Source organism: Ascaphus truei, chromosome 6, assembly GCF_040206685.1.
Source record: "Ascaphus truei isolate aAscTru1 chromosome 6, aAscTru1.hap1, whole genome shotgun sequence".
Taxonomy (NCBI): Eukaryota; Metazoa; Chordata; class Amphibia; order Anura; family Ascaphidae; genus Ascaphus; species Ascaphus truei.
This window is the reverse complement of record NC_134488.1, coordinates 111,849,082-111,993,260: the sequence shown is the minus strand read 5'-3', so window position 1 is coordinate 111,993,260 and position 144,179 is coordinate 111,849,082. Positions and strand designations below refer to the sequence as shown.

Genomic DNA, 144,179 nt, shown 5'->3' with positions numbered 1-144,179 from the left:
TAATTTGCATCAGTGTATTGGATCAGGGGTGGCCAACTCCAGTCCTCAAGAGCTACCAACAGGTCAGGTTTTCATGTCAGGTGACTGAGCCACGGATTGAGCCACCTGTGCTGAAGCACGGATATCCTGATACCTGACCTGCAGGTGGCCCCTTAGGACTGGAGTTGGCTACTCCTGTATTAGAGTATCAAGGCCTTTGCTCTACATTTTGCTCTGTGTGAACCAGCATGTAATTCTGAGGATTTCATAGGCGTAGTACGTAGGAGTAACCTTATGTACATACATATTGGAGATGTGTAAAATAATTTGTCTCTGTGCATGATTTTTCTCACCCCCTTTTCAGCTGCAATAAAAATCTGTCTGAGGTGGTGAAAACCTCTCTGCTAATATTTTGCAATAGATGTAAGGAACTTAATGAACTCGTTTTCTTCATTAGATACAATGGTGAGCAAAAAATGGTACAGTGATTTAACAATACACATCTCATAGGAATCTACGGGGGGTTTTCTGGTAGCTCAGAATTGTGACAAACCGCAACTGAAGTGCACTTTAGAAGTGGATTGGCATGCTTTGCTATTCTGTAAGCCCTGATCATATGTCCAATCCGGGTCTAAAAGGCTTTTTTTAGAAGTGGTTTCATTCCGACAGTGTAAATCCGTGCAGAATGACCAAACCAGCTGAATTCTAGTAGTTCCAAAAATGCAAACGGTTAAACTGCTTCAAACAAGGAGGTTAGTTCAATGCTAGAGCTGCTCCCCTGCATGGTAGGGTTGTGGGTTCTAATCTTGTGGGGTCTGACACTGGTACCCCCATCATCACAAGGGCCCTTAGACTTATTGGTCTACTCTTCAGGATAAAATTTAGGAGGTGTGGCTCATTTAAATATATTTTGTATGGACATTAGCAAGTTTCCCAGGGCACCTCAGATGTGATCCTTTTTCAGCACAGGCTTCTCTCCCTAATTTATTTGAAGGGAGGTTTGAGGGGACATACTGTATACAGACATACCCCGCATTAACGTACGCAATGGGACCGGAGCATGTATGTAAAGTGAAAATGTACTTAAAGTGAAGCACTCCCCTTTTCCCACTTATCGATGCATGTACTGTACTGCAATCGTCATATACGTGCATAACTGATGTAAATAACGCATTTGTAACAGTCTCTATAGTCTCCCCGCTTGCGCACAGCTTCGTTACAGGTAGGGAGCCAGTATTGCTGTGCAGGACGTGCTGCCAGGCGCATGCGTGAGCTGCTGTTTGCCTATTGGGCGATATGTCCTTACTCGCGAGTGTACTTAAAGTGAGTGTCCTTAAACCGGGGTATGCCTGTATACAAGTGGAGTTCTTACCAAGTTGGAACTCCATCTCGCTCTGCCCTCCCCCTCCTTGTGCGGCTTTATAGATGCGATTTGCAATGCAGAAGAAGATTTTTTTCATTCCGCAACTTCTGAACTACTAGAATAAGCCCCTAAGAGCGCTGACAGCAATGCTCATTGCTATGACTGGTCATTTTAGCATTGAAAATAGTTAAAGAGCATAGCACTGTTACATAGCAACATGCTGCCTGTAGTTTGTAAACCTGTGATCCTTAAATACTGTATGCAATACATGATTCTCCATTAAAAAAAAACCAACAGCCTTTTATTTGTTCATGTAGTTTTTTTACCGGTCATATGCTCTTTAAATACACGTGATATAACTACATATAAATTAGAAATTAAATATATATATTTGCAGAGTATTATCACATTAACACAGTGGCCGAGGGCAGGGGTGTGCCAGGGGGGGTGGGCGGTTACAAAGGTCCCGCACTCTTCCCCAAGGCTTTTAAGTTAAATGCCGGGGGATCGCGTGAGGCCTCTGGAACTTCCCTTACCTTCGGCGTCAAATGATGCTGTGGGGGTCACGTGTAGTCACATTGCCATGGCAACGAGGTGTCACGTGACCCCGTGGTATCATTTGATGCAGAAGACAATGTAAGGAGGAGGGCGCGAGCTGGGCGGGAGAGCAGGCAGGGGGGCGCAGCGGGGAAAGTTTGTGTAGCTGTGTTCCCTTCACCTCAGACTCTCTTAGATACAACACAGAGTCACCTCAAAGCGGCCCCCTATGAGCCTCCCCAATATGCTTTACCTTTACTGCTCCTGTCCACTAACGCAGCTTGGACAGGGTTAACATCATAGGGAAAAGAGAGGCACGACTTCAAAGCGCTGGAGATCCTCAGCACCTCCCTCCTGCATCTCTGCTGTGGGGGTCTCTTTGATGCTTAACTGCTCACTTCACTCAGACGCTCTTAGAAACAACACCCCGAGTTGCAGCAAATGCGGCAGCCTTTGGTGACAGCCACGTGCTGCCGTTCGAACATGTTGCAGCTGCTCTGTTATTGGTCTCGGGTAGAGATGGGTGAATGTTTGCTGGCGGATTTGGATCCGCCTCTGATCGGCCGTTTACTTGTTAAAAATCCGCCAAAAGAACGCGGAATCCGCTGATTCTTAAAAATCCGCGCGAATTGTAACCAATGGCGGGTTTTGATCCCCGCAAATTGAAACTGGAACAATCCGGCGACAGATTTTGCACCATGGAACGGATTTTGAATGCAAAGCCCAGAATATTCTTGGAAACGGATTTTGACAGTTTTGCCCCCCTCTAGTCTCGGGTAAACTATTTCAGTTGTATATTGAAGCACTTCCATCTTCACATTACCTGCTCTCGCTGCTCTACCTCCGCGCAATCCCAACACCAACGCCTTCTAAGCAGCTACCCGAAACACGCCACCCTTCTTATCCCCCTGTACCTCGTGTTTCCACTTACCCTTCCTTACTGATTGTAAGCTCCTTGGGTCGGGACCTGGCATACCTACTGTAACAATCTATATTAACGTTTGATATTTTATTGTTTTCATCCTCCAACCCTGTTGTACTGCGCTATGGAATATGTTGGCGCTTTATAAATAAATGATAATTAATAGTATTACTAATTAGAGATAGTATCGCGTGAAACAATGCGTTATTGTCAAGGTGCAATCCTCAATGTCTTGCCGCAAAGAATAACGCGTTTTTTTCTGAAAGTGATAAGAAAGTGTTAACCTTACTGAACGGACAATGTTAACTAAAGAAACGTGGGAGTCATCAAACAGCGATGTCGGGCGATAAGGAACTTCTTTACTTACTGTAAATACGGCAAATTATAGTCACCTCCTTCAGGGTGGCGTTAGTATGTATGTATGTGTATATATACATACACACACACTCACATATTGGTCTTACTATATCTAATGCTGACTACAATGGAGGGGTTGAGCAGATGGTTGGGGAGTGGCAGCAGGTAGGAGAGAGACAGCATGATGAAGACAGGTAGACTTTATATACCATTAACATATATAAAATAAATACATAAATGTGAAGTATTTGTGTTTAATAAGTAAAGATTTAATGTCTGCCCCTAGTACAATGTGTGGGGCCTTCAGTGTCACGTCCAAGGTTGCATCTTCTACTGCCCTTGTTGTGAGGTCTTCTGGGAGCCGGTTATGGCAGAGGGCTTGATGCTCGTGATGGTCCTAATGTGCTAGTCTTAGTAGTAGTGTTGAGATCATGTGAAGTGTGCTGAGTTTTCTCATAACGGCCCTGCAGTGCAGCAATTGTGTCCTATTGAATCTGAGAATGTCTACAGATAATCTGTTTGGAGCTGCTCTGGATCTTTGTACTTGCTGTGGCCACCTTGCTGCACCAGACTCTGGACTCCGGGATGCCCTTGGCTCTGGCCACTCTTCAACAGCCAGTTCAGGTTCCATGGATGCAGTCAGTTGTGACTCCTGTGAAGGGACAGGCTCCAAAGTGAGGATTACCATCTCATCACCAGCTGGCCTACAGATATCTCAGAAGATACGTGTTTGTACACGTGGTACAGGCTGGCCATGAAGGACCTTGCAATTGATATCAAATTGATTCTATTTCAACAATAGGAATGTGTTGTCAAATAAATTGTAAATATTTGTAGTTAAAATGACTATGATCTCTCAATTTTAATTTTACTATGTATAATAATATTTCTAAACTGGTAACATCCTCTCTTTTAATACCGTATATGTGATTTGTATATACACAAATTATTACTATTTTCCCTAAATTGTTTAATGTAACAATTATCTTATTTAACATTTATAAGCAAGCACAAAACTATTATTTTTGATAGTTATAAGGTGATGGACAACACGTACAGTATTATCAACTCAGATTACAGTGATTGGAAACTGTTCTAAACGTACCAGCTTCTTTTTCCTCCTGTCCACAATGACCTGTGTTTATTGAGTCACAAACTCTACTACTAATTTGTCATGAATTATAGTGTCTTTAGACTCTCCTTATAATTTCTGTAGATCATGTTGAGGGGGCCAGGGGGGTCCACCACCTTCTCTTCTCCGGTGCCTACACACTTAGGATGTTTTTTTCTTTCCCATTGCACTTAATAACTGATCGGTGCTTGAAGGCCCCTTGATAGATCCCTATGCTATTTACTGAGTCTGCAATGTTGTGCTAGTCCCGGTTCTTTATAGCCATTGAGGCTGTGTGCATTAGGTGTCCCATGATCTGGTCAAAAACCTCTACAAGTTTCTCCACCGGGACTAGGTTTTCATTACAGCATTTGGCATTGTGTATTCTCTTTTGATCTGCAGCAAGTGCTTGTGGTCTCTCTCTATGGACTTGGCACTGAGCCCTGACTCCCTCCTCACTCCTCCCAGTCCAATGTGCCATCTCCTCCCCTCTCCCCTCCAGTACCTCTAACCTGCCCTACTTGCCTCTTCACCTGTCTCCCACTCCTTTTAATCTCTTCCCCTCCACACCTCCTCTCACCACTTCTCTACGTCTCCTCTCACGAGTCACCCCTCCTGCAATATATTTGATATTGAGTCATCAGTCACCAACTTATGACCAGCTGAACACTTGGGCTACTTGTGCTACACATACTGTATGAATGTGTAACGCGAAGCTCACCACAAACGAGGCGCGACCGTGGGGCTGAGGTAGGGAATTGTATAGAACGCCAACCACAACCACGAGAACACGTCTAGAGTGTACGATAGTCTTGCAGGCCGGATCAGGGTAATAGAAGACAGCGTAATGAGCTACTTGCCAGGTCTTGGAGTAAAGCGTAGCGGATCATTGAGGTACGTAGCCAGAGTCAGGATTGGAGAGCGTAGAGTAGTCGTAGAGCCAAAGCCAGTGTCAGTGCTGGAGAGAGCAGCGTCGTTGTGGTCCAATGCCAGGGTCAGTGCAGGAGAGAGTAGAGTAGTCGTATCCAAAGCCAAGGTCAGTGAAGGAGAGTATCACAGGGTAGTATCCAGGCAGAGTCAGGCAGCAGGGTTCAGGCAGACAGGCACGGGGTGGAGAGTTCAGCGTCACACAAACAGGAGTTCTGCTCGGCAAGGCAGGAGAGCATAGAGAGGGTATAAATAGGACCTCCCATTTATGGGAGGCAACCAGGAAGTGAAGGAGCCCTCGTCCTATTGTACAGCCGATTAGGAGTGGGGGTGGGACCTCCGGAGAGCGCGCCCATCACGTTGGCCACCTGGTTGCGCGCCAGTCGCACGCGTCACGACACCCGTCTCAGTATGGGGGCGGAGACCGGAGGCGGGGCCAGATACGAGGGGGAAGGAGCGTGTGCAGCTGCTGCGCCGCCTACCACTGTCGTCGGGGCGGAGTTGGGGAACGGAGGCCACGGAAGACCAGGAGGAACGCTCACCGTGCATGTGTAGCTCGTCACTAATGCCAGAGGGACCGCGCACCCTAGACTTGGGAACCATGGGGACTGACAGGAACTGCACACTGACCGCGTGCCACGCACGAGAACCCGCGCTGGAGTCCTTGGCAGGACCGCCTCTGGAGCCTGCAGGAGAGGTGAGGGTTAAGGGGGCAGAACTGCCGGAATGGAGAATCCTCACAGAATGTTGTGCTTCTTGTGCTTTATTTGTAAGGTGTTTTTATTGTATTTTAACCCCTTTGCTGCCTGAATCCATTCCTTTGCAATACATTGGCAGCCTCTGTCATCAAAGGGGTTAAATAATATTCTGCCACAGGGATTTGTAAGAAATGCTATTACACAACCCTATTTTTTGCTTCACTAGAGTGCGTTTACGCTTATTTGTATTGCCAGCTTTATTTAATGCGGAGTTAATGCAATTTTAAAGTATGCAAACGAGAAGGAATATCCTAACCTATTTATGAATAAGTAATTATTTGTAAATACAGTGGCAATTCTAAACATTATTACTTTAAACCCTTACACAGCGATATTGACCTTCAGCGAACTTAACACAAATGTAGAAAGGGGGAAGGGGGGTTAATCAGCGAGAACAATGCCGAATACATAGGTGAAGTACTGTATACTATAGCTGGGTCAAAATGCATAAAAGAGACAGGGTGGATACACTGGTTCTTAAATCCTATTTTCTGAGCCGTGTATTACCATTGTCCAGATCATATATTTTAAGCCACCCCAAAAAAAATTAGTCCTGGGGGTGGACTCAGTAGAGTTCATCATAGAAACCAAAGATGCTATACTACAAGAAAAATATGGACACAGTGAAATGATATGAAGCCAGTGTCATGCTTGAGGAAAAACACTCCGAATATGAAGTTAGCTCTAAATGCATTCTGGACTCTGGAGAGGCTCTCTGCTTCAATAACATTGCTTTTCTTCTGCCTCTGTGTAGGTATCTACGCTGCAGTCAGTTACTGTACATTTTTAGTCAACAGAGTTGTCCTGCTTTAGTGGCAACAGCCCTCTAGTGGAGCTAGTGTGATTTTCACTGAAGAAAAATATACAAATAAAAGAAATAAGAAACAAAAAGAGGAAGTCACCTTTATAAAGAGTGCTGTATGAGCTCCAGTCAGATGTTGATTTACACAGTGAATGTCATTAGCATCATGAATGTTTCCTGCGTTCCTTGTTTGAGAGTTGTCACCCTGTCTATGACCCACTGTGTCCAGGGAGCTTGGGCAAATCCTTGAATGATGCTTAAATGTCCATTCACTTTGACTTGTGGCTTTGGTCACTAAGACTTCCACCAACGAGTCTGTGATTGTAAAGTGGATATAGGTTGTAAAAGTAAACCCACATTGGGAAAGCAGAATGTTTCTAAAATCCTTTCAGTGCAAAGCACTTGAGATGGGGGCGAAACGGTCAAAATCCATTGTACAGAATTTCCCGCACTTTCCATTCAAAATCTGTTCCATGGTGTCAGTGGCGTAGCTAGAAATGCGCTGGTTCCCGGCAAAAAAAAATTCATTAATATTAATACGGACTGCAAATTTTTTCTCCCTCCCCCCAACCTCTCCCTGATCATCCCTCATCATCTCTCCCCATCCCTCCTCATCATGATCATCTCTCCCCCTTCTCATCATCTCTCCCCCTCCTACCAATACATAATAAAAAATACACCCCCCTCCCAATACATAATAAAAAATACACCCCCCTCCCCAATACATAATAAAACATACACCCCCTCTCAAATACATAATAAAAAATACACCCCCTCCCCAATACATAATAAAACATACACCCCCCTCTGAAATACATAATAAAAAATACACCCCCTCCCCAATACATAATAAAAAAATACACCCCCCTCCCCAATACATTATAAAACACAACTCCCTCCCCAATACAAAATAAAAATACTCCCCCCAATACATAATAAATACACCCCCCCTCCTCAATACATAATAAATACCCCCCTCCAGATACATAATAAGTACAACCCCCTCCCCAATAAACAATAAATACACCGACTCCCCAATATATAATAAATACACCTCCCCTCCCCAATACATAATAAATACACCTCCCCTCCCCAAAACACAATAAATACACCTCCCCTCCCAATACATAATAAATACACCTCCCCTCCCAATACATAATAAATACACCCCCCCTCCCCAATACATAATAAATACTTAGTTTGGTCTCAGGCCAGGACCGGGGGTTGCTGATGGGCCGCCTGCTGCACAAAGCAGTTGCTGCTGGGCCCAGCTCTACCCTGCCGCAGGCTTCTCTCCCTCGCACTTTGCCCCACGTGGAGCTTCTGACGTCATTGCGTTCTGGCACGCCGACATCAGCGTGCTCCGGCGCACGCCAGCGTGCACAGACAGTGTGAGGGAGAGAAACCTGCAGCACGGGAGAGCTGGGCCCGGCGGAAACTGCTTTGTGCGGCTGCCGGCCCACCAGCAACCACCGGATCCCAGTCTGTCCCCCACGTCGGCCACAGCATACCAGGGGGAGAGCGGGCCCCTCAAGAGCATGGGCCCCCAGGCGTTTCCCCGGCTGCAGCTATGTCCCTGCGTGGTGTATAATCCGTCGGTGGATTGTTCCAATTTCAATCCGTGTGGATTAATCCAAAACTGCCGCTGGTGGATTTTACCAATCTAATCTGCAGATAAGGCAATCCGCCCGTGGATTTTACCAATCTAATCTGCAGATAAGGCAATCCGCCCGTGGATTTTACCAATCTAATCTGCAGATAAGGCAATCCGCCCGTGGATTTTACCAATCTAATCTGCAGATAAGGCAATCCGCCCGTGGATTTTACGAATCCAATCCGTGGATTGTCAGTGATAAAAAAATAATCTGAAAAAAGCAATTCGTGGAAATCCGCGGACCAAAGGAACGGGCTGATTCGTGGTGATCCAAATCCGCCAACAAAATCCACTCATCGCTACAAAGCACTGAAGCCTCTCTTATAGCGCAGAGGTTAACTCTTTTGCTACAGTATGGGGATATAGTGCCTTCAGCACAGGGGCCAAATAATATTATATTGTACTCAATGTACATGTTCTACTTGATACATAACAGCACATTTGGACCTCTCCATACAGCAACAAATAAATAACAAGATTCTGTCTATTAGGATTTGATGCAATTTGAAACCCTTTTGTGTAGCGAAGCTTTCAGAAAGGATTTATCAATATTTCCAATGACCGCTCACACTCCTGTCATTTTGTAAGTATGCTAGTGACTCATTTATTAATCGCATCTTTATTGTATTTCTTATCTTGCTTTGTAAGATGTGTTCCAATTGTTCACTTTGCTCGTCATTATTACCTGTACAATAGTCTACAGTTCTTATTGTCATTATGTTATGCTCTTCGTCTCTGTAAACTTTAATACAGACAGCTAATGTAGTTTATCCTGGCTTGTTTATGTACTGTATATATTTTATAAAGTGCCAGCTATGTACACATAAAAGACATTGACAAATGATTTATAGCACAATACACTAATTAGTTCACCAGGCATAAAAGTAATTTGGAAAAGAGCGCCCATGCTCTAAATTCAGTCTCACCATGGCCTAGATTTTCAAAGCTCAGTTTAGTCACTTAACATAGCATTAACCAAACTTAACATCACATTAAGACTAACCATGTATCTTCAAAGGAGGTTTAAACATGTTTCGTCCCATACAGAGCATAGTGTTGTACTGTATAATGGACTTTGGTGATAATTAAATGCAAATGAGGCCTTATCAGAACATTGCATATTCACAAGTCTGTAATATTACTTAAGTAATACGTAAACATGGGGTTACTCCTATCCACTGAAATAGGGATTTTGCAGTGTCTCTTCACCTTTCTCTTCCTCTCGCTCCGCTTCAGCAAAAGCCATATTTCCAGTCTGGATATAAGTAATGCCAAGAGCGGCATGAAGAGGCGTTATTGGACGAGAATGTGACGTTTAGCTTATACTAATGAGATGTCGTTCTGACATAGTTTTTGCATATAAATAGCTTTGAGGATCAGGGAGAATAATGTCCATTACTGTGTTAGGTGACATTCCGTTACGAGCCATGATTTAACTGAGATTTGTGGATATACAATAGCCTGTGTTGCAGCAGCTCCCTATATAATGAACAATGTATATAATTTCAGGTCTCAGCATGAAGACAGACATCACCCCCATTGCGTTTCACTGAGACAGAGATACAACATTCATGTTCAAAGCAGCCAGAATCCTGAAGCAGCTGAGTTGGATATGGGATACACACCCAAGATTACATCGGTGAAAAGTTTCCAGATTCCAGTAAAGTCCAAACTGTTCCTTGTCCACTATTGTGGATAAAGGCTCTTAATCATCATCTAATTGTAAGTGCATTACTAATCACCTCACGAGGCTTAGTATAGACATACTATTCTATGTTTGTTTGCCCCTTCTCCCTTTATTCTATTTTTTGCACCTAGGTCAATCTACATCGTGTAAATCCTCTCGACACTTGTGGGGTCGAGGACCTAATTGGCAGCAAATATTAGGGAAAGTCACAGTCATCATGGGTTAGAACCTCCCTTTATTGAGTGTTTAGCTGCAGTCTTTAATATATGTTTGCGTTATTTAACACTGTTGTTAATTGTTTATTGTAGCGCTGTTGGTTCTATTTCATGAAGACAGACATGTCAACTCTTTCTAGTATTCTGTGAGTGTTACTGATATATCTCTCTCAACCCCATTATAGTGCGATCCGATACAACGCAGATCTGCTTATATCGTGGTCTGGTCGTGGCTCCAGATTTAAAAACAACTCCAAGGTTGTTTTATTTTTTTATAACATTCAATGCTTTATTGCTAAAGGACACACCCGGAGACGGACACACACGGAGACAGACACACACAGAGACACATACATACACACACACACCCTACCCTACACCAAGCGGGCATTGAACTCCTGATACTTCATATGCTAGTGCAATTATCTAACTCCTACACCACAGGGTGGTGACTCTATAAACAAACTTAACATCTACTGCATGTGCAGTCCATCACCACATGAGAATATACCTTCCAAACAACCATAGGGTTGTATAAGGACGATAGCCTTCCATCCACACTGTGGTGTAGTGATTACAGCAGTGGGCTGGTATATGAAAGATCATGGGTTCAATTCCTGCATGTGTATTATATAAAATAATAATTTATAAATTATACCATACCATGCAGGAATTGACCCCTGATCCTTCATATGCTAGTGCAATTCTCTAACTACTACACCACAGAGGGTGTTCTGACTTAACAACAAAACAATTAACATATTAAATAACCTTAACACTGCAGTAAATCACCCAATTAGAATACATCATACAAACAACCATAGGGTAGTTAATAGAGGATAATTATCTATCCCCATTGTGGTGTAGTGCTTAGAGCACTGGTATATTACACAATCAATGGTTCAATTCCCCGGCAGTAATGCACACAAGAAAAACTTTATCGTGGCTCTATTCACTGCTGGGCTATCATTGGTCAGAGAGGGGTCATGTGACCCTCCTCTGCGCTCGAAAGTCAAATTGAACTGTCTCCCCAAGCACCAAGCTTGGGAGACCGAACGTAAATCCTCGTGGAACCCCTGATCGCGGCGGACATTTTTTTTGCGATCCTTGTTATAACGCGGTCTCATTATGTAGACCCTGAGCACCATGTTTTAACGGGGTTCAGCTGTATACATATATAGCAAATAAAAAGAACACTTGTGAGCACATTCACATGTCTTAGATAGGTCTGCAACCCTGCCTTTCACCATTATCACCCAGCATACAGTGCTTTCACACTTTCACACTTTTTTTTACAATGCCAAGCATTGTAGGGAACGACTTTGGAAGCTCCTTTTATAATTGACAGCAATACCCCCCTCACTTAGGGGCAGTTTGGGGCCTTACTAAGTGGACAGTCCCAACATTTGCTCAGGATCCCACTATACTGCCTATGATCCACCATACATATTTTGCTGGCCGAACCCTGTGGAGACCACTTTCAAACCCCTAGGGGTTTGCGAACCCCCTGCTGGGAATCACTGTTATAATAGATGATGTACTGGTTTAATTTCACGTTAATAGTTATTCATTGAAGGCCGGTCTAGCAGTGAAAGTTCTCCTTATCTTTATGGCAAAGCACAACTTGCAAAAGGTCAAAATGATAGCCAAACGTGTTCAGTTTTTTGTTTTTGCTTTCAGATTTATGTATCATATAGATTACTTAGGAACATTTTCTTTTTAACCCCTCTTCTGACAACAGAGCTCTTGACACATTGCTTTGCAATGCATCCCAGATTCCTCTTTCAGGTGCTTTAAAGGTGACGTTTTAGCTCTATTGTATATTACACAAGCTCAAACAACTTCTTCAAAGTACAGGTCTCCTCTAGGACAGAGATACATAATAAAGCTCTACTCACAAGTTCATAACGCAATTCTCCATTTAATGTGACAGCCAACAACAGTGGAAAGACAACATTTCAGGTCCCATATGGACCTTTCATCAGGCCACATTAAATGGAGAATTGCATTATGAACTTGAGTAGAGCGCTACTTTGTATCTCTGTCTTAGAGGAGACCTGCACTTTGAAGAAATTGTTTGTCTATGTTGTATTGGCTGCACAAGCAGGATTCTCCTTACCTGAGGCTGTCTCCCCGCACTTTGGAATATTACACAAGCTCAAACATGCCTATGGGAACATATTCTATTGTAATAGACTATGATAATGATAAACTAGAGTATATATTAAGGGGTGTAGATACCAGCATAACAGTGAAGAATATAGTTGATGGTTAAGGTGTCAGTTTTAAATATTAGTGCTTGATACTACTAAATTGCAGTATTTTACAATCATCAATTGCATCTCAATTTCACAAAAGCATGCCTAAACATTTGTATATCGAAAGGCATCTATTGGAGACTATTTTAGTGATTATATCACTAAAACAAACCCTCACAAATCATTTACTCTAGTGCAGGGGCCAACCCTGCAGTCCTGCAGGTCCAGTCCTCAAGGGCCACCAACAGCTCAGGTTTTAAGGCTATCCCTACTTCAGCACATGTGGCTCGTGTGCTGAAGAATTGAGGACTGGGGTAGGCCACTCCTCCTACGGTGCAAACCTTTCGAGCTACAAATAAATAAATATTGTGAGTATTTGACACGGTGTGCTCATTTGCATGTAATGTCTCAGAATCCCTTGCTGCAGTGGAAGCACTGTATGGTAGGTGATAATGAGGAAATACAGAGTTGCAGACCTGTCTAAGATGTGAATGTGCTCACAAGTGATCTGTTTATTTGCTACATGATATTCGGTGGAGGTTTCTTGTTGCCCTTTTCACCCACCATAACTTAAAATGTGATGGTAAATATATACAGTAGAGGCAACTCTTATTCGAACAAAAACCAGTGGCAATTCCCCAAAAAACCCAGGAAACACCCAGGTACATTCTGAATACATGCCTTAAACTTTCCTTAAACTAGCCCCAGCATTTCTGCATTGATTAATAGCCTAATAGCCTATCAGATTAACAGCGGGGGTCCCTGGCAGTCCCATTCAAACTGAATTGGAATGCCAGGGTTCCCTGCTGTGTTAATCCTATGGGTCGTTAGTCAATGCAGAAATGCCTTAAACGTGCCTCAAACTAGCCCAGAACATACCCAGCACATACCCAGAATGTAACCCGGCTAGTTTACGGCAAATGTTAGAATAAACGTTGCCTCTACTGTACTGTATATATGCTCCTTTTTGGGGGGGGGGCAAACTTCCAGGATTTGCCGAGAGGAATGTCCGGCTACACACACACTGTATATAATGCCTGCGTACAAAAGCAATGTACTTATCTAGCTGAAACATTCTTAAATAGCAAAAAGTTGCATAATGCAGCAACCTTTCTGATATGAGAGGGACCTGCATTCAGAGGTCTACAACCATCATCCTTTTTTCAATACATTTTAAATGGTAACGTTATGTAAACACAGTATCAAACAATTTAACCACATTGCTACTATAGATACTCCTCAACTGGATAGGCGATGTGATACAATGAACACTAGAGTAGCTGATTATAAGCACTGAAGGTCTGTAAATGGTATAAACAGTGGATCTAATCTAAAGGAATAAAGTCATAGGCTGTAAATGTATGAGCCCATGAAGTTAATGGACCAGAATCACTATTGAATTAATAGTTTTACCACATGTACCTAGAGCCCATATTCTTGACTGAGCTAGAACTGAACTAGGTATACTACTGCCCGTGAAGAGCAGTGGGCTGTAGCAGCTGACAAGTTGTTTGCATGCTTGCCGATATTCTGTGGATATCAATAATACCCTAAGCCCAAATTCATGAATGGGCTAGTAATAGTGAAGAGCAGAGCTAGGTGTTGTATCACAAATAACTGCTGCCCATTTTCATGAATGGGCTGCAGCTGTTAGACATTTATAGACTCAGATGCCCTTTTAAACACTGTACTGGAGATTGAACTTTGTCCGTTTGGTCACTGATCAAATCTCCCTCGAGCAAGAGAGCCTGCAGCTAGTCGCAGTGCAAGCTGAATGCTGCAGTCTGACAGTCTTTTCTGTGTGTGCGCCCGTGATTGGTCGTGCCGACGCGCACGTTTCTCGTAAGAAAACCCTTTCTCAAGCATCTTTTCTGTTGGTGCTGGGTCTGATCCACAGGAATGAATCGGGCCAGCACCAAAGACCTAGAGAAGACAAGTGTAAAACAAAAATTGTGAGGCGCTTCCAAGAAAGGTGTGATAAATAAATATATAAATATAGTGATAAATATAAATATAAAGCGATTGATATCAACAGTGCTCAAAAATAATGATAGTAAAATTCGCTGCTCAACCCTCTTAGGAGAAGATCCGGTTTCTCCTCTCTTGACTGTTTGGAAGAAGCTTGTGGGGAGCGCAGATTTTCCCCATATGAAAGGAAGAGAATATATAATAGTGTAATATGTCCAAACACCTGTGGCAATATGTATGGGGATCGAGATTAAGAACTCACATTCTCCCAGTTAAAATACAGCATTGGAAGACAATCTGAAGACTCTGTAGTTTTCAGGGGGGTCTTGCTTAGAGTACTCTCCCTGGTGTCAGTGGTGGTGGGTCTGATCCACAGGAATGAATCGGGCCAGCACCAAAGACCTAGAGAAGACAACACAGATGATGATCGATCAGCTGAGGGTGCAGTTGCCCGAAGATAAAAGATTTAAGACCAACTTTGATGTTGGGGACTTTCATCGGGTTCATGGCCATCTCCTTGACTGGTGATCCGGTAGCCAGCGGCAACCCAGGAAAGATACACTGGATGTGTAGCTATATTTGTTTTCTCTTTTCTCTCTGCTTTTCTCCCTGTCTCCCTCTATATTTTTTCCAATTTATTATAGGGTCTGTTTTATATACGGTTTGGAGTCTACTGCCAGCCCCCCTGGGTGCCGGTCTACTACAACTTTTCAGTTGATGAAACCGGTGAACACACGGAACGAACGCCCCGGCGATGGGTGAGGGGGCTTTGGCCCAAAGATTTGGAAAGGCCGGGGGCCTTTTGTTTTTAGACACAGGGGACATCAAATCTCATGGAGAAACCAAGAGCAATCAAAAATTTAAGGTTAATAGACATTGAACTTAGAGATAAAATAGGAAACCGGGTTTTAATATTTATATTCCTACCCGGGAAGCCTATCCCTATAAGCGTATGTTAACATGAATTTTTTTAATACGTTTATCTGTCCCACGGTTGTCAAGGATTAATATTTCTGATAGGCCATTTTATATTCTAAGTGGGCCGCAGTGAAGGTGCGATCAGGGGAGGGTAAGCAGATAGAGGCGGGGTGTGCAGGTTCTGGGAGCCCTTCATGCCCGACATCAGGTCACCCCCAGTAGGGCCATATGCCCACCAGACCACGTAGAGTCTGGCCGCAAATCTGTGATGAGTTGCTTGTTACACTCATCTTACTTTATAGTTTAATTTTTGTTTTTCCCTAAGTCCCAGGAGGGGGGAAATCCCTTCCCTTCGTTTTTCATCCCCATTTGTTTCCTACAACCATTAAAGTCTTTAGTGCATAACTTTCACATGAGAGAGAGAGACACGATATCGGAAATGACTAGTCAAGAACTATTGAAGTTAGTATCCCTGAATGTTAAATGTCTTAACACTAATGGTAAACATAGACTGGACCTAAAAGAATTCAGGAACTTAAAAGCAGATATTTTTTTCTTGCAAGAGACGCATTTTGATACTCAGGAGCCCCCAAACACTTTCAGTGGGAGGTACCCTATAGCATTCTACTCTTCCTTTACTAGCAAAAAAAAGAGTGGTTGTGATACTGATTAAACGGGACATTCCATTCTAGGTATTGAAAGTTAAGAGAGATCAAGGAGTGAGGTCCCCAGTGGTTCACAGGCTTCTCTCAGGCCAACATATCACGTTAGTGAATACATACGCATCCAACGAGGGACAAATTGATTTTTGAAGGGAAACACTTGAATCCATGGATGCTAGCCAAGAGCAACTGCTGATATTGTATGGTGATTTTAATATGGTACCAGACCCAGGTGTGGTTAAGTCCTCCCACTCAGATCAAGCACACTCTGCTATGACATATAGTGTAGCCAAGAAATTTAGACTGCTACTTAACGAATACGGTTTATGGGATGCTTGGCGTAGTTTACATAAAGGACAGAGGGATTACTCCTTTTATTCACCCCCACATGATTCGTACTCCAGAAATGACAATATATTTGTATCCCCGGTTATCCTGAAGGTATTGATCCACTCAGATATAGGGCCTATCACATGATCAGACCACGCCCAGGTGGTGATTCTGTTCGATCCCCCTTTTGCTAGGACTCAATCATTCCATTGGAGGATGAACGACTCATTACTGAATTACCCAGAGATTACCTCACAAATTGGAGACTCCCTCAAAAATTATTTCCATATCGACAATGGCTCCGTTGAATCAACATCAACACTATGGGAGGCACATAAGGCCACGATCAGAGGACAAATCATTTCAATAGCATCACACAGAAACAGAATAGAAAAACAAAAACTTTAACAGAAAAAATTGTAAAATTAGAGCAATCACATTAAAAAAAACTCCATTGAGGAAAATTTATAAAATACTAACCCAGGCTAGGGAGGATCTTAAGAGGGTGCAATTAGAGGATGTAGAGAAAGCTCTTAAGTGGACCAAACAAACATATTATGATAAGGGAGATAAGGTGGACCGTTTAATGGCTAATAAACTTAGAGGGCTCAGGTCGAGAGCATTAGTCCCTGCTATTAGGTTAAAAGGGGGAGAAGTGACTTATAACCACTCAAAGATAGCAGAGGAATTTGCTAAATTTTATACGGATCTCTATGATCTTGGCAATTCAACTCCGAATGCTAAAGTCCCGGACCTGACCCAGATAGCTACCTTAGAGATTGTAACTTCCCAAAACTATCGGAGGAAGACCACAAAGTTTGAAATGCAAAAATACAGTAACCTAATTAGAGTTAGTAAGGGCGGTTAGCTCACTGAAGCCGTCAAATGCTCCGGACCCAGGTGGTTTCTCAAATCTGTAGTATAAAAATGTTATAGGAATCATAGGACCATGCTTATTAGATTTATTCAATGATTTTCTTAGCGGAAAACAAATCCCCCTCAAATGACAAAGCCAATATAGTTGTGATCCCTAAAGAGGGTAAGGACCCTTTATGTTGTGGTAGCTACAGACCAATCTCATTCCTCAATACAGATCTGAAAATGTATAGTAAAATTTGGTCAACTGGTTGAACCCAATACTCCTTAGATTAATCCATTATGACAAGGTTGATTTTGTGAGCGAACGGCAGGCGTCAGATAACGCAAGGAAAAGTCTTAATGTGATAGATCAGATACATAAATCTAAGACGAAAGCAATGTTGTTGAGCCTGGAGGCGGAGATGGCGTTTGATAGGATAACATGGGATTTTTTAGATAGGACTTGGAGGCATTTGGATTTTCAGGTTTTTTTTTTTACAAGGGGTTTGGGCCCTCTGCCAGATGCCGACAGCCACTTTGAAGATCCTGGGGGGGGGGGGGGGTGTGAGCGGGGGGTGAGAGGAATCTGATAACAATTAAGAACGGGACTAGACAGGGTTGCCCCCTCTCTCCTCTTATTTTTGCCCTGACAATTGAACCCCTTGCGGCAACAATCAGAGCTTCCCTAAATATATAAGGGATTCATGTAAAAGATGAGTGTTACAAATTATCCCTTTTTGCAAAGGATATTATCCTAACTATAGCTAACCCATTGACATCTCTCCTGAATTTACAATCCACTCTCCGGAGGTTTGGGGAATTGTCTGGGTATAAAGTTAATGTGGGAAAATCGGAAGCGCTCCATTTAACGCTAATGGAAAGGGAGGTCGGTGTTCTTAAACGACATTTTGACTATACAGTAGGTGGAAAAAGACCCATCTGAAGTATTTGGGGATATACCTTACTAGGGACTACAACTCATTATATACCTGTAAATATAACTATGCCGGCCTTTTTTCTACGATTAGAAAAAATCTACAAGTTTGGAATTCTCACTATATTTCCTGGTTCGGATTTATAACCGTGGTTAAGATGAATTTTCTCCCCAGACCTATATTATTTCCAAACATTACCAATATTTGTCCCACATACAAATATAAAAGAAATCCAAAACCGTATTATGCAATTTATTTGGAAACATAAACAGCCGAGAATAACTAGGTCAATGCTGGAGTCTGAAGAGGGAGGGGTCTAGCGGTAAAATATTATATACAGTAGCTTCTCATTTGAAACAAATGGTTTATTGGCATTCCCCAAGAGAGAATTATGAAGATCTGGAAAGCTCACTTAAATACCCGGTTGGCCTACCTACTCTGCTCTGGTCAAGCTCTAGGACTGGGCCTAGGAGAAAGCCTGAACCGGCGGTAATCGGGTTTACTTTGAAAATCTGTCAGTTAGCAAAAAAAATAAATACAAAGTTATGTCAACTCCATCTAGATTTACGCCCCTGTTCGGTAATCTAGGCTTTTTGCCGGGCATTCAGGGTCGGGACTTTGAAACCTGGTGAGAGAGTGGAATTCTAGAGATGGGAGATTTATTAGAAAAAGATAAGTTGATGTCGTTTGAGGAACTGATGAGAAAATACGGTTTACATTGAACGGAGGTGTTGAATATATTTAAAGTCTGACATTTTGAGCGCCAAGGTTTTTATGAAGAGGAATTCCCTAAATATACACGATTTGAAGATTTATGCAAAACAAAAAAAATATCATTCCTGAACCAAGGTTTAATCCCCCAAAAGGATACCCAGGCTCATAAATATATGGACCATTGGGCTCTGGATTTCCAGACGGAAATAACAAGGGAGGACTGGGAGGATATATGGGATAATGCGGGCAAAACTTCTATGTGTACAGTTACAAAGGAGAATATCTACAACATTTTGTTACGCTGGTATTACACCCCAAAAGGTTAAACAAATGTTTCCGGAGGCGACTGATAGATGTTGGAGGGGATGCGGACAGATAGGGGACTTAGCTCATATATGGTGGTTTTGCCCAGTCATACACACTGGATGACAGTTTTGAAATTAATAGAAGATGTGACGGGAATCAAGGTTTCGCTAGACCCAATTTTAATTATTTTGGCTAAACCCATGGAAGATGTAAATCATTACTCAGCTAAACAAATTATGCATATATTAACGGCGGCTAGGTGCGCGGAAGTTGCAGCATGGAAAAACACACTGCCGCCCTCCAGAAGGTCATTAGAAGGGTTAACGATGTACAATTGATGGAAAGTCTCACCTCATTTTTGAATCACACCACAAGGAAGGTTGACAGAGTCTGGGATCCCTGGGATGTTGGATAGGGGTAAGGCCCCAATAGGTTAGAGGATAGGGGAGTGATGAGTGTAGGATATGTCGCTGATAAAATGTGATAAAATTATAACATTCAAAACTTTGTATGATATGTAATGTGATTGTTGTCATTGTAAGAAGTCTGTCACAAAATGGTTGTTCCCCCCTTTTTTTTCTGTACCCCTTCCCTTCCCATTTATGTTTGAAAATCTTAATAAAAATTAAGTTTTTTTTTTTTTTTTTTTAAACAGACGGTTAGCTGCTTGGTTCATTGATAATTGTTCCTCTTTTGTTTAACCGTGTGCAAAGCTGAATAACATTTCAATGACGGAAGAATCATCTATTTACACTTTTGTTACAGATATTTATTGCCTCTTTGAATCTGCACCAAACGGTGATTAATTCAGGTCAGGATCCTTGCGTCAGAGTGAGGCTTTTTTCTTTCACAGCGTAATCTGAAACTTCATATATATTCGTATGCTATCTACTTTAAAAAAAAAATTATCTCATCATAATTTTGCTTCATTGTAGACAAACGTTTGAGAATTGGAATTCAGTGCGCCCCATAAGCAGACAAGGTACAAGCTAAAGAGGTAGTCTATTTTTTTTAAGCCTTTTGGTAATATCCCTCGCAAGCTTATCTGCAAGGATATTAAATGTATTGATATGCTAAACAGTCCTTTACCGGCTGGGCCTGATTTTCATTAAAGTATCTGAAAACGAGAAGGCTAGAGACAGGACATTTTTTTTTTTTTTAACTTTCCATTAGAAATCTTGATTTGTTGGATATTAAAGGTATTAATGTTCTTTTATCCGTTAAGAACACAGATGTGCTTTTCAACCGGGGCTTTTTTCTCTCTGTTGCTGAAGTGGAAAGAAGTTTCTTTCTCCAAAGGCACCAGAGGTGTTAGTCAAACGTCATTTGCAAGGTCCTGGTTTTTAATAAATAACTGATGGTACAGTAGTGCTCAGTATTGCTAATTTTGGACATTTATGGCATTGAGGGACAAATATAATTGGCATTGAGGGACAAATATAATACAATCATGTGACCCCCTAATAGGGAGAAATGTCTGAATAGGAGCATAATTGCCTATTTCCACAGAGACTCATTTCCAAGCTTAACATGGTAGAGTATTTATGACCACACATGCCTCTTCTCAGTCCAATTCTTAGCACATGGTTCTACAAGGGAAGTGCATGGTTTGGGGGATATATTTGTAAAGATTCCGTAGTGTAACTGCAATGTTAGTCTTAACAGAAGAAAGCTATGTGAAGATTGCATTTCAAGAGATTGCAAGAGGCACTATTGCAATACACACACACACACACATATATATACACACATATATTTCCAGGGAGAGAGATTGGTTTAAAACCTATTTAAAGATGTACTTTATATTTATACTTTAAGTGACAAGCGTGCAGTGCTATTTCTGTACTATTTGAAAGACCTGTGAGAGGCCTTTGGGTATAGCGGTGTCACAAATACAGAGTCTCAATGAGGCAAACGGTAGACTATTGTCTCCATTCTGCAATCTTTCCAAACCTGTCAAGCCCTTTGTTTTGTTGGATTTCAGCACGCAAAAGTTAAGACTGCAGTGCAGATCACAGTAACCCGGGACACTCCAGGGATTTGCCTGACAGGTATTGAACTGAAATAAAGCACTAAGAGCAGATCGTTGTGTTCACATGGGACCTTGCTGCAGACTAAAGGTCATGTTCTTTGGCCCCTTATGTGAGGGAGGGGGAATCAAGGTGGAAGGGACAGTGGCACGATAGCTCTAAAGAGCAGTCCTAGAGATCATCCTATTCGCACAAAATTGTAATGTTTATCATTCATTAGACAAACTAATAATGCATGAAATCCCGCTTGTCTGGGTATGAAAAAAAAACAAATAAAAAACAAGTATATTTACTCATAAGAGCCAGAAGTGACATGTTAACTACACAAGAGCTCACCTCAAAGATATTGAAAGTGTTGAACAGCACGGGTGGTCAACCTTTTTTTAGGCGTGCCAATAAATGGGTAAAAAAAATTGGAGGGCCACTATCCTAATGCTCCCCTTCCACTCTCACTCAATCCCCTCCCCCTCCACTCCTCTCTCACTCAATTTTCCCTCCCCTTACTCAATTCCCCCCCCCCTTCTTCTTCACTTCCTTACTCAATTCCCACCACCTCCCTGACGCAATCCACCCCTACACCTCCTCTAACCTTGTGGCGTGGGTGGAGGCGAGCTGGGGCCCCACAGGTGGATGCAGAAGTAGGGCCCAACCAGGCGGGCCCAACTTCTGTTGTCGGCCGAGGGCACCGGTGAGAGGTGGCGTGAGGGGGGCGGGGAGGGAGAGGAGTATGGATGCCAGGATGGGTATGGGAGGTGGACTTGGGCCATTCCAAGTGGCCTGCGAGTGACAGGTGTCAACCCCTGGTCTAGAGACTAAAGCAAATTGTTTTTCAATGTTGCTGTTTGTTTTAGCTTCAGAAAATGCTACTTTATGTTGCATATGGAGCAAAATTGACAAAATTGTGTGCACAGTATTTTTGTCAAGACACTGAGGCACAGATTCCAAATGACTATTTTAGATTAATTTTCATGTCAAATGGTGGAGTTTCATTCAGATACCTACTGGAAATGTAAATACTGTACCATTAAAAAATCAGGGTGCAACACAGCAGACAATTGCCATTGGTAATTTATTAATCAATCCACTTTTGTGCTTGGTTGAAGAAAGTCTGTATCCCATTAGTGGAAGATGATTCCTTATATCTTCCTAAAATAGGTGTGTTCATTAATGCAGAAAATATAAGTATCGCCATATATGTTTTGCATTCAGGTTCTTAAATTGTACTCCTGGAAAAACATTATAAACTCTTTGCTACACAAATCATATTGGTAGAAAATCATAACATGAGTTGTTTCTTGCTCCATTTCATGATTCGTCCAGAGATTTTTAACCAAAGCAACAATAATTGGTTTAGGCAATAAGAAAATTAAGCTACAGTCCTACAGTCAATTTTAAGAGTGTAGCCTACCTGGTACTCTAATTTTTGGATTATTAATTAATATACAATTTTGTAATATGTTTGAAGCAGGGGGTCTCTGGAGCTGAACCGCATTGATTTCAGCTCCAGGGACTCCCTGCTTCCGGAGACACTTACCTCGGTATGGGTTGCCAGTATCTCTCTCAGGTTTAAATGTCCTGGTCAAGCGCACCAATAGCGAAGCCACAATGGATGATGTCACAGCTTCCTATTGGTCCACGTGATGTAGGACATTCAATTCGACATTATGAGAACCCAAACTAGCCAAGCCATAGGCTGCTATCGAAAACCCCTACTAAGGTAAGTATCTACTGAATCATGGGGTCCCCGAAGCTGAAATCAATGCAGTTCAGCTCCGGAGACCCCTGCTTCAAACTTATTACAACTTTTTTTTTTAAATGCTTCTTGGACTGAATCTTTAATGGGTATACGAAATGTGATGATTCACAGGGTGGATTAAGGAATGTGACACAAGATAAGTTCTCCTCCACTCTCTTTTGAATAGTAAAATCCCCCCAGATTGTCAATTATAGTTTTAAAATAATATGGATGCGTGTGTGGGGCACATGATAAAGAGGTTATTTTTTTCTGATGTGCTCTGTTATAGTGATAGTCACTTTGCTAAAGCATATGGTAACCTATTCACTTGCATAAAGGTGTGTGGAGTTTCTTTCATTTAATGCAAAGAGCCAAGCATGTGTTACTTATATTTAGAATTATCTGTAGGTGGTGCGGAGGGTGGAGGAGGGGGGCAGTTGATCAACAATGTTGCTTATACAGAGACAAATTTAGACAATTAAGGGGTCTATTGTATAAGCCACTTATCGAGGCCTTTTCGGCCAAAATGCCTACTGCTATTCAGTAAGCTACGATAAGTGGGGGATAAAGGCAAGAAATGCCAATTTTTGCTGCCGTCCAAAACACATCGCCGGGTGAGCGGCGATAAGCCCCGTATCGGCAGATTTTGAAACTCGTGCAATTCTAGTAGCCTCGATTAGTTTATCGAGGTTAATCGCTGCTCTAGAATGGTGAGTTTCTCCCAAAATCCTCACTCCAGGAAAAGTTGGCGTGAGGCTGGGGAGAAGCTGCTGGGAAGGCAGCAAGAGAGGGCATAGAAAAAAAATGCTTTTTTCTGCATCGGATTGATGCGGGAGTCTCTGGAGCTGATACCCATTAATATCAGCTCCGGAGACCCCAGGCATGAATCCCATGCAATAAAAATGCATTTACAGGCAACTTCATTACCTTAGCGGCTAACCTCTAAAGCAATGAAGGGGATAACTACCAGTGCCATGTTTATTGTGGGTAGAGGGGGTGGGTGAAGGTGGTATTTGGCCATTGGTGGGTGTTTAGGCCTTGCAGGGGAGGGTTGCGGGTGGAGTTAACCCATTCATTACCTTAGCGGTTAATACCGCTAAGGTAATGAAGGGGTTAACTTCTCCCGCTACCACCCGGTAGGCCTAAAAATTCATCCTTGGGGCTACTACCCCTTCACCAAATCCTTCTATCCACAATAAACAAAAATACACAACAACCCTAATACCCACCTCCTCTACCCCCAACACATACAGTACAGTAATGAGCAAAATTACTATTATCCAGATATGGATAAAAGTGCATTTGCCCATTGTAAAGCAAACATTAGCTGGCCAGCATAAATAAAGTAAATAAAACTTTCTACTTGCCCCTGCCACCATGAAGGGCGTCCTCATCAGCATACTCCAAGTCCGTGGCCAGCAAGAGTATATGAAAAAATACAAACTAATGGCCCCTAACCCCTTAATCCCCTTGGTGATTAATAACCGCTATAGTAATTAAGGGGTTTACCCCTGTCCCCCGCTACCCACCCGGGATGCCTAACCACCCCGGACCTACTATACCCACCCTCTCCCATTGATTGGCACAGTGGCAAATCATACCCATATAATATGGGCATGACAAGTCACTATAGCAGTCAAAGGTCAACCTAATGGAAATCATTATGTCCAAAATACTCAATAATAAAAGAAATAAACAAGCACCTAAACACCCCAATAATGAAAGGACTAAAAATCCAAAAGTACACATCCATAACATTAATCTATCACCAACACAGCAAAATAATTAAATAAACACCTATCCAACAAATCAATTAAAGAATTAAAATCAGTAGCAAAAAAATCAATTAAAGAAATTATACAGCTAACCAACAAAACAAATCAAAATATAAAACCGCTACCCAAGTCACAAATGTACTAAAAACAAGCCATCCAAATGCCAAACAATTTAATCAAAACAATAAACAGAAATAGAAAAAAATAACAATCAAATTAAAACAAGCATTTGTCAAAAGATGCATTGCCTGTCACTGTATTGATCTGTAGCCACAGATTAATACATTGGCAGCAAATGGGCAATGAAAAACATAAAAGTAAATAAATACAATTAAAAAAAAACTGAATAAAGACATTTACATACATCAATATTTATCTTACCTTTAGAAGTCTTCACCCTCCGAATCCCGGCGTATCAGGAAGTTCTCGACCCGCGACGTCATCCCCCGTAATCCGCCTCCATCGTCCTTGAAGATCAGCATCAGGTAAAAAAAAATCTTCTTTTTTTGATCTTCTTTCACCTTCTTCTATCTGCATCTGTCATTGTTTTCTTCTTTTCTTTAACGGATGCTGTCTCAATGTCTTCTTGAGCTAAAATGAGACAGTACAGGCCTTATATAGGTCCTGTGACGTCACATTTTAGGGTCAGATGGTACAGCTCCAATCCGACTGGACGCTGTATCATGTGCCCGTCTTTTTTTTTTTAAGAATGTGATGTCATCTCCAAGGGAGGTATGTCACATCCTTAAAACCACATGTCTCATATCACATGGTATTACAGTCAATGGGATTGAAGACAATCCCGTTGGTTCCTATACCATGTGAAATGTCACATTAGTTTAAAGGATGTGACATCATCCCTTAAAGTGATGTCACATCCTTTTTACCATTTGATATGAGACGTGGTTTTAAGGATGTGACGTACCTCCCTTGAAGATGACGTCACATCCTTACATTTAAAAAAAAAAAAAAGAGACAGGCACATGATACAGCATCTAATCGGATTGGAGCTGTACCATCTGACCCTAAAATGTGATGTCACAGGCCCTATATAAAGCCTGTAAGTCTCATTTTACCAGAAGATCTCCACGTGGCAACATTCGTTTTGGATTTACCATGGGGTTTTGGATTGAAAAATGAAGATTGAAGATTACAGAAAAGAAGAAAAGAATGACAGAAGAAGATAGAACATGGTGAAAAAAAGATGGTGAAAGAAGAATGAATGTGTAAAACATACAGGACACCTGCAAGCTCATATTAAACCCCCAAATTAACCACAACATATATATAAGCATATAAGTGTCACAGAGGAGTGCCACTGAGCATAGCAATATATATTTAAAACCAGAGACAGAACATGAAACACAGATAGAGCTCAGTGCACATCCAGTGAAACTTATACACCGTACAGTGCCTAAATATATATATGTATAGATATCTATTAAATAAAATGGTCTTTTAGTTTAACATTTTGGCCAAAGTGTTGTAAGCCCCTGAGCCACTACACAGCAGACCACATCTCAATGGTCCCTAACACTTATATAAATTCTTAATAACCTGTGTATTACCTGGAAGAATGATTTATAATAAATCTGTCAAAATTAGTTGCATAGTTCTAAGTCTGATTGAAGCTTTTATTAACCTTTAAATTACCAGGAAAAGCACTCTGTAATTATATTTATACTATAAAATAATTAATTTCTATGAATTGCAGGTTTTAGAATTCTTGAAGCCCTAAGCAACTGCAGAGTTTATGCCTATGAAAATCAATGTATAAAAAGCATAGTTTGATCTGAATTATGAGTAGAGATGGTAATTGCTTATTTGGATCCACAGTGAATTGTCCGGTTCCTTTGGTCTTCGGATTTCCGTGGATCAATCTCAAAAAGCATGATTCACATTTAGCAGATATTTTATTATTATTACCAATACACTCTGCGGATTCCGCAACCCGTGGACGGATTTCTAGAATCCAATCCGTGAATTCAGCAATCCGTTATTGGATTCTTGAGAATCCGCCAACGGATTGCTGAATCTGTGAATTGGACTCTACAAATCTATCCGCGGGGTGAATCCAATGGCGGTTTTTGATGAATCTGCACGGATTGAATCCGGCCAAATCCGTTTGTGGATTTTACGCGGCGAAAACGATTTTTGGGCTATTTTTGTAACATCAGCGAAAATCCGGGAAATGGATTTGGGTGGATTCACCCATCTCTAATTATGATACCACAATGAATCCAAGTGACTCACTGATTTGTAAGTGACCTGTCTGCAATAAAGGATTGGAAAACAGAGGATATTGGATAAAAAGATTTAAAAAAGGAGACTAAATTATGATTTACTAAATCCCTCCGAGCCCCTACCTTAGCTGTTTGTTATTCTCCACGACAAGCAGAGAACCTGTTTAACTGGATGCAAGAGTTGGATGGGAGGTCAAATGATTGTTCTGAGCTTCTATAATCCTCTTGGGTTCTAAGGAATAGGGAGGTATACACTCTCATTTGAAAGGAAAGGAAGCTGTAAGATCATTTTTGCTGTCAGGATCATATGCTGAACAGGCGTGATTCCCATAGTGATAAGGGCTCACTGCAACCATGGGCAAGGTAGTGAAGTCTTTCATCGGTTCTATCCACTGTACTTCAATATTTTAAAATAGCAATGCCAGATACTGGTTTGTACATACATAAAACACTACAATGGATTAACAGTTGCAAATAGATTGCAAACATAAATTGAATTTAATTAAAACAAAGAATTGTAAATACAGTAGTTCCAATAGAGCCAATCAAAAAGCACCTACTGCCAGTTTAGAAATCTCCACAAATGATGTGACCTGATCTGCCTGGCAAGCCGAGGCTGGTGTAGTGTCTAGCTCTAAACCAGGGGAGGCCAACACCAGTCCTCAAGGGCCACCAACAGGTCAGGATTCAAAGATATCCCTGCTATAGCACAGGTGGCTCAATCTCAATCAGACAAAATGACTGAGACACTAATTGACCCACCTGAGCTCAAGCAGGGACATTCCTAAAACCTGGCCTGTTGGTGACCCTTGAGGACTGGAGTTTGCCGCCCCTGCCTTAAACAGAACAAGCAAGTACTGTACCTTTAAGAGAAAGGACTGAGGTAGGAAAGACGTGACATGGCAGCCATCTTGGAAGGAGGAGTTCTAAACAAGCTGTTATTGCAGATAGGCGCTGCTCCATGAAGCTCCTGAAGCAAATCCCCAACTACTCTGTTATCTTAATATATAAAATCGAAATGGTTAGTGAGGTTAGTGCTATCTGCGGTGAATCTGATTGGTCCTCAGCCTCTGGCCAATCAGATTGCTGTGTGTGACGTCACCCAACTGCCACTCTTCCCCCTTGGCTCACGACACACACACACACACACACACACACACACACACACACACACACACACACACACACACACACACACACACACCTCTCTCTCTCTCTGGCGCTCATCTCTCCCTCCCCTCCCGGTTCTCTCCCCCCCCCTTCCTCCCTCGCGGCGCCAGTAGAGGTCCGCCGCTCATCTCTCCCCTCCCGGCGCTCATCTCTCCCCTCCCGGCGCTCATCTCTCCCCTCCCGGCGCTCATCTCTCCCCTCCCGGATCTCTCCCCTCCCCCTTCCTCCCGGCGCCAGTAGAGGTCCGCCGCTCATCTCTCCCTCCCAGCGCTCATCTCTCCCCTTCCACCGCTCACGTCTCCCTCCGCTCACCTCTCCCTTGCGGCGCCTCATCTCCATCCCCGGCGGGGGAACAGGCAGCGGACCCCCTTCCTCCCTCGCGGCGCCTCATTTCCATCCCCGGCGGGGGAACAGGCAGCGGACCTCCTTCCTCCCTCGCGGTGCCTAACATGGCGGCGCGCCCGGAAGGACACCCTTCTTCCCTCGCGGCGCCGAGTGAAAAGATGGCGGCGGCCGGAAGTAGAGGTAGGTGTCGCTCTAGGTGACGTCTGTGTGTGTGTGTGTGTCACTGTGTGTGTGTGTGTGTGTGTGTGTGTGTGTGTGTGTGTGTGTGTGTGTGTGTGTGTGTGTGTGTGTGTGTGAGAGACACTGTGTGTGTGTGTGTGTGACACTGTGTGTGTGTGTGTGTGTGTTGCCCCCCCTGCCTTTCACGCCCCCCCTGCCTTTCACGCCCCCCCTGCCTTTCACGCCCCCCCCTGCCTTTCACCCCCCCCCCGCCTTTCACGCCCCCCCCCCGCCTTTCACGCCCCCCCGCCCCCCCCCGCCTTTCACGCCCCCCGCCCCCCCCCCCGCCTTTCACGCCCCCCCCGCCTTTCACGCCCCCCCCCGCCTTTCACGCCCCCCCCGCCTTTCACGCCCCCCCCGCCTTTCACGCCCCCCCCGCCTTTCACGCCCCCCCGCCTTTCACGCCCCCCCCCGCCTTTCACGCCCCCCCCCCCGCCTTTCACGCCCCCCCCCCGCCTTTCACGCCCCCCCCCCGCCTTTCACGCCCCCCCTGCCTTTCACGCCCCCCCCTGCCTTTCACGCCCCCCCCCCCCTGCCTTTCACGCCCCCCCCCCCCCTGCCTTTCACGCCCCCCCCCCCCTGCCTTTCACGCCCCCCCCCCCTGCCTTTCACGCCCCCCCCCCCTGCCTTTCACGCCCCCCCCCCTGCCTTTCACGCCCCCCCCCCTGCCTTTCACGCCCCCCCCCTGCCTTTCACGCCACCCCCCTGCCTTTCACGCCCCCCCCCTGCCTTTCACGCCCCCCCCTGCCTTTCACGCCCCCCCCCTGCCTTTCACGCCCCCCGCCTGCCTTTCACGCCCCCCCCCTGCCTTTCACGCCCCCCCCCCCTGCCTTTCACGCCCCCCCCCCTGCCTTTCACGCCACCCCCTGCCTTTCACGCCACCCCCTGCCTTTCACGCCCCCCCTCATGGCCTCCGGCCGCCCCCCCTGCCTTTCACGCCCCCCCCCTGCCTTTCACGCCCCCCCCCTGCCTTTCACGCCCCCCCCCTGCCTTTCACGCCCCCCCCTGCCTTTCACGCCCCCCCCTGCCTTTCACGCCCCCCCCCTGCCTTTCACGCCCCCCCCCCTGCCTTTCACGCCCCCCCTGCCTTTCACGCCCCCCCCCCTGCCTTTCACGCCCCCCCCCTGCCTTTCACGCCCCCCCCTGCCTTTCACGCCCCCCCTGCCTTTCACGCCCCCCCCCTGCCTTTCACGCCCCCCCCCTGCCTTTCACGCCCCCCCCTGCCTTTCACGCCCCCCCCTGCCTTTCACGCCCCCCCCTCACGGCCTCCGGGCAACGCCGGGTATATCAGCTAGTGTTAAATAAATATGTTTATTTCAGACTTGCCTGTTTCTATCAAGTTTGCTTGGAAGAAAGTAATGAAGTGTTTCGGTGTAACAGAATATAACAGTTTGTAGTAAATAAGTTGGTCCTAAATTTTGAAAATGGATTATGTGCATGTATAGTAGATTATTCATCTGGTATTAATAATTAATTATACAATACAAACTGCTCATGACACAAATAATTCTGTATACATGTCGCCATGTACACTCACAGAAAACCACTATCTGTTAAAATCAACCATATATATATATATAACAAATAATAATAATAAAGTATTATATAATATTTTAACAGATAGTGGTTTTCTGTGAGTGTACATGGCGACATGTATACAGAATTACTTGTGTCATGAGCATTTTGTATTGTATAATTGTTAGTAGGCATTGATTAGAAGGTTCAAATACACCAATGATAGCTCCCATTGGCAGAGGAATTGTCCGTCTTGCTATATAAGAGCAGCTATGGGAGTGGTTAGACATTCTCCTGAAGAAGCGTCATATGACGCGAAAAGCGTAGAGGTGACGTCATCACGCAGCGGGGAGTGGACGTGACGACGGGTGCTCGGCCGACTACGGTGTTTTCCCTTACTTTGCATGGAGTGTGGTCCCTGTTTGAATTCAATGTAAGCTGTGGTAACATCTAGCCATATCCCAGGACATTTTTTCACCATTAGACCAAGGGGCTTTGATTCAGGGACCCCCCGTTAATGCTTTGTTAATGTGGAATTGTGGGTTCATGTGGATCCTTATTTTATGAAGTGAATTTTACTATGCATTTTTATTAAGTTTGATATAAAGGTCATTATCTTTATTGATTGTGTTTTTTCCCTTTTTTTGCGCTTTCTTTTTATTCGCATGTTTCGTATCCACCCTGCTAATGATGGGAGAGTGAAAGCTGCAGAGGGAGACCACTTATTCTGAATCAAGGGGATCTATTGAGACTGCACGCATTTTTTCTATTATACTTTCAGAGGAAGATTACTCTCACCAATAGAGCAGCTGGATAAGAAAGTTGGCACCCTGCACTAAGGCAGGGGCCTCATGGTGGGTTCAAGCCCTCTTCCCCTCTTCACTCAATCTGCGGGATTTACTGCATTGCCACCCTCCTCTCCACTCCTCCTCACCGGCAGCTGCAGGGTTAAGCCCGGGGGAGGAGCTGGTGACATGTGAGGTGAGAGAGGCTATATGTAAGAGGTGCGCTGGGCGGCTGGCTTCTTTCCACTCGGCCCGCCGGAGGGTGAAGATCTCTTCTGTGCTGCAGTGCGCCCTGCCCGACAGCACGGAGTGTAGCGGGGAGTCTGGTTGTGGGAGCCACTTGCTGTGTGCTTCCCAGAGGAGCTCCAGCAGCAAATTGCGGCTGAAATCGCCGGCGAGCTGTGCAGCTTCTCTCCAGTGCAGCAGTAAGGGGAGGAGAGTGCCCCTGGGGTTGGGGGTCCCTTGAAGTACAGTAATGGGGCACCTTTTTTTAACAAAAAAATAATATATATATATACAGTATATATATATATATATATATTTATATATAATAATATATATATTATTTTTATATATATATAAATACAATATATATATATATAAATACATATACAGTATATGTATGCAACACCCCTATCCCCCCCCCCCCCCAGACATAAGGGATAGGTTGTACATGTAAAAATGAGGAATAATACAGTGTCTGTGTTTGACAGGGTTTATAGCTGTTCAAAAGTATATAGGTACTCAGCAGTTTACCTTCTGCCTCTCAGAGTAGATGGTGGACTCGTGCCACCTTGTATAAGGTACTTGGTGAACAGAAGAGGGCGCCAGAAACTTTTAACTTTATTTAGAACGGCAGCTTAGTAGTATCAGATTTCCCATTAAGCCCGTTAGGCCCAGGCCTAAGGCGGCAACATTTTGGGGTGGCAAAAAATGTCCGCCCCCATTTGCAGCGCTCTTGGGCCTATCGGACCTAATGGGAAGGATTGATTTACCTGTGCCAGCCGTCTCCGTTCTGCCGCCCTGCTTCTCCTTCAAAATTGGACGTCAAATGACGTCATCATGGTAAGGCAACACCGCGTGAAGTCATGGTCGTGATGTCCATGGCGTCATTTTACTCTGGATTCTGAAGAAGAAGCAGGGCGGCAGGCAGAGGCAGCAGACACAGGCAAGTGCTTAAGGGTGGCGGATTTGTAAATCCGCCACTGAGCATAGTCCATACAAACAGGACTGGGTTTCAACATACCAATACAGCATCCATTTAGTCTCTTGCATTGCAAGTAAGACCATCCGAAATCCCTACTTAAATCTTGAGAATGAAACCCAGCATAAATCCACCCCCGGAAACTACTTAAGCCTGAGAATGGGGACAGGACTACTTAAACCAGGTTCCTACTTAAACCTACAGCAATGTAGATTCCTATAGAACCTCTCTATGGGGCCCTTAAACTGGAATACTGTCCCTATATAGAAACCTAATAAAAGATGTTGCCTGCTGCTTTCCTTCTTTACAGGCAATGAGAGCCTGGAGACGTCCCTGATGTTATTTGGAGTCTGGGGTCCTCCCTGATGTTGTGGAGATCCTCCCTGGGGTCAGGTCTTCCCTGGGGGTCTGGAGGTGTGGGGGTCAGGTCTGAATACAAAATGATGGATCCCCTACCTTTTATACCCAGGGCGTGGCCAATATTCTGCCTCAGTATATGGGCAGATTAATGGTTGCAACAGGATCACCTCTTTCAGGTGTCCCTTTCCAACAGTATCTAGAACTAAGCACAAGGCCCAACATGTGCCTAGGAAGTGCAACATTATAGAAACATAATTGTAGTTAACTCACATGTCAAAGATGTAGACAGTGACAGGCTATCCTATGGGGTTTTCCCCCTCCTCATGCTGAATTCCTGAGTAACGGCAGTGGAGTTGACACAGGGATCTGTGATAGCCAATGATGGTACAGATTCTGGGCCCTCCCTCTTTGAGCTTCAGGAAGGAAGTGCCTAAATTATAGAATGAAGTTCAGCCCCTCAGGGATGAGTCCATCAGAGATAGAAGAGAGTTGGGTTGGAGACAATCCCTTCATGGGGTAGGAGCTCGCTGTGTCTCCTCCCGGCCGGGAGTGAGACATGTGCTCAGCCCCTCATGGGCTAAGCGCATAATCTAATCCAGCTAGGCCTCCTCATTACCCACAGGCCAGTACCATCCATCAATTGAAGCATACGCTGCAACAACATCAGCAGTGGCTGCTGTAATAAAGATCATCCTCATTTATACTCCTGACTCCACTGCAGTCTGTGTGGAGAGATGTAATTGAGAGGAAGGACTGTCATAGCGGGGACCCACTTCAGCCTGGCTGAAGCCCCCTATGTCTGGAGGCGCTGTCACCAAGACGAAAGAACCAGTGGAATCCCCAAAAGTCTAGCTATCTTCCCCCACAAAATCGTAGGCAACTCATCTCTCCTGTACCTCACAGGTAACCAGCACTACACTGAGCAGTAGCCTAGCAATAATCTCCCAAAGGGGGGAACATGTGCTGCAATATATATATATATATATATATATATATATGTAACGGGTATTCCCTGTGAATACAGACGCTACTACTGCTGTGTATACCTGTGTGGCTCTCAGGAGCCTAAGCCTCCGCTCGGGGAGCCTGGGGTACATACATATAACAATCTCGTGGTGCAACGCCTCCACCTGGGAGGGATCCTAACGGAGTGGGAGGAGGCCCTCACAGGAAACAAGCACGGTAACCACACAGTTGTAAAACAGGACAGGCATTACTGCATATATGCGCATAACTTATATTCTACTATACATAACATTCAACGTTGCATTTTGGGTAAGGTATAACATACACCCCACTCCCACCACCGTGTATCCCCACACCGTGTCCAATCGCACTATACAAGGCCCTTGGCCACTCTCCACGTAAGTGTCCCCAAGTGATACCCCCACCCTTTGGGTGTGCTTCTTGCGTTGCTGTACAGTGTTGGTGCACTTGAAGAATGATACCTGCCCGGGGCTCCCACCCCAGGTTCCGCAGACTATGACAGGGATTCCGCCCGATCCGATGTCGTCCTCCGCACCGCGTTGGGTGAATTCCAGCGTGGATAATATCACCTTAGTCTCAGTGTCTTTGGTGGCGTTCTGAGCCCAGAACCCACCTCACAGGGCTGCACGGCTTCAGCGCTGTGTCCCTGACAAAAATTAACTAAAAAATGATTAACCCTATATCTCAGCGCAAAAAATATATATGTGTGTAAATACAATAAGTGAATAATACACTTACTGCTAAGTGAAAGCTGCCAAAGGGTCTCTGCCTAACAAATTTCTCACAAACTCATTTCAGACAATAATACAAAAATGCAATGACCCGGCGCTCCATGCTACAACAATACCACAGTCCAATGATTAGTCCATATGGATATGGAAAGTTCTTTTCAATATTCCAGCTGATGGAGAGATGATGATCCAATTCCTGGCTGTTAGTTCCGGACTCCTCCTAGTGAATAATAGACAAAAAGGAAAAGACCATTGCGCAGCCACAAGAACCAATAAATGACTCCACGACAGATTAAAGTAATGAACTTACAGACTTTCTGTGTTGTTGTTCCTTTGAGACAATCTGTGCTTTAAACCCCTTCTCTTTCAGATATCACGAATCCCACGTGTTGTATGTCATTCATCCAGGTTTTCTATCTGTTCACAGCATTACCACTCAGACATGGTTTCCATGTGCTCCCAGAAAGGAGATAACATAGAAGATGATGGTGCAGATTGATAAAAATTTATTACAATGAAAAATAAAAACAGCCAAAGGCTTACTCACATAAACCAGGCTGTGTTAAAACAGTTGACAACGTGCCGTCCGCAGCTTGATACAATCAGGTAGGCAGGCTTCTGGGATGATGGCACTTTTGTTATTTGCAAACCCTGAAGTGGCGTCTATCTCTATGCAGTTGCTCTGCGAGATCCGCCCCCTCTATTTGCTATTGCTATCTCTATCTCAGCTTGAGGTGGCCAGCTCTACACACTGTGCTCTGCTCTCCTCTCTGAGTAACTGCCGTCAGCCTGCGCGCAGCTCAGTGACGTCACACTATGGCGTCTCTCCTGATCTCTCTGCTCCTGATGACCGTGTCAGTTCTAGCTCCTCCCTCTCCAGGCGCGTTTCGTGACGCAATGTGGTCACTTCATCAGTGGATGAGGGGGGAGTTGCTACCTACTGATATATATACCCTGGAGGGTGATGCATACTAATTACAAGCTAATTGATTAAAAAGCAGATAAACTGAATAAAATTGCACACATACTACTTTCATGATGTAAACCACTAGGGAATCATCCCTGGGATTAAGTGGCAATGCACCAAGCTCATAAAAGTGAAATTTCCTGCCTTTCCAAATATAGAATTACAAAATGAAAACAATTGTTGCATGATTGATTCATTGTATAAGACAGGGAGGGGTTAATCTATCAAAAAGGAGGCCAGATCGAAGTCTATATTTAAACCATGTGGTGACAAGGTTTTGAGAGTATAAATCCAGAAGGTCTCCCTTCTGGATAAATGGGTTAACCTGTCCCCTCCTCTCCAATTGGCTTTAGGGCATTCTATGCCCCTACATATCAATCCCTCTGGATTTTGATTATGTTTACTTTTAAAGTGGTTAGACACACTATGTGTTTCGAACCCCCTTTATATATTGTAAACATGCTCTGCCAATCTACGTTGGAGCTTCCTCCCTGTCCTCCCCACGTACTGTAACCCACAGGGGCATTCTAATAAGTATACGCAGTACTTACGCTTACAGTTAATAAAAGTGTTTACATCGTAACTTTTGCCTGTCACGTTTGATTGAAATTTACTGCCTTTAACACTGAAAGAACAACCTATGCATTTGTTACATGTAAAGAAACCTTTCAGGTTGGATAACCACATGGTGCTACTTATTTTAGGCCCACTAAGGGGACAACTAGGTGATAATTTACTTTTCAAGTTGTCAGCACATTTATAAACAATTTGTAGGTATTCTGGCAGGAATGTGTTCAATATTGGGTCTCTCAGGAGCATCCCCCAATGCTTGTTTATAATTTTCTTTATTACTGGGGCCATACTATTGAATTTAGTGATGAAGGGGATAAATTCTCCTTGTACAGTTGGCGTCTTTTTATTATTATTAGGGTTAATAAGATTTGACCTATCTATATCTTTAACTGCACGGATAGCTTTATTAACCATTTCCCTGCTGTAATCTCTCTCAAGAAATTTTTCTCTAAGGGAGTTTAATTGGTTTGTACAAACATCTTTCTGCGAGCAGTTTCTTTTTATTCTCAGGGCTTGCCCCTGTGGGATATTTTGAATCCATTTTGGATGGTGGTGGCTAGAAGCCAAAAGATATGTATTAGCATCCACCTCCTTATGGTATGTTTTAGTTTGTATCTGATTATTTTCTACATACAAGGTTAAGTCTAAGAATTAATACTTTTACTACTACAGGTAAACGTAAATTTTATATTAAAGGGATTATTATTCAAATACAATTTAAACAATTCTAGATCTTCTATCGTCCCCCTCCAAACACACAGCACATCATCGATAAATCTCTTCCTGAGCACCAGGTTTGCACCATGTGGGTTGTTGTTCCATATGTACCCACGCTCCCACTTTTCCATAAATAGGTTAGCATAGCTAGGTGCAAACCGGGTGCCCATTGCGGTGCTGCATGTCTGGAGGAAGTAATCTCCATCATAGTTAAAATAATTGTGGGTTAGTATGTATTGTATCCCACTTAATATAAAGGATTTCAAATTTTCTCCAACATTCATATCTCCCTCAAGTGTCTGCTGAACCGCCTTTAAACCATCAACGTGTTTGATGGAGGTGTATAAAGACACCACATCACATGTTACCCATATCAATTGCTCGTCCCATTCGACATCTTGAATTAACTGTAGTACATGGGAGGTATCTCTTAGATAAGAGGGAGTTTCTTGGACATATTTTTGCAATAAATGATCGAAGAACTTACTCCGATTTGATGTGAGCGAACCAATGCCTGATATTATTGGGCGGCCGGGGGGTCTAGTTGGGTTCTTGTGCAGTTTAGGGATTAGGGAATATCGGTACTTTAGGATTTTTAACTATTAGATATTCTAATTCCTTTTTTGTTATTACTTCATCTTCAAATACTTTTTCCATAATAGTGGTTAGTTCCCTTTTGAATATCTCCATAGGGTTACTCAAAAGTCTATCATAGGTTGAATTGTCACCTAAAATTCTACTAGACTCCTCTCTATAAAAACTGGTGTCCATAACAACCAGACCCCCCCCCTTTGTCTGCTGATTTTATAACAATGTCCTTATTTTCAGTTAAAGATTTTACAGCCTCCTTTTCCTCTTTGGTTCGGTTGTGTTTTTTACCCTTAAAGTTACTCCCTGCTTTTTCAAGATCGCTAATCACCATATCAGTAAAAGTATCAATATAATTCCCTTTTATGGCTCTAGGGTAAAATGTGCTTTTATTTTTAAAGGGTGTTATAGGATTTTCTATTTTTTCTTTAGGGATTTGGTTTCCTGTATTTAAAGTTCTACTAACAGGGAATATTTCTTTAGTGTAAGCTTCCTGATAAATTTATGGACATCTACTTAGAGTTCAAAGGGGTTTGGGCCACGTACTGGAGCAAAATGTAGGCCTTTTTCTAAAACTTTAGTTTCAGCCTGTGTAAGTTTGTACGAGCTAATATTAAAGATATTGCTTTTATGCTCTACCAGTGTTTTCCTGGATCTTGTCTTTTTCTTTCTCTTTCGTGTCCCTCCCCTCTTTCCTCTATATCGTCTGTTCTGGACCGCTTTCTCTCTAGTACACCTTGTTTCATTGATGGATTTCCTTTTTCTCTCCACTGTTCTTTCACTGGTTCGTGGTCCCGGCGATGCTCTAAAAAATGGGTAGGACCCCTATGGTTCTCTTTAGGTCTCTCATTCGATCTTAAAATGGGGGATCTTTCTCTATAACCCCTATATGTTTGGTCCCTATCATTTAATCTATGTAAGGGTGATCTTTCTCTATACTCTCTGTGATCATAATCCCTTTCTTCCCCCTTACGTTCAAACTCGACCACTCCTGATTCTGTTTAGAGTTGAATTTTTTACTATTTTTAGTTCCCTACGTTTTGTCAATCCTAGTGCTAGATTCTACTTGTCCCGGGGTAGTGATATTAAGTATATTTATGGCCCCTTCCTTTACATATAAAGTTTCGGGCTTGGGGGTAGATTCTGGATTGGGTTCTAACTTAGAATCAATAATATCAGCAGTTGAAACACTTTTGTCTCTTTTCCAATTCCTCTCTTTTCCCTTATCATAGTCCCTCTTGTCTCTCAGAATTTTTTTCTGTTTTATCATTTTAACTTCTTTACCTAATTTAGCCATTTTTTGAATGACTTTGTCCTCTAGGATTTTGTATTCTGTCATGGCCATAAATGGTTCTAGTTGGTTTTTAATGTTATTGACCGCCCCATCTATCTTATCTAAAATAGTGCTTCTATGTTTGATAAGTAGTTGCATTAACCCTACAGAGCATGTGTCTAATAAAAAGTTCCACTCAGTCATAAAGCTTTCATCATCCGTGTCTATAGTGGGTGCTTTAACATTACGTAACCCCCTAGGAATCCTTTTGTGCTCTAAATACTTCCTCAACGTGAAAATCTCCCATTTTTGCCTAATTTCTTGATTCAATAATTTCTCCAATTTAGTGAAATGTGTTTCTAGTGTATCTGATTCTATTTCCATATTACTTGTTGTTTCTTCAAAGAAACCTTCAAAATCATTCTCTAAAAGTGCTCTATTGGTGAATAGTGCCATATTAGATATTTGCAGCTGGTGGGTGTGAGACAGAAACAATGATAAAAATGAACTAAAAAATGATTAACCCTATATCTCAGCGCAAAAAAATATATATGTGTGTAAATACAATAAGTGAATAATAAGCTTACTGCTAAGTGAAAGCTGCCACCGCATTGGGTGAATTCCAGCGTGGATAATATCACCTTAGTCTCAGTGTCTTTGGTGGCGTTCTGAGCCCAGAACCCACCTCACAGGGCTGCACGGCTTCAGCGCTGTGTCCCTGACTATGCAAATAGCTAATGGAGCAGTGTCCCTATCTAGGGCCTGTCCCTATAGCACAACAAGCTACACAGTGGCTCAGGGTTGTCTGGGGCCTAGGGGGCTGCTGGCCTAGTACAGGGAGTCACTGACTCCTGCACCCTACCTCCTTCCCCTAGCTGCTCCTGACGCCGACTAACGTGCTCCAAAACCCCGCGAAATTTAACTAATCTCCTCTGCAGGGAGATGCTGCAGCCCTATTGGCTCCCTGGGGTCACGTGGTGCGCTCCTGAGGCTCATCAGAGATGTAGTCCCTTCTGTGAGCCCTCTCATGATTGGCCCTCGTTCGCGCGCGTCTCCTGCGCATGCGCGAACTTCCCTGCTGGCCACCGCACCGAGAGCATGACTGCGCATGCGCGAACAAATAGAAGATGGCGGCGGCCTCGCCGCCCTGCTCTGGGAGCGCCAGGAACCCTAACGACGCGATCGCGGCCCTGGCAAGGTGAGGGGGGACTTGACAGGCATGGGGGACCTGGTTACATCCTCCCCCTGGTAAAAAAAAAACAACGTCCTCGCTTGGGACACAACTTACATAACTATATACAGCAGTTATATAATGAAAATGGCACAACATCGTTATATAATAAAAATGCATCTTATACGAATTTAACTTAGCACATTGCATCAACTTTAAACAATGTTACACAGTTCTGTGAGCATCACAATCACGGATTGGATTTTGCTCTGAGACCACTGCTGAGCCTCATAATAGGGCACCCCAGGTCTGATCTCAGCAGCGCCTATAAATGTAACGGGTATTCCCCCACCCAATCGCATATAGAGTGTATGTGAGGGGGAACCTATATGTTACCAGGTGTGGTGCAGTATACCTGTCAGGCTCACAGGAGGTCTGAGCCTCCGCTAGTGAGAGCCTGGGGTGAATCCTCTGGAACGTTTCTTGTCAGCGCCTCCACCTATGTGAGCTTCTAGGAGTGTAGAGTGGCCCTCACATAGGAACATTCATAAAGTAACCAGCCCACACCAAAGGTTATGGCTAAAAGGGTTTACTATATGGCAAATAACACAACACAACATACTTCAACAATATGACATTGACAGTGTCCCTCTATAACACTAATAGGCACAACTACCCGGTCACCACGCAGGGCTTAGTACCCCACACGTTATATCAATAGTCCCAAATGTCCCACAATACCCCAAGTGAGTGACTGTTGGTAAAGTTGGTGCACTTGATGACTGACTGTACCTGCCCAGTGCTCCAGCACCTGAGGCTGCAGATTCTTCACAAAGGATCCGCCGCTCTGCGATCTCCTCTGTGACGTCCGGCAACTCTGCCTGGCGGTGGGTGACTCCCGCATGGAGTGATCCACCTTTGGAAAGTCTCTTGCTGTAGAGCCTGTCTGAGCCCAGACGCAGGCCGCGATCACTGAGTGCAACTGGCACCAGTGATATCACATAGAACTGGGTACTTTAGAAAGCAACCCCCCCTAGCTCTGAAAGGGGCCTTCCCTGAAACTGCCAAACTAACTGCTGTGGCTGCACTGCAAGCCACACTTTCTCTTCTTGTCAGAGCCCAAAGCACTGCAGCTGTGTCACTGACAAGCCTCAGATGAGGGCAGGGTACCTACCTAAGGGGCCTTTCCTATGAACTTACCCACTAACCTAGTGGGCAATGGGGCCTACCTTGACCTGGGGTGTCTGGGGCCTAGTACAGCAGAGCACTGCAGCTGTGTACACTACCTTCCCCAATCACTTCCTGGATCCAACTGACAAACTCCTGTCTGCACACAACATTGTTGCAAATTTGCAGCATGAGAAGCTGCCAGCTCTATTGGCTTCAATGCTGCCTGTGACCAGGGTGAAAGTGCAGTCCCCAGAGGCTGCTGGGAATTGTAGTTCTGGGTACAGCTCTTTCCTATGGGGACCGCGTGCGCGATCTTTACTGCGCATGTCTGAAGTAATAATGGCCGCCGCTACTCTTAACTGAGCATGCGCAACTTCCAAGAGCTCTTGCACACATGTAATGGCCACCTCTATGCTTGCCAACCTCTGTGCATTGCATGGCACAGGCGGAAACTCCCGCGCCAACCTTAACATGGCCGCCGCGATTGCTCTGCTTATGCGCAAGCCTCCGCACATGCGCAAATACATTAAACATGGCGACGTCCTGTCGCAGCTGCCACCGGGAGCCCCCGGGAATCCCCCGCAGCAGCACACACGCAAGGGGGAAAGAAACCTGCAGACAGGGGGACCAGAGGGACCCTGGCTATATATATATATATATATATATATATATATATATATATATATATATATACACACACATACACACAAAAAATAATGCTGGGTGCACACAAACAAAGAGCCACAAACCAAAAACCAAAAAGAATAAATAATATATACTTATCAGAAATCCAGGTGCTTGCAGACAGACGGGGAACACCAACCAGTCTAATAGATACACAAAAACATGAAGTCTGCAGCACACTGAGTATATATATATATATATATATATATTGGGGTCTGGGGTCCTCCCTGATGTTATGGAGATCCTCCCTTGGGTCAGGCCTTCCCTGGGGGTCTGGAGGTGTGGGGGTCAGGTCTTAATACAAAATGATGGATCCCCTACCTTTTATACCCAGGGCGTGGCCAATATTATATATATATATATAAATGTAAATACAACTGTATGCTCATATATATATATATATATATATATAACTATATCAAGTGTGCAAAAACAATAGGGTCAATGAGTTAAATCTATATGCAGCCACAATGCTGGTTTTGACACACAAAACCAAAATATCTACAGAGAATAGTGCATTCGGCGCAATAAGACAACTTTAGTGAATAAAGCCCAATATCAATATGTAGAGAAAAGAACTAGTGGGAGGATAAGGTATATTAATAAATCGCGGATTGAATAATATGACAGTTTGAACATAGATATGCAATATTGGAACAGAGGAAATGTATCAATAATGAATAAGAAGTCAATGGTAACCCACAGTACTTAGAGATAGTCAGTGTGATACAGGCATACCCCGCTTTAAGTACACTCACTTTAAGTACACTCGCGAGTAAGTACATATCGCCCAATAGGCAAACGGCAGCTCACGCATGCGCCTGTCGTCACGTCCTGAACAGCAATACCGGCTCCCTACCTGTACCGAAGCTGTGCGCAAGCAGGGAGACTATAGAGCCTGTTACAGATGCGTTATTTACATCAGTTAAGCACGTATATAACGATTGCAGTACAGTACATGCATCGATAAGTGGGAATAGGTAGTGCTTCACTTTAAGTACATTTTCGCTTTACATACATGCTCCGGTCCCATTGCGTACGTTAATACGGGGTATGCCTGTACAGTATATCAGCGTGGTGTATCTCCATGTCTTCTCTTTTTATCACAATCGAAATGCCCTTGGCATAAAGTCCTAAAGCCAATGTGATGTACACAGTAAAAGTTTCTCACAGGATACAATGTCACTGGTCTCCTCGTGCTGTAGGTGCTTGCTTCTCGCTATGTACCTCGTCAGGCGTCTCCACATGAGTCTTGCACAGGAATCTCCCCGGACTCCGGGAAGGACAGTCTCCGTCACCTTGAGTTGTGGATGTAGATGCCTATTATGGCGTTTTACTGGGCGTCTCACACAGATGGATCTTACACAGTAATCTTCACGGTCTTTAACCAGGTGTGTACCAGGTGTCTAGTGGTGCATAATACCTGTTGGCTTGCAGGAGAGCTGAGGTTCCGCCGATGTTGTGGGGTAAACTGGACAAGTTTTTGGAGGTCAATGCATAGTTATTTCTCTTGAAGTCAGCGCCTTCATCTTCAGAAGACTCCAGGAGTGATGGAGACAGTCCCTGCTGAAGAATTATCACATACTCCCCCTGACAGACTGCAAACTCAGGCCAAGAGTGTTTCCTAATGGGAAATCTGACACTGACTATGTAATATTGCTAAAAAGAGAGTCAAGGGGCCATATTTTTCACTCCCAGTGCCATAATATGTAAGCAGCTTACTAGAGTAATTTATTATAGTACATTTATGTGGAACATATACTGTACATAATTGAAGACGAACCTATCGCTGGTCATAGCGGTCTCCTGCCTACTGCATCTGGTATTGATACTCAGATTTAAATCCTGAAATCCCGGCATTCACCCCAAAGGGTAACAATAACAATGACATCTGCTGTATGAGAGGGCCAGGGCCTCAAGCCGCTGGATACCTCTCCAACCAAGAAAATGAAGAGGAGCTTTCAGGATCAACAAACTTACCAGCTCCCGAATGGAGGAGAAGTCAAAGAACTATGCGGCCCCCAAATAGAATGGCGTATGATTCAATAGGGAAACCCCACTATGAGTCTCAGCAGGCATCTAGGGACAGGTTTTCCTCTATTATTACTCTCCTGACTGAAGTTTAGGCTGTATATTTTCTATTATATATGTTTTGTTATGAGCATTGTTGTGAATGTGTTTTTCTCATGTGGGAACGATGAGGTCTTTGCCACGGGGAGAGTGTAGCAGGATACCCTCCCTTGCCTCCTCCCTGACAGTGGTCCCGTCGCGTGGGAGGTTTTAGAGAGCTGTGGCGGCCAAGTTGTGGTTGGCACAGCCACATACATATGGACTGTATGTAAGGCAGCAGCCATCCTGAGGTTGGCGCTGCAGGAAGAGGAGGTCCTGTCGTTCAGGACTGGAGGCGGTATGCTCAGTCCTGACGGTGCCGGCGAAGGAAGAGGTAGTGTCCGGGGAGCTAGTCAAGCCCCCTGGACTAGGCAGACCCGTTCCCCATAGGCCCCAGCTAGTTTCCCCTACACTTTAGTGGAGTATTGCAGGGCCGGACAATAGTAAGGGACTTGCCCCCTTAGTGTACGAACGATCCAGTGGAGCAGACAGAACCACAGCAGAGGATTCTCCATGCCTGGCGTAATCGGCTGCGCGGTACTACTGGCCGTAAGGCGAGAAGGGGATTGTGTCGGATGCCTTGCATCGTGGGATCACGATGTGCCCTGTCTGAGCATACCCTGGTGTACCCGAGTACTCAGGAAGGTACCCACATGCACCAACACCACACCGGGAGAGTAGCGCTGTCCTCACATATATCTGGGTGGGACTGTTCGGATGGACCATTGGGATTTAGGTGCCCAGGGGGCACCCTCAGTACTTTGGGGGAGGGAGGGCGTTTACTGTGATTGTGTGTATACTTTATTGCTGAGACTATGGGACCATAGTAAATAGGTTTTACATACTTTTTGTGGTTATTGGAGGTATACCAAATAGGTATAGCGGTTCCCGTGACAGGCTATCCTGCCGACGCAGGGATCCTCACGGGTGGAGGCGCTGCACCAGCCACCCCAGTCACCCCAAGTGCAGAGGCTTAGGCCTCCTGTAAGCCTAACAGGTAGCACCATAACACTCATATCTCTCTGAGGAGGAGGGAAAAGGTGTTACATATATCAGTATGATGCAGTTGGACCTGCATGAAGAAATGTATCTGTCTTGCAAAAGGTTTACACAAAATGATTGCTTTGACAATCTCACAAGCCTAACTGTCATTTTTGACCTTCCCCTTATGTAAATTTGACCATTCCGAGGTTTATCTAAGTGAATGTGTAGTCGGATCAAATGTATTAATCAGGTCATTTGAATTATGGTTTTGTTTTAAGTACATGGATTAATGCCACCTCATGCCTGAGTGGGAGGGAAACAGAAACAGCATGAGTTGCATACACAAAGTTGTTTAATCTCACAATATGGTTGGCCAGGCAGGGTCCCATGGTTTTAGATTTGTAGCTGGTAGCATTGCAGCATAATGTTGCCATGAAATTATGTATTACAGATATAATGGGTGTTAAATGTATGAGTGATCCATGGAATCAGCTGGACCATACTTCAACCTGAGGTATACTCCATCCCACAATTAGCAGCCATGTTACCTTTTTGTGTCAACATAGTCCCTCATTGCATAGAACAAAAATATTCAAGTCCCTGGCGTAATGAAACTAGTAACAGTTACGATACCAGTCCCAAGATAAGGTATGAAAACCAGTCCTATTAATCAAGGGGATATCAAGATACTTGATCCAGACGTGTCAGAGTCTTCCTAGACATCCTGCTCCCAGCCACAGTTCCCTTGTCTGTCCACCGGGTGTGCTGCTCTTTTCTGCTCTGGGGTTACTCTGTCTGTCTCCTCTTGGTCCTCCTGTCCTTATAGTTTTCTGTTTCCTGTCTTTGCTTTGTGTTGTGTTCCCTGTTCCTGCACTTGTCCTTGTGAATAAAGGTCCTTGCCTGTAATTAGGCTTGTTCCCCGTCTGTTCCTTGCCCTATCCCTGCCATAGCCTCTGTCCCCGTGGATTCCTTGCTGCCAACCTCTGCCTGTGACCCCGACCACGATTCTTGCTGCCTGCCCTGGACCCCTGCTTGTGACCCCAACATGCTTATTGCCGCCTGCCCTGGACCTCTGCTTGTGACCCCGACCATGGTTATTGCCGCCTGCCTTGAACCTTTGCCTATGAACCTGATGCCTCCTCGCCTGTCCCCTGCTGTTCCAGCCACTGAGGTCCTACCTGCACCAGAAGTTTTGATAGAAAGCAAAGGCCATACCATGGATCTCGCCGGAACAGACTCAGACCTCACAAAGCAAGTATCATCTTTAAATGTTCTTGCTTTTGAATTGCAGCACCAGCTGCAGCAGGCAGAGACACTACTTCATAGTATTAAAGCTGATATACAGGGCTTGCACTTACTGAATATTACCGTGACCCCTCAGCCAGCGGCCGCCTTACCCTTCCAGAGAGACCCGAATCCTTTTCTGGGGTAGCCCAAGCTGAAACTATTTTTCTGCAGTTTAAAGACAAATTTTACATGGACCCTACTTTAACTCAGGCTCAACAGGCAATCCACTTAATACATGTGGTCACATCCCTGCAAAAACAACTCTGCTGCAGGAGTTATGTACTCATCAGTCAGTCACACTCCTTCAGCCAGCAACCTGCTTCTTCCTGAGAAACCTCATTCCCCTTCTGGGAAAGATCAAACTAAGGTTCCCTTCTTGGAGTCAATGTACATTTCTCCCACTGTTTTTCCTACGCTGTGCGATATCCTGATTGCTCAATATGGTGCCCCTTCTTTACCTCCTATAGCGTTCCCTTCAATCAGTGATCCCCCTATTGTTGTTATTGGGTTTCCTGCTTTGAAGCCAGGTTCCTCTTTTCCTGATCTCCCCCTGCTGTACCTGATATTACAATTGCTGATATTCACACTACCACTTCAGATACAAGCATATTTTTTCCTGACTCCTCTACAGTGTCTGATTTAACCCCTGCTGGTTGCAAGACTCAATTTTCTCAAGGAAGGATCCAGGAGCGTTTGGACTGCTACATGTAATTGGTTAAAATTGGGCATCTCTGAACATTTCCATTACAACACAGAGGGCCCTTGTGATGTTATCACTTTGCTAGGCATCGATATAGATCCTGGGAACAGGGTTAGGCTCCCTAGGGTGAAGCGTGGCATGCTCCCCAGGGGCAGGCTTTCTCTACAGAGCTAGCCATGCAACTTATGTTGTTAGTGTACTGAATAATTTTGTACACATGCAAAAGGACCCTAAGGAGGATTAATGAAGGGCGTGTTATAACAGCCGATCAATTGGGATTCAAAACTGTCTGGGATGGAGACTTGCAACTGTTCGACGCATCGGACCTTGTTTGCAGGGCTTTACGGGTGGACCACTAATGTGCAGAACAATAGCGGGGGGAGTGGCTTGATCCCCCAGCCCCCTTTTATTAAGACAACCTAGTATGTATGGAACTGGCTGTGGGTAGTAGCCATCGACATAACGGACATTTGATAACAGGTACGGGTGTATGTGAACTGTTATTTCTAGTTGTAAGCGGAGTGTGGGACTTCTCAAGCCTTCTGAGGCAGTCACCGGAGAGACTATATGCTGTTGGCTCAGATTCCACATGGAGAAGGTTGGCCAAGAAAGTTTGGTGTCGAATACAGATGTTGCCTGAACTGGGAAGGCAACTGAGGTTACGTTGTCAGATAGAGGGGTCGAGCATACATTCGGCAGAAATTATTCTGCAGTGGGGTTGGCATGGTGCTAGGGACCACAAGGCAATGAGAAAGTGGAGGACAAAGAAGACCACGGGACAGGTAGAAAAGGAGGTGGATATGTCGTAAGGCACTCATAGTTACAGAAGGACATACCAGGATGGTTTTGGAAAGATAGGATCCACCTGTCGATTATCAGCAACGATACATTTAACATGAACATGCAGAAGGGTGTAGAACAGACTATCGCTATGGCGGTGCCTACGACAATTTAAGGAGTAGATGCCCTTGAGTGTGGCAGGTGGTGGGCCTGCCAGACTCAGAGAGACCGAGGTATAATGGCCCCCTCATTGAGTCTGGTTGGAATAATTATATAAGTAATCATTGCGGTATTATTATTATTGTTACATAATTAATGTCGATATACTGTGATTGCTGTTCTAAAACGCAATAATGCTTATAACAATATAACACAAAATGGACTCATCATTTTAGAATTAAAACTTTATTTTTATAATACACTTTAAGAAAAGGTGTATACATACAATAACCTTTGGCTTATCATATGGCAATTACCATGATGTATATTCTGCTATAATATATTATGTGACTTATACAGTATGATGTACTGTGTTATTCCAACAGTAGCTTGATACACTCAGTTGTACTGTATGTGAACCACTAGAGGTTTAGTTATATGTTTGCCCTATGGAATAGAACACTCGATACATGTGTTTAGCAATTTTTTGTGTGAGAAGTATCACTTTATTTCTATTGCTTTTATCCCTTCTCTCTCTCAACCCCTGCTCCCTCCCCTCCCCCCCCCCCCCCCCACACACACATTGTTGTTCAATGCTGATCTAGGAGATCTATGTAGTTTCTGAGTGTATCAATGTTTTATATTAACACATGAACTTATCATCTAGTAATCAAAATAGTTTGTTTTGCAAAACATGATAGGAGTGGTGTGTATGTATGTGTGTGTGTGTGTGTGTGTGTATGTGTATATATATATATATATATATAGAGGAGAGAGAAAAGAGAGCGCACGCCCCATAGTGTGTAACTGTATATTTAATAAAGGAAATGGAGGGGGGAGGGGGTGGGGGAAGAATCGCACTCACAAGGATAAAAAAGTTAAAAGCGTGTCGTGAATAAATCACCACCATCCGGCTCTTTGCTTTTCTTTACTTGTCTCTGATGTCGCTATCTGGATACACACGATCCGTGGTCATCAGGATGTTGACTCAAGCGTGGAGCAAGGGAACCGGCATTAAATGGAGTCCTCTGAAGATCTCTCAGCTGCGTGGCCTGTGACTGTTACACACATGAACCGGCCTGTTCATGCGCAACGTGATGACGCAATGTCCGTGACGTGATGCGTGATGACGCTCCCTGACGCGTTTCGTCACTCTCGGGCAACTTTTTCACTTCAGGGAGCGTCATCACGCATCACGTCACGGACATTGCGTCATCACGTTGCGCATGAACAGGCCGGTTCGTGTGTGTAACAGTCACAGGCCACGCAGCTGAGAGATCTTCAGAGGACTCCATTTAATGCCGGTTCCCTTGCTCCACGCTTGAGTCAACATCCTGATGACCACGGATCGTGTGTATCCAGATAGCGACATCAGAGACAAGTAAAGAAAAGCAAAGAGCCGGATGGTGGTGATTTATTCACGACACGCTTTTAACTTTTTTATCCTTGTGAGTGCGATTCTTCCCCCCCCCCTCCCCCCTCCATTTCCTTTATTAAATATACAGTTACACACTATGGGGCGTGCGCTCTCTTTTCTCTCTCCTCTACAGATTTTATAGGATGTGGTTCATCCTTCGAGAGCAGCCGGAGACCCCCTGTATTCAAGCCTAGACATCTTTAACGGACTTCATCTTTAAAGGACTGGTTATCCACTTCTTTATTCCATTTTTATATATTTTATGGTTATACAATTTTTATTATATTTTTTAAAATATGTTTATTCACTTTTTGCATATTATAGAATGCGTTGTTTAAGTATTTAATGACTATATGTTTACAAATCACTATATATCACTATCTACTTGCAGGCACTGATATTAATTTATACACTATATATAATATTTTATCATTGCGTATATGCCCTTTGAGGCGCTGCTTTTTTCTGTTTGTTAGCTCATATATATATATATATATATATATATATATATATATATATATATATATACAGCTCAACCCCGTTATAGCGCGATCCGCTAAAACGCAGTCTAAACGTGGCTCCCAAATTAAAAACATCTCCATTTTTTTTTTAAACATTCAATGCTTTATTACGGACACACCCACATGGACACACACACACAATTTATAAATTAGCAATGTGATTATAAATCTACTCGTAAATGTATTTATCATGGATGCCGTATTGTCTTTTTTGACACCGGACATTCGGTATGTCTTGGAAGTGCAATATAAACTTATTAGTCCATTTACGATATAGAGCTTGATATCTCACCATTTACTAGCACCATTTACTAGCAGCCATGCTTGTAAGCAGATATGCTTTTAAGTAGAAATGTTTCAAGTAGAATATGAAGTTTAAAAAGGAAGGAAGACTATTGAATCACTCATCTCATCTCATCTCTTCTCTTTCCTCAGGTAAAAACATATTCCAATTGTCTGTCAATCCTGATATCCTCCCCTGCTGTGTATTTAGTTCTATTTAGGTAAAAACATATTCCAATTGTCTGTCTATCCTGATATCCTCCCCTGCTGTGTATTTAGTTCTATTTAGGTAAAAACATATTCCAATTGTCTGTCTGTAAATCATCCCCCTAGTGTCTTAATTTAATTCAGCTTTCACACTTGTGCAAGGCAACACCCACCTTAGAAAAACCATTTGCTTTAACTACCCTCACATGTGCTAATTAAGTTTGTTGTGCCAACCAGGTGACTTTCTAAAAGTATATAAGTAAACTCCTAACAGCCATTGCTGCTAGCAGCCATGCTTGTAAGCAGATATGCTTTTAAGTAGAAATGTTTCAAGTAGAATATGAAGTTTAAAAAGGAAGTTCAAAAAGAAGTGGAAAAGTGGACATCACCTACTGCTTCTGATTCCTGCTTTTTATCTACGCTGGAAAGGAGGATATCATCTATCTAAGACTGCACATCTCAACACTTAACTATTGCTGTAATGCCGCCTTTATTTTTTATATTTGCTGCAACCTCACTTATTTTCAAATTATGCACTTCCTTCCACCAGTCTCCTTATGTCTCTAACTCTATTCATATATCTCCATCTCTCCTTTCTTCCCCACTTCTCTGTTCACATGAACTCCTTTCTTACCTGCGCCCTCTGACACCACACAGCTATATCCCCTGTACTAAAACACACCCCTACAAATCATCCTCACACATCCTCTTTCTATCCATGCTTCTCCTCCTTGCTTCTGGGGGTATCTCTCCCAATCCTGGTCCCTGCCTTATTTCTACTTGCTCTCGTCCTCGCCTCCCACATACAACTTCTACTCCTTCTGGTGTTAACCCCTCCAACCTCATACCCATCCCCTGCCACCCTCCCTCCTCTCTCCCTTTCTCCTGTGCCCTTTGGAATGCTCGCTCCCTTTCTAAAAAGTTCCTCTCTGTGCATGACTTCTTTCTCTCTCACTCCCTGCTTCTCTTTGCTATAACTGAGACCTGGCTCACTCAGTCTGACTCTGCTCTGGAAGCTGCCCTCTCTTATGGTGGCCTTTCCTTCTCCCACACTCCGCGCCCTGATGGCAGGGGTGGAGGTGTGGGGCTCCTGCTCTCCTCTCTCTGCCGTTACCGAACTCTTCCTATTCCCCCCTCTCTTGCCTTTCCCTCCTTTGAGGTTCACACTGTCCAGATCTTCTCTCCTCTCCCTGTTCATGTGGCGGTCATCTATCGCCACCTACCTCTACTCATCTCCCTTCTGCCTTTCTCTCTCACTTTGAATCCTGGCTCTCTTTCTTCCTCTCCTCAGACTCCCCTGTTCTTCTCCTTGGGGACTTCAATTGCCACATTTATGACCCCTCTCTCCCTTGGGCTTCCCGCTTTCTTTCTCTTACCTCTTCTTTTGGCCTTCAACAGTGGACTGCAGCCAGCAACCACAAGGATGGCCACTACTTAGACCTGGTTTTCACTAAAAACTTCTCTCTCTCTGATTTCTCCATTTCCCCTTTTCCTCTCTCTGACCATCACCTCATCTCATTCTCTCTATCTCGCTTCTCCCCTTCTCCACCTCCATCTACCCCCCGGTTCTGCAGAAACCTGCGCTCTATTCACTTACCTGACTTTGAGTCCACGTTACACTCCTCACTCTCCTCTCTAAGCTCTGCTACAGACCCTGACAAACTGGTCAGGAACTACAACTCTGCCTTGTCCTCCTCTCTTGATCTACATGCCCCGCTTTCTCTCTGCCGCACTCGCCCTTTTAAACCTAGACCCTGGTTAAATTCCCACACGCGCATGCTGTGTTCCTCCACTCGTTCCTCTGAACGCCTCTGGAGGAAATCTCATACTCTCGCAGACTTCCTTCACTACAAATTTATGCTATCCTGTTTCAACTCTGCCCTCTCGCAAGCTAAACAAGCCTACTTTTCTTCACTAATCAACATGCACAAGTCTAACCCACGCCGACTGTTCTCTGTCTTTCATACTCTACTCAAACCACCCTCAGCTGCCTCTCCTTCTCCATCTCCGCTCAGGACTTTGCTGACTATTTTAAGGAAAAAGTGGAATCCATACGTCAGAACATCCCCTCTGTTTCTTCCTCACATCCTACACCTCTTCCTAACTCTCCTCCTGCCTTCCTTGACTCTTTTTCCACTGTCTCAGAGGAGGATGTGTCGCTGTTGATCGCCTCTTCTCCCTCTACCACTTGCCCTCTTGACCCCATTCCCTCCCATCTCCTAAAACCTCTTGCTCCTACTATAATCCCTACGCTCACGCACATTTTTAACTCATCCCTCTGCTCTGGAACCTTTCCATCCTCCTTCAAACATGCAACAGTCATACCATTACTCAAAAACAGCAAGCTTGACCCTACCTGTCTTTCTAACTATCGGCCTGTCTCCCTCCTGCCTTTTGCCTCTAAACTCCTTGAACGTCTTGTATTCGCTCGCTTGCTCCATTTTCTCAACACCTATTCTCTCCTAGACCCTCTACAATCTGGCTTCCACACTGCTCACTCCACGGAAACAGCCCTCACTAAAATAACTGACAACCTCCATGCTGCCAAAGACAGAGGTCATTACACTCTGCTCATATTACTCGACCTCTCTGCAGCATTTGACACCGTGGGCCACCCTCTTCTCCTTCACATTCTCCATACTCTTGGCAATCGGAACAAAGCTCTATCCTGGATCTCATCCTACCTCTTCCATCGTACTTTCAGTGTCTTTTCTGCTAATACCTCCTCCTCCTCTATTGATCTCTCTGTGGGGGTACCCCAGGGCTCTGTCCTGGGACCTCTTCTCTTTTCTCTGTATACACTCTCTCTACGTGACCTAATAACATCTTTTGGGTTTAATTATCACCTCTATGCTGACAACACACAAATATATTTCTCAACACCCGACCTTACACCTGCTGTACAAACCAAAGTTTCTGAATGTCTCTCTGCTATATCATCCTGGATGGCCCTCCGCCGCCTTAAACTCAACATGGCTAAAACAGAGCTCCTCATACTTCCTCCCAAACCTGGCCCTACTACCTCCTTCCACATTACTGTTGGAACTACGATCATTCACCCAGTAGCCCAAGCACGCTGCCTTGGGGTCACACTCGACTCCTCTCACATTTGCCCCTCACATTCAAAACATTTCTAAAACCTGTCGCTTTTTCCTCCGCAATATAACAAAGATACGCCCTTTCCTCTGTTGCTCGACTGCTAAAACTCTGACTCAGGCCCTCATTCTCTCCCGTCTTGATTACTGTAACCTCCTGCTGTCCGGCCTTCCTGCCTCTCACCTGTCTCCCCTACAATCTAACCTTAACGCTGCTGCCAGAATCACTCTACTCTTTCCTATATCTGTCTCAGCATCTCCCCTCATGAAATCGCTCTCCTGGCTTCCGATCAAATCCCGCATCTCACACTCCATTCTTCTCCTCACATTTAAAGCTTTACATTCTTCTGCCCCTCCTTACATCTCAGCCCTAATTTCTCGTTATGCACCATCCAGACTCTTGCGTTCTTCTCAAGGATGTCTTCTTTCTACCCCCTTTGTATCTAAAGCCCTCTCCCACCTTAAACCTTTTTCATTGACTGCCCCTCACCTCTGGAATGCCCTTCCCCTCAGTACCCGGCTAGCACCCTCTCTATCCACCTTTAAGACCCACCTTAAGACACACTTGCTTAAAGAAGCATATGAATAGCACTGTGGCTTTTCTGAACACATGGCACATAAAGCTTGGCCCCCTGCAGATGCACTTACCAGAACTCCCTCCTACTGTCTCTGTACGTTCTCCCTACCTACCAATTAGACTGTAAGCTCCTCGGAGCAGGGACTCCTCTTCCTTAATGTCTAAAGCACTTATTCCCATGATCTGCTATTTATATTATCTGTTATTTATTGGATTACCACATGTATTACTGCTGTGAAGCGCTATGTACATTAATGGCGCTATATAAATAAAGACATACAATACAATACAATACAATTTAATAAGTGCAGTCCTTTATTCAAGAGACTAAACTTCAATGGTTACATTTATACCATATGGCACTTATTATAAATTGATTTGTGCTGATTCATTACAGACATTTTAAACCTATGATGTCATGTTTGTGGGGAGGGTATAAATGGTGTTCCCTCATCAATTGCGATTACTCCTTGAAAAAGCACCACTTGTCTGAAATGCGTAGGAGAGTTCTTTTTTGTCTTGTTCACGTTTTTCTTATCTTTTAATATGATCCAATAAAGCTCAACTTTTATATTTTTCTATATACCTGGCAAGTTCCTACGTTAATCCTGGGGTTGCGAGTCGCCACCCACCTGTATATATGTTTGAAAATATAATTAAAGCTGTGGCCTCGCTTTTTCCCCATACACAATGTGTCTGTTGTTATTTGAGGGGGGGGGGCAGGTGGGCTCCTAACGCGCCAAGAACCTTCTGGAGGGTGATATATTATCCAATCCTGACCCTACAATAGTGTAGAGAAGAGGGACTCACCAGATTATAAACAGACAAGTCACCTCCTCGCTTTCTTCCTCCATGACAGCCTGCCCTTCTCTGCTGCAGTGCAGTTTTCCCTGCTTGTGGTTCTGTGCTGCCGATAGAAAAGGAGGAAACAACAGCTTAAAGACCTCAAGTCCATCAACTTGTGCCATGTTCCACTGGTTACATGTCTGATGTCTTGTGTCTGTGGTCACATGCCTGATGTCTTGTGTGTGCTCATTTGCCTGCCCACATGAAGTTTGGAGACCCCAAACACAGTTGGCTATTCCAGCCATCCTGTGCCTGAAGTAAGGTCTCTAGCTGTGCTACTAACACAAAGTACCTCTCTCTAAGGGCCAGATCCATAAAATTGTGTTAAGCCGTAGCTCACATTTACCCCCATTTATTTGAAAGGGATTAAAAGCATACTAAAGCTTAGTACCCTTTTTTGGATCAGGGCCTAAGAGGGACCATTTACCTGCATCTACAACAACTCTGCTATCGGTCAGGTCCACAGTTACCTGCACAACTTTTCTATAATTTCTGATACCTTTCCACAACACCTCTGCAACCCTGCTTGATTATCTTCAGGATCCCAAAACAGATACTGACTGTATGATAAGTGGGGCCTATTATAGCATATGTATTGACAAGTGCTATAAAAGACCCCAACTCATGTTGCACAAAACTGGCCACACACACACACACACACACACACACACACACACACACACACACACACACACACACACACACACACACACACACACACACACACACACACACACACACACACACACACACACACACACACTGTGTGGGCCCCCACAGAGATTCATGTAGAGGAAGCCTATGCCTCAAAGGATTCCCCAAAACGCAACCCCGAGCATAGATGGATCAGTCCAATTGGAGGGTCCATACAGTAGCTGCCTCTCACTCAGAAGGCGATGAGATGACAGTCAGTACTCAAGATGGAGATACTGCCAGCAGACAGAGAGATTCGGAAAAGGCCTGCCAGGGACCCACAGGAGATGGAGCATTACTGATGCTACACAGCAGAGGGTCAATTAGGTAACCCATAAGCAGTCACGTCTTACCACCTCCCTAGTGGGCCAAGATAGGGGCAGCTAGGGAAGAGAATACAAACAGCACAAACCATGAACACTAAGGAGGCTATTCAAGATGTAACGTATATGTTCTGATTGCGACTATATCAACTTTCCATTCAGAAAATAATTAAAAACCTTCCTTTTTAAACCAAACATTGCAAACAAACCCTAATACCCTAGCAGCCAGCTTGCCTGCTCCCATTCGTGTTTCCCGCCCTTTGTTGGTCTTCCTCATTGTTCCCCTATGTGTTTTCTTTCAATAGGTCCAGGTTGTAGGACTGGGATGGGTGTCCTCCCCAACTTCCTACACACGATCTAGTATTGAGTTCCTTGGTGAGTAGCGCGTTCCCAAAAATTTGAAATAAATATATGTAGCACTGTTTCCCTCTGAACCCAGAAGCTACTACTGCTTCATGTACCTGTATGGCTTGCCTGTATATATATATATATTCGCAATCTCGTGGTGCAACGCCTCCACCTGAGAGCGATCCCGACAGAGCAGGAGGGGCCCTCACAGGACACAACCCAATAACACACAATTGGTATGAATAAAAAAGAATAACCTTTACTGAACACACATATACATATACTTATTAGTCTATAAGTTCCCAAAGTCATTCACTCCCACTTGTGAGTTTATACCCTTTGCCCACCACCGTGTACCCCCACACCGTGTCCACAGTATAACCCTTGTCCCGTGGTCAGCGCTGCCACTATGTGTGAGTACTCGGTTGGTGCACGTGTATAACGATACCTGCTCAGTGCGGCGGCACCTGAGCGTTCAAAGATCTCCACAAAGGATCCGACGACCTCCTGGCCGACATCCGGTTCCACCAGCGTTATGATCTGTCAGGGCAGTCCGCCCTGAGTATAGTCCCACACTCTCTGCGGAGTAGGCCTGATCCCAAGCCTCTTTGCGGGAAGCGCAGCGTCCGCTGTGTCCCTTACTGTCACTGCATATACACTAAGGGCAAGGTCCCTAACCTAGGGCCTGTCCCTAAGTACCACAACCTGTTATATGACTCAGGACCTAACTGGGGCCTAGGGGGCTGCTGGCCTGATGCAGTGGGTCACAGACCCCTGCACTCACCTTCTACCCCTAGCTCTTCCTGGTCCTGACTGACTAGCGTGCTCTCCTGCAGTCTAATCCTTCCCCTTCCTTTAGGAATCCAAACACCCTGGTGTCAGGTGGTGCGTCCTAAGGCTCATGGGACTTGTAGTCCCTGCCAAGAGCCTTCTCCTATTGGTGGGGCTAAGCTCGCTATTTTCTGCGCATGTGCAACTTGCCTGAGTGCCCCCCGTCGTGCCATGGCACTGCGCATGCGTGCAATCAAAGATGGTGACGCCCTGTGTTTGCCTGGCCACACAAGCCTCCGCGACCCGCTCACCATCCTAAACGCGGGCTCTCACGTCCTCACGCGCCCCTGTCACCGGCCACGCTACCCGACCGCCTGGAGGTGAGTGTGGGGAAGAGGGGGGGAACACACAAGAGGGAGCCAGGCTACATCTATAAACAGTGATTAATAAAGCTGCTGTTTGTATGATTAAAGTTCCTGGCGCCCATCATTTCATTACCAACACCCAGCCTGAGCGAATCCAGCACCCTGACAGGGTAATAAAGAATGAGTAAGCCAATTTATGAGACACTTGATATAAACTCCTGAGGATGGCGGGCAAGGAGAGTTACATTAATGATGTCTAAAGTCTGTTATTTGTGACAGTGTGCTTTTTCACTCGTTAGTTTATTAGAACATGCATTTATGTATGTGTAAGTTTTTTTTATGCGTAGGAAAAGAACATGACAGCTATATATAAAATATCACACATTCTACAGTGAACCAGCCTGTTGCTAGGTAACCTTAATAGTTACTGTATATTTGGCTAATTCAACTAAGTACAGTAACACATTTGCCTGCTTGTTAGTCCTCACAAGTACAAGAGTAGAGATGTAGACAGACTAACTGTTTGCGATAGTCCTTGGCCCCCAAAAAGCATTCAGTTGGCTCTGGCGCAGCAGTGAGCCTGGGTCGATCTGTATCAAGCGGTTTGTTACATTGTATGCTACTGATGCAGCGGCCGTTATTCGAACACATCTCGGCACCGATTTTGAGTTCTCTGCTGTTTCCCACGCAGCATGAACGCGGCCAATCGCCCCAGGCAGCCGCGCTTATCGCGGATGTTTTGTTTGAATTTCATGGATTCTGTTTCTTCGTTTGCAATAAAATGGATGAATTGTAATGTGTACAGCACCGTGCTACTGTGCTACTGTGTCACTGTGTCACTGTGCTACTGTGTCACTGTGCTACTGTGTCACTGTGTCACTGTGCTACTGTGTCACTGTGCTACTGTGTCACTGTGCTACTGTGCTACTGTGTCAATTTCATGTTTTTACAAGCCAGAACACTAAAATTCGTTTTTCTGCTCTCGCCGCGCTCGCATCTTAGTGCGGGAAGACTAGAATTCATCCCGCGGTTTCAAATCGGGATTCCGATGTACATGACGCGTGAAGTGTTCGAATAACGGCCGCTGCATCAGTAACGTCTTTGTGTTACAGCTCCTTTTTGATCCTGAAAATGTTTTAACTAGACCCTCCCCGTGCAGTTATTGGCTTCATAAGTAAAGTATTGCTGTAAGATATTTGTTTACACTTATTGTTTATTCCAGTGTTTCCCAATCTGTGCGCCGCGGCACCCTGGTGCGCCGTGGCTTGCCTAGAGGGGCACCGCGATTAGTCTACCCACCATCACTCCGATTATCCCTCCCCACCATCACTGCTTCATGCTGGCCGGGCCGCAGGGGGTTGGCTGCAGGTCAGAGGAAGCCGGGGGCGGGGCTTCCGCTTTGTACAGAGCACACGGTGAGTGTGTGTGTCTGCGTCCTGCTCCTGGCTCCTGTGGCTGCGCGGTGTCCCGTCCCCTTCTGCCCCGGGTGATAGGAGAAGGTGGGGGGGTGATAGGAGAAGGTGGGGGGGAGGGGAGGGAGAGAGAGGTGTACATTTGCCTGTCCAGTGACTGTGTGCAGGGAGCTGCCTGCACGGATCGCATGCCTTTCCTCCCCCCTCCCTCCCAGTCACTCACATCCGTCGCTGCCTCTGCTCTCCACTGCTCTCCAATGTGTGTGTATGTGTGTGTGTATTTATTTGTGTGTGTGTGTTTATTTATTTGTGTGTGTGTATTTATTTGTGTGTGTGTGTGTATTTATTTGTGTGTGTATTTGTTTGTGTGTGTATTTATTTGTGTGTGTGTATTTATTTGTGTGTGTGTGTGTGTGTGTATTTATTTGTGTGTGTGTGTGTGTATTTATTTGTGTGTGTGTGTGTATTTATTTGTGTGTGTGTGTGTTTGTATTTTTGTGTGTGTGTGTGTGTGTGTGTGTGTGTGTATTTATTTGTGTGTGTGCGTGTGTGTATATTTATTAGTGTGTGTGTGTGTTTGTGTATTTATTTGTGTATGTGTGTATTTATTTGTGTGTGTGTATTTATTTGTGTGTGTGTGTGTGTATTTATTTGTGTGTGTGTGTGTGTATTTGTGTTGTGTGTGTATTTATGTGTGTGTGTGTGTGTGTGTATTTATTTGTGTGTGTGTGTGTGTGTGTGTGTTTATTTGTGTGTGTGTGTATTTATTTGTGTATGTGTGTGTATTTATTTGTGTGTGTGTGTGTATTTATTTGTGTGTGTGTGTGTATTTATTTGTGTGTGTGTGTGTATTTATTTGTGTGTGTGTGTATTTATTTGTGTGTGTGTGTGTTTGTATTTTTTTTTGTGTGTGTGTATTTATTTGTGTGTGTGTGTGTGTGTGTATTTGTGTGTGTGTGTGTGTGTGTGTGTTTGTGTATTTATTTGTGTGTGTGTGTGTATTTATTTGTGTGTGTGTGTGTGTATTTATTTGTGTGTGTGTGTGTGTATTTATCTGTGTGTGTGTGTGTATTTATTTGTGTGTGTATGTGTGTGTATCTATTTGTGTGTGTGTGTGTGTGTGTGTGTGTATTTATTTGTGTGTGTGTGTGTGTGTGTGTGTTTATTTGTGTGTGTGCATTTATTTGTGTGTGTGTGTGTGTGTGTATTTATTTGTGTGTGTATTTATTTGTGTGTGTGTGTGTGTGTGTGTATTTATTTGTGTGTGTGTGTGTATGTGTGTATTTATTTGTGTGTGTGTGTGTATTTATTTGTGTGTGTGTGTGTGTATTTATTTGTGTGTGTGTGTGTGTGTATATTTATTTGTGTGTGTGTGTGTGTGTGTGTGTATTTATTTGTGTGTGTGTGTGTGTGTGTGTATTTATTTGTGTGTGTGTGTATTTATTTATGTGTGTTTGTGTATTTATTTGTGTGCAGGGAGCTGCCTGCACGGATCTCCTGCCTTTCCTCCCTCCCTGAGAGTGTGTCTGAGAGAGTGTGTCTGAGAGAGTGAGAGAGTGTGTCGGAGAGAGAGTGAGGTCTGAGAGAGTGAGGTCTGAGAAAGAGGGAGGTCTGAGAGAGAGTGAGGCCTGAGAGAGAGAGAGGTCTGAGCGAGAGAGAGGTCTGAGAGAGAGGTCTGAGCGAGAGAGAGGTCTGGGAGAGAGAGTGAGGGATGAGAGTGAGGTCTGAGAGAGAATGAGGTCTGAGAGAGAGTGAGGTCTGAGAGAGAGTGAGGTCTGAGAGAGAGTGAGGTCTGAGAGAGAGAGGTCTGAGAGAGAGTGAGGTCTGAGAGAGTGAGGTCTGAGAGAGAGTGAAGTCTGAGAGAGAGGTCTGAGAGAGAGTGAGGTCTGAGAGAGAGTGAGGTCTGAGAGAGAGTGAGGTCTGAGAGAGAGAGATAGTGAGGTCTGAGAGAGAGAGAGAGAGATAGAGGTCTGAGAGAGAGAGAGAGAGAGAGAGAGAGAGAGAGAGTGAGGTCTGAGAGAGAGAGAGAGGTCTGAGAGAGAGAGAGAGAGAGAGAGAGTGAGGTCTGAGAGAGAGAGGTCTGAGAGAGAGAGTGAGGTCTGAGAGAGAGAGAGTGAGGTCTGAGAGAGAGAGAGAGTGAGGTCTGAGAGAGAGAGTGAGGTCTGAGAGCGAGAGAGAGGTCTGAGAGAGAGAGTGAGGTCTGAGAGAGAGTGTGAGGTCTGAGAGAGAGAGAGAGAGAGTGAGGTCTGAGAGAGAGAGTGAGGTCTGAGAGAGAGAGTGAGGTCTAAGAGAGAGAGTGAGGTCAGAGAGAGTGAGGTCAGAGAGAGAGAGTGAGGTCAGAGAGAGAGAGTGAGGTCAGAGAGAGAGAGTGAGGTCAGAGAGAGAGTGAGGTCAGAGAGAGAGAGTGAGGTCAGAGAGAGAGAGTGAGGTCAGAGAGAGAGTGTGAGGTCAGAGAGAGAGAGTGAGGTCAGAGAGAGAGAGTGAGGTCAGAGAGAGAGTGAGGTCTGAGAGAGAGAGAGAGTGAGGTCTGAGAGAGAGAGAGTGAGGTCTGAGAGAGAGTGAGGTCTGAGAGAGAGAGAGGTCTGAGCGAGAGAGAGGTCTGAGAGAGAGAGAGGTCAGAGAGAGTGAGAGTGTCTGAGAGAGACAATAACTGCGCACTGCAACTGTTAGATATGTATATACACCTTTGTTTTTACTTTGGGCGCCGCGTAAAAATCCTGATCGCCTTGGGGAGCCTTGAAAAAATTCTGATTGCCTTGGGGAGCTTTGAACCGAAAAAGTTTGGGAACCACTGGTTTATTCCTAGAGGTCATACCAGTCCCCAGTGGAGGCACTTAGATAATGCACTCAGGCAAGCCCACCACTTGCTTGTATGGGGCCCGGGATACAAACGTAACCCAGGGCCCCAAGTGAATGAGCGGAGTGGGGTGCAGGTTTTGTGTGTGTGCTGACAGTTTGTTCATCACAGGGGTTGGAGGGGCTGACAGCTTGTTCAGTATGGTGTGGTGACAAGGGGGGAGAATACCCATCTGCTTCTTGCATTTTTCTCCCGGCACAGGAAAGGGGATGACAGCTCGGCCAATCCTGGAAGTTGAAATCTACTTCCTATTGAGCCCAACTTCTGGGTTCGACCTGGTGGGCCCCTCTCAGCATCAGGGGCACTCCTCCCCGCTCCCTGCACACAGGCAAAGATAGTGACCTACACTAGTAATACAGTAACTACGTCCCTAATTCATAATCCCTAGGAATTCCAATTCAGGAGTATCCTGCAAGATAAAACACCTCGTGAGAGAATACACCCCATACTACCATGTTACAGGTGGTATATATATATATGTTATCATGGCAACATAAACAGCTATTTATTGTCTGATAGAGGATAGGACAACTTATCCGTTGGATCCCCTGAAGAAGTGGGAGGAAACACGTACTGTAGGGTGAACGAGGCAAGTCTGGTTGAGCTAAACTAAGTTGACAGAGGTCTAATCTCATTATCCCCGGCTCCCCGCTGTGTGTGTGTCTGTATGTATGTATATACAGTATATATAATAGATAATATATATAACACCCCTATCTCCCCCCACCCCCCACCCTCCCGACTGCTGAAGATACTGTAGGGTGTACTCGTATTCAGTCTCTCGTTACACAGCAGACAGGGTTTCTACCTGTTTCAGCGTAGTGTAGCTCAGTCAGTTTTTACCTTTAGTCTCAGGGCTTCTCTGGTGGATCCAGGACAAGGCTTGTAGTGAGGGGTAGAATAAATGGAAAAAGGGCGCCAGGAACTTTTAACAGGATGCTTGCTTTATTGTCAGCAGGATCAGCATACCAAACAGCATAGACAGGACAGGCATTCAGTATCTCTCTCATTCAGCAGTTTCCCTTTGCCTGCAGTTCCTCACAGGACCCAACTTATCCCTGGGTAGGAGTGGAGTAGGCTCAGCCCCAGGTCCCAATTTAAACCTATATAAAGAATTGAACTACTGATAGATACAAAAAATAGCACATATGGGAGCAAGGAAAATTTCACAAAATCCCATGTATAATGTCCCTAAACAATAATATCTGGATCAATCAGTTGCAGTATTGTGGCAGGTAAAAGAATTCATAAGATGCTTGATCCCCATAAGTAATCAGATGTGAAATAGCAGTTCATATATAGTTCAATAAATATTTTTTATTTTTGTACTTACTATTGAGTTTATTGGTGCTTTTTACTGGAATTTGCTGTTTCAACCAATTCTTTTCCGACCCCTACTTAAACCTGGCTATAGCCCTGCTCCCTAGCCTGCGCCTAAGACTCCTTGAACAGGATCTCCACAAAACTAACTATCTAGGGTGGTTCCCCACCTTATATACCCAGGGGGTGTAAACCTTTCCCCCTCTGTCTCTAGACAAAACTGGATTTTGCAAAGTATCACCCCACCAGTCTCATAACCTACCAGAACGTTTCTAGCTCTGAGTCATGCTCACGAGACTAGCAGGTGCCTGAAAATTGCAACAATATAACTTATATACATATAACACACACATAATATATATATGTATTGGGATATCTTCACTGTCCTCTAGGTCAGGGGTGCGCAAACTATTAACGCTGCGTCCCCCTCTGCCTACTTCCCCCAGTGCTCACGCCTCCCCTACCATCCTTTCCGGCGTGGGGGGGATCATGTGATATCACGCCATGACCCACGGCGTTATCTGACGCCGCGTTGCCATGGCAACGTGTTGCCGAAGACCCGGCTGGCAGCATGTAAGTAAGTTACAGAGGCCTCACGCCTCCCCCGGCATTTAATTTAAATGCCGTGGGGAAGAGCGCTGGGCTTGTGTAACTGCCCCCGCCCCCCCCAGCAAAATCTTCCACCCACACTGGGGGGCGCACCCCCCACTTTGCGCACTGCTGCTCTAGGTGCTGGAATAGGGCAGCTATGGGACTTTCCAAAACCAAGAGAATTTATCTCCCTTGAGAAGCCAGCTAATCAAGCTGGACTCCTGAGTGAACAGAAGTGTTTTAAAAGACAAGACTGAGAGCTGCCATGCTGAGACTGACTGCTGTCCCAGAGAGAATGGGACAGAGAAGAGTTCTCCCCATCTGTGGAAGCTGGCACAGCCCCCTAGGCTTGCTGGACAGTGGTTGCGGAGCCTTCTGGGACTGCCTGGGTTGTTAATCCCAGGAAGAAGGAAAGACGAAAGATCGTGCTGAAGCGGGGATGTCCTATCCTTAATATTGGATTTACAGAGGAGAGATTCTCTGAACTCTCGAGGGGCCGAGGTTCCCTAGGAAGGATGCAAAACTGTGCTGAAGCAGGGACGTCTGCTCCAAAGGAGTTACAGATAAGCGAAACCCTTTATTGCCGTGTTCAGAGACTTTATATGTATTCAGCTATAACAGTACCTATCTAGGGTGATAACACGTTTAGCTGTCCATCCAGGTAGTAAGGGTTGAAGCCGAACATGTAGTTAGTCTCTTAAGAGGAGTAGGAGTTTGTTTTATGATTTCATTTTGACTTAAAGGGATGGTGGGCCTTTAATATATTATAGTATATTATTTATCTCTGTAAATAAACCCCATATAGAAAAATACTATGTTTCGTGCCTTAATCTGGGGCTAAAAAATGCTACAACGTGGTGTGGGCATCACTATATATATATATCCTCCTCTTAAGAGACTATATATATATATATATACAGGTAAACCCCGTTATAGCGCGACCCGTTATAACGCGGTTTTCACGTGGCTCCTTTTAAAAATAGATAAAAATTAATTTAAAATTAATTTTTGCACACTGCACACACTGCTCACTGCACACACTGCTCACTGCACACACTGCTCACAGCACACACTGCTCACTGCACACTGCTCACTGCACACTGCACACACTGCTCACTGCACTCACTGCACACACTGCTCACTGCACACACTGCTCACAGCACACACTGCTCACAGCACACACTGCTCACACTGCACACTGCTCACTCCACACTACACACTCTCACTGCACACACTGCTCACTGCACACACTGCTCACTGCACACACTGCTCACAGCACACACTGCTCACAGCACACACTGCTCACAGCACACACTGCTCACACTGCTCACTGCACACACTGCTCACTGCACACTGCACACTGCACACACTCTCACTGCACACACTCTCACTGCACACACTGCTCACTGCACACACTACTCACAGCACACACTGCTCACTGCACACACTGCTCACAGCACACACTGCTCACTGCACACTGCTCACTGCACACTGCACACACTCTCACTGCACACACTGCTCACTGCACACACTGCTCACTGCACACACTGCTCACACTGCTCACTGCACACACTCTTACTGCACACACTGCACACAGCACACTGCACACACTCCCTGCACACACTGCTCACTGCACACACTGCTCACTGCTCACACTGCACAGTGCACACACTCTTACTGCACACACTGCACACAGCACACTGCACACACTCCCTGCACACACTGCTCACTGCACACACTGCTCACTGCACACACTGCTCACTGCACACACTGCTCACAGCACACACTGCTCACAGCACACACTGCTCACTGCACACACTGCTCACAGCACACACTGCTCACACTGCTCACTGCACACTGCTCACTGCACACTGCACACACTCTCACTGCACACACTGCTCACTGCACACACTACTCACAGCACACACTGCTCACTGCACACACTGCTCACAGCACACACTGCTCACTGCACACTGCACACTGCACACACTCTCACTGCACACACTGCTCACTGCACACACTGCTCACTGCACACACTGCTCACAGCACACATTGCTCACTGCACACTGCACACTGCTCACTGCACACTGCACACACTCTCACTGCACACACTGCACACAGCACACTGCACACACTCCCTGCACACACTGCTCACTGCACACACTGCTCACTGCTCACACTGCAAAGTGCACACACTCTTACTGCACACACTGCACACAGCACACAGCACACTGCACACACTCCCTGCACACACTGCTCACTGCACACACTGCTCACTGCACACACTACTCACTGCACACACTGCACAGTGCATACTGCACACACTCTCACTGCACACACTCACTGCACACACTGCACACACTCCCTGCACACACTGCTCACTGCACACACTCTCACTGCACACACTCACACACACACACACACACACACACACACACACACACACACACACACACACACACACACACACACACACACACACACACACACACACACACACACACACTTTATCTCCCATATATACATACACACACACACTCTCTCACTCTACACAGACGGGGGGGGGGGTCAGAACAGAGGAAAGGACATGCCCCCTCCCATCTCCTGCCCCGCGGGCTGTCACGCGGTGACAGCGGGAAGCGGGGACCGGAGGGACATCCCCGCTCCCATCTCCTGCCCTGCGGGGTGAAGGGTGCTGCGACCCTGTTACTAACGCGGTGGTCTCGGGGTGGACCCCGAGGACCGCGTTATAATGGGGTTTACCTGTATATATATATATATATTGCTGTGGAGGGGTTTTGTTACTTTTTTTACCCACCATAACTTAACTACGTATGGTAAACCCCATCCTCATTACTTCATTGCATAGCCAGTTAACCAACCCCACACTGATGAGACCCATTAAGGTCGAAACGGCTGTCTGTGGGTGGGTTTTCTGGCTATGCAGCTTAACCCTGGCTGTGCTTACAGCTGTGACCATGCAGCTAGCTTAAGCCTATAGGGAACCATGTTAAAAATGGTTTTGAAGCAAAAGGTGACACTGTGTGCCCATTTGAAAGTCATTTCCCAGAATCCCTTGCTGCAGTGGAAGAGCTGTGTGCTAGGTGATAATGGTGTAAGGCGGGGTGGCAGACCTGTCTAAGACATGCAAATGAGCATACAGGAATATTTCCATTTGATATATATATATATAATGTATATTTACCAGATTGGGGTCCAGCAAAAAAAGAGACAGCACACTGCATGTAGTCTTCAGACAAAAAAACTGTATTGAATCACAGGGCACTGCAACCAACATTTCTGTCACCCTTGTGCGTCTCTCTGGGTGACCGAAACGTTGGTTGCAAAGCCCTGTGATTCAATACAGTTTTTTGTCTGAAGACTACATGCAGTGTGCTGTCTCTTTTTTTGCTGGACCCCAATCTGGTAAATATACATTTTGTTCTATTCATATGGGATAAGCATCTATTTTTGCCTGGTTAGTAGTGTGCCAACTGCCTTCTCTTTTATTTATATATATATACTCGGCGGGGTTGCAGACCTGCTGTATTTGCATATATATATATATATATATATATATATATATATATATATATATAATGTATGGGTGTTTTTGTATATGTTCAATTTCATTTTCGTCAAAAAAAGAATCATTAAAACCTGCACGCTATCATGTTCTTCCTTGTTTTGTCTTATAACAGATCTTTTCTTTTGTTATCTTTCAAGGACCCGATATATGAGATTGTTGTGAAAATGTGTTTCTAAAAATGCTTTTTTTCTAATTCCTGAGCCCTCTTTTCTATGCATAATTTGTAATCCTTTGGGCTTCTATGACTTATAACTAAGGTTTTTATTCATAAAATTGAGTGAAGAATGGTAGATTATGTTTATGCCATCTCTTAATATTCTTTGATTCTGATTAAATAATCCCTCCAAAGCATATGAAACATATTCATGCAAAACAACTAAAATAGCACACAATGTATTGCTATCCCAAAGGGGACACATAGCAACAGATCATTTCAAATTACATTATCATTTATAAGTAACTAGCTGAAAGTACCCGGCGCTGCTCGGGAAATCTAAGAACCCAACTTCATCCCTCCCCCTCCTCATCTCACTTCCTACACCTCAACCCCCCTCCCCCCATCTCTCTCCTTCCCATCACTTTCCTTTAATACATTATGATGTGCCCAATTCTTTCCGCCTCTCTTTCCTTCTCCAGCATTCTTACTTTCTCCTCACGTGCCAACTCACATTTTTTCTTTCTTTGTCTGCTTTCTTTGTAAACTGTAGCTATCTGACTCTCCTTATCTGCCACCAGGCTATGTGCATTATGATGTCACATGCCAGATACATACAGTAGCCTCCTAGGTACAAAACCCAGTGGCTGACTTGCTTAGAGAAATGATAATAACTCCTAAAATTAAAAATAGAATGCATCCAATTTCCAAACATAGACAAAATCCTGCCCCATATTCACATCACGCAAAATTTGGTTACGATTACAGATGGGCGTTTTTTTTTTTTTGCGGATTTGGTTTTGCCGCAAATTGTCCACTTTCTTTAGTCTGCGGATTTCCGCAAATCAGTCTCAAAAAGGGCGATTCGCCTTTTCCGGATTTTTTTCTTTAAAATTGGCAATCCAATCCAATTTTAAGAGGTGTCCAATTGCACAGCGAACAGACAAACAACTTTCCAAAATATATAGTAGATGACATAAATCTGAAGATCAAACAGAACTGCAAGCTTTGTGAGAAGTCCAACATTTGTTATGCACTTCGGAATGTATAGGTTTTAAGAAATATATAATTACATGTAATGAGCTTTACTGATTTGTCAAATAGAATGACTGACATATACTGTAGTTGCCCAATTTTCAAACGCTACGCTGGAAGCCCATATAAAACGTGTGATATTATTAGTTAAAGCTGCAGGCCAAGCAATATCCTACATGTGTGTTTCTTTTTAATAAATCAGTTCTATACTATGAGAAAATATTGTGGCATTTTTTTAAAAACAACGTTAAATTAAATTTCTAATGTATTATAATGTAACAAGCATTTTTTGTTTCTATCGCAACCATTTACAAAGTCACAACTCCTTCCTCTTCTGAAACAGGCTCTGGCACACCCCTTGTTGAGCCCTGCCCTCACTCTACGAGTGCACCAATTGTATCTAGTGACTGCCTGGTCACATGTTCTTCCCCACAGAACTTTGCATCTTTGGTGCTCTTCTGCTGCACTGACAGCCATTTGGTGAACCCTCCAGCCGAATCTTTGCCGATCGATCACAGGCAACTTAGCTAATTACTTATCATTGTGTGGATTGTATCGATGCACATATTAAAGGGGGGGGGGGGAAATAAAATTTAAAAAAATGGCACCTTGGACTGCTGCTTTAAAAGTCTGCAGCATATTGGGATTGTTGACTAATAACTACGTACTCTGCTTTTTCTTGTCAATGTACAGCAGGCCTGCACAACATGAGGCCCGTCAGGCCTCTCTGTGCGGCCCGCGATGACTCCGGCCGGGCGCCAGTTAATTAAATAAATTAGAAAAAATAAAAAGTTTTAAAAAATGGCGGCGATTCATCCCCCTCCTCCCCTCCCTCTATCCCTCTCTCAACCCCCCCCCCCCCTCCCGGCCCCAGGTTTTGCGGTGCGCGGGGGCAGCATGAGGATGCGGCAGCCGTGAGTATTTTTTTTTCAATAGCAGGATGCCGGGGGGCGGGTTGGAGGTCAGAGAGGGGGGGGGTGGGCTGCTGACATGTGAGGGGGGGGGCTGCTGACGTGTGAGGGGGGGGGCTGCTGACGTGTGAGGGGGGGCTGCTGACGTGTGAGGGGGGGGTGGGCTGCTGACGTGTGAGGGGGGGTGGGCTGCTGACATGTGAGGGGCAGGGGGGGGGAAGTGATGTGAGGTGCAGGGGGGAGAGAGTGATGTGAGTTGCAGAGGGGGGAGAGAATGTCATATTGAGGGGAGGGGGAAAGAGTGTCATATTGAGAGGAGGGGGAGAGTGTCATATTGAGGGGAGGGGAGAGTGTGTCATATTGAGGGGAGGGAGAGAGAGAGTGTATCATATTGAGGGGAGGGGGAGAGTGTGTCATGTTGAGGGGAGGGAGAGAGAGTGTGTCATATTGAGGGGAAGGGGATAGAGTGTCATATTGAGGGGAGGGGGAGAGTGAGTCATATTGAGGGGAGGGGGAGAGAGTCATATTGAGAGGAGGGGGAGAGAGTGTCATTTAGGGGAGGGGGAGAGAGTGTCATATTGAGGGAAGAGAGACATGGGGGTGATGCTGACTTGTGGGGGAGGGATGCTGACTTGGGGGAGGGCTGCTGACATAGAATGGGCTGGGGGGATGTGGAGGGGAGTATTGTGTGTTTGATGTGGAGGGGGTATTGTGTGTTTGATGTAGAGGGGGTATTGTGTGGGTGAGGGTGAGAGATGGGGGTATGAGAGATAGATGGGGAGTATCGTAAAGGTTGATAGTGAGGGGTTCTGGGGGAGATATGAGGATGAGATGATGATGAGAGGTGCTGGAGGAGAGATGATGATGATGATGATGATTTAACCCGTGCGGCCCAATTTTTTTTCCTTGGAGCAGTTCGGCCCTTCTCACTTTACGAGTTGGGCAGGCCTGATGTACAGTATTCTGCCAAATCTAATTTGAATGTTAGTGTGAATCTGGTGAATTCTGGCGAATCATGGTGATAAATCTCAAATGCTATCAAAATGTGCCTAATTATTTCCTTTGTTGAAATGCAGCCATACTGTACATAGTAGTGGCATAGGGGTGGTATGTTTGGGGGACCCTTAAGGGGTCTAATTCCAGGGCTAGGGTGCTAAATGTAGTATCTTTGGATTGTGACCTGTCAGGAATATTTTAGGGCAGTAGAATTTTTTTTTTTTTTATTATGTTATAAATTACACCTCACAGCACTGTTGAATAGTGAATAATGATTGTTTGTACCTTTAGCGTGGTTAACAAGAGGAGGTGAGGCCTCGTGATAAATGTACTGGCCTTAGCAGTGGTAGGTTGTTCTTTAAAATCCACTTCCCACAAACTTGGTGGTTTGCATTTTGCAATTCTATTGCTTAACTGTATTTGTTGCCAGATGTGTCCACTCTTGAATTCACTATGGGCCCCTGTGGCAGCTGAGGAGTTAATATCTAGCGGTGCATCCAGCTGCTGTGACCTAGATAACAAATACTAATCCAAAATAAGTAAGATTGGTCATTCCAGAAACCACTGGGAATCTCATATTGTGGGTTACATAGAATCTGAATACTGTATGTACCTGTAAACTGTTCTTTAATGGCCTTGCTCGTATGACTGTAATTCTGGTCCTGATTTACATCTACCTTTTTATAAGTGTTTAATAGTTTTTTGCTACCATATTTTAGGGCAAAGGCTTGTCTTTTGAATGTATTTATTCCAGCTCATAACACTATTCAGTGAGATCTAATGGATATGTGTGTTACCTATGGTTGGTATAGATTTAATCTGGTTGCCCTCTACCCATTACAGCTGCAATTTCTACTTTCCATTTTGATTATTGTAGGTTGTAAGAACAAAACAGCCTTCCGTTAGGAAGCAACCTCAAGCATACGACCTTCTGTGTCTTTTCCCATTGCTCCAATAATGCGGTTGCTTTTTCTCCTTGTGTTCAGAGGTGGAAGCCAAGCAAACAGCCACAGGCTCTCTGGAAGCAGCTGAATTACAATTTTAAATAAGGTCATTTTTCTTCTCACGAATAGGACATTATTTCCTGCTAAGGACACTCTGGATTAAATATTTACATCGCTGGATGATGGTGGAGATGGAAAAGAAAACAGTGCTACATTACATTTTCATTCCATTCCAGGTGAAGATCTCAGCCGCACGCAGGTGCTGCTCTGCTGAGCAAAGCATAAGGAATGGCCTGGATAGGAGACAATTTTAGAGGTTTAGTCAGAGGTTCAATCATGCTTCAAGGTCTCAAATCATCACTGGTGTAGTGAAACTTTAATGATAACACCTGAGCAGTTCTGTGGAATTCTACATTGGGGTAACAGATTTTTTTGTTGATGACTCCATTTTTTTTCTACTCTAATTGTGTCCTTGGTCATGTAGATTGTAAGATTTTGCAATAATTTTTTACAATGTTTTCTTTATGTATGGTATATTATATTTAAACATAGGAATGTAAAAATGATTACAATCAGAGAAAATGTATGAAAGTGATTTGATGTTTAATGTAGGGATTGTACTTCTGGGACATACCATTAGTCTAGTGTTAATACTTTGCAAGCCTCACTGAAATTAAAGGTGTTAAATCGGATCTATTGGATGCGTATCCGTGATCCATTTGCCATTAAGGGAGTAGTGTAAAATGTGAGATCTGGGCCAAGGAACATTTAGCTTAGTAGACAGCACTGTTATACTCCATGTATACTACAGGTTCCGCAAGTCGTCAATCTCAGGGAACAGTATGTGGACAACTGCTTTACCTCACTTTAGTGCTTTCTTTTGGTGTAGCTTGGGAGCACTTTTTAAGCTGGTCTGTTTAATTAAGGTGCAGTTGGACTGTGGGAAGTTATAACCAGAAGGGGTATTAACAACGAAGGATTTAAACAAGTTATATTAGATTTGTAATGACCACTCCATAGTTGCATGCCTATTTATTCCCTATTGCAAAGATGTAAACTGCATAAAGATTGGGAGCAAGATTGAGAATACCACTCAATTAATATCTTACCACATATACAGTATGTGCACTTGGAGCAGCCGTTCCAGGGTGTATACCTCTGTAGGAAGTGTGGGCGGATGGACTCTCCTTGGAGTCTCAGATTGTTGATCTGAAGAGGAAACTTGAAACATTGAGGAATATTGGAAATCTTGCAAGGAGTTTAGTGCTCACCGAGCATGCCCTAGCTGGGACTAGTGGTGAAGAAGGTAGATCTGTGGTAGATGAGCAGGAAGAGATAGACAGCAGGGGAAAGAGGAATAAGCAGGCCAGTTCAAAGATGGCCCATCCCAGTATATTTGCCATATTTAATAAAGATATTGTGGGAAGAGGGTTAGTCAAGGCAGGAATTGCAATTCTGGGGCAGACTAATTCCCCTAGCAGCCAAGGGAATAGTCCTTCCAGATCAGAGGGGACCCAGTATACTTGGATACCAGTACAGGTTGTGGTGGTAGGCTAACACCATCATTAGGAAGGTAGAGTGGGCAATCTGTTGCTGTGTCCACATAAACCAAACTTTTTGTCACACAGGTGCTTGGGTTTCGGCATAATTGAGGATCAAGATTGATGGGGGGTATGGGGATAACCAAGTGGTTTTAGAACAAGTTGCACAAATGACAAAGTTAAAGGAGATGGGAGGTCCTAAAAAAAGATTTCAGGAATCTACAGTAGGCAGCCAGCTTAATGCACAGACCTCTCAGGTAGTATTTTCAGAAATACTACCAATGCTATGTGCTACCCCAAGAAGGCAGTTGGAGCTTGGGGAGGTGAATTCATTAAAAAAAGGGTGTTGGAAGGAGGGGTTCTGTTTTTTAGAGCACTGGGAGTCCTTCTTTGAGGTACTATATAGTAGGGATGGATTGCACATCAATGAAAAGGCATCTTCTGTGCTAGGGGAGAGCATGATTACAAAGTTGGAGGAGATTTGAAGCTAGGAGGAAGGGGGAAGGGACACACAAACAGTTATAGGCTAGACAGAATGGATAGGAATTAGGAAATGGCTATGGGACATGGGGGTGGAGTTGGAGTAAAAGGATACTTTAGCAAGCAGGGAGACACCCAAAATAATTGCAGATACCTATAAAAACTAACATTTGAGATGGGTGAACTTGTCAAATTTCGGCCTCCCAACCTTTGTACAAACTGCTCTAGTTTTGTGCCAATCTGCGAAAGTTTGTGCAAACATTTTCTTTAAAAAGTTTGCACAAAAATATGCAATCCTGCCTTTTCCCACTAGTGTTCGCTTCGGCGAACTGTATAAAATTTGTCCCGAACCTGAAATATGAGATACCTGTTATATATGCTAATTGGAATTATTTGCATATCCAAATTAGCATACATCGCAGGTATCTCATGTATACTTCTTGTGCACAGGTGTCTCCAATTGTTAAAAGGTGTGGAGTCGTGTATGTACGCTGTCCCACTCTCTCGCTCAAAACCTATTGTAGGGGAAGAAGATTATGAAAGTTTTGTTGAAAATGTAGACTTTGTGGCTAAAAGTTTGCAGTTGAGATAAAAATACAAAACAAAATGCTGGTAGGAATCTATATCTCTATATATCAAATATTTGTGAGATTGTGGAGGCCAGACTCATTTTTCAAATGGAAAAAGCAGCAAAACTGGGACATGTTTTAATTAGAGGTGATTTTAATTAATTGTGCATAGACTGGAGTAATGAGATTAGCAGTACAGCAACAACATATATGTTTCTGGGTATGCTAAGAGGCAAATACATGAGACCAATTATTGAGGAACCATCCAGGAAAGGGGAGTATTGGACCTAGTAATAGGAAAGAATATAGAAGTGCTAACAAATATCCAATTGGAGGAACAGTGATTGTAACATTTGCAACAATTAATCAAAAATCGTATCAAATGGGACCAGCAAGGACTCAATTTTCAAAAGGCAGATTTCAGTCAATTAAGGAAAAATATATGAGGAATACATTGGGGTGAAGTTCTTGCAGAAAAGAATAGGTAAACTAAATGGACAATCATTAAAATATTATTAGATATGTACACTTTTCAGTGTATACACTTGGATAATAAATATAAAATAAACAAATCCATCCTAATGTGGCTGAATAAAGAGGTTCTGTAGGGGAGAAAAAGAAAGAAGAGGCAGGCGTTTACAGTAGATTGTTGAAGTCAGAAGGGATGGAGACTTTGTATCAGAATGATAAGGAATGTAACAAAGGTTGTGAAAGGGCAATCAGATTAGCAGAAAAAGTAAGATCAACCCTGAAGTTTTTCAAGTACAATAATAAACAGAAATATTACAAAAGAGAATATAGGACATATGCAATGTATTGGGGAGATAGCAGAGGTTTTAAAGCAGCAATCCATGCAATATCCAACATGTGTTTTTTTTATATATATATAAATCAGTGCTGTAGTAAATTCAGCTCTTAATGCCATTTTTAATGCGTGTTTAAATACTGAGCATCCTTTAATTTCCTTAGCAGACTGTAGCCCACTTCCCCAGCAGTGCAAGATCTTTGTAACACTTTCCTGTTTGTGATAATTTGTTGCCAATGTTCCCAGCAGTTTGAGCTGCAAACTGTAACAATAGATAATGTTACCTTACTAATATAAGAATACATTGTAGCTGCTGAGTTACACTGACTGAAGGATTGATTAAAACTGAAAGGCAGCCATTTAGTAAATGCTGGGAAGCAGGATCTGCTGATCGATCAAATTGATCGGCAGCTTAGGTAATTAGTTTTCAATAAAAGTAATCGAAGGCTGCATATATATATATATATATATATAATGCGAGCTGCTAATACAATTCCCCAGCCTGCACACCCATGAATCTGGGTTCCAAGGGGACTTTGGAGACAAGGGGGGATGGGGATAAACAGGCCTCCTATCTGGGAACCATTGGCTCGAAGAGTGGAGCCATTATCTGCCAAGAGTTAGCAAGCCAGCACTGAAATCAGGGGGGAGGTAGGCGATGTTCTCCTAGGCCGGTTCGTAATTTCCGCCCTTCTTGCCTCAGCCTCCCCGTCACACCCCCCAGCCCGGATTGGCCAACACAGATGAGCCCTCGCACTGAGATTATCTCCCCACACAGCATCTGGGCTGTGACTGGTCGCTGCCACGTTCTCCATGTTTCTCTGTGGAGAAGCAACTCTAGAAAAGCAGCAGCTGATCTGTGTACCACAGATCTCTCCTGGGCTGGCGTGCAGATACACTAAGTGGTGGGTTCTGAGGACGTCCCAGAGACACCCGAAGTCACGGGTGCTTGCTACGCTGAGAGGGAGATTTGAAGTTGCAACTTGCATCCAGCGATGCCTGCAGACACTGGACCTACTGCAGAAGTGGAAGCTGCTCCGGAGAAGTCATTTTGGTGGCGTCGGACAACAAGGTGACAAGGATTAGTTCTGTGATGCTCTGAGGATTCTGAGTATAAGCTCGGTTGGTGACATTGTGCTGTGTAAGTTGGCTTTGGCTGAAATAAACACCCATTTATTTGATCTCTGTGTCCTGTCTGGTGATTGATCCTGTGAAAGAGTCCTGGTCTCCCGTGACAATGTATGTAATAAACAGTTTGATTGTGAGATTTATGGTATCCATTGTGCCTATAATATCCTACCACTTACATGCACACTCAGCACTGTATAAAATAAGAAAAGCACAATTTCACGTGTTCCTTGTGGAGCTGGTCTCCTTTGTATTGTATTGTATGTCTTTATTTATATAGCGCCATAAATATACATAGCGCTTCACAGTTCACTTGGATGTCTCTGCTGGCTGACTTTGCCTCTCCCAATGTTGCGTGCTCTGCATGTTTATATGTCTGTTCATGAGTCACATGCTTTTTCATGTCACTGAAGCACCCCCTGCTGTGTAAGAATCTTCCTTTTTCAAACGTTCATTAAAATACATGAGCTACGTTGACTTGCCAAGACTCTCAGCTCAAGATACTGTAATTGCCTCTTAAGTGCTTTCTAAATGTAAACTGCATATCTTTACACCCGTCAGGCCATCTCTCTCACCCATGACCCGATCGCCATCATGTTTTGTCAATCAGTGATTACAATACATTGGAAATCCCTTGCTGGAGCTCAGGGATACCCAATTAGTTGAGGTTCAAGGACCAATAGACTTGGTGCACCACTAGACATGCTGCAGACCGGACACAATAAAAACTATCGAAGATTAGCAAAAAGTGGCAAATATATTCTGCCCTATACATACAATCTAGACTCTGTGCACTCTGTGCATGGTCATAACTGTAACCAAGCTATATTACTTAGAATATCCTTTTATTTAATCCCTACTGTACCAGGGGCCAGCAACTAATGGCACAGCAGGCCTCTCTGACACTAAATAATGTTATAATATTCTATTATTTTCTGAAACGGGTGAAATAAAGTTCACAATTAGATTAAGAAGAAAAAAAAAGACACGCTAGAAATATTTATGACTTATGAAGTCGGATTTGTGCTTTCCATTATATTTTGATCTGTGGGGGGTGACAATTGTAGGAGCAGTTTATCTCCTTAGCATGGAAGATACCGTACATTTTCACCGTTCACTGTAAAATAGGAAACCGAGAGATTATTTGGTTACACAGAGGGTAGGGGGCTGAGCTTCAAGATAATAGGGTTTCTCTGACAGGTCTATTAGGAAGAGACTAATGTCGGAGTAATTTCATGGCAGATCTCATTTTGACAGCCTTTGGCTCCATAAGCTTCTATATGCCTCAGAAGCCTCAGTGCCACTGTCAGATGGGCGTACAAGACACTTGACTTTTCCCCTTTCGCTCACAGAGATGAATCCTGCCAGGCAGGAATGTAAATTGTGATTGGGATCATAGGGGAACTTGGCTGAAAGGAACTTCTGAGAATGCTGGCTTGACTGAAATTACTTGGAAATATTATAGTTCTCTACATAAACAGGCAGCTTGTAATCAGCATGCACAGTGTGATGGTGCAGAGTACCACTACTTTTTTTTATTTAGAAACCAAACATATACTGTATATATATATATATATATATATATATATATATATATATATATATATATATATATATATATATAATTTGAGTGCGGTACACCTTAAGTCATAAATCGCATACTGCCCAGGGGGAGGGATAGGCTTCAGTCACAAATACATTCCGAGATGCACTGTTTTTAAGTAAAAACCTCTCTTGCTTTATCCAGTGTAACACAGCCAGAAGAAGAGATCAGTATATCTCGAAATCTCGCAAAAATAACATCTACCCGAGAGGAAAGCCAAGGGGAACCTACCACGATAGCCCGACCCTCGATTGACTTTCCCCCTCCCAGACTTGCTCGCGCTGTGCCCAAATTGCATGACGGTAAGGTCACCCCCTCCAGCATCTGTGCCCGGTTTTACTTGGGGGAGGGGGTGTTGCCTATGTTGATCAAGGATGCCAGGCAATGGTACGGGTTTTGCAGACCATTTGGCACTGTGAATGGCCAGCTACCGCCTCTGGACTATGGACTTTTGGGGAGGGAAGGATCGCTTCCTGTATGGGCCAGAGAGCCACATTTGGCCTTGATATTGGGGTTAAGACTGGTAGAACTGTCATTCCAGAGCTCTCTGCTTAAAAGGGGAAGTGTGACGACATGGACAATGAGGTTCAGCCCCGCATTTGCCCTATCATCTGGATGAATATACAGGGTTGCCCTGCATATACAGGTGCATCGACGAGTATTCTAAAACTTACCTTAAACTTGCCTTGGAAAATCTGGGGCTATCACCAACAAGATCTGGGTACATGCTGCAAACATTTCAGCGACATTTCTGCAGAGACTAATGGCCCATCGGATTAACACAGCAGGGGTCCCTGGCAGTCCCATTCAGTTTGAATGGGACTGCCAGGGACCCCCGCTGTTAATCCAATGGACCATTAGTCTGTCTGCAGAAATGTCACTGAAATGTTGCAGCATGTACCCAGCATGTACCTGGGTCTTGTTGGTGATTGCCCCAGATTTGTTTTAGAATACTCGTCAGCACTACAGTGTCTCATCTGGTCAAATATATTAGGTGAATGTATATGTGCAAAACTTTATTTTCTGTGAAATGTATTTGTGCTTTTGTAACTGTGTGTTTCTTTTTTCCCTGGGCATGCTAGGCTGGTAATACACTTACCCAGCCTACAAACCCAGAGATTAGGGTTTAGCTGGTTCCACGAGGGGGTTGAGGATAAAGAAGAGTGGGGACAGCAGAACCAATTGCAGGTCACGTCAGCATTGACCGATTTGTAATGCCCGCCCTCCTTGCCTCAGCCTCCCGTCACACCCCCCGGCCCAGATTGGCCAACAAAGATGAGCCCTAGCGCTGTGATTGGCCTAACACAAAGCATCTGCACTGTGATTGGTTGCGGTCTGTTCTCCATGATTTCCTATGGAGACGGGGAACTAGAAAAGGGGCGGCCGATCTGAGCTCCAGAGACCTTGCTGGGCCTAACGTGGAGATTGACTAATTGATGCACTCTGAGGTTGTGCCAGAGACACCCGAAACCGAGGATGCCTGCTATTCCGAGTGGGAGATTTCAAGTTTCTCTGCTGCGACTTGCATCCAGTGCTGCCTGGAGTTCCCGATCCCTCACAGGAGTGTAAGCTGTGCCAGGTAAACCATTTCAGTGGCGCTGTGCACCTAGGACTGCTAGGATTCCACCTGTATCCCCTGTTTGGAGTGAGTATAGCTCTGTTGGTGATATTGTGTTGTGTCTTTTGGCTTCAGCTGATATAAACAGCCATTTATTTGATCTCTGTGTCCTGTCTGGTGCTTGATCCCGTGAAAGAGTTCTGGTCTCCCATGACACATTATTTGATTAATTAAACGTGATACAATTGTGGTAAGGTTTTCTGTCGCCACCACCGCGGCAGAACAAGCAAAAGTCTGTGGCGCCGGTGACAGTGTCTGCCGTGATGGAGCTGCTGGGGGTCAGTGCTTCTGGGGAGATGGAACTCCCCTCAGCGTTAATCCTTCAATGCCATGACCACTCGTGGCGGCGGCACCAAAGACCAGTAAACTTGGCTACATCTCCACATTTAGAACAGGTTGTGCATTCTCTTTTTTTCACTTGGATGTCTGCCTCTTTTATGAGACAACTCACATCCTATTACATAATGAACATACATATATAGCATGGATTTATATTTGTAACACACACTTTACTATATTTAATCCTTATTGAAGATTTTTTATCTGGGGAGGGGTACCGAAGAGAAGAGGGTGATGGGAGGGAAGAGAGGGGGTAGGTAACATGTGCAAAATTGTAATCACAATATCCTTTAGGTCTGACAGATACTGTACATTCATTATACAGATTCATAAATATCATGACAATGTGTGTGATGGAAACACGCTCCCTACCAAGGCATCGGACTATACATATTAGATCTAACAGAGACCTCAGAAACAATGTATCCAGGGGTCTCCCAGATACTCTTTAGAGGTAAGTATCTCTGGAGCATGGGGTCCCCTGAGCTGAAGTTAACATGGTTCTGCTCTGGAGGCCCCCTGCTTCCAAACATGTGGGAGATATATACAGTACGTAAAGAAAAAGCCACAATAAGCAGGGAAATGCAAAAGTTGCATAATAAAGCAGGGAAAATAAATGTGTGAAATTAAAATAATATAAAGTAACTTCCAATAATTACTAAAGATTTGATGAGAAACACCTCGTATTTGACATAGTTTTCTGGTTTTGCTCTCAATTCAGTAAGGTTTGGTTCTAAAAATCTTAAAGTTTTTGGAATGCACCATACAGTAGGTGTAAAGAAAATAATCTGAAATAACTGGATACCAGACACGTGGATAATGTAATCTTATTAACAATGCTTTATTCAGCTAATAAGGCACTAGAGGTATTTTCCTGAAGTGTGTGTGCCCTCTTTCCAGCTTGTATTACCCAATAGGCTGAAAGCTACCGTATGGAATTTAGACTTTCCTTAACACACTATAGCCATACCTCTAGCATAGTTCCAGCCAATAAGGTCGATGTTTCTTGCGCATGACAAGCAACTTCCAAATCATATTCTTGCAGTGTTGGCCGATAAACAAACTATTGGCCGTGAAATTGTAGTACCATTCTTCATTTGTTCTATAAACAGATCAATTTAGATCCGCTGCACACCATTGACAAGTTGTGCATTGAAGACATTTGTATCAGCTTCTTTTTGAAAGGCACACTTGTATGGCTGAGGGTAACATGACGTCTCTGTGTTCTTTAAGAGAATCTGCAGACATAGCTATAGATGTTTCATTAGCAAACTGCCATGTAGACCTCTTTACTGTACAGATACCGAGTATGCTTTAATACAGAGACCCCACTGAATCTCCACAATTTAATCTAAAGCAGGGGTGGGCAACTCCAGGGTTTCAGGATATCTCTGCTTCAGCACAGGTGGCTCAATCAGTGGCTCAGTCAATCTGACTGAGCCACCTGTGCTGAAGCAGGGATATCCTTAAAACCTGGTCTGTTGTTGGCCCTTAAGGGCTGGAGTTGGCTGCCCCTGGTGTAGGATAATGCTTATTTTGAAATCCTAAATGACATGTCTTTAAGGAATCTTCCATAGTCCATTTTATATTTTATAGTGAAATGTGAAATATTATTATCTTATCATTACTTACCTGTTGCTGTCAGTGTTATACACAAATGATTGTTTAACATCACACTGCCAGCACTAGTTGTACCGGGTTAAAGGTGCTGTCCAACATCACAGCACATATAACCACTGAATGAAAGCAGTGTCATGTAACACACTACTATTTTAACTTTTTTTTTAAATAATTGAAAATCTGATAGCTTCTGTTTAAAACAATTATTTAGCATTAACATTGGATAATTAGTGGACGATATCACAAAAAAGTATACCAGGTGAGCGCAAACGTTTTTCATTGTGCCCCCCCTGCCGGCAGTTCCCCTCTCTCTCCCCCCCCCCCTCTCTTACCTCGGCGTCGACGTCATGACGTCACGTCACATGACCTTGTGGTGTTATTTTATGCTGTGTTTACTTGGCGACGCGTCTAAGAAGCCGCCAGAGCCAAGGTAAGTGAGGTTTACAGAGGCCTTCGCCGCTTCCCCGGCACTTAATTTAAGGGCCTTTGGGAAGTGCGCGTGGGCCTCTGTAAACCCTGTGCCCCCCCGCAGTCAGTCTCGGGGGGCATGCACCCCCCCCCCCCAGTTTGTGCACCACCGAAGTATACAATCAGCATGAAAAAGTACACTGGCTGGATTAAGTGGAACTGCATCTCTATAAACATAAAGAGCAACACAGAGTCTTATCCAAGAATTCCGCCTTTAGACCAAATCTGGGGTTTTTGATGGTCTGTAATTAGCCCGGTATCCAAAATAAAGGAAGAAAGGACTGAAGTGCTATGCAAGGCACATGGCACGAGAAGACAGTTGGCTGGTATGTGGGTAGCAGTGAAATTGTACCTCATCAACAAGTGTTTCCCATGGGACTGTACAATTCCAACATTCATACTTCCTGTTCAGGACAGCATTTCCTTTCAATGGAGCCCTCCAGAGCAGTAAGACCCTTTGGGAAATTGAAATGCTCTGGTTCCCCTGTTTCTAAATGTTTCCTTTTCACAGAAAGGAGGTCAGTAGACCCTTTCTTTGACTGGAACCTTATCCACCTCCTTTATTACTGCTCAGTGAAAAGGGATTAGCAAACCCAAGGCTTTCCATCAACATACAGTGGGATCAGAAGAATAATTAGGGAGGAGTGTTCAGGAATTAGCCTTTCAGAGAATTATTAGGACACTTGAAAAGGGCGGTGGTACTATCCACGTCCTGTGTGATGCCTTTTTTTTTTTTGTGTGCAATTGGGCCACAGGATTTGAACTTCCATCATTTCAAATCTTTGAGAGGCCCGTTCTATACGGGTTCATTGTTCGCAAGGCAAAGTAGTGACAGAAACTGAAAATAAGCAATTTAGCCTGTGCAGCACAGCAACCTTTGGGTTTCATTGTTTTTCCTTGTCAATAGTTCCACTAATATTATATGACAATGAAGCAATGGTAATACATAAACATTTTAAAGCAGCAATAGATGTTTGCTCATAATAAAATAAATAAACTATATTTACATTGCTTGTCCTGCTCTCTTGAATCACATCTTTCGGTAGCTTCGTGCCATTTTCAACTCCTGAAACCCCGAGCCCTGAAAAATGGAGTATAAACAATGGATTCAAATAACATCCAGGGATTTCCATGAAAGCTAAAAAGAATAAGAAAAAAATCATTATCATCCTTTTTTTTTTTTTTACAGTATGCTGCGTTTTTCTTGGAGAATAAATGCATCATCATAATATAAACTCGTATTTATAAACGCTCACAGTGTACAGAGTGCTTTACAAAAGAGACAATAAAGTACAGAGAATTATAATATAATAAGTGCAACAAACGGAATCAGACAATAGGAAAGGGAATCCGTGCCCCGGGAGTTTACAATCTTAGAGGCAGCAGGTGAGGGAATAAGTGCAGTAGATGGCTGTGTTTGGCCACAATGGTTGGTAGGAGCGACTGAGCACATTATCATATATGCATGTTGAAGGGGATTGCTGCCTAAATGATGTGTCATAATTTGGGTTTGGGTACAAGATAGCACTGTATCTTTATTAAGACACACTGTTAACCACTTTGTGGCCAGAGGGGCTAACAGTACCTTGCAAAAGCTGCCCTCTTTGGCAGCAAAAAAATTAGAGCATTTGGAAAAGTTAGGTGAGTGCCCAGTGCTGCATTAATCTATTTTTTTGTCTGGAGGCAGCTACACAGAGCTCCCATACAGAAATAAAAAGTGCTCTTCAGTGTCTATTTTCTTAGGGTTCCCCTGTGCCCAGTGTATTTTATAATACACTTTCTATTGAATATGTAGGAACATTGTACATTTCAAACTATATCAGAGTGATTTACAGTAAATGGGTCATTATTTTCAATTCAAATGGTAGGAAAGTGTGAACACCTATTAATATACCACAGCGTTTGTCAAGTTATAGTTTTTCAGCCCACTTTTCCCTTGAACAAATAACCCCTGTAGAGTTCCAACATGGAGGTTACGTTTTAATTCCTCGTGTTAGTCCTCGTTGCATTAACTCATGCCATTTATATGATTTGGAGAATAATTGCTGTAGCATGATATCAGCTCGGTTTATTAATTTCTGACGCGTGAATTTTCTCAGAACTGATTTACATGGATAAATATGTTCTCACCCCGGCCTATTAGAATAGCAGTGTTCATGTTTCCTTATTCGTGTATTCAGTTTCCAGGTGCAAAAGAATAGTTCCCATTGAGTCTGGAGTTTATCATGCTGCCATTCAGACAAGAACTAGACCCAAATCAGGAAATATATTAAATAATGTCAATTACTAGAAACAATACATACATTCTTAGATTGTAAGTACAAACTAAGGACATAACAATATGAGGTTTATTTAGAAGTGCTTAGGCCTGGGCGATAAATGGGTTAGGCCTGAAAAAGGGCCGACACTTAGGGGATTTAAAAGATATGGAGGATGGGAAGGTGGAGGTTACTGACGGCCAAACAGGCCAGACAGACTTTAAAGTGACTGTGTGAGGTACCTTCAGTTGCCTGCACAATCACTGGTGTTAGGCTTACAATTGTATATACGACTTATGGATAGAACAATGTGAAGTTTGAAAACAGCTTTGGCCTTAGCTATGAGGGAAACCTCAAGAGATCCATGGCTGAAAGAAGAGCCCTTCTGCTAGACAATGAAGATGAAAGGCAGGTACAGTAAATATGTGGATACAGGGCCAGATGTACTGTGAATTTAATACTTACATTGGTTTCTGGGCAAGTGGATAAAAGGTGAAAGAGTTTGTAAAACAATGGACAATCAATTAGAATAGGATATGTTGATATTTTAGATGCCTTATTTAAAGTAGTTTGATGGATACATTTTTCATGATGGACAGTTTGTTAGGATATATTACTGCAAGGGGATGCTGGATGCCTGAAACATCAATATTTGATGGTGCAATGTGCTAGTTTAAGAGTCATAGAGTAGTAGGTAGCAGAGGCCAAAACAACACCAATGGAATATGGCTGGTGTACTGGTTGAACGAGGAATATAACGTTCCTGAATTTGGATCATGCTGTAGAGTATATGTTCCTTGTGTTAGGGGTAAGAGTATGCCAAATAAATTGATATGTCAGGCCCGATGGGATCAGAACACACAACCGCTTTTTAGGGAAGCAGCCCTTGCTGTAAGCTAAACCAGCTTCTGGATAACTCCACAATATACATTTGAGCTCTGCCTGCTCACTGCACACACCTTTTGCCCCTCAGCTTCCTAGACACTGCCCACTGGATTTCTTTATATGCAGACCACTTCCACTTCCTGTTGGACAGATCAATGTAGTTTGGCCCTTTTGTATCCCACCTTGCCATCTGACCTGCTTGCTGTCTATTTGCCTAAAATACTGTACAGAGAGACCTTGCTCAAACCCCTTGGTGGTAAATGCGTGCTGCCTAGGGAGAATGGCAATGTAAACATAAAGGTGTACCTAGAGGGGGTACAAAAAGATCCCTGATGTAGGCGCACTGCAGACCTTTATATAATAATGTGGTCAGAGGTGAAAAAAAAAACAGTTTATTAATTGAAGTGTACTTAAAAACGATGTATATCCTCTATTAGGGTATACGTCTAATTGCTAAAGTCACTCAGTATCAATGTTCAATGTATCAATGTTCTGTAGAGCTTAGGCACAGTATATATAGTAGCCAGAGGTAAGCTCTTGAGGTGTACTCTGTGAAATCAGTCTTACTGCGTATGCTGTTTAGTAGAAATGCGAGTCTCCTGTGGAGGTTTCATGAGAACAAGTGTGTACCAGAGATACTCCCAACGTATATTATGAATCCTATGTCTGTATGTCCATCTTCGTGGTAAGTGCTTTATAGGGTAATATAACTATGTTATGACGAAGGTAGGTCTCCAGGTGAGTATACTGTAGTGAACATAAGCTCCATAACAGTGTAAGTATACAGACTTCAGGATGAGAGCAATGCTTAAGGATGTTTTCCTAAACCAAGGTAAGTAAAAATCATGGGGAGCTATTAGCTGTACATCTTCCGTAGTAGGTAGAAAATAATGAAGCTGTTGCTCAATACACAGTAAATAGCGCCTGTATAGGGGTATAATGCCCTCTGCCTAAAGTGAAGCAGATCTGCTGCCTGCTACAGATACACTGGTATTTCACGAAGTCTATGAGATTACCAACGGAGTACATATGATTGCAATATATAGAGTGTAAATAGTGGAGCTCTGAGAAAGTGATGTCAATTCCGCTGTAGGTATACAGCTTCAATATGAAGGCAATGCATGGTGATGTTTTCCCTGCACTATAGTAGGTGAATTACGTGATAAGCTATTCACTGTGCATGCTCCGTAGTTGGTACACATATAGTGAAATCTGTTGCTAAAACACGGTGGATGGAGCTTGCTTAGGGGTATTGTACCCTCTGCCTTAAGTGAGGCAGGTCTGCTGCCTGCTACAAACGCCGTGATATCTCACGAGGTCACTGAAATTTCCAAAGGAGTACATACGATGTTAATATATCAAGTATACATAAGTTATTTTAAACGCGATCCAAGACAGGCTCGTGAAACTGAGAATTACACTAAAGTGGGTGAACTGCGTGGTGAGCTTATTCACTGTGCATGCTCCGTAGTAGATATAAATATGGTAAACCTATTGTTCAAAAAAACACAGTGGATACACCCTGCTTGGGAGTGTTGTATCCTCTGCCTTCAGTAAGGCAGGTCTGCTGCCTGCTACAGACACCGTGATATCTCACAAGGTCTCCGAGATTTCCAAACAGTGGACACACGATTGTAACATATAGAATATATAGATAAGTTGTCTCAAGAACGGTCTGAGACAGGCTCATGAACTGGGTAGACTATTAGACTATTAGACTGTATCAATAATTATCGGCTAAGACCCGACATGCGGCATGTTTCGTCGCTGACTGCGACTTCTTCCGGGGTGGGCGTGTCTAGTTCTCACTAGTGAGAACTGTATGTACCTTATACAGCACAAATAAGGGTCAGAACATTTTAAAACCGGTCAAACTAGGTGCAGTACCTATGCACCACCACCAACTCTTTCGGCATAATTAGCGTCCTCCGGTTACCATGGCACCCACGGGGTATAAAGGGGCCAACAGGGATGCAGACACGCCCACCCCGGAAGAAGTCGCAGTCAGCGACGAAACATGCTGCATGTCGGGTCTTAGCCGATAATTATTGATACAGTCTAATAGTTTAATAGTCTACCCAGTTCATGAGCCTGTCTCAGACCGTTCTTGAGACAACTTATCTATATATTCTATATGTTACAATCGTGTGTCCACTGTTTGGAAATCTCGGAGACCTTGTGAGATATCACGGTGTCTGTAGCAGGCAGCAGACCTGCCTTACTGAAGGCAGAGGATACAACACTCCCAAGCAGGGTGTATCCACTGTGTTTTTTTGAACAATAGGTTTACCATATTTGTACCTACTACGGAGCATGCACAGTGAATAAGCTCACCACGCAGTTCACCCACTTTAGTGTAATACTTAGTTTCCCGAGCCTGTCTTGGATCGCTGTTGAAATAACTTATGTATACTTGATATATTAACATCGTATGTACTCCTTTGGAAATTTCAGCGACCTCGTGAGATATCACGGCATTTGTAGCAGGCAGCAGACCTGCCTCACTTAAGACAGAGGGTACAATACCCCTAAGCAAGCTCCATTCACCGTGTTTTAGCAACAGATTTCACTATATCTGTACCAACTACGGAGCATGCACAGTGAATAGCTTATCACGTAATTCACCTACTATAGTGCAGGGAAAACATCACCACGCATTGCCTTCATATTGAAGCTGTATACCTACAGCGGAATTGACATCACTTTCTCAGAGCTCCACTATTTACACTCTATATATTGCAATCATATGTACTCCGTTGGTAATCTCATAGACTTCGTGAAATACCAGTGTACAGTATCTGTAGCAGGCAGCAGATCTGCTTCACTTTAGGCAGAGGGCATTATACCCCTATACAGGTGCTATTTACTGTGTATTGAGCAACAGCTTCATTATTTTCTACCTACTACGGAAGATGTACAGCTAATAGCTACCCACGATTTTTACTTACCTTAGTTTAGGAAAACATCCTTAAGCATTGCTCTCATCCTGAAGTCTGTATACTTACACTGTTATTGAGCTTATGTTCACTACAGTATACTCACCTGGAGACCTACCTTCGTCATAACATAGTTATATTACCCTATAAAGCACTTACCACGAAGATGGACATACAGACATAGGATTCATAATATACGTTGGGAGTATCTCTGGTACACACTTGTTCTCATGAAACCTCCACAGGAGACTCGCATTTCTACTAAACAGCATACGCAATAAGACTGATTTCACAGAGTATACCTCAAGAGCTTACATCTGGCTTCCATATATACTGTGCCTAAGCTCTACAGAACATTGATACATTGAACATTGATACTGAGTGACTTTAGCAATTAGACGTATACCCTAATAGAGGATATACATCGTTTTTAAGTACACTTCAATTAATAAACTGTTTTTTTTTTATATACATTTTTTTCACCTCTGACCACATTATTATATAAAGGTCTGCAGTGCGCCTACATCAGGGATCTTTTTGTACCCCATCTAGGTACACCTTTATGTCTATTTGCCTGCCTGACTATGCTTGTGGTATCTGCCTGACCCGATCACGGCCTGCCTGACTACTCTGTTACTTTTTGCCTCCCCTGACCCAAGTCTGCTTACACCTTTACCACCCTGCCGCTTGCCCTGACCTTAGCCTACCTGACCTTCACTTCTTCCTCGTCCATTGTAATGCGTTTACCTGTTTTTCATGCAAGACACCTGTCCTTCAACAACTCTGTGATGTACAGCCCATCTTTACGGCCACACTCAGGATTCTCTCCAGTTCAGGCTGCTGTAGCTGTTGGGATACGTCAACAATATACATTGTTGTGTAGCTGTCATTGAGTTCCCCATCATCAGAGCCTTACATGACTAGCTTAAGTGGGGAAGAATTCACCTTATCTAAGTCGGCTGTGGGGTGAATGTGGAAAAACTATAATTGAAAATGTGAATGGACATCCGCTGCAGAATTAGAATCCCCAAAGAAGAAGTTATAGTTAATTTGGAATTTGTAGTATAGAGAGAGAAGTTAATCTTTGCATGAACAGCATGATAGTTGGGGAGGTGGATCGTGCTTAATTAATTTGCTTGGTTATTGGTAAAAATGTTATCTGCTTGATAGTACTGTAGTGCCAACGAGTATTCTAAAACAAATCTGGGGCAATCACCAACAAGACCCAGGTACATGCTGGGTACATGCTGCAACATTTCAGTGACATTTCTGCAGACAGACTAATGGCCCATCGGATTAAGTGCAGGGGTCCCTGGCAGTCCCATTCAAACTGAATGGGACTGCCAGGGACCCCTGCTGTGTTAATCCGATAGGCCATTAGTCTCTGCAGAAATGTCACTGAAATGTTTGCAGCATGTACCCAGCATGTACCTGGATCTTGTTGGTGATAGCCCCAGATTTTCCAAGGCAAGTTTAAGGCAAGTTTTAGAATACTTGTCGGCGCACATGTACCAGAGATGGCAAGTAAAGGCTGCTTTTACAATGGGGTAGTCCTTGAATAGTATGAATGTATTGTAGAGAAAAAAGACTAGATTTCTAGGCATTTTAATGTAAACAAAATTAGGTGATGCATTTAAGAAGACTTGAGGAGGGTTGAGAGAAATCCTTAAAGTACAGTGATCGTCCGTTCCAGTATTTTAAGTACTGGGCCCACATAGATAGGTCAGTTTTAGCTGAAACATAATCTGGAAGGAATCTGAGGTAGTTGAACGGAGAGAAAGCAAATACAAAGAACAGCCTTGTGGAATGATCCAAGTGGTGAGGTAGAGAAGGTGAGGAGAGACTGTATTTCTGGTCTTGAACAAGAATTCTTGGACCAGATCTTGAATATGGTGAAGTTTGATCGGGAGGTTTGGAGCATCGAGCTGTGGAACAACCCCGGCAGATGTGATGCATGAAAAACACTGAAATTTTGGAAAACAGTTGCTGTGGCTGCTGCTTAGACGGAGCTCTTAAGGGGCAGCTACTGACGGTCCAAACGGGGAAATGGACTTTGCCGTAATTGTGGGTGGGTACTATGGCTCCTGCAATAATGGGTGTTACAAATGTAAGCTCTCTCTATTTTTCCTATTACGTGTTTTTAGGTTTGCATCACTTCGTGCAATAACTCCCCATGTTCTACTGTCTATTTTGTGAAGCTCTGTGTACACCATTGGTGCTATAAAGGGAGATGGACTGGCTCAGTGAGTAAAGACACTGATGGGCACTTAGTTTCAAGCAGGGGAACCTGGTTCAATTCCTGGTGTCGGCTCCTTGTGACCTTTGGCAAATCACCATATCTCCCTGTGCCTTAGGCACCAAAAAAATATAGATTGTAAGTTCAACGGGGCAGGAACTGTGTCTGCAAAACGCGCTATGTAAAACTTGCAGCGCTATACAAGAACAAACAATTATATTATAAAAACAATGGTGTACATATTAATAAAACCAAATTATAGTAAAATGTGTAGCCAGCCTTTAATATATTGAATCCCTCTTGTTGAAGAGGCCTACTTGCGTTGGAGGCCTGACAAGCAAGGAAAAGGTTAACGGTCGGCCAGAGTTCCTGACAGCAAAGCAGAGATCCATTGCCTGCACTCTGGATGAAGCTGTCATAGACAGGGTGAACTAAAGTTGTAAATGAAGAGCGCAAAATCACTCATGACAGCCGTAACCGCCTTCGCTCACAACATTAAATGAGGAGCTTTAAACCTCGCTTGGAATGCACCAGGGAGAACTTTCCCGCAGCTGAGCTCAGCACGCCATTTCATGAAAAGACGTCTGCCTTAACAAAAGAGCACAGCATGTTCAAATACGTGTCCCACAGGTGTAAAACGTAGGGAGAGAGGACAAGAGTGCCAGGAATTTGAAGTGGTTTACAGCCTGTGAATGGATCCTTGATCAGTCACTCAAGACATGATTGACATAAATAATAGTCCCGCGTATTTGCCACAAAACAGCTAAGCTATTTAATCATATAAAGTGTCCAGAGTTCCAGAGTCTACATTCAGAATTGTACGTATCCGAGCGATACAGGAACTGCATCAAAGAGCTTACGTTTTATTCTCTGTTTTCTTGAGGCATATGGAGACAGCATTATTTTAATAGGGAGATGTTTTTTTTTCTTTTTCTTTTAGGTCTGGAACCCATGTCTCCAACATCAATAGTGTATATATACCATGGCCACAAGGAAAGTTCCATTTACTCTTCCTCACTGTTGCATTTAAAAAAAAAGTCAAGTATTGCAGTGTACATGATTAGATGACCGGTTACGTAGATTACAGAACTCTCAACCACGTTGGTGATCGTGTTGAGAGGGACAAGCTAAAAGACTTGACTTGTCCAGTCTCACTGCTATCAAATCAGTTTTAGTAATTGGAGAGCCTTTCGCTCGCCCCGATAGACTTTAGCAGCATGTTGCTATATTTGAAGCAAGAAAGATCTCCACTGCACCCCAGTAACGTGATTTTCCATGCACGGCCAGGTGTATAATGTGGTAAACTGTAGACTGCAAGGAATGCATATTTATTTATTTATAAAATATTTTACCAGGAAGTAATACAGTACATTGAGAGTTACCTCTCGTTTTCAACTATGTCCTGGGTATATATATATATATATATATATATATATATATATATATATATATTTAAAATATAGTGTAACGGATTTTCTGGCCTAGCCTGACCAACCCAATCTCATATTGGCCCCTGTGGTCTAACCAGTCCCCATTACATGGTCGTGTCTGGTGGTGCACCTGTTGGCAACAGGACTCCTGAGTCTCCCGCATGATGTTGTGTGGGGATTGCCAACCCAGACAGGCAGCTGAGGTAGTGTGCATGAGTCCTACTTATATCCAGTGCAGCGCCTCCACCTCATCAGGATCTCTGCGTCCGCAGGAAGATGTGACTGATGAGGAACTCCTCTGTGGTGCCTCCTCCTGTGCAAGAACTTCACACCCACACAGCAAGGATTTGTTGAACTTCAGCATCTTTATTGTAGTTGCGGTATGGGCTAGCTGCCCCTCGCAGTGATTGACTCAGCCGCACATCTCGGCGCGTGATCCCTTCAAAGGTACACCCTCCCAATGGAGTGGGATCCCCTCTCCCCTCAGGGAGATCACCCCTGTGCCAGGTCCCTGGACACAGTATCGTGTACACCACTTGCTGCTGATTTATCAGTATAGGGCCACTAGTTACAGCACTAGCGCCCTCTTTCCCCAGGTCTCAACGCAGACCTGCTCCTTACTTCAACAACTAACTTTGAGCAGTGCTGTGCCTTATATCTCTCAGGAGGCGGGCACATCTCTGATGTCACTAATGGTGGACTCAGAGTATGTAGCCACTCCCATCCACACATAGGGCACCTCTCCAGGGTGTGAGGGCAAACCTCCATGATTAATGCTGGCATTCCCATAACTTACCAGGCCTTACTGCCAGCAGAAGAGGAAACTGCAGTCCATTTTACAGCATGGCTACATTCTCCCCCTGGTGAATCCCAACGCCCCGTCTGGGACCTAAATTTATGTACCTTCTTCGGGAAACACTGTAAAATGACACACATAATTTGTTATAACAGTTGCATTATCAGCAAAGAGTATCGCACCAAGCACGCCCTGACCAGCAGGCACTAACTCGCGCAACATCTGTCCTGTACCTCCTAGTAATAGTGACGTGGGTCGGGCTTCTTAACCTCCCGTCCCCCCATATCCAGGACCATGATGCAGTACTCACGCGGTAGCCCATTCTCTGGTCTATATACTACCTTGTGCTTGTAAATGTTCCGCCCTATGCTCCATACCCGCATAAGCTGTGCGATTCTCTCCTCGGCCTTGTGCCCAGTAATGGCGCCACCCTTGTTAACCATATATAACTCTATGGTTTCGCGCAACCACCTATCCCGGTTGTCCTCAATTTCCTGTATGAGGGGTTCAGGGACATACGGATACTCCAGGCCATGAGAGTTTTTATACTTCGTGATAATGGCCCTCTCCGCTCTACTGACACGGGTCAACTTGGCATTACCTGCCTTTCCGGGTAACACCCACGATAGGGGTTCATCCGGTTCTACCGGATCTGTTAATCTACTGGCACCCATGGGCTCTATATTATGGTGGCGGATCTGGTACCATCACTCCTGCATTTCCCTTTTCTGCTCTTCTGCAGTAAACTCCCCACGAGCCCACCAGTAGTCTACCACATCCTCTCTTTCTAGTAGGAACTGAGTACGGTCCAACCAACCCACATAACCCTCGAATAAGGGGGCCCACCACCGGGTCTCCCTAAACTCTTCAGGGGCAGATTCTATGGAATCCCCTTCCTCTTGCTCTCCCCAGGAGGACACCCCAGAGGTCCCGGTAGATCGAGAATTAGGCCGCCCACACGTTTGGGCCTATTCTCTAGCGTTACGCTCACCATGCTAGGGCACCCGCTAGAAATTGACACTTCCCGCAAATAACCCCCACCCAACGACCCATATTCTGATGTGAAACCCCCCAGTCTCTCCCCAGTCCGTTCTTCGGAGGTACCCTGGGACCCTCCGGACATTCCCAAACTGGACGAGGACCCCCGGGAAAACGTGACCGGGACTGGGGCTTTAGCTAAGGCGTGGGATTGGGCATACGGGCGGACGATGGGTATCTGCGGGGTTCCGACCTGCTCACTCCCACTACATTGTCCAGAGTTACCGCAAGGGCTCTCCGCTGTTCGGGTCTCACCGCTCTCCTTTCTCGCCGCCTGCCAACTCTTCTTGGGACCGGGCGATCGGGAAGCACTGCCCGATCCACGATGCGTAGTCATCTCTCCAGTTGGTTTGCCACGCCTGCCGGAAGTGACGTCATATACGAGGCTGGACGCTACGCCATCTTGGGATGGGTCCCCAAGTGGGACCTCTTCCTCCACCACGACATCCGGAAGTTCCGCTTGGTTCGGCCGCCCCGCCTGGGCCTGGTAACGCCTTTCCTCTGCCGAGGTCGCCGTCAGCATCAGGTAAGAACAAGGGCTGCTCTTACCGCTCCGGGGTGTGGGTGTGGATCGACCCTCACCACTGGACCCGCCGGTCCCTGGATTCGAAGGACTCCGTCTCTCGGTCTTTCGCGGCACTGGTGACACCCGGCTCCGTTCACCGACAGCTCCGGTAAGTGGCATTTTTCTCCCGTTACTGCCACAGGAGGTTGATGATTGTCGAATCACCACACCGGATGACACCATGGGTTCCTCGTCCGAAGAATCCACTTCCACCTCGCTTGAGGTCACCGGTTGGGTTGACCGTCGCTTAGTCTCTCGGCCAGTACACTGACCGCTAGCTTCTCCCTCCGCGGGCTTGGTTTTGGCAACCGGCCCCGATCCCCATTCTCCGGAATCCGCACCTTCCCTCCACAGCGCATCGGGAAGCTCGGCTGACAGCATAGCCGCATCTCTCACTGCTTCGACGGCCTGGTAGGGCACGAAAGTAGGCATGGGCCACATGTACTGGAGGCCACAGTGCGGGCAGCATGCCGCTGTACCCACGGTACCACCGAGTAGTCTGCCCTGCAAGCAGAGGCACGCCACTGTCTCAGTGCCCGCCACCCTAATCACCAGGAAGCTTCCTGGTGCCGAATAGGGTTGGGTGGAGACCATGGTATTTTCTTCCTGCTTACAGGCCATAGTCACGATAGGAGGTACTCGCAGTAACGGTCTGTTCAGCGTACTGGCTCCTCGTGACTGACGAGCAGGGGTTTGATTGCCAACCACTCCCTTGACTAGCTCCACCCTCATCTGACAAAGCTGAAAACCATCCCCACTTGTGCAGATTATGGGAGGGTCCCACAGTCTTATAGGATGTCCCGGAATTAGGGCTGTACTTTTCACAGTCCGGGGGGCCGCGGCTTCAGGTTTCGCACCAACACCCGAGCACCACTCCTTATTTGGTGCCATCCCCGGCCAAATTTTCTCAGCCTCTTTGCCCTTTCCTTCACAGGCAGCACCAATTACAGGGATTACTTTCTGTAAGTGTGCGGCTGGTTCACCAGCTCCTCGCTCTGCTGAACCCGTTCCCACTGGGCATAATTGGAAACCACTCCCCCTGGTTGAGATTAGGGGGAGGTCCCACAGGTTAATCGGGTGATTAGACTGGGTCTGAGTTAGTCATTGTCCATGAGGGCGTGGCCTCAGTTTTCGCGCCATACCCCCAGCAGGGTGGGGTTTTCCCATTGGCGCCACTCCTGGCCAACTTTCTGTAAGTCCAGAATCTGCAGGATTTTCTGCAATTGATCCACGCAGCCTCCCAGGGAAGCGGGAGCCGCCATTTTGGGTTGTACTGTCAGTCTTTTTGAACGTTGAGGTAGCGTTTAACTGTTTTTATGGCGACTGACAGTCAATCTCATAATGTTCTCCACAAATCACGGTAATGTCCTCCTCAATGTCTTCAGGGGCAGTACCCCTAGGACCTAGGCAGGACCAAAACGGCGCGGCCACAGCTTTCGCGCCACTCCACAACAGGCTTGCCAAAGTCACATCAGTAGCTTGCTCTTCAGTGGAACGCACACTACATGCGCTCCCTCCATCTGCCTCCGTCCGCCATTTTGGACCTTCCGCAGCGCGCGGATCCTCCACTCTTGCGGTCACCATTTCATTGCTGTACTTGCGGTTATTGTACATGGAGCTCCTCTCTACGGGGCAGCTACCACACCGGTACAATAAAGATTACCTTGATGCACCACCTTGTGTACCAAATGTAGATCTAACTCATGTTGCACTACCTCAGGCTAGGCTCACTCTTTCTGTGTCTGCTGTATCTCCTTCCTCCCAGACTGTGCTCCCTTCGGTAAGTGGTCTGGAATGGGCTAGAGTACTCTGGCTCTTCCATGCAGTACTTGGGCGTCTACCTACTGTTGGCTAGCCTAGCACAGACCCTTTCCAGAATTCCTGACCTCGATAACAGGCTATCCCTCCAGGCATCCTACCAACTAGCACTGCCTCAAGGTGACTAGAACAGCTATAGCCCCTCTCCAAACCTCCAACTCCTTTCAGGCCCCTAGGTCGTCCCTGCGAGCTGACTATACTCCATCACCCCCCTGACTACTCCTAGGTCCGTCCCAACACAGCACAAAGTGGCAGCATACACTCTCCCTGTTTCCCAGTGTGCCTAGCAGAAGCCTGTCCTGTTGACAGGCAATAAATCTCAGCAGCGCCTCCAAATGTAACAGATTTTCTGGCCTAGCCTGACCCACCCAATCTCACATTGGCCCCTGTGGTCTAACCAGTCCCCATTACATGGTCGTGTCTGGTGGTGCATCTGTTGGCAACAGGACTCCTGAGTCTCCCGCATGATGTTGTGTGGGGATTGACAACCCAGACAGGCAGCTGAGGTAGTGTGCATGAGTCCTACTTATATCCAGTGCAGCGCCTCCACCTCATCAGGATCTCTGTGTCCGCAGGAAGATGTGACTGATGAGGAACTCCTCTGTGGTGCCTCCTCCTGTGCAACAACTTCACACCCACACAGCAAGGATTTGTTGAACTTGAGCATCTTTATTATAGTTGCGGTATGGGCTAGCTGCCCCTCGCAGTGATTGACTCAGCCGCACATCTCGGCACGTGATCCCTTCAAAGGTACACCCTCCCAATGGAGTGGGATCCCCTCTCCCCTCAGGGAGATCACCCCTGTGCCAGGTCCCTGGACACAGTATCATGTACACCACTTCCTGCTGATTTATCAGTATAGGGCCACTAGTTACAGCACTAGCGCCCTCTTTCCCCAAGTCTCAACGCAGACCTGCTCTTACTTCAACAACTAACTTTGAGCAGTGCTGTGCCTTATATCTCTCAGGAGGCGGGCACATCTCTGATGTCACTAATGGTGGACTCAGAGTATGTAGCCACTCCCATCCACACATAGGGCACCTCACCAGGGTGTGAGGGCAAACCTCCATGATTACTGCTGGCATTCCCATAACTTACCAGGCCTTACTGCCAGCAGAAGAGGAAACTGCAGTCCATTTTACAGCATGGCTACATATATATATATATATATATATATATATATATATATATATATATATATATATATATATATATATATATATATATATATACACAGTGGTTGACAAATCACAAAAAAATCTACTCGCCACCTAGTACCAAACATGTGCTGCTTGGGCCAATATTTACTCGCCCGGGGGTTAAATCCACTCGCCCGGGGAGAGCAAATGTATAGGTTTGTCGAACACTGTATATATATATATATATATAGATATATATATATATAGTACAAACGCTGATCTTATTGCATTAAATCACAGTTGAGAACTCTTTCTGAGCTCCACGGAGACAGGTAAAGTTTAATACCATCTCCTAACCTCCTGTTTCTTCTGTTTGTAACAGAAAGGGTTATACTGTATGGGCCAGATACAAAAACAGAGGACACGTTTTAGTTAATACCGTCAGTTCCAGAAGTTCTTAAACATGGCTGGCCACACTGGTAATAAATAAATAAATATGATTAACCCCTGGAGTGCCATATGCACCAGCAATGCCTTGCAAAGCGATGCTGGACCCTTAGGCACTCAAGGTGTTAGGTATATTTTGGGGTGAGATATATCTAATGTTACAGAATGCTTCTAGAGTATGTTTTTCAATTGCATGAAGCTGTACAGTACCTGCATCTAAGCCCCGTTCAATCCTGTCTTGTTCTACCACTGCCATTTAATTTATGTATAGTGTGAAAGTCTCTATCCAGGGGATATTTAAAATGGACTGCTATACTCCATATTGACATTACAACAGATATGTCTGATACATAGCCCCTTTAAAGAGTGTATGTCTTTCATACAGAAGGAAGAAGGTTAACATTTGCTTGGAGGATATACATCTCAGCAAAGAAACTCAGGGCAAGGAAGGTACAGGTGACCCACAGAGAGCTTGAAGTCTGCTAGCTATGCCGATCGAACTCAATTTGCTTCTTGTTGAAACCAGCTCCTTCCATGGGTTCTGTTCACACCAGGTGCCCCCAATACAGGCAGAGACAGTTTGATTAGACACACTTAGGCAGACTAATCCCTGACTGGGGGCTTTTCTCACCAGAGGATGTTTAGACACAAATCTGTAACTGAATGTCCTATTAAAAATCAATACAGCAAAAAACAGGATGACTCTTTTTCATAAACCAGGTCAGCTACCTGGAAATGTCTGTCCATTTAACACCTTTGCCATAGGTGTCTGACACAACAACAAAAGGGTTAAAAAAAAATGATAATAATAATAACCAACAAAGTCAAGTATATCATGTCTCCAAAGCCAGTTTTAGCCAGCTATGGGGAATTTGCTACACTTTTATAGTTATTTGGTTTGGATTTTAGGTTGTAACTATGACTGAGAGCTATTTTTATATTTGATTCCCTCCCCTGCAGCTGGCTTAGAGGCACTAACGGCTTATTCTTACAGAGAATGTGTGCCTTTCTCAGGCAGGGGCGGCTTTCCCTCCCACTTAGAATTAAATTCTGACTAATAAAACTACAAACTGCGTGTGAATTTACAAGAGTTAGGTTACTATCAATTCCCCAATGGTTCAGCAGGGGCTGTTATCACGAAGATGAGTAGGTGTCTAGTTTTCTATGTTTAGGTTGCTCCATAACAGGTTTTATCACTGCTTAATGGTTATTATTCGCTGTTTATTGGACAGAATACATTTGTTAAGGAGTCTATAACTGCATATAGATTAGAAGTAACCATTTAAATGTAACTGCACTCATTGGGGCTGGAACTAGGGGTGCATGAGGAGGGTGCTACATTTTTATATTGCAATAATTTGAAAGGAGCGGGAAAAGACAGTGGTCCGATTCACTAAGCTCCGTTAAGTGGCTTTAAGAGCGCAAAGTACCCTTTAAGACCGATAAGGCTGCAGTGAGATTCACTAAGCAGTGATAACTGCGCTTTATCGCTCTTAAAGGGCTTTTTTCAGCCCTCGGCGCAAAAAGCGCATGATCAGGCTATTGCGCTGGTTTTTGCCAGTACAGGAGATTCACTAAGCAGCGCTAAGTGAATCGGCCTTAAAAAACGCGCCTAACAAAACGCGCCAGCTAAAGGCAGGCGCAAAAGGAGCTGGACTTAGAAAATATTTCTTTGTTTACCTTTTTGCAGGCACACCATCCATACAACAGGCCCGCGGATGTCCCCGGATGACCCCGCAGGGGTCCCTGGGTGATCCCCGCGGGACTACGGGGTCCCCGGGGGTCCGCGGGTGTCCGGGGGTGTCCGTGGGCAACCGGGGGTGTCCGGGGGTCCCTGCGGCCGTCCACGGGCCTGCGGTACCAATGGTGTGCCCCCAAAAAATAAACAATACTATAAAAAATACCCCTGCCCCCTAACACATACACTACAGTAATGGGCAAAATTACTATTATCCACATATGGATAATAATGCATTTGCCCATTAAATATACATTAATCACAATAAATACAATAAATACATTTTGTACTCACTCTTGTCCGGCACCGACGATGAAGGCCATCCTCATCTTCCTCACCGTCCATACACTCGGGTGCTGAAAAATATACACAAGAAGAAAAAGAGCCAAACTAATGTCCCCTAACCCCTTAATGACCTTAGTGGTTATTAACCGCTACAGTCATTAAGGGGTTAAGCCACTCTGACCCGATACTCACCCTTCACTCATTTATTTGTACAGTGGCTTCATCATGTATGTGTATATATATATATATATATATATATATATATATAAAATATATATATATATTATATATGTATATACTGTATATGCATGATTAACCAATATACAAATAAATGGTTAAGGATATACTGTACATGCCGAAATACAAATCTCTCCCAATCTCAAACAGCACCAAGCAAAATCAATATCTAAGACATGCAAATAAAAACACTCAATTTGACAATGTTTACATGATACAATTAATCTGTGCATCATGTATACTATGCCAACCAATGCTCCATATCAAATACACTATTCCAAACAAGATACAAATACAATCATTAAAGAAAAACAAAGCATCTCAACATAATTAAATTAACATCAATTAATCCAATCTCCAATCAATTACAATCTAAATAAATTACACACTTCAAATCCTAAAAACAAACCATTGTGAAAAATAATCTATGTCAAAGTAACCATCACACTAAATATAGCTTCCAAAAATAAGACAATGAAATAATCTATAGCAAACAGCCATTAAAAAAACATTTGAAATATACATACATGATGAAGCCACTGTACAAATAAATGGGTGAAGGGTGGGTATTGGGTCAGGGTGGCTTAACCCCTTAATGACTGTAGCGGTTAATAACCGCTAAGGTCATTAAGGGGTTAGAGGACATTCGTTTGGCTCTTTTTCTTCTTGTGTATATTTTTCAGCCCCCGAGTGTATGGACGGTGAGGAAGATGAGGATGGCCTTCATCGTGGGTGCCGGATGTATTTATTGTGATTAATGTATATTTAATGGGCAAATGCATTATTATCCATATGTGGATAATAGTAATTTTGCAGTTGCAGCCTGGAATCGGTACTATGTTGCCTTATCCAGCGGCAGGCCTAAACCGGCAGTTGGAGTGTCATACCTGGGGAGGGTACTGACTGGGTCACATGTATATGGTGTATATGGTGTGATGCCTGTCCGTACCTTGACCTACCCTGTTATGGGGCATGGTTACAACCCCTTCCCCCCGGGTATAAAAGCTGACACCACCAAATTGAGTGTGATGGTTATGGGACAGTATGATACCCTTTTCCCTATCAGAGAGTTAAGGAGATTGAGAGGGACTCTTGGGGCCTCAAGCCCCAGGGGTCTACTCCAGGGCTGGAGGACGATCATGCTGTTGTACAATAAAACTGCTGTTGGACCAAGTATGGTGTGTACTTATTGGAACGGAGTATTGCCTGTGGAGACCATCCTGCAACCAGCAGGATTCTCATGGGATGGAGGCCCTGCACAGTAAGAACTATGAGAAAGCTTGCCCTGTTGTTGCTCCCAAACTCCAACCGCGGAGCAACTCAGACCTCCTGAACCAGCAGGTGAGCTACAGTACCCAGGGAAACACCCATGTTGTGGCCAGATCTTCCGTGGCAGGGGGGAAAAGGTGATTGATATATATATATATATATATATATATATATATATATATAATAAAAAAATAAATAGATGATACTGTTCTGTGGCTAACGAATATATATAGCAACTGTAAATATTACTGTATGTTCATTTGCATGTCTTAGATAGGTCTGCAACCTATATATATATATATATTTTTTTAAATTATTATTAATTTATTTATAAAATGTTTTACTCGGAAGTAATATATTGAGAGTCACCTCTCGTTTTCAAGTTTGTCCTGGGCACAAAGTTATAATGACAGTACATGGTTACATTCAATTCATAGGCAGTTCGAGATATGATTATGGGGGTATGTAACATTTACAGACAAGATTAAAATGGTGTTAGCAGAGGTAGGATAGATCCAGGTATATATATATATGTGTGTGTGTGTGTGTGTGTGTGTGTGTGTGTGTGTGTGTGTGTGTGTGTGTGTGTGTGTGTGTGTGTGTGTGTCTATATATCTATACCATTCTGCAGTATGATTGTAGCTTTACACTTCACAATGACATATTCTGATGTTCTGGATAAATATGTTTTTGTTGTTGTTGATAACGTGTTGGCAGATTCTCCTCTACACCCGTATCTTGTAGATTCACCACTGGAAGAGCCCAGTTACTGTTTTCCTGCCGTCCAATCCTCACTTCATTTTCTGGAAGCCATCTGATTCTTATCACGGCAGGTAATCACAGAGACATTCACACGGGCGCTGTTTCTGTCTGCTATTATTGGCAAACACTTTAAGGCCCTGCTAACTGTTCAGCTTTGAGACTGTTGTACACAGTGGGGTTTCGTATTGATTTCTTTATTTCGTACCTTAGCCTCAGGAGTCTTTTCAGTGCAATGTCTTTAACACAAGCTTGTGTCTCTTCTGAAAAGGACACAGAGCACAGACGGTGCTTAATCTTCTATTGATGTCCCTAAGAAGATGTTTAAAAAGTTATCCACAATGCTGGACACAGAATGTTGCAACTTGCTGTGTTTATAAGCAGTGTGTCCTTGAACTGATATCTGTAAAGAAGTAGACACCAATTTACCAATACCAAGCTCCAAAGTGCCACAGATAATTGCAGTTACCTGCTTGTTAACTTCAGAGCATGTTAAACACAATTGTTAGCATGTAAATAAGCGCACAAAATTACTGTGGACAATTTTACCAAAAAACATCTATAATTGTAAATTCAATATTCCATATATATGTACATACTGTAAGATCTAAAAAAACAGGGGTACCCAACTCCAGTCCTCAAGAGCTACCAACAGGTCAGGTTTTCAGGATATCCCTGCTTCAGCACAGGTGTTGAAGTCTTCGATTGAGCCTCTGATTGAGTCACCTATGTTTGAAGCAGGGATGTCCTGAAATCCTGACCTGTTGGCAGCTCTTGAGGACTGTAGCTGGCTACCCCTGAAATTCTGTAGGATAGCGGTGCGCAAACTGGGGGATGCGAGACTGATCGTGGGGAGCGCGGGGTTTATAGAGACCCTACGCGCTTCCCGAAGGCACTTAAATTAAGTGCTGGGGAAGCGGCGAAGGCCTCTGTAAACCTCACTTACCTTGGCTCCAACGGCTTCTTAAACGACAAAGTGGTGAGGTCATGTGATGTCACGTTGCCATGGCAATGTGATGTCATGATGCCGGAGCCGAGGTAAGAGGGGGGGGGGGGGGGCGGAACGCGGAGAGATAGGAACTGCCAGCAGGGGGGCGCAGGGAAAAAAAATTGCGCTCCCCTGCTGTAGGATATCCTGCTATAGTCTCCATATCCCCACATAAGGGAAACATCCTCCAATTAATCCACAAGACTCTTGACATACAGTAGGGTTGCTCCCCTAAACATCGGGACTCTCTGGGCGAGTGTATCAGCTATGTAAGTGTTTTTTTATATATTCATCAGGTCACGTGATTCATTTACCTTATGTACTGTAAGCCTATTATTTTTGCATATGCACGTTTAAATACAATCCGGTGCCCTTCTCATCTTTGTGTTTCTAAGGTTGAGATTTTGCTCTCACATATTTTTTGTTAAACACACTTAAAACATATATGTTTGATTTTATTGCAGATTCTGCTCCCCCCGCCCACCCCCCTTTCTGATGGCACAATTTTAATAGCCATTGCACAAAGTATAAGTAACAATAAATCATTTTTTTTTAAAAACCACAATGAATATTTCCAAATGATTCAGAGGGTATTGGCAATCTTTACCTAGTTCTTTTGGGTCAAGACTGCTTCTAAACTGTTATATACACAAGCAAATTGTTGATGCAGGCACTCTTACTTTTGTTTCATTTAGCTAATGCTGGCACCATAATTAATTTACAGAGATAAATAGGAAGAACCATATTCATCCCTTCATATTAGAAATACACAGGCTCAAAGAACATTTTAACCTATCCATTTTTACACTTGAAGCACATGTACTTCAATGGTGATTACATTATCACTTATATTAATACAGTTGTTAAAATAAACTTTCTTTTCTCCTGTTATGTGGGATTGGCCCCCTTTAAAATGTATATATTTTTTTGGACTAATTAAATAAACTGTAACAAGATAAAGTCATTTTTAAGATATTTTAATGTATTATAAAGTAACAAGCATTTTTTATTTCTATAGCAACCATTTACAAAGTTACAACTCTTTCCTCTTCTGAAACGTGTTCTGGCGCACCCTTTTTGAGCCCTGCACTCTCTAGCAGTGCATCAATTGTATCTAGTAACTGCCTGGTCTCATTATCTTCCACACAGAACTTTGCATCTTTGGTCCACTTCTGCTGCACCGACAGCCATTTTGTGAACCCCCGAGCCAAATCTTCGCAGATCGATCACAGGAGAACGGATCGATCAGCAATTTAGCTAATTACTTGTCATTGTGTGGATTGTATTGATGCGCATACTGTATTAAAGGGAGGGAAAAAAAGAGCAGCTTGGACTGCTGCTTTAAGTCCTTTGTTACCCGTCTTGCATAAAAGGGGTTTAAAGGGACATTATAGTAAGCGAAATACAATGTATCTATACTCTGCTTGCTTTTATCAGGTAGTGTTAGGACCTGCTCACTGGTCATGCCTTAATGTGGCTTGCAGAAAGAGTTTAACTAAATTACCCTTCTTCAAGAGAATATATAAGTATATATAAGTATTTCACTGTTTATTTATGTCACATTGGATGTAGCATTGGGCTTTTCTATCTTTTGTCGCTATGGAAGGTAAGGCTACGCTTATAGTGCTGGCGACAGTGACGTCGGGCTGTGATCGCTGGAAAAATCAAATAGAGATGACTTCCAGCGATCGTGACCAAGCCGTCACTCCGTCGTGCTTACTATAAGAGCACGCAACGGCGGCAATGCATTTGTTTTGACGCAACGCCGCTGTGTGGTCGCCGGCACTACAAGCGCAGCCTGAGAGGCATTTAAAGTGAGTAAGAAGCACACAGAAATGTCATTTTCCTATACTGTCACGCTGTTTAAATGTGCAGCAATTAATCAAGCACTGTAAAAGAAAACAGATTTTTGCTTTTTCAATTAAGCACATACAGTAACAATTAGAGTCTGAGCCGTAAGACGATGAGCTTCCATACTAATCTCCCTGCAATAAACATCCTTTCAAATGAAATCTCACATTCCTTCACTTCCAGCTGAAGTTAAGTAAACAAGTGGCAAAAAAGACATGTTCTCATTATGTTTGTGAGAATGGAAAATCTGTTAACAGCTCAAACAATCTGTTTATGTACTCTGCACTGAGCTGTATAACATATGCCTAAATTCTGTTAATTATATTGAACAGTGTTTGCTTTTACAGGTACATATGCAAACATATGCATAAATCAGTTATAAATCCTTCTTACCTATAATTACTTGATAATACATTTGCACTTTATATGTAAATATTGTGTGTGTGTAAAAGTAGTCCCTAAATCTGAATATTCTCAATGCCTGCATTAGCTGAAGTTCACAAATCCTATTCTTTTCCCTTACCCTCTCATACTTCATTTACTCAGCTTTGCAGTAATCCCATGATGAATCGAAAATATGCTTTTGTTATTAAGTAGGGCAAGAAGGAGCAGCTTCTAAAATACGGCCAGCACAAAATGTCAATAAAGAAATACATGTTTAGTATATTTGTATAATATTTTATTTCTATACCCCCAGAAAGATTAAATGCATTTTGGAAGCAAAGCTAGTTTGATGAAAACATTAAAATATATAAATTAAAGTGGCCATAAAAAATACCACTTATTGCATTTTTTCAATTTTTTTTTTTTTTATAAATAATGAAACATTGACTATAGTGAAATATACTATTTATGTTACACTGTTACAAATGATCTCTGCTTCGTGCTTTGGACACGTCTGTCTTTTGCCATAGTGTGTGAATAGTAATCCAGTAGGTATACTATACAGTGACATTTACTAAGTTAGAGTACCCTGACAAAGAAACCTAAAAACATAGTAAGTGATCAAAGATGAGGTTTATTGTGGTTCAAGTTGCCATATTTAATATCACGTTGAGTCGTCTTCACATTGCTCTAGACCAGGGTTGGCCAAAGACATGGGGTGGCTTCGACAGCCACTGATTGAGCCACCTGAGCTGAAGCAGGGATATTCTGAAAACCTGACCTGTTGGTTTCCCTTGATGACTGGAGTTAGCCACCCCTGCTCTGGAAGATTTCAGCTCTGTTCATTTGAATAAATCCAAAATCTTCCCAAACAAGGTATAGACCACATTACAGATTATTGGGTAGCGGCCTATGTAATTATTATTATTTTTATTCAAAGTTCTTTAGGAATTCCTTTATTATGTTCAACTCTTCCATCTCCCCTGGTCAGCTTTTCCATACATCCACTACTGTTCCTGTAAAGAGATTTAAAAAAAAAATCCTTCTTCAGCACATTTTGAAGAAGAGCATTCAGTGATTATAAAACGAGCACACAACATCTTCTGTTTATCTGGAGAAGGGAATCGCTGCATTAATGTTTCTCCTGTTGGCTAAAAAGTGTGTGTATATACTGTGTAACAGAATGTCATAATTAGAACAGAATTAATCATAAATAGTGTACCACATTTCTTCCAGTTTGATTGCCGTTTCTCTAAGCTAATAATAGTAGCACTACCAGTGCCAATTAAACCCAAATGTTGGCAACAAACATATTAAGGGGTCCATTTTATATGACAAAAGACATAAAGTAATATGAATATGTTTTGTCAATTGAATGTAGCATTGGGCACCCCTGTCTTTTGTTGTATGCATTTGCCACCCTCAGTAGCTCTCTTTTTGACATAAATATATATTCATGATGTGGTGGGTGTGGGAGTTTGAGCTAGCTGGGAATGTGTGTGTACATTTTATATGCTCTGAAGCAGGTGGGCAGATAACCTCAAGAGTTACGAAATAGAGAACCAGGCATAAGATCAAGGAGAGTCAAATCAGGGAAAAATGGGTAAACAAAATTGTGCCTACTGTAGATGGGATTCAAGTGATTTAGAATCTATTTTGTCTGTTAGATTTCCATTTTGTCTTGTCAGTTGTGATAGGATCCATTGTGTGAGGAAATTGTGAAATCTGTTGACTTGTATAATAAGTGAATTGTTGATAGAACATTTTGGGTACAAAATAGAACTTGTTCAAGGCCAAGGTAAGACTATGGGCTCTGTGCCCAGACTTTCTGATAAGTATTTTCAAGGGTGAAAATATGTTATTGTTTTATTTTCTTTCATTAATGAACACTAACAATGCTATGCAGAGTTTGGCTGATAACCAGTAGATTTCTTTATTAGGTTTTGCCTAGAACCATTTTGTCAGAACGAACGAAGGATACCATAGGAGAAAACACATGTACGCTCTCATAGCTTATATGCCTATTTTTGCCTGTATATCTGATGTTTATTATTTTGCCTCTACAAATAAAGATAAGGAACTTCTAAGATATCTGTGTCCGGTGCCTCATTTCTACTGAAAGTATACTCATGGATCTATCTACAAAAAAAGGATCTTTCTTCGTCTTTTTTTCATTTATTGTTTTCACCTACCAGACGTTAGTTTCTATGGAAGCAAATATACATTTGTCTGTAAAATTAAAGGAATTTCAACCTGCACAAAAATCTAATTTTGCAACACTGCAAATGCAGATTCCAATAAACTACAGAGAAAATGAAAACACGTGTTGTGATAACAGGAAGTTATATAAAGTTGAACGGGTTAAAGAAAAATCGGAGCAATGCCTTCTGTCCACCCCAAGAGTCAAGAGTTAAACTGCCAAGATGTAGACTAAAAGAGACTCAGGCGTATAATTTACTCCGCTCTAATATTGACAGACATTTGTTTGGCTTATGATCTGAGCAAGTTACAGATGAAAATATTTCTCACGGTGCATGAGACTGTATGCTTCAGAGCTCAGAGCCGTGCCGTGTCTCGTCTCTCAGGTGCAGAATACGGGAGTGATACTGTTTTGTCAAATACATCAAAGATGCACCTTCAAATGAGACCAAACCTGCCAGTGTCATTAATTTATGATGCCAACTACTACAATTTTTCAGCACACCAGGCACATCTGCCCCTGCCGGAGCCAAATACTAAGACTTGAGTGAGAGGCTCCTACACTTCAAATCTCTGATGAAAGTCAAATATATGTTAACATTTTACAGAAATTGAGTTATTTGCAGTTTTCCAAAACAAATCCGAGATTGAAACCTATCAGTAATCCCTTTTTTTATGAATTTTGCTGTGATGCTTATCTTTATTTTCACGTTGCACTCTGTTTTTGTATATATCGCTTTGGTTTTTATTCCCAGATTTGCACGGCGCCTCGTAATAACCCGGGATTGACAAAACCAGAATATTACATTTCGTAGGCTTACGAATAAACTATAAGTCGTCACGAAAAAAGGGCACTAACGCGGTCAGTTTGTTTTGAATGGCGAGTACAGCTGTATAGTTATTTGTCCAAGGAGATACCCGCCAGCAGTTTTATTTATTACATTAATATGAGGTTTCAACGGGACTAGTAGTAGGGATACTGACTGCCTGCTGTATTGTAAGACCGTACTTTGCCTGGAGAGATAATCAGCAGATGGTCAGCAAGCTCAGCACCGTTATTTTAAACAATGTGGGGATCAGAATGAAGCTTCTGAAAAATGCATTTAGATGCACATCGAGTGTCTCACATTTGGCACTAGCAAAAGGAGTTGATACCAACTTAGACTTGGCAGAGTTTTTAGATGGAAAAATGCTTAAAAATTTAATGGGAGTTTAGTGCAAGTTTGACACCTTATTACTTTAGTTCTGAAAAGTCTTTGAAAATGTTCCTACAACTACTCCCCAAATCACAAGATGGAGTACACAGAGTAAAGTCCTTTGATGCGTTACAAAGAAACTATTCCAGCCCTTGTCTGGTTCATTGTAAAACTGGGGTATATCCCTCTTCCTGCGGTTTTCCTTACTTTGGCCGGACTGTTGGTTCCCTTGGACACGTGATTCCTGGTTCTGTCTTGACTTGTCCAAGACTTTGTGTTGTTACCTTGTTCTTAGTACCACATCTCAGCTGTTTATCCTTTTGAGATCCTCATTGGAAAAGTCTGACAGGCAGAAATTCAGACAAATAAGACAGCGTTCTCTTTTTGACACAAAAGGGGATTATTTACTAGTCTCCTGGCTGCAAGATGGTTTCAAAACCCAGTCCAAAATAATTGTACCAGATTGGTCAAAGGAAAACTCCAAATGGGATTCTTTCTGTTTGATAAATATGGGAGGGAGGGGGGCGGGGGGGAGAGGTTAGCATGTAGACCCAATAGTACATTTTCTGATATTGCGAGAAGCAGGGTAATACACCGATAACAATGCACCAACCTTTGTTTGAGTAAAAGTACAATAAGACGAGGTTGGTTAATACACTGAAACATCGGAGCCTGAAGCTGGAAATAAGGGTTTGCTTTGCAATCCGTTGCAGTTCCCTCTTCCAGCAAAAAGGCTAATACCTCTGCATACCAGTTTACCCAACGTAATAAAAGCCAAAGCCAACGACTGCTGAAAAATTAACATTGAATAGTGTTGTGTTCCTCTATGATTTCGGTACTAGAACCTTTGTCTCTTACTCTCCTTTTATAGGGCATCGTGATCGTTTTGGTGGAATGGGGACTTGGGGAGATATTATTTTTCCCCTCGTACAGTGCCACTTCAACACCTTTCAACTAAAAACAGGAGAAAGGGAGACTACTATCTCCAAGAAATGTAAGTAGCATCAACATGATATTCATGCTAGCAAACCACTTTGCTGAAGTTTAATGAAACCGTCCTGCTAATGACAACCTATTCTCTTCACCGTTTGCGTGCAGGTGAAATAAGATAGCCCGGAAGGATTTCTGGCAACAGGTCAACTCATAAAAAGCTTTACCAGGAGCTGTCGTCTAGAAAATCCCTTAGGACAAAAAAAAAGAAAAGAAAATGTATATCTTTAGCAAAATCCTCCCAACCCAAAATTGTGAGGAAAAGTGACCCTTCCTACATGAAATCCAATCCTTTTTCTCCAGCAGTTTGAAGTCTATGCCTTAAAAGCTTTAGTCAAGATCAAAGACACAGAAATACCGAGATGACTGAATATACTGATCATAAAAATATTGGAGAATTCTTATTAGTAATTATTTTTTTACAAGAGTTGCACACCTGCTTCATGTTAACTCTTTCATACCTATGTCACATGTATGGTCAACGGTATTTTCTTTATGGACCTATTCTCCTATAAAAATAAGAAGCCCAATGGACACACTTTTATACAGTGGTTCCTCTTCCCCATGGTGAGTATGTTTAAAACTGGACAGTGTGTCTTGATGTATGTCAACAATCTCTGAGTATCTCTTGTTGACCAGACAGAAACGCTAACGCTCCAGGGGACCTAAATGTGGTTTTGCCTCCTGTCTGTTCGGTCCACTGACACCCTGTCTAAACACTGCTGAGATCACCGCTCTCACCGGCTACCTGGCTTATCATTTCTTGTATTCGCTTTCCTTCTGTGTGACAGCTGCTTCTGTTAGCCGGCCAGGAGCTGTCTGTCACAGGTGTTATTTTTAAGGCATCTCAACACCATAAAGGACCTTGATTAAAAGAAAAAAAAAAAAGAATAGGTGCTTTTGTCTGGAGTTACAGATACGGGGTGGTATTCTGTTACAGAAACAATGGTTCCAAATGCATTTCGATTTTAGGAGCAGAGTCTACAGTGGAAACAGTCAAAATATATACAGGGAGAAAAAAAAATGTTCCTCCACTTTCTGCTATTTGCAAGGTTTCAACCCAGAGAAAATGCATGCTTAAAACCATCCTTTGCTATTTGTTCTTATGTTAATAATCATACTTATCCTAACCATACAGGTGAAGAAGAGATCTGTGAAGTTTCAAAAGCTCTGCACACTATAATTTAATTGGTGAAAAACTCATGTTGTTCCACAACCTGCAACACATTTACCGGTACCTTTCTCCAAACTAATACAGCTACTGGGACCTCCAACTACATCATCTAAAAATAATATTAATAGTTCTAATAAATCATTTGTAAGTTCAAATGATCATAATTTAGGTGTTTGTACAAAACGCCTAGTACTGTAATCTTGAAAGGATCGTGAAATTGACAAGGAGACAAGGACATGGATGATTTCCGCTCTCCAGCAGATGTGATGCGAAGGTCACTTTGAAACCACCTGCCGGTCTCCTTAGAATTGTCTGCAACAACCAATCACAAACACACCATTTTTAAGAAGCAGCAAGTGGAAAGCAGTAATTGGCATTTTTCTTGTGGGACACAAATAATGCAGAACTGCCACTTTCAGAAGCCATTTTTTTTTTTTTTTTTGTGGTTGACAGAAGACATTTGTCTACAGATAACAGCCCCAACTATTTGTCAGTTTCCTCATGAAACGATTAACACATACAATTATTTTAAAGCCGTCAGTTCATTGAAAATGACTATACTTTGTAAACGTCCATTTTTTACTTCTCACTTTCATTTATTATCACAGGGAGATAATAAATAGCTGGCTTTGTATAGAGGCATGAGTGAAGATGTTTATCAATTGTTCATTAAAAACATTGTGTTTTTTTTTGTTGCCAAGACAATTTTTTTATGTGAATAATGGAAAACTGGCAAATTCTCCACATTTTGCCAAGATTCACATACCCAAACCACCCACACATTCAAACTTTGAGATATACAATATGTTGCTCTCTGAGTAAAATATTGTATTTCTGTTGGTGTTTTCTTAAGAAGTTTGCTATTTCCACAATTGTTTCACGACGCCAGGAGTGGCCAACTCCAGTCCTCAAGGGCCCCCAACAGGTGAGGTTTTAAGGATATCCCTGCTTCAGCACAGGTGGCTCAGTCATTGTCAGAGCCCCTGATTGAGCCACCTGTGCTGAAGCAGTGATATCCTTAAAACCTGACCTGTTGGTGGCCCTTGAGTACTGGAGTTGGCCACCCCTGCCTTCTACAGTTTTGTTCTCTGAAATACTTTTAAAAAAATCTGACACTTTCCGTAGGTAAAAGTAGGATACATAGCTCGGTGTAGAAATTGATATAAAACATTGATTGTTTTTTCTCTGTAATGTTTACTCAACCTCTTGACTACATTGTAACGTCTTATAGGTTCCCCTAAACATATATCTAATCAGACTAATAATGAAGGCTTGTCTGCTTTCTTTTTGGGGAGAAATAACTACAAGCTGAATTTCTTAGGGGTCTCTGGATGAGGAAATGTCTGTCAATGAAATGTTTACACCATGTCGTTATCGGAGAGAGCCACATGGCAAGGGGGGAAGGGGGGAAGAGGTTACTCTGGCTTGACAAACACTAATGCTGAACACACTGTGACATCAGCACAGGAAATCAAACCCCTCCCAAGTCGCACCAAAGCACGATTACATACTCATTTTAAAAATGTATTTTATAATATTGTTGTTAGTCTTGGGTAAGAAAGGCATAAATCTCCCAGATGTTACCCCTTAAACAGAGATTTTCACTGGCGTTAATTCACTTTGGCCCCAGGAGGAATTGCCTCTTTAAATTGCAGCAAATATTGCTAGCCCAGGATACTAAAACCTAAAGTTACAATAGATCATGTTTGTTAAGTGATAATACTGTCCTCTAGTGGCATATTTGACACACTACAAGAGTGAATAGCAACTGCACCTTTTATATACTCTACTGCAGGTGTGCGCAAACATTCCTCACTGCAGCCCCCTGTCTGCTCTCCTCCACTGCTCGCGCTTCCCCCCCCCCCCCGACTTGGCTCTGGCGTCAAGGCAACGCAATGTCACGTGACCCCACGGAGTCATTGCGTCACCCACACCAAGGTAAGAAAAGTTAGAGAGGTCTCGCACGGTCACCCGGCATTTAATTTAAATGCTTTCAGGTAAGCGTGGTGCCTCTGTAACCGCTGCGCCCCCCAGAACATCTCGGGGGCGCGGCCCCCACATTGCGCCCCCTGCTGTACTGTACACATCTGTATCTCATCTATGGGAAGATTTGAAAAATGGAAGATAAATATCTATGCTCTGTTAAGTTTGATCCCAAAATATTAAAGATTATAAAGACAATATTTTCCACATTGGTGGATATCATTAGCATTAATATTATTACAGTAGGTCTCCACAGGGCCGCCAACAGGGGGGGAGAACCGGGACAATTGTGTTTATTGTAGGTTCTGATCTTACAGCATTGTATAGCTTTCCCTTTACATGGTTGGTGATGGTGCTCCTCCTGAGGCCTCCTAGTGAGACCCAGGATAGCTGGTGCTCACTCCACAAGGGGAGGAAAGAGGCACTCTCACAAAGGTAGGTGTTACTGTAACTCTGACTGTAACTGTGACTTGGGTGTGACTGTAACTCTGCCTCATAACAAGACAGATCTGGATACTGACAGGCCATCACATCCAGTATGTTACCCAATCAGTATCCACCCCTCATCAGGCTGACACTCTCTGGCTGTTGCTAGGCCCGCCCTTAGATACATTTAATGTATCCAAGGCTGCAAAAGCACGCAAGGCCTTTCTGAAGGAATTAACCCATCCATTGCCTGCACCTAACAGGACTTACACTGGTAGGGCCCAGGAAAAGAAGTAGCGTCCGGAGGCTAGGCTACATGTATTTGGGTGGTGAGGGGATTATATGTATTGGGGAGTGGGTTTTTTTAAATATGTATTTTGGGGTGTTTTTTTTATATGTATGTAACACCTTTCCACCCCCCCCCCCCCACCCCCCCAATCGCAGATAGGGACCATGTGGGGAAATCTACACATGTGTTACCGGGTGTGGTGCGTCACCTGATAGGCTCACAGAAGGCCTGAACCTCCGCCCCTGGGAGCCTGGGGTTACCTTTATCATTCGTCGTACACAGCGCCTCCACCTGTAAGGGTTCCCACCTGAGTGGGATGGTCCTCTTACAGGAACCACAATAATAAGACACACACACAGTGTATGCTAGCAACTGTTTTACTATTGCTACTACTTATAACTTTGGTACCTGTACCACACACATAAGATGCATATAACACACATATGGAAGTGCACCGGGTGCACACATCTACATAAGTATTCCCCAGAGTACCTTATGTCCAAACCCACCCATGTGTGTTGGAGATAGCGCTATCCCTTGACGTGTTGGTGCACTATTTATAGATACCTGCCCGGGGCTCCAGCCCGCGGGTGCCGATATACAACTGGATTTGGATCTGCCTGATCCGACGTGATGTCTTCCTACGCGTGGGGAGAATTCCAGTGTGGATAATATCACCACAGCTCTGCACCGTCTGTACCTTGACGGGGATCCGTCTGCAGCCGTCAGGCCGCAGTCACTGCTTAGCGTGGCCTCCGAGAAGATAGTCTCTATATAACTGAGGGGTCTGAGCCCAGACCCAGGAATCAGGCTGCGCGACACTGAGTGTCTCCTTAACTAAACCAAACAGCTAAAGGGGCAGATCTCCTTCTCTAAGGCCTGTCCCTGAAGCAACCACAAACTGGGGCAATGGTAGCTGTTATCTGGGGCCTCTGGGGGTAACTAGGCCTAGTGCCAGGGGCTACTTCTCCCTGCACACACACACCCTAACTCACCCAGCTCCCAGCTCCAACTGCCTCCTGCAAGCCCACGAAATGTATCTCTTTCCCTCTCCCGAGAATCCTGGCCTCTCATTGGCCACTCTGGGGCACCTGGTGCTTGTCTCCCTTGGCCTTATGGGAATTGTAGTCCCGTGGAGGCCGCTATAACATTGGGGCCGCTTGCGCGATTCTACTGCGCATGCGCAACTGTGTAATGGCCGCCGCAGCTCCCTAGCCTCATCTGCGCATGTGCGATAACTGCGCATGCGTGAGCATTCGTAATGGTGGCCCCCGCTAGCCGGGTGCGCCGCAGAGCCTCCCTGGCATCGGAGCGCTCCCTGTTTCGGCCCCCACCTTTGGAAACAGCCGGCGAGTCCGTCGCTGGCTCCGGCGGCACCCGCGACCGTGCTGCCAGCAAAGGAGGGGGTCTCGGGAAGCCCAAGGGGACCAGGGCTACATGTATTTGGGGGGTGTTTTTTTTTATATATGTATTTGGGGGGTGGGTTCTTTTTATATGTATTTGGGGGTGTTTTTATTTTATATGCATTTGGAGGTGGGTTATTTTTAAATATGTATTTGGTGGGTTGTTTTTATATGTATTTGGGGGGTGAGGGGGTTTATATGTATTTGGAGAACCACGTTTTTTTATATATGTATTTGGGGGGCCAGGTTTTTCTTACATGTATTTGGGGGGTGGTTTTTTTTATATGTATTTGGGGGGTGGTTTTTTTTTATATGTATTTGGGGGGTGGGAAGTTTTTTGTATTTGGGGGGGTGGATTTTTTGGTATGTATTTTGTGGGGGGATTGTGTGAGGTGGGGAGGGAATGAGTAAGAGGAGGGGGGATTGAGTGAGTGTGGGGTAATTGATGGAAGGGAGGGAGAATGAGAGGAGAGAGGCAGTGTAAGAGAGGGGGGCGAAGAAGAGGGAGTAAGAGTGAAAAGCAGGGGAGAGAAATACATGCAAGGCGGGGGGCGGAGGAATTGAGTGAGAGTCGGGTAATTGATGGAGGGGGGAGATTGAGAAGAAAGTGGGGATGAGTGAGGAAGAGAGGGAGTAAGACTGAGGATAGAGAAATACATGGGAAGAGGGGAGGAAATAGAGGGGGCTTGTGAGGTGTGACATGAAGGGCTCGCAAGCCCACCGATTCCGGGGAGGGGGCTGGGGAGGCCCGGTCGTAATTATAATCCTGGGCCCTGGAAAAAGTGTTTGTGGCCCTGGGTCTCCATGCATATCAGAGTACCATATAGATTAATAAAATACAACTTTGTCCAAAAAGCTAGTACCTATTGTCCAATAGGATGTATCCGTGCAATGCCAAAAAGATATGGCTATGGAATCATAACTCGCATGTCTCCTGTAACAACTAATGAATACTCCCACCGCTGACTACACCCTGCTCTCACTCACTCTCATCCTCACACTTCCCCCCTCTCATCCTTACACTTTTCCCCTCTCACCCTCACATTTCCGCTTCTCATCCTCACACTTCCCCCCTCTCATCCTCGCACTTCCCCCCTCTCATCCTCACACTTCCCCCCTCTCATCCTCACACTTCCCCCCTCTCTCCCTCCATGCCTCACCCCCTTGCTTAATCTTCCTCCCTCTTTCAGTCTTACACACGCAACCACACACACACACACTTTTTTATCTGTGGTGAAGGATAAGGCTGCTCAGGTGCGCTCAGGTGCGCTCAGGTGCGCTCAGCCATGCGGGGGCCAAGGAAACAGGCAGGGGGGGGGGAGTTGCATGTGCTCAGTGAAGGCCCCGCCCCCACAGATGCAGAGAGCAACAGCCAGCACGGAACTTGAGACCAGCTACAAGTGCTGGCTGGCAAGGCCCCTGCGCTCTCGGCCCACCCATTTTCAAGTATATCCTGGGCACAGATAGCATTGCCAGGTGGCTTCTCCAAAAATACTGGCCACAATGGTGAAAGGTGCGACACGCTCGAGAGACACACACCTCTCACCGCTCCATGCTGCTTCCTCCTCTCCCTGGCCCCACCCCCAGGCTCCTGAAACCTTCTCCTGATTGGCTGCATTACCCAGCAGCAGCCACTCAGGATGGAGGAAACTGCACAGCCCCCTAGCAACAGTCCTGCTCTCTCCCCGCTCATGAGATCCCGCGGCCCCTCTAAGCTGGTCAGGTCACTATGTCCAGAGAGGTAATACCGGTATACACATATATGTCCAGTATTAATTCTAATATTTTACTGGACAGTGTCCAATTACAGAACAGTCCGGTTCAACACTGGACACTTGGCAACCCCAGGCACAGAGTTGTGATGACAATACATGGTTACATTAAATGAACATTAAATAATCAAATGTGGCATCTCAAAAGTTTGAAGCATCGGCTGCTAAAATAATGATAATATCTAAATCCTGCATAGCATTACTTTATTCTCGTGTCTTATTTGTCAAGCTCTTTATGCTATAAATGCATGCACAATGTAAAGTGCTAAATGGTCAAACCCAAGAGTTTCTGCTTAAATAAATGTACTACAAATATATATATATATTCACCGCGCTTCTGCTTAAATAAATGTACTACAAATATATATATATATTCACCGCGCTTCTTCTGCGGTCTGGAAGAAGATGCCGGAGATTGCGACGGGGGTGGGGGGGTCGTGGGCGTGGCTGGGTGTTTCCAGGGGCAGGGGCATGGCCATGACCTCATATGGCTGATTCGCCCTCATTGGCTGAACCGCCGCCAGAGGCGTGGCCACCCCTCCGTCACAAATTGTAAATTCAATTTGAATGTGCGGCTGAGCATTCCACGTAAACATGCATACTGAGCCCAGCCCCTTGAGGGGCGGTGTTTATTCGCGCGACGTGTGCTGTAGAAGGCACTGGGACCGCGGCCTAAGTCCTAATAGCGCTGCAGGCTGTGACAAGTTATCCTGGGGCTTTGACCCCCCTCATGCTGCTCTCTGATTCATAGGAGAGGCGGTGTAATAGTGGCTGTTTATAGCCAATCGTGGTACAGACACTATGCCCTCCCCTCCTTGGTGTCAGGGAGGAGTGCCAAAGTTAGTGAGTTCTAGTCTGGCATCTGAAGAGACTGGAAGGGATGTGAGTCTCTCCCATCAGGAGCTGTGAGTACACCTAAATTCTACGTAGGCCTCATCACTATCAGATGTCCCGCACATCCAGAAGTCTGGGGACCCTTTCTATTCATCTGCAGCGCTGTATGTACCATCCAAGTGACTGCACCAATAAAGCATCTGTTTTATATACTCCTGCCTGGGTATCAGTCATTTGGGCAGAGAGTAATGATGAATTATGTAACATTGGGGACTGTCTCCATGAAATTTTGGAGCTATTGAAACTGGAGGCGCTGACACCTTGAAGAACTATCAAAAGCCTGTCCTGGCCTCCCTACCAACGCCGACACCTCCGCTCTTCTGACCTTCACAGGTAGCACCACAACACCTTGTAGCAGTCATAACGTCTCCCAGAAGGGGTGGGGCGGGGGGAGGGAGATGACACAGTGCTACATACATAGTGAAAACTATCCTTTGATCAAACAATGACAAGCCTGCAAACCAACGCCAAGGTAAATCTCAGTAGCAGGTCCCTAGTCTCCTTTGTTTTACAGACTTAGGTGTCACTACAGTATGTATATTTATTTCCCCATTTATTGTTAGCCCAATGGAAGAAGCGCAGGGATTCACTCTATTAAATAAATGTACTGTACTATCCAAGTGGTACACTGAAATATATACAGAAATTCTTGTAATAAATGTGGGTCATCCTGGAGTGTTACTGTAGCAGGTGGGATTAGGGGAGGGAGGCAGACTGTGTCAGTGTATTGAAATATCTTTTTCTAAAGCACTTTCAATGGAAGATGCAAGAACTTGAAGATGTGGGAGAGAAGAAGCTTGTGAACTATTTGTTGAAAGGGAACTACAAAGATTACCCAGCGAGTCAAAAAGGTTATGGACGAGAAAAAGTCAAAGAAACCTATTTACTAAACGGCAGTGATGTAAAAAAACAGCAAGTTTTAACAATATCCATTGAATTTAAAGTCCCTGCAAGTTCACTTTCTGCAGTATGTCACTTTCCACTTCACAAGTAAAAGACTTGCAGATAGAGTGTGTGGTCAGCGCACAGTGTGGTATTATGAAAAATAATGAAAGACAGATGTTAGATAGCAGTACATAGGAACTTAAATCTCTTGCTGTATATATAAGGGGCATCAGTATACAAAATATATACATTTAATGGGTATTCCCTGTGAATACAGACGCTACTACTGCTGTGTATACCTGTGTGGCTCTCAGGAGCCTAAGCCTCCGCTTGGGGAGCCTGGGGTACATATATATACTTTCTCGTGGTGCAACGCCTCCACCTGGGAGGGATCCCAACGGAATGGGAGGAGGCCCTCACAGGAAACAATCACGATATCACACTGGTGTAAAACAGGAACGACTTTACTAAACATAGGACATACTTATACTCTATACCAATCACATTCAATGTTAGCACTGCAGTAGGATATAACGTAATCCCCACTCCCACCACCGTGTAACCCCATACGTGTCCACAGTATAACCCCCCTTGTCCCGTGGTCAGCGCTGCCCCTATGTGCGAGTACTCGTGTGTGCACGTGCGTAACGTTACCTGCCCAGTGCGACGGCATCTGGGCGTTAAAGGTTCTTCGCAAAGGATCCGACGACCTTCATGGCGATGACCGGTTCCTCTGGGGAGAGGATCGGTCAGGGCGGTCCACCCTTGGTAAAGTTCTGCTCTCTCTGCGGAGTAGGCTTGATCCCAAGCCTCCGGATGGAAAGCGCAGCGTCCGCTGTGTCCCTAACTAACACTGTAATAGTAAGGGGCAGGGTCCCTAACCTGGGGCCTGTCCCTGAAGCAACACAACCTACTGGGTGGATCAGGGCTAACTGGGGCCTAGGGGAGCTGCTGGCCTAGTGCAGTGAGTCACTGACTCCTGCACCCTCACCTCCTTCCCCTAGCCTCTCCTGGCACCGACTAGCGTGGGCTTAAAACCCCGCGAAATGTATCCATACTGTGAGCAGGGAGATACTGTAGCCCTATTGGCTCCCTGGCGTCACGTGGGGTCCCCTAAGGCTCATGGGACCTGTAGTCCCTGCCTAGAGCCCTCTCCTCATTGGTGGCGTTTCGCGCGCATGTACTGCGCATGCGCAAGCTAACCAGGGCCTCCCATTTGCTTAAAATTTGCGTGTCCCTCCTCTCCACTCCCCCTGTATGTTTCTTTGCTCCCCCCTCTCTCTCCGCCCCGGCCCCCCCCCAATGCGTAGCTCCGGTTCCCACCCTACAGTGTCTGACACACACACAGTGACACACACACTGTGTCCCACACACACAGTGTCACACACAGTGTCACACACACAGCAGACACTGACACTGCACAGACACTGACGATGTACAGACACTGACACTGCACAGACACTGACACTGCACAGACACTGACACTGCACAGACACTGACACTGACACTGCACAGACACTGACACTGCACAGACACTGACACTGCACAGACACTGACACTGCACAGACACTGACACTGCACAGACACTGACACTGCACAGACACAGACACCAGCTCTGAGGAGCAGCTACAGGGGGGGTGGTGTGTGTGTCCTACCTTTCACTGTGGGGCATGGTTGGGTGGAAAGCCATCTTGGGGCCTGGCAGCAGGCACCTCACTTCCGGTTCTCACTGCTAGGGCTCCGCTGTCACTAACCCCGCCCCCACCCTCTGCAGCTGCAGTCAGACCGGCCTCCTGCTCTCCTCCCTGCACTCTCTGCTCTCTGCTGCTCCCCCTTTTCTGATGGTCAAAACAGGGACAGCCACAAAAAAACGGGACATTTTAGAGAATGTCGGGCAGCCGGGACAGGCTTAAAAACCTGGACTGTCCCGGCTAAACCGGGACATTTGGTCACCCTATCTTTAAGGGTAACAAAAAAATTACACAAAGCTACCCTGCCACGCTGAGAGTTTTCACAGAGGCTGGAACAAGAATGTTCAACACGGCAGAGGAAGCGGAAAAGTTCTTACAGAGACCCGAAGCAAAGGCACAAGATAAAGGCTCTGGGGGCGAATCCAGGAGCAACGGAAGAAACGACGAAAGCCCCAGAAGGAGCGAGGCCAGCAAGAGAACAAAACGACGCTGTAACAATCGTGCTCGCGGGGCTGAGGTGGGGATGTAAATACACCGACCTTAGACCACGAAGCCGGTTCTGGGTTGCGCAGTCCATAGTCAAACATAGCCGGGTCATTGTTGGAGAAAGCAGCGTTAACGTTATCCAGACTGGGGTCAAGGCAGGCGGCACAGGAGCGGTGGTCAAGGATACAAGCGAGGGTCGGCAACGGGAAGGCAAGTGCATGGTGTTTCAGCGTAGAAAACAAACTTGGAGTGGAGCCGCTTCAGAGTAGAAAACAGGAACTTGGAGCGGAGAAGTTTCACCGTAGAAAGGGACCCTGTAAGGAGGACAGGGGTAGCACAGCATGAAGGCCTCAGGAACTATGAAGCTTAGCACTGGAGATCCAGCGCTTCAGCACAGGAACAGATTGGCCCGCAGGTAGACAAGGCAACGAAGGCCTCTTCATGGAGGATATGCAGCCAGGCCACAGGAACTATGATGCTTAGCACTGGGGATCCCAGCGCTTCAGCACAGGAAACCGGAATGGCTAAGAAAGGGTAGCTTGTGGCAAACACAGTTACATCCAAGCAGACCTTGATTTATGCTCAGCAACCTGGGGGGAGGGGCTGGCTCTATATACAGACAAGACCACGAGTATTAAGTTAAAAGAAAAAAAAGTTATGCTAATACAAGCAGCAGTTAAATATGTTTATATAAGGAAGCAGTAAGGGTTATAACAGGTTAATAAGGCCTAACAAGTAGTTAGAAAAGCCAAAAGCTTATCAATCAGGCATAAATTGAAGGATATATATTATATGGCGGAGCGGGTGGAGTGAAGTATCACAATAGGATGGGAGGCAAGAGCTGCTCCTGGAATAAAGGAAAGTCAATACAAGGGATGTTTATGTTAATGTTTTTTCTTTCTGTGTGTGCTATGTTATACTATTGTCAGATGTGCTTCAGTTCATGGAATTAAGGTCATCAGCAGCAAAAGTAATAAAGTACTGCATGCATGGTGCGCTGTAGAAGAGAGAGTAAGATACCGCCCAAAGACAACAGGAGAACCGCAAGTATATACTCACAAACACACAGTAAAATGTATATGAAAATAGTTTCTTGGAACGTAAAGGGCATAAATTCTCCAATAAAAAGAAACTAAATTCTTAGACACCTGAAAAAAATAAGGACAGATATTGCACTAGTTCATGAAACCCACCAGAATGAAGACAAAAGTAAAAAAAACTTAAGCGGGACTTGGTGGGAGAATGTATTTATTCCCCAGCAGTGGGAAAGAAGGTAGGTGAAGCAATTCTAATTAATAAAGCACTGCCCCTGGAAATAATAACTTCCTCTGGGGACACAACGGGGAGACTGGTGCAATGCAGAGTAAAAATACACAAAACAGAATTAAACATTTATAATCTATATGGCCCCAATGAGAATAGCCAGAGCTTTTTCCAGAGCACGGTGGAAAAAATATTGAAAGACAAAAGTAAAAATACTATAGTGGGCGGAGAATTTAATGTAGCTCAAGATCCATTGTTAGACAAATCAGGGCAAAATATACAATAGAGGGGACTAAATCCAGGACAGAAGAGCATTAAGACTCTACGGGAAGCGCTAGGGGTGACGGACTGCTGGAGGTTACTAAATCCCGTAGAGAGGGAGTACTGCTATATCTCCAATCCTCAAAATACCTTTTCAAGAATCGATTATTTTTTAATAAGTGACCATCTAATCCCTAACCTGGGTATGGCTTCCATTGAAAACATCTTGATTTCTGACCATGCTCTAGTATGGATAGGGCTAAATATTGGGCAGAAAGAGCACAAAGATAGATATGGAGGTTCCCTTCACACTTATATCACATTGAGGAGTTTAAAGCTATTCTACTAAACAAATGGTACCAATTCAAGGACAATAACAATGCACACCAAAAGGAAGGAAAATTGTATTGGGAAACTGCAAAGGCGGTGCTAAGGGGAGATATGATGGCCTTTTCAAATAAAAAAAGGAAGGAAATAGACACGGAATTCAGGAAAGCGAGTGACGAGCTAAGCGAAGTATACAGGAGCTTTAAACTAAAACCATCTTTGGCCACAAAAGAGGAATATTTTTTTTTTAAAAAGGACATATGCGAGATATTGTAAATTATAATGTTAATAAACAATTAGGGTGAGTATTCTGCGTACATCAAGAAAAGGTTAAGCCAGAATGTCATGGGATAAAGTTACCCATGCACCAACAACAGGAACAGACGTCTCTGGTGGGATATCAGCAGAAGGTTCCCCAGTTCATTCACTCCAGGAGCATCACACTGGCACTTGAATAATTATTTATCAGTCCTCTCCTTGTAGATAAGGTGTAGGTATATCAGTCCCAAGATAGTGGCACTTTTGATTGGCGGCACGAAGCTTAGGCACGGGAGGGGGGCAAGGTAATACTGTACACTGCACACACACGTCCCGCTGCTTCTCCGTCTGCCCTTGGATGACGTCACTCGACCGTGACGCCGAAGATCGCAAACTCGGCCTCTCCCCGGTCACGAGTGAGGCAGATAGGCAATGCCGCGATGGGGTTGATCAAATCGCTCGATTTTGGCACTTATCCAATGCGTTTCAAAACAGAACAGTTTCTTCCCTGACCAGGCCTGCACAACTTGTAAAGTGAGAAGGGCCGAACTGCTCCAAAGAAAACTGATTTGGGCCGCACCGGTAAAATAATCATCATCATCATCATCATCATCATCATCATCATCATCATCATATTTCCCCCAGCACCCCTCATCATCATCATATCTTCCCTCCCCCCCCACAGATCATCATCATATCCCCCCCCCCAGATACAGTAGGAGGGTGATGATGATGGATGCTGGGGGAGATATGAGAATGGTCATACCAGATAGGACTGTAGACTGCTTTCCTGGGGCTCAAGACAACTGTTCCATTGCACCCACCCCCCCTCCCCCAGTGTCGGTGGCCTTTGCGAGACTCCCCCTCTCTCTCACACCCCCATCTCTCCCCCTCACACATAATACTCCCCCTCCACATCACACACAATACCCCCCTGCACACCACACACATCCCACCCCCCTGCACCTCACATCACCCTCTCCCCCCCCCCCCACTGTACCTCACATCACCCTCTCCCCCCCTGCACCTCACATAGGGCGACCACTTTTTGAAAATACAAAACCAGGACACATACAAAAAATTATTAATACAACAAATTACATTACTAAAAAATGAATATTATAATGATATCTAATAGTGTCACCATTGATCCTGTATTATTCATTCTACCCCTTCCCATTCTTTCTCTACCTTCTCCCCCATTCCCTCTATCCCTCCCCTCCCCCATTTTCGCTCATCCTCCCCCCCCAATTTTCTCTCACACCACCAGTCTCTCTCCCTTCCCTTTCCCCCGTTTCTCTCCCTTCCTCCCCCCATTCACTCTCTCCCTTCCGTCCCCCATTCTCTCTCTCCATTCCCTCCCCCCATTCTCTCCTTTTCTTACCCCTTCCCACCCAATCTCTCCCTTCCCTCCCCTATTCTCTCCCCATCCCCTCATTCTCTCTCTCTCTTCCTCCACTCCTCCATTTTCTCTCTCCCAATCCCCTCCTCCATTTTCTCTCTCCCAATCCCCTCCTCTATTCTCTCTCTCCCCCCTCCCTCGTCCAGTCTCTCTCTCCACCCTCCTCCATTCTCTCTACTCCCCATTCTCTCTCTGACCTGCACAGACACACAGCCACTGACCTGTGCAGACACTAACAGAGGCACTGACCTGGACAGACAGACCTGCACATCCACTGATCCTGCACAGACGCAGACGCTGACCCTGCAAAGACCCACACAGACACTGACCTGCACAGACACAGACACAGACGCTGACCCTGCACAGACCCACACAGACACTGACCTGCACAGACACAGACACTGACCTGCAGACACTGACCTGCACAGACACTGACCTGCACAGACACTGACCTGCACAGACACAGACCTGCACAGACACAGACCTGCACAGACACAGACACCGACCTGCACAGACACAGACACTGACCAGCACAGTCAGACACTGCCACACTGCCATTGCCACACAGCCACACTCACACTGCCACGCTGCCACACTGACAATACCACTGCCACACTGACACTGCCACACTGATACTGACAGTGCCACACTGACAGTGCCACACTCACACTGCCATGCTGCCACACTGACACTACCACTGCCACACTGACACTGCCACACTGATAATGACAGTGCCACACTGACAGTGCCACACTGACACTGCCACTGACACACTGCCACACTGACTGTGCCACACTGCCACTGCCACACTGCCACACTGCCACTCTGATACTGACCCACTGCCACACTGCCACTACCACACTGCCACTGACAGTGCCACACTGACACTGACAGTGCCACACTGACACTGCCACTGACACTGCCACACTGCCACACTTCCACACTGCCACTGCCACACTTCCACACTGCCACTAGCCCTGAGGAACAGCTGCAGGTGGGGTAGTGTCCTACCTTTCACTGTGGAACATGGCTGGGGGGGAAGGGGGGAAGCCATCTTGGGCCCTGGCAGCAGGCACCTAACTTCCTGCTCTCACTAATGAGGCTCCGCTGTCACTAACCCCGCCCCCACCCTCTGCAGTCAGACCAGCCTCAGCTCTGTTCCTTCTCTCCTCTCTGCCTGAAGGGGATCGCATCAAACAGCTGGCAATCCTTCCCTAATAGGAAGAGCGGGCTCAGGGGGTTGGGGGGGGGGGGAAGGGAGGGCATCACAATGCTAGTGCTCCTTCAATGTGTCGGCAGAGGAGGCTCAGGAGGGGGTGGGGAGTGTGTCACAATGCTGGCGCTCCTTCCCTCCTGTGTCTGCAGAGCGGGCTGGGGGAGGGGGCAAGGAGGGCATCGCGGGCCGCACAGGGAGGCCCGTGGGCCATATGTTGTGCAGGCCTGATATAGACCAATTTCATTATTAAATCAAGATGCCAAGATCCCCTCAATTTTTTTAGCAGAGAGGCTAGCATCAATCCTACCAAAATTGATCCATCCATATCAATCTGGATTTGTTAAGTGGAGACATCCGGTAAAAAATATTAGAAAAGTTATAGCTGCCGTAAACTGGACCAAATCTTATATAAAAAATAACAAAAATAATATTATAATATCAATAGACAACGAAAAGGCTTTTGATAATGTAAGCTGGAAGTATCTGTTCCAGGTACTGCAAAAAGTGGGGATTGGGGGACCTTTCCTTAGGCTAATACAATCAATATACGCAGATCCAAAAGCTAAAATAATGGCAGCGGGGTTACTGTCTCCCGAGTTTAAATTATACAGAGGTACGAGACAATGGTGCTCTCTGTCACCTTTGCTCTTTAATTTAGTTATCGAGCCTTTGGCCGAATATCTGAGATGTATGGAAAGTTTCAACATAGGGAAGTATGAGGCTAAATTAGCTCTATTTGCAGACGATCTGCTGCTCCTAGTGTCTAATCCGGACCGCGCCCCCCCCTCCCCCTCCAACCCCCCCCCCCCCCCCCATCCTCCCCTCCTGAATTTTAATTTTTGGTCCCCCCAGGTTTAAACTGCCTAAAAATCCCGGCTGGTATCAGGGACATTATGGTTATACTGTATGTGAGCACTAGATGCACCAGTGGGAGAGTCTAACAGCATCGTAAATGACTGTAATACTGTGAATGTTCATGTTATATGTATTGCGATGCTATTTATACTGAAAACTTCCAATAAACTTGAAGTTATAAAAAAAAAAAAAAAAAAAAAAGGACAAGGAAACCTATAAAATATCTAGGTATTAATATTGCAGCGGACCTGGAAAAACTATATGTAGACAATTTTATGAGTATTTTTTTGGAAATAAAGGAACAGGAAGGATGGCAGAACCTTCCTCTGAACCTGTCAGGGAGATGCTTCAGGGGTGAAGAAAAAGTTCCCACGGGAACAAAATGTGCATCGGGTTTTCAATGACGCAGTCACAGTGACGTCATAGATGCGACCGCAGCATTAGGCTATGGTCACTGCTAGTTCCACTTGTATGCTTTCAACATCCACTTTGGCAAATATTGCAGCTAGTTCAACTAAGTTGTGGGCCCCTGGAGACGTCAAATAGAAATAGCTAGCATTAGAGGTGTATTCCATCTGAAGGGTAGTGCTCCGGTGCTCGTGCATGCAGATGTGATATCCAACGCTGTGACGGGCTGTCAGCTAACATACTCAGATTAGGTTATGTGCGATCTGATGCCGGTTCAGTGGACATTGTCACCAATATAGGTGATGTTACTCCTTTCACCCTCCCCCTCCTCCCTTCATCTGTTTTTTTCTTTAGGAGACATGGGGTGTATTTTGATGTCTGGTTTAACACCACTAACGTCTATACATGCAGTTTACTAGTGCATATTTATACCAAGGGGATTTATACCATTTGAATTTCGGTATTTAACTCTATGAGGTCACAATTTCTTTGGTTACTCTGTATACACTAATTATATTGTTTGGTATGTGCTTATATACCAGATATCATTACATTGAGTCTGGCATAAGATACGGACTGCACTAATCATACAACAGTGTGTTATTAACAGTTTAGGCATTGGCTGCAATGATTAGGAATTCGCTGGATACACTTTGAATTGTATTGTAATTGTATGTCTTTATTTATATAGCGCCATTAATGTACATAGCGCTTCACAGTAGTAATACATGTGGTAATCAAATAATTAACAGATAATATAAATAACAGGTCATGGGAATAAGTGCTTCAGACATAAAAGTAACATTAAGGAAGAGGAGTCCCTGCCCCGAGGAGCTTACAGTCTAATTCCATACAGCTAAGTGGGTTACCTACAAGTGACTGCGTATGCTAAGAAGACATCACACTAAATTAAATGTGTGATATCTACTAGATTGATTATTTAAGCATTATTACCAAAGGGTAAACATAGAAATATTATTGATGCTACGCTCATTAGGATTTCAGTATATTATAATGTTTTCTGTGTAGCTCAAGTGGATATCTAGCAAATTAGCGTCTATTAGGTTTCAATTTTCTTTGTTTCTCTCTTGGTTTATAATCATTACAATTAATTAAAATTAGAGTGCTTAATATATAGGGATTCTTTCTCTTTATGTATATTGCAAAGTGAGCAACTAGTTTGTTCACTACTTTGGCTAGACCTGGAGTTGGCCTATTTAGAAGAAATAGCGACGGGTCTAATGGAATTTGAAGGTTGACAATCTTCTGTCGCCAATCTCTAATTTTTTCCCAAACTGGGATGATCCGAGGGCCATCCCACAGCATGTGTAACAGATCTGCGGGCTCTCCACATTGGTTGGGGCACAATGGCGAGTAACCCATCAGAAATTTAGATAATTTTAATGGGGTGAGGTAACATCTCATTAATACTTTATATGCATTCTCCTTTAATGTCGTGCACATCGAGCTTTTGGCTGTTGCAGTGACTATCGTTGACCACTCCTCCACATCCAGTACCTCTCCTCCGCATTTAGTACCTCTCCTAAATCCGCCTCCCATTGTGTCATATAGCTCAACTTATGTGTCACTTTAGGACTAGAACCGGTTACTTCTCGATACATTTGTGATGTGAGTCCGGTGGTGTCAGTCTCTATAAAAGCTTTTCGAAGGTAGTCAATGGGGGACGGGGGATGTGTTTGTTATAGAATGCTCTGATCTGGAGGTATCTATAGAATTCAGAATGGAGGATATCTTTATCGGATCTCTAAGTCTCCTAAAGCCCTTATTTTTCCAGATTGAGAAATCAGCGCTAAACATAACCAGAGCAAACTCTGGATTTTCCCACAAAGGGGTCATCAATGAATCTTGGTAGTTATGGTGCATTTAAATTTAGAAGCCTCCCAGATTGACAGTGAAATGGTCATTGAGGATAGCGGTCTTTTGGCAGCTGTCTTGGCTTTTTTGGGGAGCCAAATTAGGTCGTTTAACTCCAATGGGAAGGAAACTTCTTTCTCCAATGCTACCCATCTTTTCAATTCTGGGTCTGTTTGCCATTGGGACACTTGACATAATTGGGCCGCTTTGTAATAGGATAATAAGCAAGGTATCACTAGGCCCCTGCTTTGGTTTGTTTATGCAAAATTTGCCTTTTTACTCTCACTTTTTTACCTCCCCAGATGAATTTAAAGATCACAGACTGAAAGGAGAGTATATCCTTCAGTCTCAGTGGCACAGGCAGGGTCTGGAACAAATATAAAATATGTGGGAGGAGATTCATTTAAATGCTAAAAAAAATCCCAATCCAGGAAATATTGTGGGCTGACCACTTCCTAGTGTCATCTCTCAGGGATTAGATGAGTTTTGGGTACTTTGCCCCATAGATGGTCTTATGTCCTTTAGTGATATATATCTCTAGATACTTAATGGCTCTATGCTGCCAATTGAAATTAAAGTTGAGTGTTATTAATTTTTCTAATTCCTTTGGTAGGTTTATGTTCAGTGCTTCTGATTTTGCCTGATTGATATTGAAGCCTGATATCTTATTGAATTTCCCTAGCATGTCGAACAAATTTGGTAGAGAGGTAAGGGGTTTAGACAAAGTTAACAAGACATCATCTGCATATAATGCCACTCTGGCCCCTCTAGCACTGTAAGTCCCAGTACAGAGTGGGCAGTGTTGGGAGCAAACCCTGCAGGGCCTTATTGTATTGTTATATGTGTGTGTTACCTAATGAAGTTCGGGAGTAGCCTGGTATTACAAGGGGGGGCCTATGACTGATAGGAGGCCGACTTACAAGCCACTCTCCTGGGAAGGAGGGGTTTCCCTCTGGAGGTTATTGTAAGGGTTCTGGGAGTGCATTCTGTGCTGCCCTCCTTGCTATGAGAACGCAGCAGTAAGTCTCTCCTGGATAGGAGTGGGCCGAGGCCTTGCCCTGTTAGGGAGTAAGGTATGCTGAGGAGGGGTGCTCAGGGCCTCAAGCCTGGGGTACTGCCTTCAGGGAATGGAACCTGTACTGATGTACTGAACCTAATAAACTCCAGTTATACCCTCTCTGGTGTGATGTCTGGAGTGTGAACGACCAAAAAGAGTTGCCCCTGAGGTTCATCCTGGCTGCACCAGGATCCTCATGGGCTGGAGGCGCTGCGCTGACCGATGAACCATCATTGATAGCCTGTCCTGATGCCTCCCTATACCACAGCAGAGATCTCAGGCCTTCTGTTCTATCTATCAGGTATGCACCAGCACCAGAATACACCGGTAGCTATATGATCTCACTTAGGGTGGGGGAAAAGGTGCTACAGTAGAAAACCTCCATAGTATCAGACTTTAAAATTCATGACAAAATTAATGGCCCCTGTTCTTTTCACAATTCAATTTTGTCTTATAGTGTCCAGAATCACTAAAGCAGATGCCCTTTCCAGAATGGAGGAAGACCTGGATCCTATCCATCTACTCCTCCTGTCTGTTTTAAAACCTAAAATGTTGCTTTCCTTCCAATGGAACCTGACTTGGGTACTTGAATCAAGTAAGCTCAGTAAGGGATTCATTTGCCATTCAACAAAAGCAGCTATCTACTCCAACTCAAAGTAAACTTTAGAAGTTTTCTTTCCACAATGGCTGTTTATTTTTACAGGGCTGCCTTTATCTTACACCATGACCAATTAGACTAGAGATTATTCATCGGTATACATATATACATGTGAGATTTACTATTTTAAAGCCGAATTTCCATTAATATTAAAATAAGATCAACCATTTACTGCTGTTCATCTACGGTGTCTTCAAGTCATATCTGCCAAGTTTGAAAATGTAAAACTCAACTTAATACACAGCGCAACTATAACACTAAGCTGGTGAGTTGTATAGCTGTGCCTATGTATATCTGTGCCGATGTACAGCTGTGCCGATGTACAGCTGTACCGATGTACAGCTGTGCCGATGTATAGCTGTGTCATGTATAGAAGAACATGAAAGCAAAATGTCATTCATTAAGGATATAGGGTGATAGGCTCTACTGAAAAGTAGAGATGAACGGACTGGCTCAAATCCCCTTCCTAGATTGTCCCGGGCTTTTCAAACAAAATCCCATCCGCGCATTGAAATTCGAGTTTGGATTTCAGCAACTTTATCCCGCGCGCATTTTTTAAAACCCACCCATGGTGCTCGGATTTGAAAACCCGACAGCGGATTTACACATAAATCCGGTCCACGGGACGTGTTTATATATAAGATTACATCAGATTCAACATAAATCCAACATGGGATTCGATTCCGTTTGTCAGATTCGGACTCAAATTTGAACTCAGATTTTTAGTAATAGAAAATAAACGTCGGGTTTGCCTCTTTGAGGCTGATCCGTGGAGATCCGCGACTGAAAGGAACTGGCCAATACGCGGAGGATTCAAATGCGAAGAAAAAAATCTGCCCATCGCTACTGAAAAGGTCAAATCATGGAACAGCATCCAAGCAGAGAAGGGCGGTAATGTAACAATGGAGTCGAAAATGATTGTGATGAATGGTGTAATGTTTGGAAAAAAACACATGTACTGTATTAGATGAGTCTAAACTTTCTCATGCAGATTGTTGATCCTTCTTACCTTGTAGACAGACACTATACTCACAGAGAGAACCAGTAGGTCCAGCTTGTGCATCACAAAAGTGCATTTTCCATGTAAAGATCCATGTCCGACCTCCTGAAATCAGAATAATCAGTAACTGAGTGTGGATTCTTCAACTATGGTTAGAAAGACAAAGAGGACAAAAGTAGGTGGGAGGAAGAGAGAGAAGAGACCAATGCTTTCAATTTGCCTCTTTAGGTAAAGCCTCCCAGTAAAATATTTGCTAAATAAACAAGTGTAAGAAAATGAAAAGAGATGTAGAGGAATCAGATTGTATAAATAGCAATATATAGATATTTTAGATTTCTCGATGTGGACTCTTTAACTGGTAGGTAAATACTTATTAGCATTAATTGATCTAACAACATACAGTACTGCATGGAAACAGGTTAAATATCTCCCAAAAACTAGCCTCACATGCATTTGTAAGCAACCAGTCAAAAACAAATTGCTATTTGACACAATAAAAACATTGCGTTTTCACCGTATTCATGGAGAGTACACAGTACAGTATGTATACTAGAGTAGGCAGAATAAATAAATGGTCTATCCTCTCCAGTAAAACCTCAAAATTGTGTTCCTCAAGAAGTGGAGATTTCTGCCTGTGACTCGTTTTGCGATTTTGGTTTATTTTTTATAAAACATTCTTATATAAAACGGAATTACATAGCCAGGGGTAAACTGCATCTTAAAATGCTGCTTTCCTATAGACTGCACATATGAGCACTGTTTCATCCATGCGGCAAGATACTGTAGATGCATTTTCGTGCAACATTACCCATTTTTGTGCACAAAAACCCTTTTATCACAGTTTAGTGACTAGGGGCTCTATGCAGTTGCACCGAAAAGGCTTTTTGCGCAATTTTCTCGCCAAAATAGCCTTTCCGATTCAGTAGCCGAAAAATGGCCAAAATCGGCAATTTTTTTTCCCGAAAAAAACTTTTCGGCATGCGGGTGCCGATAAGCCACTTTTCGGCACTTTTCGCCACTTTTTGAAATCGGCTGAATTCTAGTAGCTGCGATCAGCTTTTCGCTGGTGATCGGCACTCTAGAATTGAGATTTTTACGCCAATTCAGCCCGCCAACTAAAGTTGGCAAGTTGGTGGTGGAGAAGCATTGGCAAGGTCGACACTTAGAAAAAATCAGGCCTTTTTCCTGGCTGGGATTGATGTCGGGGGTCCCCGGAGCTGATACCCATTAATACCAGCACCGGAGCCACCCGGCATGCATCCGAGGCAGGAAAAATGCATTTAAAGCCCACTTCATTACCTTAGCGGCTAATCGCTAAGGCAATGAAGGGGTTAACCAGCCGTGCCAGGTTTATTGTGGGCAGCATGGGTGGGTGAAGGGGGTATTTGGCCCTTGGTGGGTGTTTAGGGCTTGCGGGGGGGTTGCAAGTGGACTTAACCCCTTCATGACCGTAGCGGTTCATACCGCTACGGTCATGAAGGGGTTAAGCCCTCCCGCTACCCACCCGCAAGTCCCAAACAACCACCGTTGGGGCTAATACCCACTTCGGCCATCCCCGCTACCCACAATAAAAAAAATACACACACAACAGCCCCACACTAAATAAATATATAAATAAATAAATATATATATATATATATATATATATATATATATAAACAGAAAAAGAGAGAGAGCGCACGCCCCATAGCATAATACTGCATATGATTTATTAAAAATGAGGGAAGGGGGGTGGGGGGTAGGGGGGTAGGAATCACACTCACAAGATAAAAATATATAAAAGGCAGTTTGTGAATATTATCACCACCATCCGGTTCTGGATACTGGAACACGTCTCCGTGGACTCCGTGGACTCCTTCAGGACTGCCAGACACGATCACCAGGAACCAGGTGTACAGGGCTCCGTTCGCTATCTGTATGATGTCCAGATTTCAGCTCTCGCTTCCAATGGCCGCCGATGGTATTCCCGCGCTTGGTGTGGCCTCCTGCGCATGCGCAGCGTCGTCGTGACGTAATCAGTTCCCTGACGCGTTTCGTCACCTGACGGGCGACTTTCTCATATATATTACACCAACAACCCCTATACCCCCCTAACATACAGTACATATATGCACAGCAATGATACTAGAGGCCGGCGGGGGCCCTCGGGTGTTACCCGCGGCCCTGCAGTACCAATTCTGTGCCCCCCGAAATTAATTTTAAAACACATACATACTTATAAAGAAATACCCCCCCCCCCCAACACATACAGTATAGTAATGGGCACAATTACCATTATCCACAAATGGATAATAGTGCATTTGCCCATTTAAAATACATAAAGAACAATAAAAACATTAAATACATATTGCACTCACCCTTGTCCGGCTGCCACGATGAAGGCCATCCTCATCTTCATAACCATCCATGCCCCCTCCGATGCTGCAAAACATAAACAAGAATAAAAACAGCCAATGTAATGTCCCCTAACCCCTTAATCACCATAGCGGTTACTAACCTCACCCACCACTCGGGAGGCCTACATACCCTCCCCCACTACCCCCCACCCCGTGAGGCCTAACCACCCTCACTCACCCAATACCCAGCCAGGAGGCCTACCCACATACCCTTGGGGCCAATACCCCCTTCCCCCACCCACAGTACCCACAATAAAAACAATACACAGCCCCACAATAAACATCATTATATTTATTAAATACATAACCCACCCCCTGTGCCCCCCCATAAATACATGATTTATTATTTTACATACAGGGATAATACCCCAGGCCCATGGGAGTCCCCGGTGGGCCTGACGGGTCACCTCACAGACCTACTGTAGCCCAGCACGTGGTTTCAAACAGGGTCTGGAGGGCTGCGGGTGGTTCCCGCCAGGCGCCATGGTCCACCAGGTGGTCTCCGCGGGTCACCGTGGGCCACAATGGGGTCCCCACGGGTAGGCCCGCGGCTGTCTGGTTGGCCCCGGGTCAGACCCACAGGTGTCTGAGGGGCCTCGGGTGCTTCACACGAGGGTCTGGGCGCCTCGGGTGGTCCCTACAGGTCCGTGGTGCCCCCACTGTCCTGTAAGTAGGGTTTCAATTTTACCCCTCTGGACTTAAGTGCTTATCCTCCGGAACCCAGTATTTCTATGTTAATAAATAGCTTTTTGTTAGGATTATAGCCTTGCTAGTGTCTGTCTGTTATTGTGTCCAGTCAAGTCAAGAACTGGTCCATGACCAACCGTTCCACGATGTGGCTTGCTGAGTTGATCTCGGGTTGTAGCCACTTCCGAGCGAGGTGGATGAGGTCATACATCTGGCTTCAGGTGGCTTTATCCATCGTGAAGGACCATGCGTGGAACCTTTGGGCATGAACAGCCGTGGTTACGCCGAGGCGGGCGAGGATCTCGAACTTCAATTTTGCATAGACGTTAGCTTCGGCTGGCTCTAGATCAAAGTAAGCTTTCTGGGGTTCGCCGCTTAGGAAGGGTGCAATTAGACTGGCCCACTCAGCTTCTGGCCATCCATCTCTCTGTGCCGTGCGTTCAAACGTGAGAAGATAGGTTTCCACATCATCCGAGGGCCCCATCTTCTGAAGGTAGTGGCTTGCCCTGATCATTTTCGGGACTGGGGCTGCCTCTGCCAGTGGAAGGTTAGTGATAGTCTCCCTCAGGATCTCGAGTTCCTGCTGTAAGCCCTGAGCAAACCGTTGTTGCTCCTCTCTCAGCAAGCGGTTTGTCTCTTGCTGGTTTGCATTCGCCTGTTGCTGGTTTGCATTAGTCTCTTGCTGGTTTGCATTAGTCTTTTGCTGGGCTATTAACAGCTGTTGCTGTGTTTCATTCGCCTGGTGCAGGGCTGCATTCGCGTCTTTCTGGACAGCGACATTGCGTACCAGCGCACTCACCACGTCTTCCATCTTGTTTGGAGAGAGAAAAAAAACCTTTTTTTTTTTTTTTAAAGTTCTTTAACCCGCAGACCTTTTAGTGTTCTGCCCGCATTCTCCACCATATGTGACAAACGGCTTACTCCGGGGCTCCGCCGTCTGTCCGGGACTGTTAGAACACGGTCTTTTAGGGTAGGTTAAATGACGAGGCGTAACGTGCCTTTAAACAGGCTATGCCTGGTTTATTCAGTCCCAGGTACTGAGACTGCCACGGTGCATACAACAGAAACACATCAAAACAAAAAGCTGCTCACCTGAGCGATAACTTAACTTAGATTTTCCCTAACTCAGGGTGGAAGTGGCTTTTCCAGCTCCAACAACAAAATAAGGAACTTTGCAGTTTTAGACAAAAAAAGCAGAATGTTTTAACCTGTTTGGGGAGAGGCTTTTCCCCTCTCTGCTTTCAGCAGTCTTCCTGTCTCCAGGCTCTTGGGGGAGAGGGGAGAGGAAACAGGAAATCTGTCTTAAGTACCTGATTTCTAATAAGCAGGACAGGTGACAGAAATCAGGCAGCAAACAAACTCGGGTCTGGATCCCTCATCCCTCAGTTTCAGCACTTGCCAAACTGTGGGATGGAGTGCATGTATTATGAGGCTGCCCTGTTCTGCCTAAACAGGACAGAAACTGTTCAGTATTCTGGGAGCCCTATATATGGAATTTATTACCATCCCCTGGTTTCTGTCACAATACATACAATATGGCCCATAGCCCTTTCATGTTAATGTTAGCCATTAGTCTGCTGACATCTACTCCAGAAAGATGTGTCTCACATATATTTATACCACACAATAACATGTGGGAAGGTGATGGTAATGAGTAAACTGGACATATATGATATGGCACATATATGTAGCATGCTATTATTCATTTTAGCACACAAGCATATTCCAGAGTGCAGTACTATAGGATGTGAATAAAATAACAATAAAATGACCCCATGAACATACACTGGTACAGCAGGTAAGGAGCGCCCTGCTCCGAGAAAGTTAACACTTGATAAGGAAGTTAGAGTGCAAACATAAGGTACAGAGGTAAAAGGAAGTTTGTGTGTTTCTGAAAGCTACTTTCCATAAAGCGACCAGCTGGGACCCTGTTTTCTTTGTAACAAATAGAGATGGGTGAATTAGTGAAAATCCGATCTGCACACAGATTTCTGAAAGCGGATTGGGCACTAAACAAATTGGGTGGATACATCCGAATCACCCACTAGATCTTGTGAAATCCGCCATAAATGTGCTGCAACTGTGGTGCTACCCAGCAGCTCGTTTGTCTTACTGCTAGAACTGCTGCCCTGATTAGCAGATGTTGGGTTTAACAGTACAACCTTCCTCACAAGGTGCCTTGGGACCTGGCTTGTCAGTATAGGTCTTATGGAAATCTTTTAGGAGGTGTGGGGTCTTCATTTGCAAATTCTATTAGCATATCTCCCAGGTGTCTCTCCACGTGCTGTTTGGAAGTTAGTTTGTGGGGATATATAGTGCTTGGGCCTCTGGTAAAATACTGCAGGTCTCTCTCCTCTCCCTATTCAAAACCTCATATTTCACGGTCCGGATGATCTATTTCCAAATGTAATTGATATCCATTAGTTGATATAGTGGTTGCTAGCAAATGTATATATTTTAGACTAATCCGCGGCTGAAAGGAACTTGCAAATTCGATGTTGATTCAAAGTTTGATGATTTTCTTTTTCTTTCATCTCTAGTAACGAACAACTGTTACTAAGACATGAGGAAGAGGATATGAAGGATACAAGGACATAGGCTTCCATGAAGAAGCGAGTCATTTTTAAGAGGGCTGTGTATAAAGAATGGTTGTTTTGAAAATTAACTGAAAAAGTTCCTCACCTAAAATCATTAGTGGCATAAGTTGGTACAGTATGTCATTGTTCCTGTATAATTGGCACACATTATCTCATTCTTTATTTGTTTTGTATTATCTTGGGCATATAAATGCATTAAGAATGATTTGCTTCTACAGGACTTGCATTTGTCTTTAATACCAACAAAAACTTGATGGAAATTTTACGCCTTCATGTTGCCCAAAAGTTGTGCATACTTTAAGCTTAAAATGTCACCTCATTTGCGCCAGAGACATCACAGCTCTGCCCTGAACTCTCCTTCCTAGCGTCATTTTTTCTTTGCAAAAAAGTTGGAGAACACCGCTGCACAACACAAACATTAATATTATTATACACAGAGACACACTAACTTTCTATTCTTCTGTGTGCCTGTGTTATGACGAAATCACTTAGGCAGCGTTTATAGTGACGGCGACGCGCCGTCGCGTCAAAACAAATGCATTGCTGCCGTCGCGTGCGCTTATATTAAGCACGACGCCACGGAGCGACTGTAGCCTGACGTCACCATCGTGTCGCCGACCTATAAGCGTAGCATATAGAGGATAATGTAATCCCCCAATTGTTATCAGTAAAACTGTCAGTTCTTGAAGCATACTGTTGTGTGATCTAAACTGATCAAAAACGCTTTGATTGTATATCCCTATATACTCGTGCATATTTGTTTTTATTTGTTGGGCAGCTCTGACTACGCAGAGCTGCAAGAATACAAGAATATGGCTGCTATACCCAAACGTCCCACATGGTGGTACCATTTGACTACTTCTTGCTTAGTGGCATCTTCCCTAATTCTTGCATGTGAATTTTTTTTACCACAAGGGGGAATAGTGATTGTCTTGTTTGTTCATTAGAATTCCCAAACATATTGAGAAACTTAAAAAGAAAAAAAAAAAAGGGTGTGTGCCCCGATCACGCGCATTTTAAGTGAAACTTCTTTGTCTTGTGTCACTGTTTTGTCACAGAAATTGTATTTGTGATGGTGATGTTTTTAATGAAAAATCAAAACACAATTTCAGTGACAAACGCAAAGAAGCTCGACACACACCCCTTGTTCTAGCTATTTGCACTTATATATTTATACGTGTGTGTGTCTGTGTGTGTCTCTGTGCGTGTGCGTCTGTGTGTCTGTGTATGTATGTCTCTGTGTGTGTCTGTCCTTTTGCTGCTGCGGAGGCCTTTTCGTATGCCCACCAAGTGCGGGAGTTCTCTGCGTTTGCGTGCCGAGCGCGGGAGGCATCTGCGGATGCATGGCGAGCGCGGGAGGCCTCTGCGGATGCGCACTGAGCGCGGGAGGCCTCTGCGGATGCGCACTGAGCGTGGGAAGCCTCTGCGTTTGCGTGCCGAGCGCGGGAGGCATCTGCGGATGCATGGCGAGCGCGGGAGGCCTCTGCGGATGCGCACTGAGCGTGGGAAGCCTCTGCGGATGCGCGCCGAGCTGCCAACACTGATGTTGCAGACGGCTTCTTTTGCAGGGTATATACTGTAGTGTAGACTGAGTGAATGAATATACACTCTGAGTTAATTGCAATAAAATAATTGGTACCAAAAAATTGGTACAAAAAAGAAAAATAGTACGGCAGGTTTTAACACCATCATCTTCCTCATCCCACTCACTGGGTCTTTATGAGGAGAGATGGGCACATTTTTTTTTGCAGATTTGGATCCGCTGCAGATCGGACGGTTCCTTTGGTGCGCGGATTTCCGCAGATCAATCTCAAAAAGGGCGATTCACTTTGTTTCCGGATTTTTACATTATTATTGACAATACAATCTGCGAATCTGCAATCCATTGGCGAATTCTTAAAAATCTTCCCACGGGTTGCTGGATCCGCGGATTGGATTCTACAGATTTTTGATTAATCCGCACGGATTGAAACTGCAACAATCCGTTGGCGGATTTTACACGGCAAAACGGGATTTTGCATGGAAAATTCGGGAAATGGATTTTGAGAGTTTCGCCCATCTCTTTTTATGATGAGTGAGGACAAATGGACCACCGCCAGGTGAAAAAGGTTGTCAAGAAAAGACTAGTTAGCAAGACTAGAAGTGGTTACAGAGAGTAGCCATCCATGCCGAACTAAGCACCCATTCTGAATGAGAGGGTAGAGGGGGAAGAGGAATATTTTTCAGATTGTGAACAGTCACCTTGCCTTCCTCCACCTGTATGTGCAAGGGGCAGGATACCAGCAGAATAACGACCTATGGAAGGGTCAGCATCAGATACTGAGTCAGTGGAGTCTGATACAAACTCAGCACAATGTGCAACTGCAGGGATAAGGATTTTGATGAGGAACAGGAAGCTAGATGTTCCAGCTCTAGCTCTTCTTTTTCAACACTGTCTTTCAGGACAGAGGTTGAGGGGAAAAAAGATGGCTGAGGGAGAGAATGAGGCAGAGATGGAGAAGCTACGCATGTGTATGTAGCACCTTTTCCCCACCCTATGTGAAATCATATAGCTACTGTTGTATTCTGGTGCTGGTGCATACCTGTTTGGTAGAACAGAATCATTTGAGATCTCCACGGTGGTATAGGGAGGCATCCGGACAGGCCCTCAGTAATGGTTCTTCGATCAGCACAGCGCCTCCAGCCCAGGAGGATTCTGGTACAGCCAGGATGAACCTCATAGGCAACTCTTCTTAGTGTTCACACTCCAGACATCATACCAGATAGGGTATAACTGGAGTTTATTAGGTTCAGTACATCATTACAGGTTCCATTCCCTGAAGGCAGTACCCCGGGCTTGAGGAGCTGAGCACCCCTCCTCAGCATAGCTTATCCCCTAACAGGGCAAGGCCTCAGCCCACTCCTATCCAGGAGAGACTTACTGCTGTGTCCACATAGCAGGGAGGGCAGCACAGAACTCACTACCAGAACCCTTACAATAACCTCTAGAGAGAAACACCCTCCTTCCCAGGGGAGTGGCTTGTAAGCCAGCCTCCTATCAGTCATAGGCCCCCTTTTAATACCAGGCTACTCCTGAACTTTATTAGGTAACACACATATAACAATAGAACAACAGAATAAAATCCCTGACGCACAATAACAGGACAATAACGATACCAGTCCCGTTAAGATGTGGAAAACTGGAACAATGAATGCCAGTCCTATTGGCCACAAAGATGGTTTGGAAAGTTCTCTTTCTCCACTGGATACTCTCCGTGTAGTTGCTGAATGATGAAAAACAGTCCTGTTAACAACACAGTGGCTCCTTGGTTTTTCTTTTCTTCCGAAGATACTTTCCCAAGAATAAAGAAGTGGACAAACCATTGTGCAGCACCTCTGATAAACGAGCCCACTTTAACCCCACAAGTTCTCTCTTACAGAGTTGAAGGTAGATCGCAAGCACATAAAGGTATCTTAAATCTTCTTTAATCCTCCCTTCCTCCTATTGAATCAGCTGCAGTTTAGATGTCCTGAGAATATGACAAAAGAGGACACACCATTGCACAGCACCTCTGATAGGGCACCCACTCTAACCCCACAAGTCCTTACTTACAGGAAAGAATATTAATTGCAGGCATGTACTGTAAGTGTATCTGAAATCCTCTTTTGTCCTCCCTCAATGTTGTCTGTAACTGTGTGTTCTTATCCAGCACTCCAGACGAAACATTGAGCCAATAAATGTCACTTTTTTGCATATAGGTGTGCCTGTCATAATATATATATATATATACACACACATATATATATATATGCAAATGTAAATATAACTGTATGCTCATCTGCATGTCTTAGGCAGGTCTGCAACCCCGCCTTTCCCCATTATCACCCACTTTTTGCTTCAAAAACCATTTATATATATATATATATAAACTGAAAATAGTTTTTGTGGGTTTATGCGGTTGCTGATTGGTTGGCGGCGGCTCACACTGTGATTGGCCTGCGGGGTGGGGTGACATCACAAACAGGGCTACGTACGCCCTCACCCTTACAGCCTCCTAACACCGCGGACCACCACGTTCCATCCCGCCTCACACACTCCACCCGCCACGCCTCACACCCTCCACCCGCCGCACCTCACCTCCTCCCTGGCGGCAAAACGCGTCAGGACTACATCATTATGCAAAGACACTACATCATCACGCAGCACGTGCTCAAGCTGGATCACGCGCGGAGTAGATTTGTGGCTACAGACCATAGGAGGCCTTGCGGAGGCTCCATACGGATCGGTTTGAGGACTTCCAGCAGTAATCTTTGGCCTTCCGGTATATCGTCATTCCCCGCTGCTGTTAAGTAACATTTGGGCTGCGGATCACAGACACGGAGACCCCGGCTTGGCGGTGATATATTAGAATCACAAATGCCTATATTTTATATACTTATATACCCTTGTAAGTGATATTCTTGCCCCTCCCTCTCCTTCCCATCAATAAATGTACTATTTTACTCTATGGGGTGTGCGCTCTCTCTTCTCTTTTTCTCTTTAGGTTTCTAATTGAATTTGGTTAATCCTCCTGAGAGCTGCCGGAGACCCCCCTACCGGATATAATTATCCAATACCTGATGGACTTTACTTAAGGACTGGTTCTTATACTGTTTTTATTGAATTCATTCACTGTTTGTGTGTTATAATCAGTTCTTCACTAATAGCTTAGTATTTATATTATTTACACTATTGCACTGAATCAATAGTTTTTCACTTCTTCACTATATTACATTTATACATCATATTATATTAGTGTGGTGCTACTATATATATATATATATATATATATATATATATATATATATATATATATATATATATATATATATATATATATAATATGAACATAATTGGGTACTCACCGGTCTTTAAAAAAAAAAATCATTTTACGTAATTCACAAAGTTTCAGTTCTTCCAGGACTGATCTGAAGAAGGCATCTATGTTGCCTTGAAATATTATCCATGACAACATCTCGGAATAGTTATCATACTGATCCAGCAGTCTACAAATAATACAATGTTCCTTCAACGCTTGGCCCTTTAGGCTGTCATATGGGGAACACTGGAAGAAAAGAGAGGAAGAGTGCAAAAGGGGGACAATGTACAAGAAGGGATGCAGGAGCAGAAAGGGTAAGACAACAAATAGAAGATGGAATGATACGAAGCATAGAAAATAACTTGAAGACCAAAAATGTTCCCTCATTAATTCTACCAAGAGCGGCATGCTGGAGGATTGAAAGGACAAAATAAATTCTTCCCCCTCCCCCCTGGGAGAGTAGGTTGACCCACTGACTTATTTCATTGACCACACAGTACAAATGCAGCGGCCATTATTTTAAGGCATCACGGCTCCGTTTTCGTGTGCGCTGCTGTACTCCATGCGGCATGAACGCGACCAATCGCCCCAGGCACGCGCGTTTAACGTGGTTGCTTTGTTTGAATTTTATGGATTGTGTGCAATTATATGCAATGAAATGAATGAATTGTAATGTGTACAATACTGTGCTACTGTGTCAATTTCAGGTGTTTAAAAGCCACAACACTAAAATGCCATTTTATGCACTCGCCTGCACTCGCGTCTTATGGTTGGAAGTAATCCCGCACCATCACTTGGGTATTCCGAGGTATAAACCACGTGATTTCGTAAAATTATGGCCGCTGCATCTGTATGTTTTTACAATTCTGTAAAAGCTCCGGAGTGTAATCTGGTGACATTAGGAGGAAGAGGGGTTAATCTTATTGCATGCAGTAGGATGATTCACCCAAGTGCCGGCTTCCCTGCCTGTCCGCCCACGCTATCATCCCTACTGCTAGGATAAGGATGTTCCTGTATCACACATTTCTGTCAATGTTTCCATCACGTATGTCTTTGTTATAAAAAATATAGTGCATTAAAATCACACCACTCTTTCCTTATCTCTGAAGTCACCACTCTTTCCTTATCTCTGAAGTCCTTACTCCGTATGCTGTGAAGCAGCCTTCCCTGTGCTGGAGAACAAATCGGCACTAACATCTTCTCTTGCACGGGGAAGACGTTTTTTATAATATATTGGAAGTCAGGGTTTCCCCAGATAGTTCAGCAGGTAAGGGGCATATCTCTTCTATTTTGTTACTATGCAAGCTGGGGAGGGCGTGTTATTTCTGTACTGTGGTTGGAACATTGTATTTTATATTGGAACTTTCTATTTGAAAGTACTGCGATGTGAGGCCAGTTCTGCATTTCGAAATAATGGGTTATCAAGCATATTTTTTAAATATCAATCCTTCCCATCAGCAATATATTTACCAATCCCTATATAAGAGAAACAGTCTCTACTGTACTAAAAACAAAATATCACATCAAAAGACTATTTCTTAGATCAATACCATGGGTATATGGATTCTTAAAGTTTGAGATAACCAATAAAGTACGGAGGTAATTGAACAAGTGATTCATTGACTGTTATTTGCTACAGTGCATGTTTGCATGTTGTCTATTTAGGTACAAATATAGAAATGGGAAACACCTTTGCACAATTTCATGAACGTTTGGACATTCAAGTTGGCGTTGGCACATATAAATCAGGAAATAATTGCACAATTCTAGTAGCAAGATGGACATAAACACCTTGACTTCTATGTTAAATATATAGGTTGAAGCAAAACATAAGAAACATAATCTGTTTGTGTGTCAGAGTCACTCACAGCCCTTGATAAAAACCCAAGTATTGTACAGTGCAGGGTTCGGGAGCGCATGAAGCTAGGTTTCTGTAAGACAGGTGGTGTGCTTCACCTCTAAGTACAATGCCCTTGCAACAGCAACATTTCCATTTTAACACTTGCTGTTCTTCGTAGAGATGTGCCCTGACATGCCACAGCCAGGGTTCCACCCGCTTCCAGGCTGGTTTACTGCTGACATAATAACGTATATTCATGAAGTGCCCTTCATTTATATTTATATACATATATGTGTAATCCCTCCTGCTGTTGTCTTATAGTCACTGTCACACAGAAAGTCATAAGTGACATCACAGAGGGTGATGGTTGAATGGCGGAGAGATGCAGAACACTGAGCATGGCAGGATATTGTAGAAAGCATGGCAGCTACTTACTAAAGACCCCTTACTGAACAATTTGGGCAAAACTAGAGCAAAAACATTGCCCTATATATGTTAAAGGAAAACATTCAATTGCTTTATTTGCACTGGTTTAGCCCCAGTTATGCTGCATTATATTTAATTAAATAGTACTCTATTCATTTGTATTTTTCCTTGGTTATTTTATTAATACAGATCAACCCCGTTATAACGCGATCCGTTACAGCGCGAATCCGCTTATAACGCGATGCAAGTGTGGCTCCCAATTTTCGTATTTATGAATACTTTACAACACGGTTTCTTAAATACTTTATTGTACAATGCATACAATTGTACATTATTTCTAACGCGATACGCTTATAATGCGATGTGATTCTTTGGACCCCAAGCACAGCGTTATAAGGGGGTTGAGCTGTAATTAGTAATTTCGCTTTATGGGAAATACGAGTTATTAATATTCCCTCACATGAGCACATGTAGATGACAGTTCTTCTAAATTAGGGCATAGTCTACATTTAACACTGGGTTCCTGTATAAGCTTCAGATAATGTATTTATATCTGTGGTGGCATATAGGTAAACAAAACAACTAGTTACAATGTTAATAGTATATACAGGGTTCTTACTTTGTAAATACAGTTTGTACACGTTTCACTGCTCTGAGCTATTCTTAGTCAGAAAGTGATGTGTATTTATAACTATATTGTGATTGCACAATGGGCTTCATGAACTGATGCATGCCCTAGGCCCCAGGAAAGATTATATTTTTAGATTCTATGGACATAGCTGTTCTGCTTGTGAGAGGATGAGCTATTTTTAGCTCTCACATGGGATATTGGCAGGGGGTCTCGCTGACTCAGTCTGCATTGAATGCTGACGTATTTCTTTGTGTCGCTGTGAATCCCAACAAAGGGATAATCATTGTATCCTTTTAGTTCTCTTCATTCATTCCTCACCCTTGAAATTCTGTATTTATTTGCAATTAGCGACGCATGTATATTCAAATGAACATTGCCATCATATATATTTAAACAATATATTTTTTTTTTTCTTCAGAAATGTACTTGGAGCAAATTCAGCAATGGCAATACATGACTGACCTAATTGGCATTGAAAGGGTTAAAGTCTGACTACATTGCAATGTACTTTGTTAAAACTAAAATGGCATCTGCAAACCAACGCCATTCAGTTACGTGGAAAGTCAAAAACACCAAAACCTGTGCTCCAGAACCGGTTTCTGTAATACCATACTGTATAATATTTTTTTTATGCCCTTATTCACCATGTTAAAATATGGATATTAACCCTCGTAGGTTAGAGGTTATTGAGGATATAATATGCAAAAGGGATGAGAGGTAGTACACAGAATGAACAAAACAAAAAAACCATGGAAGTACAGATAAAAGCAGGGACACAAACCCTGGGAGG

General features: G+C 44.1%; 2 long non-coding RNA genes across 2 annotated transcripts; both read right to left on the bottom strand.

Annotated features, from left to right (window-relative positions):
* Positions 1 to 71,834: 71,834 nt before the first annotated feature.
* On the bottom strand, positions 71,835 to 101,311 carry LOC142496549 (uncharacterized). Its single transcript, XR_012802050.1, has 3 exons — positions 100,992 to 101,311; positions 81,955 to 82,028; positions 71,835 to 71,985 (listed from the first exon to the last, which is right to left on the bottom strand). It is a non-coding gene; the product is annotated as an uncharacterized LOC142496549 (long non-coding RNA).
* Positions 101,312 to 104,620: 3,309 nt separating this feature from the next.
* Positions 104,621 to 132,472, bottom strand: LOC142496548 (uncharacterized). Its single transcript, XR_012802049.1, has 3 exons — positions 132,332 to 132,472; positions 129,984 to 130,079; positions 104,621 to 105,022 (listed from the first exon to the last, which is right to left on the bottom strand). It is a non-coding gene; the product is annotated as an uncharacterized LOC142496548 (long non-coding RNA).
* Between the last annotated feature and the right edge of the window lie 11,707 nt (positions 132,473 to 144,179).